General features: G+C 37.1%; 4 protein-coding genes and 1 non-coding gene across 6 annotated transcripts; all 5 read left to right on the top strand.

The window, feature by feature from the left end:
* Nucleotides 1–38,951: 38,951 nt before the first annotated feature.
* LOC141643280 (F-box protein SKIP23-like) lies at nt 38,952–41,153 on the top strand. Its single transcript, XM_074452362.1, has 2 exons — nt 38,952–40,324; nt 40,657–41,153. Exons 1-2 carry the CDS (start codon nt 39,020–39,022, stop codon nt 40,786–40,788), a joined length of 1,437 nt encoding a protein of 478 aa, XP_074308463.1. The 5' UTR covers nt 38,952–39,019; the 3' UTR covers nt 40,789–41,153.
* A 2,070-nt stretch (nt 41,154–43,223) lies between these two features.
* On the top strand, nt 43,224–45,687 carry LOC141630957 (F-box protein SKIP23-like). Its single transcript, XM_074443690.1, has 2 exons — nt 43,224–44,583; nt 45,102–45,687. Exons 1-2 carry the CDS (start codon nt 43,267–43,269, stop codon nt 45,138–45,140), a joined length of 1,356 nt encoding a protein of 451 aa, XP_074299791.1. The 5' UTR covers nt 43,224–43,266; the 3' UTR covers nt 45,141–45,687.
* A 13,500-nt stretch (nt 45,688–59,187) lies between these two features.
* On the top strand, nt 59,188–84,948 carry LOC141643279 (uncharacterized). Its single transcript, XM_074452361.1, has 36 exons — nt 59,188–59,675; nt 59,785–59,875; nt 60,501–62,698; nt 63,287–63,401; nt 64,355–65,215; nt 65,757–66,039; nt 66,179–66,672; nt 66,821–66,950; nt 67,041–67,165; nt 69,074–69,705; nt 69,803–69,920; nt 70,037–70,153; nt 70,243–70,337; nt 71,888–72,030; nt 72,700–72,755; nt 72,847–73,060; nt 74,089–74,499; nt 74,572–74,846; nt 74,989–75,074; nt 75,161–75,247; nt 75,405–75,666; nt 75,753–76,181; nt 76,263–76,359; nt 76,669–76,982; nt 77,654–77,782; nt 77,924–78,091; nt 78,197–78,322; nt 78,440–78,529; nt 78,984–79,090; nt 79,167–79,315; nt 79,999–80,081; nt 80,150–80,245; nt 80,342–80,464; nt 82,697–82,780; nt 83,126–83,269; nt 84,064–84,948. The coding sequence occupies exons 1-36, from the start codon at nt 59,389–59,391 to the stop codon at nt 84,394–84,396; spliced, it is 9,552 nt and encodes a 3,183-aa protein (XP_074308462.1). The 5' UTR covers nt 59,188–59,388; the 3' UTR covers nt 84,397–84,948.
* A 26,899-nt stretch (nt 84,949–111,847) lies between these two features.
* On the top strand, nt 111,848–111,920 carry TRNAV-UAC (transfer RNA valine (anticodon UAC)). The gene has a single exon. It is a non-coding gene; the product is annotated as a tRNA-Val (tRNA).
* Nucleotides 111,921–134,499: 22,579 nt separating this feature from the next.
* On the top strand, nt 134,500–144,170 carry LOC141643278 (putative rhamnogalacturonate lyase B). 2 transcript variants are annotated; one of them, XM_074452360.1, is made up of 16 exons: nt 134,500–134,919; nt 139,789–139,831; nt 140,081–140,202; nt 140,279–140,332; nt 140,422–140,556; nt 140,637–140,756; nt 140,848–140,983; nt 141,069–141,239; nt 141,332–141,487; nt 141,565–141,671; nt 141,749–141,839; nt 141,918–142,059; nt 142,313–142,472; nt 142,562–142,678; nt 142,943–143,069; nt 143,180–144,170. In XM_074452360.1, exons 1-16 carry the CDS (start codon nt 134,813–134,815, stop codon nt 143,420–143,422), a joined length of 2,031 nt encoding a protein of 676 aa, XP_074308461.1. In that variant the 5' UTR covers nt 134,500–134,812; the 3' UTR covers nt 143,423–144,170. The 2 variants fall into 2 exon arrangements, with proteins under 2 accessions (XP_074308461.1, XP_074308460.1); XM_074452359.1 differs by having other exon boundaries at nt 140,848–140,987; nt 141,073–141,239.
* The last annotated feature ends 9 nt before the right edge of the window (nt 144,171–144,179 follow it).

Here is a 144,179-nt window from a genome sequence, read left to right as displayed (position 1 = left end):
CTACCCTTCTCCCGAAGGCGAACTTCAAACCGAAAAATAAAAGGCACCCCACTCGGGTTCTCCCTCCCAGGCACAACCCAGTGGTGGACAAGGGTAAAAACCGACATTTATCCTCAAATAGACACAAACAATTCAATCCTTTGGTTAAACCCAATAACCCCTCATCAACAACTAATTTAATGAAACTCAATTAGATGAATTACACCATGTCGGGGTTCAATCTATAACACCCCCATACATTAAGGTGCCTTACCAAGACCACCTAATGCATGAGAGTGCTACCATCTCGATTACCCGAGGCAATGAATATCAAATACACCATCAAAGAACATACTTTAAATAAATAGCTTAAGTGAATACATCAAAACCCAAAAACTGTAAAGTATGATACAACTGTTCCAAAACCAAAATCCAACTAAAGTAAATAAAAGTTCGACACAACAGGGGAAGACTCCTAGATGACTGGTGGTGACTCATGCCCAGCTAATCCCTCGCGCATCCAAATCATACATGTTCAATAACTGCTCACCATCCCCGAATGGATCACCACAGTTTTTAAAACAAATTAAACAGGGTCGGTTACTGCATACACAATATAAGATAATACAACAACAATACATATACACAATTCTCCAACACCGTCACATCACTAATCACCTGGCTAGCCTGAAGGTTTAGCCCTGCCAGATTACCAGTCGCTACCAGTAATCCACTCCGCCAGTGGAGGACCACAGCCGTTCCCAACTAAGCCCCGCACATCTTTACCGAGCGAAAACTCATGTTCCTTAATGTGCACATCCCCTCTTGTGGCGGGTTCCACAAGGGGCGAATCAAGGGTGTGAAGTCACTCCCGCAAGTGACTCCTGTAACAACCCGGATTTTCAGGACTTTACTTAATAAGTCAAAAATAGGAAACAGCGGAAGATACATTACATATCCGAGTCATTACTATTCTCTACTAACCCAAAAATAAAGAATATTAAATATTACAATTGTTTCTAACAATTTACAACAAGTTCTAATAAAATATATCGAAATCCCATCTTCAGCTTCGTCTGTCTCGGGAATGGCCGATCTTCACAAATCTGATAAATCTGACGTTTCTAAAATTTATAAAAGTTTTATAAGAAAAACAACAAACGTCAGGTGGGTAGATTAACTTCTTTAAACAATTAAAACATAACATAAACAATCATTATCGGCATATATAACAGAATCATACGTCCATACTTTTAACACATAATTTTTGAGAAAACAAACAAATTTTTCAATGCCGTATTGTTGTTAGTAACATTTTATCACGATATACCGGCCAATTACCGTACACGTTCCCACTATATGACCAATAGTTGAAACTTGTATGATAATCATATATCGCCAATTACACTGATACCAGGGGGCTTACATTTATTACCTCTGTTTACCGTGGTGACATAAACATGTTTAAAACAAAATTCGTCTATTCATCTCCAGGGTCGAATGCCGGTACGTGGGGTTGACAGACCCGCACCACGGACTACTCACCACCCGGCTAGTTATCCTCGAGGTCTACCACCTATCATCAAGACTTTCGGAAATCCAGATGCGATCCACCTAACACGTACGAGACTGATATTGGGTTTGTCCCTAATTATAAGCCGGGATTTGGCTGCGAACTTGGTTAATAATATAAGTGAACCACAAGACTATCAAACCAAGTTTAATCAATTCAATTAAGGGACGGTCTTAGACCCTTGGTAGTTAATTGATTTTAAAATCGTTTCCTAGTTCAGTTTTTTTTACTAGTCCACTTTATATAATTGATTTTATTAACTAAATAATCCAAGTAAAGAAAATTTGACCGAAAGCGGAAAGTGACCCGTTTTAAAATTCTGATTTGATACTATTTTATAATAGATTACAAATAAGGAGATTAAAAAATCGTTTCCTTATTCTGTTAAGTTCACTCTATACTATCAAATTTATTAATTGAAAAATTCAAGTTGAGAAGATTCGTCCGAAAGAGTTTTACAAGACCTTTGTCAAAATTCCGATTTAGTACTTCTATATTTGGCTAACAATATGGTAGACTAAGAGAACTCGGTTTTAGTTGAGAACTTGAGTTTTGAATAAAATTATATTTAAGCCTTTGAAAATTTGACTCTAATTCGCAATTTGAATAAAATGCTTTGATTGAGAAATTTCAAAAGGAATTATTTTAGTCAAATTCATTTACCCAAGGTAAAAGTAATTGGTATTCAAATCCTTTTCAAATTTATGTAAAAATAATTGTTATCAAATATTTAAAAGAGGAACGTTTCGAGTGATTTTATTGGCTATTTAAAAGATGAACTTTTCGAGCGATTTTATTGGCTATAATTTTTGTTCAATAAATTTATGTGTATTAATTAGCCAACTAATTTATTTAATAAAAAATACATTTAAATAATTGTTATTATTATTATGCAATATCATGATTACAACAGTCTATCAAATAATAGTATTATTTATTTATTAATGATACTATAAGAGTTATACTTGACTTGAAACAAGCTCTAAGCAGACTCTGTTTGGTAAAACTAACTGAAAAAGTAGCTGAAACCTAAAAAGGTAGCTGAAAACTGAAAAGCTAACTGAAACCTAAAAAGGTAACTGATAAGGTAGCTGAAAATTAGGAACTGATAAGGTAGCTGATTATATAAAAAAGTGTTTGGCAAACTAACTGAAAAGGTAACTGATTTTGATGAAATAACGTAAAAGGATAGGATATTTATTTAATAATATAAATTTAAGGAGTAAAAACGGAAAATCCAATCAAATCAGGTATCTGAAATCTCAAATGCATTTCATTACAGGTACCTTATTTGGTTAAATAAGCTACTTGCCAAATGCTTACAAAAGAATAAGGTATCTGAAATTTTGGTCAAATAAGCTACTTTGATCAAATCAGGTACCTAAAATGCCTTGCCAAACAGAGCCTAAGCATTACAAGTCTATATATATCCTACGTACAAACGCCAAACTCATAACTTTCATGTCTCTCTTAGTACAATTTTTTTTTTCGACAATCGTAAACTGATATAGATTAAGAAAAGCTACATAAAGTGCATTATGGTACAAATAAAGGGGGAAGAGTAAGAGTGCCCCCAAAACTACTAGATACTTGAAAAACAGAAGAAACAGTAAACGTAGATGATGATAAAATACGTTATTTCTTAAAAGGGCGGTGGTAATGAGCATCGAACACAAAAGACTGAATCCCCTTTCGCTTTGTCCCCGTAATCGTGGTGATAGAACGAGTGTACCTGCAATGAAAAAGTGAAACACGAACAGAATCGGAAGAATGTTTTTTCGAACAAGTAGTGAGTCTACCCATTCTAGATTTCTTCTAAGAAGGACAAGCTGCGCTTGAACTATGTGAATGCTCCTTATGCTCCTTAACTGCTGTGAAGTTAAACTGGACAAAAGAGACCTTGCTAACACATAAAGAAGCTGAAGTGAGACGAGTCTTCTTATCAACATGGAAGACAGCCTCCTCGTGCACCAACCTAGTCTCCTCTTGAACAAAGCTCTCCGGTGTAGGAGAGGATGTGGGAACTTCTGCTGTCCCTGAAATTACTTCATAGGGAGTTCCCGTCTGGATAGTTTTTGAGGTGAGGGTACGAACCCTCATGAAAGACATGGACCTTGGGTGATAGAAACCCAAATTTCTGCCATGTAATAATTTCTCATAATCTTGAGATGAAAGTGTAAGTGTATTATGAGATCGTTTCTTGGTGAAAATGAAATATGAGAAGACGCTGAGTTAATTGAGGAGGATGAAAGGTAGTCAGTTTCATCATTCAAGGCATTCAAGGTCTCGTCGGGACCGCTGCTACTCTCGGAATCCATGGAAGCCATAGGCACATCAAGTGAGGGAACCGGAGCACAGTCCATATTCATCACCAACCCGGGTTCAGGGTCTTGGAGAGAAGAAACGCGCTTTTTCCCTAGTGGAACCTCAGTGTCGTCCGTCGAGTCTACGACAATTCGCTTGCCATTGTGATTAATTGCGAGAGTCTGCACAACTTCTTCGAGCTCACGAATAATGTCTTTGTTACAAGGCTCTACCACTCGTGCTTCCTTCAAAGTAGTACTTGCCTCTGAAAGCCTGTTCAAATGTCTAAGAGCCACGGCTTTACGGAAAAGGGCCTTAACATTATTTGGAAATAAGGTTAAAATTGTATTACAGTAGAGTAGTGCTCCTTCGAAAGCTTGAATTTTATTGGAACAAGCAGCTAAATTCAAACACAAAGAAACAACTAAGGATCTGATAGAATTGAAATCAAGATCAAATTTATCCTTAAGGGCCACACCCAACTGTCGGCAGGCCTGATCATAGCAATCACCTGCCAAAGCAAGCTGATGTTCTCGAAAGAGGTTATTTCAAAATTCTTTGAGAGCATGAATTTTTGAAAAAGGGGAACCATCCAACTATGCAAGAATACTCTGCAAATCAGCATCAACACCTACCAACTGTTCACTACCAAAAACAAGTGTGAAGTACTCAAGAAATTCGACTGCAGAAACTGTAGACATTATTGGAGAAACTACTACAACCAACCCATCCACCACAACACCAACTCGAAAAAGCAACCTCCGCCTAACACTCGGGCAAAGAACTTAAGTAGTGAAAAAGACACCACCGCGGGAGAAACTGGGCTGACAACTTCCGACCAAAATCATTTTAAAAAAAAAACAAATTTCATACTAAAAGGCCTAACATTAAAAAAGGAGTTCAAATTGACATTAAAGAGCAGAGATATAGCACAATCAATCGACATTAAAACGACATTAAACACCTTTTCTTAACTGCTCAAAACGTGTGATTTCACACAAGCACAAACAAACAGCTTAACGAAATACGGAGAAAAAAGATAAGGCAGCCTAGCACAAACCAGAATTGAAAGCAAATTGAATCGAAAAACGCCCCAAATGAACTTGACTTTGAAGCGAAAAGCTGAGGGTTAACGCAAAATTTAACCAAAGATCATAAAACATGATTAAACGAAAGATACCAACTGCAGACCGACAAATGAGACCAACTTTTGGAAAGACCGACATACAAGCAAGACGGGAGAAAACCAGGAAATCGGTGTTAAAAGACGAAGAAAATCGGCTGCAAAGGAGACGGTAGCAGATCGGAGAAGGCAAATCTCAGCCCAGGCAAACTAAATAAAAGATGGAGGAAACCAGGTGGGTCAAAAACAGAGCATTAAGAAACAGTGGTCGAGGATTATGAACCACCGGAGATCAGCCAAAGATCGGCTGCATCTCCGGCGGTGCCGGAGGAGCGAAGAGAAGGTCGGTGGATGGGCGGTGGCAGTAGACATTGATTCTCTCTACTTTGTGATATTGATTGTCAAAATTCTGTCATATCGTTTCTTAGCAAATACGTAAATATATGGTCTATGAAAATACTACTGTGTAATTGGTTTCGCGGAATGACAGGTACAAATTAGCAATGCTAGGTTGAGTGCAAGGCTGTTGAGTTCATCTATTGAACTCTTTGAAAGATCATCCTCATGTTCTACAAGGATGTGTTTTTGCCAATATACTCTATGTATATATGTCCAACAAGTACTCCTACCAGGCAACTAACTTCTTTGTGCGTAGGATATACGGAGTACACTTAAAAGGCAAAACATGTTATTTGTATGTTAGATAATTGTATTGTATAGTACACTCAAAGTCAAAGCCATATGTAAATAAACATGAAGTTACTTGATAGTTCACGAAATACTGTAATTAGATTATTTTCGAAAGGCGAGGTTTCAAGACGGGTAAATCATACACTCAATCAAGATCGAGACAATTTCGTATCAACGCGAATATTTTGAAGCTAAAGAACTTGCATTGCCGATCAACTTTGAATCATTTTTTACATGTCTAATATCAAACATAATATGAACTACCGAATTTTAGTTATTTTCTACTTATTATAAATATAAGCAAACATCCAAGAATATCTCATAAGATTTAAGTTTTTCCAATATATAGCATGTACAAGCAAAATAGTGGTTGAGTTGTAATGGATTACTAATGATCATATTAAATTAATAAATTTACCAAATTCTAAATGTATATATGTTGGGTTGAACCCTATGTAGAAGCAATTCTACAGGAGTTACAACTCTAGGTTATCAAATGAAGTTAAAAGTAATTTAAAATAAACACGGAGAACAAATTAGTTTCTTACTTTCTTTTATACCATACATATAAAAACATTTATTGATAACATTTATTTCATTATTTTTTTGCGTTGTTTTATTTCATTATTTTCTAAAATAAATGGTTCATTAAGATTTGATAAAGTTGAGGCGTGACAAACGGCTTATAATAGCTGAGCAGCATATAGATTGAAGATGAAATTGGAGCAAACGAATGACGTACGTAAAAGACTCCATTGCTAAACTAACTTAAAAATACTTAGAGAAAATAATGACCGAGATAAGACAATGAGTTTAACAATTAAATAACTTTAGTCATATAGTCATTGTAAAAAAGAGATTGAATTTGGTGTGGGTTTAAATTATATCGATTTCGAAAGGTAGTCACATAAATATCCACTCCTAATATAAGACTACTTAAAAGATGAACTTTTTGAGCAATATTAGAGACTCCGAGATCTCTAAATTACTCAAAATAAAATAAATATGAATAATAGATAATATTGAAATAGATAATTACAAGAATAAAATTAAAACATAGACAATTTAAGTTTTATGAATTACCTGTATTTAAAAATTGAATTTTTAAACTTTAATTCTCTTAAAAAGAAAAATAATACGTAATTAGTTAAATCTTATTCTATCTATTAGAAAAAAGTGTAATAATACAATCACAAAAGTGTTAGGACTCTTCAGGTATAAGCACTCCCTTCATCTCCTATTTAACCAAAAAACTATCATTATAAGTTGTTATTGTTATGAAATATTATTATGTAATATTATATGAATGTCCATATGTTACGATATTTTAAAGATATTATATTAAGGAAACTCTACCCTATTGTATGTATATATATAAATCCCCTCATAATGCAATAATACATAGTTCTGTCTCTCTTTTCTTCTCTCTATGTTTTCTCTATAAGTATATCTTGTCTTTATTTCACAACACGTTATCAGCACGAGTCTCTAACCATTCTTATTATTATTTCAACGTCGAATATAAACTACTTATTATTATCTCGTACAATCAATTAGATCTGATAATCGGGAGTTTCATATTAGAACTTATTATATTATTTTATTCCGCTAATTAAGGTACGTTTCTGTTATACTATGGAATTGTTTATTAATTAAAGCACGTACCTTTTTCGTCCTAGTATGTATCGAGTTAGCAGAAGGGTCGAGTTAATTAGTACGCATAAGTGGCTATCTTAATGTCAAAAGCACAATAGCAATCTGAATGTGCTTAGTTTGAATTTAATAACACTATAAAGGTACACGTATAAGTCTGCATGCATATATTATTTTTGGTTTTCTTTTCCAATAACTTAAACAAGTAGATTTAAGGTTATAAAACGTGTAACAATATAACAATGGTTTAATATGTATTCTCCACGTACTTGTTTAACATGATAGTAGATTTATAGGTTTGGTAGTAATAATAGTTACATATCGTAAAAGTTAATCTTCACTCGTATTTTCGTGATTATGGTAATAATTGGTTTGGACATAATATATAATTTTAGATCTGAAGTCCAAAAGATCTATTTTACAAAGATGAGACATATGTGTAAGATTAACTTTACGATTTCGATAATGAAATCAGTCCCAAGATACAATATAGACTTGAATTAATTCAACCCTAATTCAATTATAAAGACGGAATAAAGGACTAACCTTGGTCCATGTCTTACAGACGCAATCAATTCAATAATAAAAAGTATAAGACGATTGATTCTCCTCCTTAACCCTTTTCTTTACTGTTTCTTGATGATGGAGAAGAAACTGCCTTTCACTTTCAATGTACGTATGTTTGTGTATTTTGTCGATGAATCGTTTCTGTGTATATTTTCTATCATGTAGATCCACTTATTTATATAATGGGCTACGTACCTTTTCGCAAAAACAAACCCGTTCGTACCTTTTCGTGAAAGACGGCTTATTAGGGTAAGGAAAGAGGGAATAATAATTCCTGGACTTTAATTACATTAATCGGGACCGATCCATCACGATACCGTCTTTTATATTAAAGTCTCGTAATAATAATGTGAACTTAACTTTTATTAAAACCCGAAACACATAGGCCATACGAATATTATTAATTATTCTAACATTCTCCCACTTGGCCTTTGTGTTGACTTAATGGTTTAATAACTATAAGGTGCACTTTTATGTTAAAGTCACTAACTTTCATATTCTTAATCGAAATAGAACTAATTGGATCATGGCGGTCACACGTCATTTACTAATCGACATGATTCCTTCCATGTATCATAAATCAATTCCAAATCTAGGTAAAACTTTAATTTGAGAAGAACGTTAATTCTCACAATTAGTCACATGTAATCTAATAATTGTAATGTATACATATACTATAATGATTAACATGTCTATTATAACAGAAACAATACTATAAGTGAATTTTAGATGTCATATTTATTACAAGCATATTAACTTTATAATAACAAGGCCTTTGATACAACACCCATGCGTTCTACATGGCCAACGAACGCCTTGGGTGGTAATCCCTTAGTTAATGGATCTGCTACCATCTTATCCGTTCTAATATGCTCAAATGACACTCTTTGCTTTTGTACCTCCTCTTTGACCGATAAGAACTTTAATTCCATGTGCTTAGCAGCCTTGGAGTATTTATCGTTCTTAGAGAAGAAGACGGATGCAGAATTGTCACAATAAATTCTCAGCGGCTTGGCAATACTATCGACAATTCCAAGTCCCGAGATAAAGTTTCGCAACCACAATGCATGAATAGTGGCCTCAGAGCATGCCACAAATTCGGCTTCCATAGTAGAAGTAGCAATGACAGTCTGCTTCCCACTTTTCCATGATACTGCCCCTTCAGCTAAAAGGAACAAGTAGCCAAATGTTGATTTCCTACTATCAACACATCCGGCATAATCTGAATCTGAATAACCAATCACCTCAAGATGATCAGATCTCCTATAAGTAAGCATGAGCTCCTTAGTGCCTTGTAAGTACCTAAGGACCTTCTTCGCAGCTTTCCAGTGGTCCATCCCGGGATTACTTTGGTACCGACCCAACATTCCAACAACAAAGCTGATATCTGGTCGAGTACATGTCTGAACATAGTTCAAACTCCTAACCACAGATGCATAGGGAATTCTCTCCATTTCTTTTCGTTCCAGTTCATTATGGGGACATTGCATTTTACTAAATTTGTCCCTTTTTTGTATAGGAACTATCCCTGCGGAGCATTCATTCATTCTATATCTCTCTAAAACTTTGTCAATATAAGCTTTCTGAGACAACCATAACAATCCTTGTGATCTATCACGGAAAATTTCAATTCCGATCACATAGGATGCCTCACCCATATCTTTCATTTCAAAGTTCTTAGATAGATATTTCTTTACATCATGCAACATGCCTAGATCATTCGCAGCTAACAAAATATCGTCAACATATAAGACTAAAATAACAAATCTACTCCCACTGATCTTAATGTAGATACACCGATCAACGGTAATCTCTACAAATCCATATGACGTGATGGTATCATTAAACTTTAAATATCATTGTCTAGAAGCTTGTTTTAGTCCATATATCGACTTCCTCAGCCTACACACCTTATCTTTATTACCCGGGGATGCCAATCCCTCAGGTTGGTCCATATATACTTCTTCCTCAAGCTCACCGTTTAGAAAAGCGGTCTTTACATCCATTTGGTGGAGCTCTAGATCATAATGAGCTACCAAAGCCAAGACAATTCTTAAAGAATCTTTATTTGACACCGGAGAGAAAGTTTCTTTATAGTCAATACCGTCTTTCCGAGTAAAACCTTTGGCAACAAGTCGAGCCTTATACCTTTCAATGTTACCTTTAGAGTCCCTTTTGGTCTTATAGACCCATTTCGACCCAACGGCCTTAGATCCCTCAGGTAACACTACTAAGTCCCATAATTTGTTGTCATCCATAGATTTCATCTCCTCTTTCATGACAATTAACCACTTTTCAGAATTATCACTTTCCATGGCCTTACGGAATGAGACGGGATCCTCACTAATGCTCAAGTCACATTCAACGTTATATGTCTCGTAGTCATCTGGGATGGCTGATCTTCTTTCTCTTATAGATCGCCTTAATTGTTCCTCTGGAACATTGACTACCCTTCTTCGCCTTACAGGTTGCTTTGACTGTTCACGTGACATATTATTCTCCCCTTGAATTGTGACTTGATCATCATTATTATTGTCATTTTGTGGGTCTTGCACTTCATTTCGTTGTTGTCCCATTATGTCATTTGACTGTGACGACACGATTGGTACAACAATTTCACGTGCAACTTCAGGAGAAGAAACTTCAACCTGAATTTCTTTAATGTCCACTTTTCGTGGTTCAATGCTCCCACTAGTTTGACCGTTCTCAATTAATCTAGCATTTCCAGTCTCTACTATTCTCGTACTGTGATTAGGACAGTAAAATCTATACCCTTTTGACTTTTCAGGATAGCCAATGAAATAACCACTGACTGTTCTAGGATCTAGCTTCTTTTCATTTGGGTTATACAACCATACTTCAGCTTGGCAACCTCAAACTCGAAGATGTCTTAAACTCGGTTTTCTTCCCGTCCACAGTTCATAAGGAGTCTTAGGAACTCCTTTACTAGGAACCCGATTTAAAACATAGGTTGTTGTCTTTAATGCATAAATCCATAGTGAAAGAGGTAAAGAACAATTACTTAACATGCTCCTAACCATTTCCATTAAAGTACGGTTCCGCCTTTCAGCAACACCGTTCTGCTGAGGTGTACCGGGCATTGTATATTGTGCACAAATACCCCTACTTTCAAGTTTCAAGTAACTTTACAAATGGACCAGGACATTGTCCATTTTCAGTAAACCTTCCATAAAACTCACCACCTCTATCCGATCTCACAATTTTCACTTTCTTTTCTAGCTGCCTTTCCACCTCATTTACGAATATCTCAAGGAAATCCACAGAATGAGCCTTTTCATGCAACAAATAAGTGAAACCATACCGCGAGAAATCATCTATAAAAGTGATAAAGTACTTTTCACCACTCCAAGATGGAGTGTCAAAAGGTCCACAAATGTCGGTGTGTATAATTTCTAAAAGCCGAGAGCTTCTTGTAGGCGATTTCTTTCTTATGTTTAGTCTGCTTACCTTTAATGCAGTCTACACACACATCTAAGTCACTAAAATCCAATTGAGGTAGAATTTCATCTTTTACCAACCTCGCTAACCTTTCCTTGGATATGTGACCTAGCCTTTGATGCCACAAGTAAGTTGATTTTTCATTCGATGCACTACGTTTAATACCTTGACTCTCAACAATAAATAAGGAATCAGAAAATTTAACATCAAGATTGAACCTATAAAGTGAATCAATGAAAGTACCACTACCATAAAAGTATTCATTTCGGTACATAGAAAATACACCATGTCCAAACTTAAAGTTAAAACCTAAATTATCCAATTTACTTAATGATACAAGATTTCTAGCACAATCGGGTACATAGAGACAATCTGTAAGATCTATATGACAACCAGTGTCTAAGATTAATCTGTAAGTCCCAATGCCCTCAATGCGTGCTTTCATCCTGTTTCATATGGATACAAACTATTCAGCTCCTCTTATGGGCTGGATCATACGATATCCCTGTTTAATGTGAGAAATATGAGTAGTTGCACCAGAATCTAACCACCAAGTATTACTAGGTACTTCTATAAGATTTGATTCAAAGTAAACAAAACTATAATGTTTACCTTTCTTTTCGAACCATGCCTTCCTTTTAGGACAATCCTTCTTGAAGTGTCCCGTTTTCTTACAAAAGTGACACTTCTTCTCTTTCTTGATCGCACTTTCAGGTCCCTTAAAGAAAGACTTTCCCTTCTTACCATTCTTACCCTTCTTACTCGGTTTAGCCTTGCTGCTGCTGGCACCATCATGACTCAAGAAATGAACAGCTTGATCTTTCTTCTTCTTTAATCTCCCCTCCTCATGTCTAAGCATGGCTTTTAACTCTTGATAGTTCCATTTATCTTTTATGGTGTTATAGTTCACCTGAAACTGGCCAAACTCATAAGGTAGAGAGTTAATGATGAATTGGACCAAAAAAGGATCACTTACGTCCATTCATAAAGTCTTCAACTTTGCTGCCAGGTTAGACATGTGTGTCACATGATCATGAATCGATTGAGACCAGTCAAACCTTTTAGTAGTTAGCTCACTCATTAAACTACCAACAATTGACTTATCAGCTAAATCCGACTGTGAACACTCATTTACTTTAAGCATGAATTCCCTTGCTTTCTCTGTTTTAGGCATGGAGGGCTTAATGTTATCAGCCATTGTCATCCTCATGAGGTGTAAACCCAACCTGTTAGATTTCTCCCAAGCCTGATAATGACACTTTTCGGCTTCGGCTTTCAGTGTAATTTTTGTTGGTACCTCATCTCGTCGGGATGGCAATGTCCAAAGCCATTATACCCGTGTATCTTTTGGATCTTTAAGGTCCACTCATCATAATTAAGCCCATTGAACTTTACAAAAGAGTCAGCAGATGCAAACAAATTTGGAGATGCTGCAATCATTTATACATGTTACCAATTAGTGCTTTGAAAAAACTATCATACAGATTCAAATAATATTATGTAAACTTTTATACATGTATTTAAATGACCTTTGGGTAACACTTAAATATAAGTAGTCATCATTGATGTTAATGTATACTTTAACAATTAATTATAACACACATGAATCAAATAAGAATGCTATCTTTGGATATACATACTATTAGACCCAATTTATGAATAATTAATCCTTTTATATCATCAACCATATTTAATGACCCACCTTTGGGTGATCTCCCAAAATATAGATGACAAAAAAATAATTGATCAATCTATCTATGATGTCATTTATACATCCCTTTTAATCATGATCAATTAAAAACTTTAATTTCAAATGTTTAAATGCAATATAACAAGGCCACTTTGGTGACTAACATGTAATATATACAAAATAAACATTTAAAGTTAATGGTAAATATATTATCATAATATGTTAACAATTCATAACATTAATTTACCCATTACTTTAATGTGAGTCATTCTATTGTCTAACTTTATGTGTGTCGGAATAAGTAGAAATATGTTAAACATTTAATCTCCAAGAACACAGGCGAAAAACAATAGATACAATACCATTAATGAACATTGATCTGTTATCAAAATGCAAAATTTATCATTATCATTCTGATCCATATGCAAACAAAAAATATAACAGACCATAAGTTCAGCCCTAATAATTACTTACATGCCAAAACCTTGAAAGCACAATCTTTGATGCATAAATAAAATTTGCAGCGGAAACAAACATTACGCTGTCATTGCTTAATAATGCATATCAAAGTGCAAAACTTACATGCCAAAGCGTTGAAATCCCTAACAATCATTACTTAATCCAGGAAACAAATGTTGGGTTGTCACAACCCCAGGAAACAAACAAAAACCAGAAAGCAACTTGGAATTCATACTGATCATGCGTACACCATTATGATATATCTTTACTAATCATGATTTATCATTAGTCAATATTGTACCATTCGTACATTATTCGTGCAATTCATGGCTATAAAAAAACAATGGGTAATATACAAGAGTGATGTAGCGGAACACGCAAGTGTTGAAGTTTATCAACATACAGTAATTTGAATCATCTAATGAGATTATCTGACATTTAACAGTATACCAATGACTATAAAAAAAATCAATGGTCAATTCGTGAACCCACACAATCAGAATAACAATTCTTTTATAGGTAAATTAATCAAATCTATAGTTGCTCTGATACCAAATGTAAGATTAACTTTACGATTTCGATAATGAAATCAGTCCCAAGATACAATATAGACTTGAATTAATTCAACCCTAATTCAATTATAAAGACGGAGTAAAGGACTAACCTTGGTCCATGTCTTACAGACGCAATCAATTCAATAATAAGAAGTATAAGACGATTGATTCTCCTCCTTAACCCTTTTCTTTACTGTTTCTTGATGATGGAGAAGAAACTGCCTTTCACTTTCAATGTACGTATGTTTGTGTATTTTGTCGATGAATCGTTTCTGTGTATATTTTCTATCATGTAGATCCACTTATTTATATAATGGGCTACGTACCTTTTCGCAAAAACAAACCCGTTCGTACCTTTTCGTGAAAGACGACTTATTAGGGTAAGGTAAGAGGGAATAATAATTCCCGGACTTTAATTACATTAATCGGGACTGATCCATCATGATACCGTCTTTTATATTAAAGTCTCGTAATAATAATGTGAACTTAACTTTTATTAAAACCCGAAACACATAGGCCATACGAATATTATTAATTATTCTAACTATATGTCCATATTATGACTTTGGCCTGAAGTTCAAAGTTTGAAGGTGTGTAATAATTTAACACCGTCTCATCAGTACAATATATTCATATTGTATAAGTGTAAGTGGCCAGAAGTCCACGTCTATGTGTATAACCGCTGTTCAATTTAAACCGGTCTTTATGAAAGGTAATTTTTTTTTTTTTTTTTTTTTTTTTTTTTTTTTTTGCGAATTGATTCTTGTTCACCTAAAGTTGAACAGTATAATGAGATATGAAATTTGATCTATTCCTTGAAGTGAATGTGCCATCTCATAAAGATTATGTAGCAGAGATCGATAATATGGCGTTATGACATGCCTAATATTGCGGCCTTAACTGTGCCTAATAATGTGGTATTTGATGAGCCAAGTAAATAAGTCTTAATTGAGCTTAATGATGTGGCCTTATTGAGTCAATTTTTTTCCATTGAAACAAAATATCTCATGAACAGTATTGTGAGACTCGTATAGACTGGAAATTCGATATAAGAAAGGAAAGGAAAATATATACAAATGGAAATTTTGATAAGCTCACTATGACCTGAAGTTGATAGTATTTACAGAAATATACATGTTTGGTGTTCGTCTGGCTGAAGATAATTAGTGTACGTAAAACAAATTGGTGTCAATTTGGCTGAGTGTGTACGTATAAATGATTTCTTAGAGTGTACCTAAAACAAGTTAAGTGTACTTAGTTATTGCAATTGAAAACAGTACGTAAATTTTTTTGTTTCTTTCACTGTGCAGTATGATAACCACATGAAATATAAAGTTTTTTTTTTTTGAAGAATAAAATATAAAGTTGTTATTAATCCAAAACTTCGAAAACTTTTTACTCTGAAATATTGCTAGAACTTTTTTTTTTGTCATTTTGTCATACACAACATTGAATATTATCTTTCATAAATGTGGCGCATTATATAAGTTGTATTAAATGTATTGCATATTTAATATTTCATTGTCAATGTATAATATGGAAATATTATTATTATTGTTTAAGTAATTGAAAGAAAAAAAATTCATGTTCCCTGAAGGAACATTGATAAGTCTTGCCTATATATATGAGACACTTATTGTGTCCTATTGTCATATAATTTATTTGGTTGAATAAAGTGTTGTTAACCACAAGATTAACATGAGAATTATAGTCAACTAAAAATGTGGCGTGTGATAAGTGAAATTATTGAACACAGCCAATTCTTCTGAAAGATTGCCATTGATTGTTGGCAAATTAAGAAAGTTGACATGAAATGGTTAAGATGTGACAGTTAAGGCCATCCGGGTTTTTATTATACCCGTTTTGATAAACTTGAAGTTTATCTTAAAGAAAATATAAGTGCTGACACTCTCTCGTGTAAATTTATTAAAAGCAAGACATTACACGGAGATTGAATATATTTGATATTGGAGATCTACCAACTACTCTTAGTGTAATAAAGAATTTAAATGTTCATGTATGGATTGACACTATATTAAGAGGCTTGTAGCCACATAATGATTTTCTGAGTAGTTATTTTGTGAAAATCAGAGTTTGATTATTATATGAAATATTAGTCTCCGAAAAGGGCATTGTGATTCAGCACATTTAAAATCCAACTGCATTATATGTTACTCCCCAAAAGATTTTGCTATTGTACAAAAATGCACATATAAATTCTTATCGTTGATATGAGAAATTAAGGTTTAAGGTGGTTATGGTTTTTACCACCTTAGGGTGAGAATGATAAGGAAAAGTTGGTAAAAACAAACAAGTATGTTATCTCCAACTGGACCTGAAGTTCAGTGGTTTGTTTTCAATATAAAATACATCAAATAGAGGTTCATGGAATTAAAAGTGATGGTATTCGTTTGGTTATGAAGATGTATTATGATACCACTTTGTCAGCTTATCAAAATGTGATATTTCAATACATCGAAATCTATGATTTAGTTATAGACAGATATCTCTATATGTGGTATAGCGAGCTATAAATTAGTCATAAAAAATATACGTAATGATAAATTAGATTCTTGCCAAACTGAACAATAACCACACGTGAAATGTAGTGTGAGAGTCATATCGGTTCACATATTTCAAGTAATAAGAAAATGGCAAGCATGGGCAGTTGGTACTCCTCTAGAGTAAAGAAATTTGAATGTCCTGGAGGTGACATAGATATTTGAATAATAATAGATGGCCTATGTGGAAATGGAATGGTACCATACATATTCAGATATCAATCAGTACTGATAATATCGAAAGATGTTGAAATTATATCGATATGGTCAAGGAACCGATATGCATTTGCGCGCGGAGTTTAATGGACTAGAAAATGGGGATTTTATATTTAAGTCCATAATTGATTGTCGACATATAATCTATGATTATAAATGAGCTCATGGACTAGATGTCTAGTTATTGACCCAAAGTCAATTTAAGTTATAAATATTGGGAAAAGAAACTGTACAGTTTGCATTATCGAGTCATCATCATGTGAATTTTAGATAATAAGTTTATCATTTGCATCTTAACGTTACTATATATACATTATACATTTATTGCATTGTTTTTATTGTTGTTTAGATTAGTTACATATCATATGTATGCACATAATTAATTATATTGTTATACTTTGATAAATGTTTAAAAGGAGAAATATATTTTACAGCCTCTTATAAACGATCATCAAATGATGATGTTTGATTAATTGAGTTTTGAGAACTCATGAGTATTTATGAACCTCTACGACACAATTGAAAGGTTATCATGATTATTTTCAAAATGGAATATTCAAACTCCTGTAGAGTTTACTTGAAGGAAATTTTTATTGTCTCAACCTGAAGTTTGAGCATGTGAGAATAATGATTTAAATGAGCTTAATACTAAACATGTGAAATTAGTTTATGGTCCAAAAGTACCATAACGATTGTAAAATAATGTAGTCAAAGTCTACAATAAGGATGTCATTCCAATGGTTTAGCAAAGAAAATCACTTGATGTATTAAATGAATTATTATTCAACATTTGGATTGGTTCTCCTCTAGAGATCCATATATGTATGATACTACACTTTTTTTCCCTTCGACTAGGTGTTTGTCCCAACGGGTTTTTCCTAGCAAGGTTTTTAACGAGGTAGCACTATAAGCGCATTATTACGCTATAAGTTATTATGAAATGATCATATCCAGATTGTGAGTTCTGATGAAGTACGCTATAAATTTTTCCTAGAAGTTATGTCAAAGCATATATCATTTCAAGATATATCAAGTTACGTAATCATCAGGGGGAGTAAACACGTGTTGTACTCTTTTTCCTTATCTATGGTTTTGTCCCATTGAGTTTTCCATATAAAGGTTTTAACGAGGCAGCTTGTTATACGTGTTTTGAAGATATTGTACTATTTTCCTTTACTAGTGTTTTTCCCACATGGTTTTTTTAGGAAGGTTTTTAACGAGTCATGTTCTTCAGTAATAGACATCCAAGGGGGAGTGTTATGAAATATTATTATGTAATATTATATGGATGTCCATATGTTAGGATATTCTATAGATGTTATATTATGGAAACTCTACCTTATTGTATGTGTATATATAAACCCCCTCATAATGCAATAATACATAGTTCTGTCTCTTTTTTTTTTTTCTCTCTACGTTTTCTCTATAAGTATATCTTGTCTTTATTTCACAACAGTTATAGTATTTTAAGTTGGAGAAATTTCAAAATATGCAGTTTTAAGATAGGACAACTCATTCGGTCAGATTAATTTTTACATACATATATCACGCATTCAAGCATTATACAAAATATGTTTAGCTTACAAGAAGTATCACTGTATCACCACCACTCCTCTATCCCAGTTAATAATTATCATTTTTTAATTTTTAGGTGTATCAATCAATAAGTTTTACTTTTATTTATATTAAATTCTATATAAATTATCAGTAGATTTTTCTTACGACGAATATATCCGTCTTAACTCTTAAGTATAAAACGGTCAATAACACTCCACTTACATGGATGGGATAAATATTTTGTTAATTGCAATAAAGTATGTTTTGTCTTATCTGTTATATCTGACCCGTATTAAGGTTAAGACGGATATGACCGTTTTAAATGAGAATTTGTACTTACAAAGTGCTTACTCATTTGCAAGTGGCAAATTTATGATACAACATTGTTGTTAAAATTCTCTATCGATCTTTATGCTAAATTTAATCCGATAACTAATGAGTGTGGGAGAAAGGCTATTAAACACATGCACTAAGTGACAAAAAAACAGCCAAATAATCGTTCACAAAATATAAGCTTTTTACAGCCAGTATCATGATAGATACTTTGAAGTCACTGCTGCGATATAACCCGGACAACGCCCGAGCATAAAATCTAGTATTCCAATTAATTTAAAAAAAAAAGTCCGTATTCAAATTAGCAAAAGAAACATATAAACAAAAAACTACCAGATTATGTTATTAAGGATGATTTCACTACTTTAGCATCACTTATATTGAAATCAATTTATGAGTAACTACTAGAAGTACAATTCAAGTGAATACTGACATACTGTTATTCGTTTTCCATCGATCAAAGCATTGTTTGGAACATGTAACATTAGTACTTCGAGCAACGCTATCAGGTCCGTTATTCTGTTCCGTCATATGGAACCATTAAAGGTATAGTTAATTAGATGAACAGAACCCCGAAGGGTTTGAGGACTTTGTGAGGTTTCTTTTTATTATATGGTACTCCCTCCAATTTGTTATAATGTCCCCCCTGTCTTTGGCATGATACTTAAGGAATACTATTAAAAATGAATAAATGACATTGGTGGGGTTGGTGTTAGGAGAGAGAGATGAATTATTAGGAGTTAAATAAGGAGTTGTGGGGCAAAAACATTAAGAAAAGTAATAAAATAGGAGTAAAATAGTTGTGTGGGGTTTGGTGATAGGAGAGAGGGATGAATAAAATAAGAGTAAAAGTTACCAAAAAAAAGAAAGGGGAACATTATTTGAATAATCCGTTTCGGGAAAGAGGGAACATTATAGCGAATAAGAGGGAGTATGATTTATATAATTATGAGCCAATATTTTGTGGGGCTCATATTGTAAATAAAGTCATTACTTTTAAGGCCCTGTTCTTTTGGACTGAAACGAATCTGATCTCAATCGAATCAACTTATAGGATCTCGAATCGAATCGAATCAACTTATAGGATCTGAACTGAACTTATAGGATCTGAACTGATCTGAACTTATAGGATCTGAACTGAACTTATATGATCTGAACTGAACTGAACTTATAGGATCTGAAATGAACTGAACTTATAAGATCTGAACTGAACTGAAGTAAACTTATAGGAGCCGAACTTAACTTAATTTTATTTTATTTTATTTAACTTAACTATTATTATTATTATTATTATTATTATTATTATTATTATTATTATTATTATTATTACTTGCCAAAAGAGAACATTGATAAAAAAAAATTATAGTCTAAAACACAAGGTAAAATAATTAACATTTTTCCGCTTTATATGTATTGGTTTGTTCATACATTATACTACGATTACATTACGATAACAAATAAATCACATATTATATCTTTTTTTCTAACCATTTATTTCCATATTATCATAATCCTCATCATTTTCATCTTCACTATCACTCTCAACAACAGATCCATTACCTCGCCAAATGTTTTTGACTATATTGTTTCGTACCTAATACATAGCCTTATTCCGCTTTTTATCAAACATGCCCAAATCTATTGTGACGTTGAAATTATTTATGAGAGGAGTGATTTTTTTTAAATAATAATGTATGTATCGAATAATTAATGTCAAATGTTTTTGTATCGATCTTTAAAAATAATACTCTGTATATAGCTTTTCTGAACTAAATTTATAAGTTCTGAATTTTTCTGAACTGAACTTATAGGATCTGAACTGAACTGAACTTATAGGATCTAAACCGAACTTATTGGATCTGAACTGAACTGAACTTATAGGATCTCGAATCGAATCGAACTTATAGAATCGAACTCGAACTTATAGGATCTGAATCGAATCGAATCGAATCGAACTTATAGGATCTGAAGTGAACTGAAATGAAGCGACTTTAAGTCCAAAAGAACAGGGCCTAATAGCGGGTCTAACGGGTTGTCCATGGGCAGTTTTGTTTGTCCAAGCCCGTCCATTTATTCTATCAAGCCTAGTTTTTTTGTCCGTTACCCATTTAGGCCCTTGATACGTGCATTTTATATAGTCTTTTTAGCCTATTTTATGCGCGTATCTCTATGCTTTTATCGTGGTTTTATGCTACGAAATGCCCCGAATATGCTACTTTGGTTTGTTTTGTCTTATTTGCAGGAATGAACCCAAAAGTAGTGAAATCAAGCCTTTTACCATCCTTTTAGCATGCATTTGGAGGAAGAGTGAATTTGGAGCGGGAATGAAGCTATTTTGAGATGCGCATTGGAGTAAGGAAGTTAGGCGAGCCAAGAGAGTACTTCAATTTGCTAGTTCCTGCTTGTAAGAGCCATATCTCGAGTTCTACAACAGATATTCAGGTGATTCCAATTGGTGATGAAAGTTTGTCCTTTTAGCTTTCCAATGCCACCGGAATCACCCTGTTTGACCAAGTAACGAAGAAATGGCAGCCGTTTGAAGTTCAGTGCGCGAAGCAGGAATTACGCGCTGAGAAGTGCTCGATCGAGAACTATTTCTATTCGATCGAGAGCCCATTTGCTCGATCGAGAGCTACTTCTTCTCGATCGAGTGATTAAAGGGAAAGAAGTCTTCGATCGAGAGGAATTGTTCTCGATCGAGAGGAATGCTAAGGAATAATACTCGATCGAGAGCCTTAAGTGCTCGATCGAGCAACAATCTTTGACGGGCTTGGACTTTTTAGTTAATTTCCGTCAATTAGGTTTAGCCAATCCTATTTTCTTATAAATAGGAAGTCATTATGTCGATGTAAACTCTCTCTCACACACTCTATACTCTCCCTTTTCTCTCTGGTTCGAATACACTGCTACTCTTTCTAACTGTTACTTTTGTTCTTTCATTTCCGGATCATTTAATTCGTAATCCTTTCTTCCCTTTTCTCTCCTTTTAATTTAATGTTTATTATTGTTCTTCTTTTATTTCTTGCTTCCCCTTTAATTATGCATAGCTAATTCCCCTTAGTATGTTAGGATTAGGGAAGCCGTGATAGCATGCTTTAATTGTATTAAATAGATTAGCCTTGCGATAGGAATTGTATTAGGCAATTTAACTGTTATCCGGTCGAATGAATGCATGCAGGAGACCATAAATTTAGTTAACCCCGACCTAGATCGAAAGATTGGAAGGGAAGGCTTGCTTAATTACAATAGGGTATTGCAGTGAGGGCGAAAGTTAAGCTGTTTACGCTCTAGGGCGGTTTAAGGACCGAAAGGTGACGACCATAGCTCTTCTTATCAATAGTCTAATCGCCTTAGTATTCCTGATAGTATGAGATCTGATAGCTGCCACGGTGGACCGACTCCTAGCATACTCCCTTCTCTCTTGCTGTTAATTTCTCTTATTCATTTCCCTTCTTTAGCCTTTTTAGTTTAGTCAACACAATCAATTCAAAACCCCCATTTCTGTGACACCCTGACAGACCGAATTAGACAGATAGATAGCAACTTTGCCTCCCTGTGGAGATCGACCCTACTTGCCGCTGACTTCTGTTAGCAGTAATCTAGGTATTTTATTTTTGGTGTAGAAACGACCGCATCAAATTTTGGCGCCGTTGCCGGGGAGGCAGCGCTAGTTTTAGTTGTTTTTCATTTTAGTCTGTTTTTCGCCTCAAGGGAAGACTGAGTACCTTGAGGCAGTTCTTACCTTCTTCTTTAGTGTTGTCTTTTTGCGATCTTGCAGAGAGTCCACTCATGTTCCGTTCTCATGAGCATCGGTCTTTGTTTTGTGAGAGATGCGCGGGGAGTTGGACACACGTCTGAGGCATGCAGGCACCCTAAGGAGAAGATGTTTGCTTTCCATCAACTTCAGCTCGACAATTCGTATAATTACGCTCTTACTTCACCGCAGCAACCATATGAGCCTCCTTATGAAGCCCCATTACCATCCACTCCGTCGCAGCAAGAGTTGAAAAACGAAGTTGCTGAGTTGACAAGTCTAGTGCAGCTGCTTATGGTGGAGGTACAGAAGAGTAATGCGGCAAACCAGGCCTTAATCACGCAGCTAATATCTCAAATTGCTACATTAGACAAGAATGCAGCTGCGATACCGAGTCAATTTCACTCTCTGAATCAGCGTATTGAGACCGTACATGCAATGACGCTGAGGAGCGGGTCCGCTCTTGATGGACCTAAGAAGGCTGCTGCAAAAGGAAAGAAGAAAAAGAGCGAGAAGAAGACGGACAGCAGCGACTCCGGTCGATCGACTGCATCACCTAGTCGATCGACCACTCCGCGATCCTCAGTGATACCTTCTGATCTCTCTGTTCATTCTGGAAAAGAAGAAATCAGTCGATCGACCGACCACACTGGTCGATCGACTGATGATGCTGCTGATGATGAGCCAATTCGTCCTCCAATGCCAGATAACTTGAGGGATTTCTTGTTTCGGGATGAGACCACTCCGAAATTATTGAGGCAAGACCCGAGTGCTGATGGGTTCGTTCCAATTCCAAAGTATGATCCTACGATGGTTAATGGTTCATTCCCGAGACGGTCGAAGATGGGTCAAGTTACAACAAAGACAAAGTAGTGGATTTTCACCTAAGTCCACGATGCCGTGTGAGAGACCTAGAAGAGAGGGCAAAGCTACTTCTGACAGCCCCTTATCCAGAGAGACTAGTGCCGACCAAAGATGAGGTAACATTTGATAAATTTAAAGATGTCGTGCGTAGTCTTAACGTGCAAATTCCTTTCTTAGAGCTAGTTAATCAAATACCTGCATATATGAAGTTTATGAGACAATTGCTAGCTAAGAAGAGGTCTTTGAATGTTGTGGAGTCGATGCATTTAATCAAGAGTCTAGTTCATACTTAACTCACACTTACTCATAAACCGTCGACCTGGTAGTTTCTCCGTCCCCTGCAATATTGGTACCTTCTCAATCGAGAAGGCATTATGTGATTTAGGGGCTAGTGTCAGTGTTATGCCTTTGAGTCTGGCTAAGAAGTTGGGATTGACTAGATTTGCCATTACTGACATGACTGTACAGATGGCTGATCGTTCTGCGGTCCAGCCTATAGGAGTCTTAGAAGACATTCCTGTGCAAATAGGAAAGTTTTTCTTCCCTGTTGACTTCGTTGTACTAGATATACCCGAGGATGCTCATATTCCTATCATTTTGGGTAGACCCTTTCTGCACATTGCTGGTGCAGTTATTGATGTTGGCTCAAGGATACTGACCTTTAAAGTAGGGAAGCAGTCCATTAGTTTTGCCCAGACTTATAGGAAGAAAGATGCTATGTGTCCTGTGACTTGTAATGCGATTTCTACTCGTAAGTCTTATATCGTCATTACTGACACTCCTACTCCCTTGCCTGTACCTATTCCTGTTATGACACCTCCGCCCCAGATTGGGAGCAAATTGGAGGAAGATTCTTCTGTTTTGGATATTGCAGGAAATGGTTTGGGGAAGGAGGAGCCGTTCAATGCTCCAGCTGTGAAGGAGCCCATTGTTCAGAGAGGCGGTCTGGGATGTCTGAGCTATGGCACTGACGAGGAGCCGGATGAGGAGCCCAAGAAGAAGGAGCCAGTCAAAATTTCGGAGTCGGATCTCGAGTGTGAGGAGCTAGGAGATGATGGCCACGCTTGGGAAGATGCTAGAGATGATCTGTTGAGTATTCCAGGCGGAGTAGAGTGGAGTCCACACGAGATGAGCACTGCGGAAGCTACTTCATGTAGGCAGAAGCCTTGGTCGGAGATTTTTCGCAGTTTTTGTTGATCTATTTTATTTATTTTTAGACTATTTATCGTTTTTCGTGTGCGCGAAACTTCGCTTTAATTTGGTTTGCTTAGGATTTAAAGACATTTAGACTGTTACTTTGGGTTTTGCGCAATTCTGGGCGCGGTATTTTGTGCGTTTGCAGGTTTATAGACTTTATTAGCTCAATTTATTGAGCTAATTCGAAGAAATCAGAACTTACAGCAGGATTTTCAGTCGATCGACAGGCCTACTTGGTCGATCGACCGATCGCCACGCATTCTGAGCTTCGTTCGTGTCAACTTGGTCGATCGACTGCCTGCTATGGTCGATCGACCGCCTTACGCTGCTGTACCTGTTTTCGATCATTCCCCTGCTGTGTTTGGTTGATTTGCAGAGTTAAGGGAGTATTCCCTTCACTTTATTCTCCGCTTAATTTCTGATTTCTGCACATAATTTTGCGTTTTATAATTGCTTTCTCGGTTTTATGCGTGGTATTTGTTTGTCTTTCAGGCACTCTTATTGGTAGCACTGCTAGCTACTGAAACCTCCTAGCTCACGCTGGTTTGGGGAGGTTTCCTTTGCTGCGCTTAACGTCTTGTGAGTTCCCAAGTCTTTACTTTATGTCATTGTTTTTATTTCCCTTTTCCCGCAAATTCCCATTTCTCTTTTCTTCATTACATGATTTTGCACAATGGGGACATTGTACGATTTGGTTTGGGGAAGGGTTTTGCGTTGCATTTCATTTGCTTGCGTTCACGTTTACATTTTTGTCTTGCATTGTTTATTTCATTTCTTTTATATTTACAAAAATATGAAAAAAAATTGAAAAATTTCAAAATTCAAAAAAATGCACGTTTATTTTGGCATATAGGTCGAGTCGGAACGGTAGTATTTCAATGATGACATTGCATTTGCATCTGTTTTTGCCTAAGCCTTGCTAATTGACATGTTATTAGTAGAATCATATATGCATAGTCTACGAGTTTTCGTTAAATTTCTTGCTGAACTTGAGACTTGACTTAGATTTTTGGCAAGCTACATCATATTTCTGAGATTTAGAGCCTTATAACTGGTGACATTCATGACCAGTTTATCTAGGATTGTGATTAGTACTCCTTATGAGACATGTTACATAAATGTGCATAAATATGAACTTAATCTGCTTAATACCTGCATGCATTCGGTTTGTGGTTTGTTGACACATGTGGTAGAGGTTTCCCTTTTCTTATTTTGCCCATAAACCCCTCATAGCCAAATTTAGCCTCTTTTGTCCCATAAACTACAGTCTAAAATTAGCCTACCTTATCCGAGCTAGTACTTGTATTTTTGGGAATGTTTTATTGTGATTTGGTTATATGCTCATTTTGAGATAATGTTGGGAAGATGAAGGAAAAGGAAAGAAAAAATAGAATTGAAAAAAAAGAAAAAATAAGAAAAAAATGATTCGAAAAAGAAAGAAAAGAAAAAAAAAAGAGAAACGAGTGCTGTAGAAGCTGGTCGATCGACTGCTCCCTATGGTCGATCGACTGCATCCCGAGAAAAAAAAATAAGTTCGAAAAAATCACATGCTTCACTTGTTACGAGTTGGTGATTTCTACTCCCATTTTATCATTTATATTCTTTGGGGAGTTAACTTTTATGGAGGTTGTGAGTTTTGTGCCTTGAATTGGCACCGTCTTGTATCATTTACATTGAGTTTGAAGTTGGGATTCGCTTATAGTTTGGATTGAAGTTACTAGCTTGGCTTATTACTCCTCATATCCAAATTCATTTTAGCCCCTTCCTACCCTTGACCTCACATATCCATATATACCTCGGCATGTGTCATGGTCATCTGATTGGTTGGAATGCATATGTACGGTTATAGAGATTATTTTCATATTTTATTGCTGGCATGTTTTCATAGGTCGTAGTTAGGTGAGAGTCACTACAAAATTACTTCTTTCTATCTTATACATTATTCACCTGTGCTTATTTGAGTGATTTGAGCGACCCGCGAGAGTCCAATTTGATAAGTCTCTATAGTTGATGGTTCAGCAGTTTTTGACGACTACATAACTCGTTTGCATGATTCATATTGCTAATTAATTGTTAGTTATTGCATTAAATTAGTTTAGGCTTAACAGTTTGCATTTCGCTCTGAGATTGAACTCGTTCCATTAGGCTTTAGATCGAGTCTAGTTCTTGCTTGGGGACAAGCAAGGTTTGGTTTGGGGAGATTTGATGCGTGTCTAAAATATGATGTTTCACACTCTATTCTACACGCATTTCAGAGCTCAAATGTGCAATATATGCCATTATTTCCCTATTTTCCTCTACTTTCGTGTTTTTGTCTATTATTGCAGAAATATGAAGAATTGAGCGGGAATTGAGCCGAATCCGTCCCTAAGTACTTGACATTGCATTTGACATGAAGTATTGACTCGAGGAATGAGCTTGGTGCGCGTTTCAATGCCTAAAGATAGCAAAAGCAAGGGTGCGTACGAGTTTAGGAAGCAAAGAAGTGCTTCTCGACATTGCAGCCTGATTCAGATGGCTATATCTCGAGTTCTGGACCTGATAATCGAGTGATTCCAATTGGAGGTGAAAGCTTATCCTCTTAGCTTTCCAACGCCGCGTAGAACGCTTGATTTGACCAAGTAACGAAGAAATGGCAGCTGTTTTAAGATCGGTGCGCTGCTGCAGAATCGTCGAATGCTATTCTCAGACAAAGACTCTTGGTCGATCGATCGGTCCAAGTGGTCGATCGACCACCCCACGGGTTCCAGTAGCTACTGTTCGCTGCTACTCAGTCGATCGACTGATGCTTATGGTCGATCGACTGAACAACGGGTCTGACGCAAAATAAAAGATCGAGATTAGAAGCCCAATTGTAATTAGGTTTTCGAGTAGGGTTTTACGTGACTCTGTTATTTAACGTAACCCCTGCCTACCTTTTAATCAATCATTCATTAGTTTAGTTTAGCTTTCGATAATAAAATTTACTTTTCGCATTAAGCTTTGGTTCTTTCCTCTTCAGTTCTTCGTACGGTATTCTTCTGTTTTCTTTGTTAAATTTCATTACTTTAATTCTTCCGTAGTTTAGAATTGCTAGATAGGATCCCAAAGCCAATTTATCGTTTATGTTAATTATTTATTTAATTAATTCAAGTATGAATTCGATCGCTTTGTTAGTTAAGTTTATTGCTGTTATTGTCAATATCATGAGTAGCTAAATCACCATTGCTAAGATGTAGGGGATCTATGGCGTAGATGGCATTAGAATAGGTGACCTCGCATTAGGGCTTGGTCGATCGACTGGCTTATCTAGTCGGTCGACTGAGCCGGTTGGTCGATCGACTGGAGTAGCTGGTCGATCGACTGACTTCGTGTTTGATTAGCATTTTGATTCGTTGAGTGCAATATTTAGCAATGAGACCGAGAGGAGATTTGTTAGATGCTTAGTTTTGACCGACCCATAGATCGAGAGATAGGGAAGGGCATTAATTAACGAATTAAGACGACTAAATTGCTGAGATCGAGAGATAATGTAATTTAGGCTTTTAGAATCACTTTTCAGGGCGAGAGCTAGTATTAGTGAGACTTAGGGATTAGTAGCATAGGCCGAGAGGTAGCTACTATTTAACTTGGACCGAGAGGACTTGTTTTCCCCATCCTTCGCGACCGTATTTCGAAGTTACCTAGGATTATGTGCCATCGTAGCTATAGTGAACCGACCGTCTTAGCATTCCTTTCATCGTTGTTTACATCCTTATTTGCTTTTATTTATTTATTTATTTTATGTTATTAGTTCTAGAATCGACTCAAACCAAAACCCCCATAACTGTTACCGATAGACTGAAACAAAAGCAACTATAACTCCCCCGCCTCTCTGTGGTTCGACCCTGTTACCACTAGCCTAGGTTAGTCTTAATAGGAAATTATAAATATTATTTTTGGTACTCACAACGACGGGTATCAAATTTTGCAAAATTTGATGCGGTCGTTTCTACACCAAAAATAAAATACCTAGATTACTGCTAACAGAAGTCAGCGGCAAGTAGGGTCGATCTCCACAGGGAGGCAAAGTTGCTATCTATCTGTCTAATTCGGTCTGTCAGGGTGTCACAGAAATGGGGGTTTTGAATTGATTGTGTTGACTAAACTAAAAAGGCTAAAGAAGGGAAATGAATAAGAGAAATTAACAGCAAGAGAGAAGGGAGTATGCTAGGAGTCGGTCCACCGTGGCAGCTATCAGATCTCATACTATCAGGAATACTAAGGCGATTAGACTATTGATAAGAAGAGCTATGGTCGTCACCTTTCGGTCCTTAAACCGCCCTAGAGCGTAAACAGCTTAACTTTCGCCCTCACTGCAATACCCTATTGTAATTAAGCAAGCCTTCCCTTCCAATCTTTCGATCTAGGTCGGGGTTAACTAAATTTATGGTCTCCTGCATGCATTCATTCGACCGGATAACAGTTAAATTGCCTAATACAATTCCTATCGCAAGGCTAATCTATTTAATACAATTAAAGCATGCTACCACGGCTTCCCTAATCCTAACATACTAAGGGGAATTAGCTATGCATAATTAAAGGGGAAGCAAGAAATAAAAGAAGAACAATAATAAACATTAAATTAAAAGGAGAGAAAAGGGAAGAAAGGATTACTGAATTAAATGATCCGGAAATGAAAGAACAAAAGTAACAGTAGAAAGAGTAGCAGTGTATTCGAACCAGAGAGAAAAGGGAGAGTATAGAGTGTGTGAGAGAGAGTTTACATCGACATAATGACTTCCTATTTATAAGAAAATAGGATTGGCTAAACCTAATTGACGGAAATTAACTAAAAAGTCCAAGCCCGTCAAAGATTGTTGCTCGATCGAGCACTTAAGGCTCTCGATCGAGTATTATTCCTTAGCATTCCTCTCGATCGAGAACAATTCCTCTCGATCGAAGACTTCTTTCCCTTTAATCACTCGATCGAGAAGAAGTAGCTCTCGATCGAGCAAATGGGCTCTCGATCGAATAGAAATAGTTCTCGATCGAGCACTTCTCAGCGCGTAATTCCTGCTTCGCGCACTGAACTTCAAACGGCTGCCATTTCTTCGTTACTTGGTCAAACAGGGTGATTCCGGTGGCATTGGAAAGCTAAAAGGACAAACTTTCATCTCCAATTGGAATCACCTGAATATCTGTTGTAGAACTCGAGATATGGCTCTTACAAGCAGGAACTAGCAAATTGAAGTACTCTCTTGGCTCGCCTAACTTCCTTACTCCAATGCGCATCTCAAAATAGCTTCATTCCCGCTCCAAATTCACTCTTCCTCCAAATGCATGCTAAAAGGATGGTAAAAGGCTTGATTTCACTACTTTTGGGTTCATTCCTGCAAATAAGACAAAACAAACCAAAGTAGCATATTCGGGGCATTTCGTAGCATAAAACCACGATAAAAGCATAGAGATACGCGCATAAAATAGGCTAAAAAGACTATATAAAATGCACGTATCAAATCTCCCCAAACCAAACCTTTACTCGTCCCCGAGTAAACTAAAATGCAACTAAAGGAACGGAAAAAGATAACTCAGAGCTAGCTACAAATGCCCACTTAAGCCAATTTAATGCAAGAAAACTAACACTTAAAGCAAGACAATCAAATGCAAACGAGTTATAGGATGTTTATAATAAAGCTGAACCGTCGACCTTGCTAGACCTTTAACAATGGACTCTCACGGGTCACTCTTCTCTCGTGAAGCAAAGGGTGAACATATATATGTAAGAGAGAAAGAAAAATAGTCGCTCACCTAGACTACGACCCACATAAACATGCATGCAACTAATATGATAGACAATTCTAGCTACCAAACATACATTCCAACCAAACAAGGTCCTGTCACAGCCGAGGGCTTACAAAAATATGGTAAAGTGAGGCATGGGTAAGAAAAGGCAAAACATGTTATGGGAATGTGGAGGTATAGGTGATCAAGCTAGTACCTAAACAAAACCATATGAAACATATCCATTTCCAACTCAATTATAGAATAAAGCACATGCCCTTCAATTGGCACAAAATCTCACCAAACCAAACTGAACATACTCCTCAAATTATGTAAGATAGAACATAGGAGTAGAAACCGTCTCATCAACATCCCTTTTTTTCGAATTTTCTTCTATTTCTTCGGTTTCTTCTTTTTCATTCCTTTTTTCCATTTTTTCATTATTTTTTTTTTCTTTTTCACGTCTTTTTTTTTCATCATCCTCCTTTTCTTCTTAGATTACCAACTCCGATTCAATAGAATATGCGCCAATATTTGATACAATGGAATATTTACCGCAAAACAACAATCTAAACTAGCTTGACAAGGCAGGCTAAATTTGGATGTAGCTAAGGGTCAACTGGCAAATTTGGCTAATGTGGAGTTTATGGGTAAAATGAAAGAAAGGGAAATGTAAGCACCTCCCTGCATGTGACACCAACCACTAACCCGAATGTATGAAGGCAAAAAGCAATTGAATTTCATATACGTGCAAATTAATGATACATGATATGCAAGGAGTAACTACTCACAATCCTACATGAAACCGGTCACAAATGACACCAGTTTATACGGCTCTAAATCTTAGAAATTATAAGTAGGTTGCCAAAATTTCAGGTCAAGTCTATTCGTTCAGCTAAATTAAACATTAACTCGTAGATATGCAATAAGACAAAGCTAATAAGATAATTAATTCAATGCAAGGCTTAAGCAAAAAGACAAATATAGAGCAATTTCATCATTGAAATCTACCGTTCCGACTCAACCTACATGCTAAAATAAACGTGAATTTTTTTGAAATTTTCAACAATTTTCTGATTTTTAGGGAATTTTATGCATTTAAACAAAAATAAACAACAATGCAAACATAAATAAAACGTGATAACAGAAATGCATTAAAAACAATATGCAGACACAGATATGGATGCATAACCTCCCCAAACCAAACCGTACAATGCCCCCATTGTACCAAAACAAGGAAAGGAAATGCAAACTGAAAGAGAAAGAGAGAGTAAAAAGCGGAAAACTCACAAAATGCGCGAATAAGGGGACCTCCCCAAACTGACCATGAACATGGGAGGTTGCTAAAGGTCCGGGAAACCATCTCAGGAAGCTAATCCAAGTCAAAAGCGTGAAAGGGCATCCAAAAGCTGCTCGATCGAAGAGAATTGTGGTCGATCGAGTAGCTTTGCATCTTGCAGGTGGTCGATCGAGTGGGTTAATCACTCAATCGAGTGAATCCATCAGCTACAGTGCTCGATCGAGTAGAAAAACCACTCGATCAAGTAATCCTCAATGTAATTCCTGCAAACGCAATGAAAACAGCCCATTGAATCGACAAAAACAAGCATACTGAGATAGTCTATGGTGTAAAAACCATTTATTACAACTGAAATAAAATAAAAAGCAAAATAAAATCGCCGGGTTGCCTCCCGGATAGCGCTAGCTTCAGTCAGGTCCCAGCTCGACCTTCTTTTCTTCGAGCCTCTCTAATTAAATACAATCAAAACAGCTCAAAGCGCGCGAAAGAATTTGTCAAATAGCTGCGCATGTGCTACACACAACAAAGATAAGTAGCACCAAAGTGGAATACAGAAATAGGAAATAAAAATATGTAAACATTTAAGTCTAACAAATTTCCTATGTGAGCTCCTAAATTTATCCACAAAATAAAGGAGCGCGGGAGCAATTGTCAATAAAGTAGGGTATCGTTTCAGATTAACAGTTTTGAAATGATGAGGACGGTGAAAAATCTTTAAATTAATCGACCACATGAGAGAGGGTATAGCATTAAAAGAAGGAGCACAAAGTAAACGAGGTAATATACGGTTAAAACAAGCAATAATGAAATTATCGCTTACTACCTCGGGTTGGCTGCTTTCAACCACGGAATCACTGACAAAAGAATGTAATACCTCATCCGTGCTAGGAGCAAATACAGTCTCAGCTGCTTCTTCATCAACCTCCTCAGTGGAATCCATCCCGTAGATCGCAGCTTCAAGTGTATCCGACTTACCGTGAATAGGGGAGGTTCACCGTAACCTTCATCATCGTCAGACTCGTCATCCAAATCAAACCAAAATGACGAACCAAAGCTCCCAATGGCCAATTCAGTCGATCGAGCAGAATAATCACTCGATCGACCACTTTCCTCCTGCATTCCACTCGATCGAGTAAGAATGCTACTCGATCGAGGGCTTCCTTCTGAAATATCACTCGATCGACTAGTTTTAGTCACTCGATCGAGTGATTCTTCCTGCATAGGGCTGAAATCTTCGCGGGGCGTTGAAATATGATAGGAACTCGTCGTCGAGTCATAGAAGTCATCCTCATCATTGGGCAACACGGTTTCCTCAGAGAAAAACCGCTCTCGAGATAAACCTCTTCTTCTCGCATCTCAGCTGCTAACTGAGCTATTTGTGACTTCAGCGCATGGATTCGAGCGTCCATATATCTATCACTCTCTTGCATTTGTGATACAAGCATTCTCATTAAATATAGTCGGCTCATGCGATCTCTTCTCTCTCCATCTCAGCTGCTAATTGAGCAACTGCAGACTCGAGCTCATCAAATCGCGAGACATATTCTTGCACTTGGAATGCAAGTGCCTCCATCAAAGATTTCAACTCCGCAATATCTTCTTCTTGTATATCAGGGGAATCTTGTTGCGGTGGCCATTGATAGGGCGGATGTGGCGGCACAACTACACCGCATTGTGCTCGCAGAACCACATCTCCCAGAGCGCATCACCCACTGCTCCATATAATGGGACATCGGTGATGGGTCAAAGGTACTCAAGCCTTCCCTTTGACTGTCTTTCACCTAGAACTGTCTAGGTAGTACCTGTAAGGCCTATCAAAACAGCACTAAACAAAAGATTAAACGGCCTCAAGGGAAAAATCCCCTGAGGCTAAAAACAGATAAAATTAAACAAATAAATAAATAGATTGCCTCCCCGGCAACGGCGCCAAAATTTGATACCCGTCGTTGTGAGTACCAAAAATAATATTTATAATTTCCTATTAAGACTAACCTAGGCTAGTGGTAACAGGGTCGAACCACAGAGAGGCGGGGGAGTTATAGTTGCTTTTGTTTCAGTCTATCGGTAACAGTTATGGGGGTTTTGGTTTGAGTCGATTCTAGAACTAATAACATAAAATAAATAAATAAATAAAAGCAAATAAGGATGTAAACAACGATGAAAGGAATGCTAAGACGGTCGGTTCACTATAGCTACGATGGCACATAATCCTAGGTAACTTCGAAATACGGTCGCGAAGGATGGGGAAAACAAGTCCTCTCGGTCCAAGTTAAATAGTAGCTACCTCTCGGCCTATGCTACTAATCCCTAAGTCTCACTAATACTAGCTCTCGCCCTGAAAAGTGATTCTAAAAGCCTAAATTACATTATCTCTCGATCTCAGCAATTTAGTCGTCTTAATTCGTTAATTAATGCCCTTCCCTATCTCTCGATCTATGGGTCGGTCAAAACTAAGCATCTAACAAATCTTCTCTCGGTCTCATTGCTAAATATTGCACTCAACGAATCAAAATGCTAATCAAACACGAAGTCAGTCGATCGACCAACTACTCCAGTCGATCGACCAACCGGCTCAGTCGACCGACTAGATAAGCCAGTCGATCGACCAAGCCCTAATGCGAGGTCACCTATTCTAATGCCATCTACGCCATAGATCCCCTACATCTTAGCAATGGTGATTTAGCTACTCATGATATTGACAATAACAGCAATAAACTTAACTAACAAAGCGATCGAATTCATACTTGAATTAATTAAATAAATAATTAACATAAACGATAAATTGGCTTTGGGATCCTATCTAGCAATTCTAAACTACGAAAGAATTAAAGTAATGAAATTTAACAAAGAAAACAGAAGAATACCGTACGAAGAACTGAAGAGGAAAGAACCAAAGCTTAATGCGAAAATTAAATTTTATTATCGAAAGCTAAACTAAACTAATGAATGATTGATTAAAAGGTAGGCAGGGGTTACGTTAAATAACAGAGTCACGTAAAACCCTACTCGAAAACCTAATTACAATTGGGCTTCTAATCTCGATCTTTTATTTTGCGTCAGACCCGTTGTTCAGTCGATCGACCATAAGCATCAGTCGATCGACTGAGTAGCAGCGAACAGTAGCTACTGGAATCCGTGGGGTGGTCGATCGACCACTTGGACCAGTCGATCGACCAAGAGTCTTTGTCTGAATAGCATTCGACGATTCCTGCAGCGCGCACCGATCTTAAAACAGCTGCCATTTCTTCGTTACTTGGTCAAATCAAGCGTTCTACGCGGCGTTGGAAAGCTAAGAGGATAAGCTTTCACCTCCAATTGGAATCACTCGATTATCAGGTCCAGAACTCGAGATATAGCCATCTGAATCAGGCTGCAATGTCGAGAAGCACTTCTTTGCTTCCTAAACTCGTACGCACCCTTGCTTTTGCTATCTTTAGGCATTGAAACGCGCACCAAGCTCATTCCTCGAGTCAATACTTCATGTCAAATGCAATGTCAAGTACTTAGGGACGGATTCGGCTCAATTCCCGCTCAATTCTTCATATTTCTGCAATAATAGACAAAAACACGAAAGTAGAGGAAAATAGGGAAATAATGGCATATATTGCACATTTGAGCTCTGAAATGCGTGTAGAATAGAGTGTGAAACATCATATTTTAGACACGCATCAGCCCTATTCTTTTGGACTGAAACTAATCTGATCTGAACTGAACTGAACTTATAAAATCTGAATCGAATCAACTTATAGGATCTCGAATCGAATCAACTTATAGAATCAATTGAATCGAACTTATAGGATCTCGAATCAAGTTATAAGATCTGAATCGAATCAATCGAACTTATAGGATCTCAAGTGAACTTAAATTAAGTGAGGTATAGGATCCGAATCAACTTATAGGATCTCGAATCAATCGAACTTATAGGATCTCGAATCGAACTTATAAGATCTCGAATCGAATCGAACTTATAAGATCTCGAATCGAATCAACTTATAGGATCTCGAATCAATCAATCGAACTTATAGGATCTGAACTGAACTTAAATTAAGTGACTTTAAGTCCAAAAGAACAGAGCCTTATTTATTGATTTTTCTTGTCCAAGTCCGCCATTTTAACGGGCCGAACGGGCTGAGCCAAACGGGCCAACCCGCACTTAGGACTTGTTTGGTTGACATAAGGGAACTAAAGTTCCCGGGAACTTCAAGTTCACATGAATTTCCAATTCATGTGAATTCCCAAAAAGTGTTTGGTTTGCATGTGGGAAGTTAATTCACGTGGGAAGTTCAATGACCAAGGGGGGACTTGGTGAGTGACTTCCCACATAATGGAGGAAGTAGATTCATGTGGCAACTTCTACTTCCCATGATTTTGGCAACCAAACAACATTATGGTTTTACACTTCCTAGAAAGTTTAAGATCTCATGATTTTAATGGGCAACCAAACAAGCCCTTAATCAGCTCTACGAACAACTATCAAATGATATTAGAGAGCTCACCTTTTAGAATTAAAAAGTACTACAGAGTATTAAATTCATGATTTTTCACTTTAAAGTTAATTATGTTCAAACATTAATTCTCATATAAGACACTATCCGTCTTAAGTTTAAGATAAGTCAAGTTTCATACCATTTAGGGGTGTTTGGTTCAAAAACAAAAGGTATGAGGTATGAGTTTGGAATGAGCCAAACCCATACCAAGTGTTTGTTTGGCAAATATGGGGGTTTCATACCCATACCTCAAACCCCATGAGGTATGAGTTTCTCATACCCAATGAGAGAGGTGAGTATGAGATTGATACCCATGAGTATCAAATTATAATAAACAAAAATGTGAAAATAAATATTAGGACATATTGTAAATGCAACATTTTATATAATTATTTGATTAAATCTTTATTTTCATGATTTTATATGTTAAAACTATTATTTAAATTAGGATTATTTCATGGGAATAATCCATCCTATGGGTGCCCTGCAAATAACACTCCATCCTATCAATAATTCCAATTAAATCCATCCTATCCACCATTCTTTCTATAACAATCTCAGGAGACGGGCAACCTGAATAACAGGTCACCCGTATTATTTTTATGTTAAAAGCATTGAGGTGTGCTCGATATACTTTAAACACAAAAAAACAGGCCACCATAGTATATGCTTATATCAACTTCACCATCAAATGAAGCTCAATCTGGCCAAATTTTCAACATTCCTCCAATTTAATCTATTTTCAACCGATTAACATTTACCCAGTGCTCATCATCTCCACAAAATTCTCGATAAATTCGCGCAATCTCGAACCCTCAAAGCATTACTTGTCGTTCACTCGCTCAATATTACACTTGGACCCTTTACAAGACAACCTCATTTACTTCACTAACAATGGTGTATATATCGTTGTATATGAGTTTTGACGAGATTGGTGTTGCACGGAAGGTGTTTGATAAAATGTCTGAGAGAAATGTCGTGTCTTATAATGCTATAATAAGTGGGTATAGAAGAAGCGGGTAGGTGAAGGGAAGTTGGGAAGTGTTTTATGGTATGTGGGGTTATGGGTTTAGACAGAATAAGTTTATATTTGGTGGTTTGTTGCCGTGTCGTAGATTGGAGTTGAGGAAAGGGTGTGTTGTTTATGGGTTAGTGGTGAAGAATAGCTTGTTTTATGGGGATCCTTATGCGGGGACTGCTTCGATTGTGTTGTTTGGTAGACATGGGTGTGTTGATGAAGCTCTTCAAGTGTTTGATGACATGCCGTAGAAGAATTTGGTGACTTGGAATTCAGTTATTTCTTTGATAGAGTGTCATAGCCCTCATGGATGTGTGGAAGACTAGATGATTCTGCCGTGTGCTTATGAGAAGTTGAAGAAAGATAAGAGGAGATGTACAAATAAGGAGGAAATTTGTTGAAAAATACTTAAATAAGGAGGAAAGGCAAGGTTACCTATGGTAACCGGTTATAATTTTGAGTAAGTTTGTTATGGTAAGAATAGTGTATAGGATGGATTTAATTGGAATTATTGATAGGATAGAGTATTATTTGCAGGGCATCCAAAGAATGGATTATTCCCATGAAATAATCCTTTAAATTATTAGATTTTACATATTTCAACTTTAACTTACTTTCAATCCCATACCGCTTACAATTGAAACAAACACAAAGTACGAGGAATGAAGTTCCAACCCCATACCACCCAGGTATGATTCCTGATTCCAAACCCATACCCATGCGCGAAACAAACACCCCCATATATAAGACAAATATATTATCTTTCTCTATCCATTTGTATGTAAATAAGTGGTATGTACTATTGTACTTTGACTCGTCCTAAGCTTAAGATCATGGAAGACTTGCAGATGTTTAAATTCACTTGTGCAAGACGGTGCTACAATAACATTATCGTAATAAACTCCATATATTGTTATGGTAAGTACGTAACTACCCTTATAAAATTAGTTTTTAAGTGTTTAAGCATAATATTCTGATAATTCGCAAACAATTTATATGAGTAATAAATTATTATAAGACCATTTTACAACAAAGCGTCTTGCTTGTGATGGACACAAGCTGAAGACGGATAGTAATTTTATCATAATAAGGCAAGTGAGAGGACAAGTGGTGGGGAAATGGAGCACCCCATAAATAGTGATACTTGCATATTGTAAAAGAGACATTATCCATCTTTATCTTGTGATGAATATGGTCGTCTTCAATGAGAATTTTTGATTTTACAAACCCTTTTAACCAAACTTAAAACTCCCCAATTCACATTGGAAATATTCACAACTTCAACTTCCAAGTGTAACTAGACCAGACAAAAATAACCCGACCCAAAAAGACTGACACGAGATTTGAAATGGCCCGAACTATATCACCTGAATGTGATCCGAAAACCCGAATTGACCCGACCCGACCCGACCAGAACATGACACGAGCTTTCTTGACCCGTAACTAACCCGACCCGAAAATGACCCGATCCCAAACCATTAAACCCGAAAATGACCCGTCAAAATATAACTCTATTTGATTCGAAAAGACTTGAAATGACTATATTTCTCTAATATTCATGACCCAAAAATGACCCGATTCGAAACAACCCGACCCGCTTGACCCGAAACAGACCTGACCAACAAATCTAAAACGGACCTGAAACCCGAAATGACCCGTTTCGACCCGAATTAATCCGAAATCAATGCGAGACCCAAACCAACACAACCCGAATCGGCCCGACCCGAACCCAACCCATTGACCCGTTAGGCCAGGTCTAGACATTGTAACCCTCGTCCCTCGATGACCAATCTTTTTGGCGGGTAAAACAATTTGGTTACATATTAGTTTTCCCGCCAAACATACATACTCAATTGGCGCCAAAACCTCAAAATCATCAAAACGACGCCCTTTAACAAAAGACCGTCAATCTACCCACAAACTTTAACCCTTACTAGAAATGAGTCACAGGAAAGTCCCTTGGTCAGACTTGCCGGAGGAGCTATTAATACCAATCGTCGACCGCCTCGAAAACAGACACGACATCCTCCATGTTCGGGCTGTTTGCAAGGAGTGGCGGCGTTGCGTCTCGATGTCTCTCCTCTCCAATAAAAGAGTATTATCCACAATTTTACCCCACAAACTCAGAACCACCAACCCTCCTCTTCTAAAGGGAGGTGCATCCTTTAAGGATGCCGACTTCTATGGCGAAGAACCTCCTATCACTTGCTTGATTTTAGTCGCAAGCTCGATTTTTTTAATTAAACCCGTCTTTAATCCTAAGTTGCCACCTTGGTTAGTCACAATTGAGGAGCTTAACCCTGGTAAAGTATTCCTTAGAAGGCCGCTTTCGCGGTCTGAAGTTGGAGAAATGCCTCGAGACTTTCCCAAGCTGTTGGATTTATCTCGTTTCGAAGTCGAGGAAATGGGGAAAATATATTCACTTAGGTCTGATGACGAACCTAATCATCTCTTTGAGGAAGAACATAAGGTTTTGTTGTTGGCTGATCCTAATGATTGTAACAGCGAGTTTACAATCGGTGATTATACTGCTGTTGTGTTGTATGATTCCGGGTCTATCGCGGCAATTAATCTTGGTACTGAAAAGGTTCAACAAGTGTTTTTGAAGGCTAGGAAGTTTGATGATATTGTCTTGTTTAAGGAGAGGGTGTATACGATTGATCGGTATGGGATACTTTATTTGATGGATAATACTGGTAGTGATCGATTCAAGATGGTGAAAATTGTGAAAGACTCATTACATTCGCCAGATGGACCAAAGAGTCGTCTATTTGAATCGTGTGGTGAATTGTACATGGTTCGAAAATGTATGGTTACTCGGCCTCGTTTAAAAAAGAAGACAATGGGTATTCGAGTTTATAGGATGAACAACGACCAGAAAAATTGGGTGGAAATGGAGTCGATTGGGGAAGATAGGATATTGTTTGTGGCGCTTGATTGCTGTTTCTTTGCTCGAACCAGTGACTTCATTGGATGGAAGGGCAATTGCGCTGTGCTCCATAAGCGGAATTCTTTCCGTTCTCAGTGTCAATCTTCTTCCTATGTACAATATTCTGATGATTTTGATCGGGATTATTACGTTCCTGTCAAGCCGAGAGATGGGGATCAACTTACTATTGATGTGTTTCATTTTGAGGATTGCACATTTTTACCTGTAGAAGGTAATCAATGTTACTGTGCTGTGTTCTGGCCACCTCCGGAATGGCTCTCAACATCTGATACCGAGTACTTGCTTGCCCATCAGGTATAATCCGCCTTTACTTTGATACTTTATGGCTTAATGGTTGCAGACTAGTTCATTAAACTTCCGTTACTTGTATCGTAATTTGTTAACAGTAACGGAGCTAGGGGAGTAGGGGTCTGGTATGGGTCGCCACCCAATTATGTTAATTTCTGAATCTCTGTCAACCTATTTTATACAGCTGAGCATTATTATGAGCCATGTAGTTAGAGGGGTAAGGTCGCGTATATCTAAAGCACCATATTCTGAGTGCTAATACGACAATGGGATATTGTTATCGGCCATCTGACTACAGAATTTAGGGCTAACTTAACATGTATTATGTATGGTTACAGATCAAAGTCAGAGAGGACCTTGAATTAGACTGCAATGGTCACAACTCACAACTCAAAGTGAAAGAACAAGGGCAAAGTTCTTGGTTGAGGATCGAAGGCGGGTCAGAAAGGATGGTGGGAGAGTTAGGATGATTGTTTCAAAAATCGGAGCAGGAAGAAGGCTCTAGGAAAGCGATATTTCTAAAATCTAATACGGAGTATGAGTACCGTATCTTTTGTAGCTTGGTTATTTTGGCACAAATAACATCATACCTCAAGTGGTATAATAGCATCATACAACCAAGTTATATCTTATCGTGCTTTATGTGTAATTTTTTTTAGCTTTCTTAAAGTTAATTTTTTTTATGTTTAAGTGAGTAGCTCATAAATTTTAGGGTATAACTGGACTTCTTTAAAACAAAACTCGAAAACTTTATTATATAGCTCGAGTTCTAGAGCATACAACTGGGTACAAGATCTATATTAACTGTTATTTTGGGAGCGTGTCATTGACATGTATATGTCGTTGTCTATCAACTGTTTTTGCTCTGAAAGCTGTTTGGTTACCATGTTTTGTGTGAGCCTTGGATCATGGCCATGTTTAAAGACCGAATGTTGTATGAATTGTACTCAACTCCTTAAATGTTCACTGCTGCCATCTCCAACTGCATTTGTTACTACTTTCAGGACCAACTGAACCATCCAAACATAATTATCAAAGCTCAATCAAGAGATGTAACAAGTGCATTTACCCAATGTAATGGAGGCTTTGCCATCTTGATAAATTATCCAGCTAACTACATCTACCAAATATTCAAACACCAAATTGTACTTCATATATCGCTACAATTTTTTCTTACATCAAATTAAAAGCGTGTCTGCATTGAACAGGTATCAAACAACTGACATTTCTAACAAATAGTAACTCCACCGACTGAGATAAGTATTTTCATTACTGTTTGTCCGGTCTTTGATACACAGACTTTGGTCCCGTCCAGTACTATCCCAGACCGATGAACACCCCTAGGTGCAACACTTTTTTCAAAAGTGAATCTAAAATGCAACAATTCTTAAGAGTGTTGTATAGAATGTGTTCTAATAGACCCATTTTGTAGTAGTGTTTAGAGAAAATATGGGAGTTTTGAAACGTAATGCAAAAGCATGTAGTAGAGAGTGATGGCCTTTTAACATGGGCGTTAAAGACACAAGCAAATAGACCTGTCAAACGGGTCGGGCGGGTCGGGTCAGAATACGGGTCGGGTCAGATACGGGTCGGGTCATACGGGTCACGGGTCGGGTTAGGGTCAGAATACGGGTCAAGAAATAATTTTTAACGCCTTTTTTAAACGATTTTTTTAATTTTAAAAATATATTTTTAAAAATTAAAATATGTTTAAAATTATTATTTTAGTCATATTTATCATATACAATAATTATATTGATATAATTATTAAAATAAAGTTTTTTTAATAATTATTTTATTATTAAATATTATAAAAGTTATATAAAATTGACTTTTTAGTTGAATTTTTAATTTTAAGTAATAAAAAAATAATTTTTTAACTATATTTTCAAATATAATATATAAATAATAATATTTTTAATAAAATTTATGATTTTCCCTTGACCCAACGGGTCGACCCGTTCGGGTCGGGTCTCGACCCTAAAATACCGGGTCATTTCGGGTTCGGGTCAAACGGGTCGCGGGTCGAAAAACCGGGTTTGTAACCCTAAGAAAACGGGTCGGGTCGGGTTTTCGGGTCGGGTCGAGTTTTGACAGGTCTACAAGCAAAGATGGTTGCACCTCCTGTAGACCAAATCTGCTGAATCTCTTAGCAACTCTCGAACCGGTTTCTTATATGCAACTTTCTTTGTGGAGAAGCTAGGTTTTCGTTATTTAGATAAGTAACTTTAACGGTATTGAACATGGGTCACGAATCCACGATATCAATCTCGAAGCGTTATTGATCCTATCCGTGGTGAACAAACAACCAACATTGATGAGAATGAAAATCAAATCAGTACTTGATACCGTGTAAAATTAAAAAATACTACAGATTGAGAATTAATTTCATGAATTTTTACTTTACAATTAACTATGACTTTGTTCAAATGCATAGAACTTGTACAGGACAGTTTTACAATATTATAAACAACGTATTTTTTTATCAATTGGTCTCGCTTGTGACGGGTTACCATTTGTGACGGATATTTTGTGAGATAAAATGGTAACAAAATGGGTTAGTGGAGAAAGGGGACCACATGAATAGTGTTGCAGAGAGAGAAAAAGTGGGTACATTGTGAGGTAAAATGGTATCCGTCTTCAGCTTGTGACGGATATGTCATGTCTTCAATGAGAATTTGTGTTTTTTTATTATCAAACTTTAAAATCCCCCATTTTAATTTCCCAATTCACATTGGAAATATTCACAACTTTAACTTCTAAAGTGTAACACCAACATTTTTGGCGGGAAAACAAATTGCTTACATCTTAATTTTCCCGCCAAACATACATACTAAATTGGCGCCAAAACCTCATAATCGGAGCTATAAAATGACCATCCTAAATACCTTCAAAAATCCATACTACCTCAATTTACCCACAAACTTAAACCCTAGTACATAGAAGAAATGAGTCGTCGCAGGAACGTCTCCTGGGCAGACATGCCGGAGGAGCTACTAATACCAATCGTCGACCGCCTCGAAAACCGACACGACATCCTCCATTTTCGATCTGTTTGCAAGGAGTGGCGCCGATGCGTCTCGCTGTCTCTCCTCTCTAATAAAAGAGTATTATCCACACTTTTACCCCATAAACTCAGAACCACCAACCCTCCTCTTCTAAAGGAAGGCGCTTCCTTTAAGTATGCAGATTTATACGGTGAAAAACCTCGTACCACTTCCTTGATTTTAGTGACAAGTTCTATTTTTTTAGTTAAACCCATTTTTAATCCAAAGTTGTCACCTTGGTTAGTCACAATTGAGGAGGTTAACCCTGGTAAAGTCTTTCTTAGAAAGCCGCTTTCACGGTCTGTCGTCAAAGAAAGGCTTTGGGATTTTCCTAAGTTGTTGGATTTATCTCGTTTCGAAGTCGAGGAAATGGGGAAAATATATTCCCTTAGGTCTGATGACGAACCTAATTATCTCTTTGAGGAAGAGCATAAGGTGGTGTTGTTGGCTAATCCTAATGATTGTAAACGCGAACTTACAATTGACGATTATACTGCTTTTGTGTTGTACAATGCCGGGTCTATCGCGGCAATTAATCTTGGTACTGAGAAGGTTCAACAAGTGTTTTTGAAGGCTAGGAAATTTGATGATATTGCCATGTTTAAGGGGAAGGTTTATGCCATCGATCGATATGGGATACTTTATATGATAGATAGGGTTGATAATGCAAGTAGTGATCGTTTCAAAATGGTGCAAATTGTGAAAGACCGGTTTTATTCTCCAATTGAACGAAAAAGCCGTCTATTTGAATCGAATGGTGAATTATACCTGGTTCGAAAAGGTATGGTTAGTCGGCCAAGTTTAAAAAATAAGAGTATGGGTTTACGAATTTATAGGATGAACCACGTGGAGAACAATTGGGAGGAACTTGAGTCGATTGGGGAAGATAAGATATTGTTTATGGCTCCTGATTGCTGTTTCTTTGCTCAAGCGAGCGATTTCATTGGATGGAAGGGTAACCGCATTGTGGTCCATAGTACAGATTCTTTCCGTGTACGTTGTCAATCTACTTCCTGTATTAAGAATCATGATTGGGATGATTACGATAGTGACTTGGAACTGATGATGGAACCCAAGGGTCGACTTAGTATTGATGTGTATTATTTTGAGGATGTCCTATTTTTTCCTGCAAACTTAAATCAAGCTTATAGAGATGTGTTCTGGCCACCTCCCAGATGGCTCTCGACATCTGATACGGATGACTGGCTAGCTGAACAGGTATAATCCGTCTTTACTTCAATACTTTATGGCTTGATGTTTGCAGAATATGTTGAAATGCACCTGAATACATCAAAATTGTTCATTAATTACTTGTATTCCCTCGGTTCCTGTCATTTGTTTACTTAGTCCATTTTGTAGTGTCTAAGTTAATTAATTTTCTACTTTGGGAATGTTTTTAATGAATAATTTGATCCTCCGCACTTAATTTGTCCACTTGTCTAATTGGTCCTCTCATTTTTCCTTTCTCTCTGTGTCAAAACCAAATGTAAACAAATTTTGTAGACAATGGGGGGAGCTAGAGGTGTAGTATGGGGTGCTACCCAAGAAAAACATTCCCTGGTTCCGCCAATGCATTTTTTTCACACAGCTATATTGTTACAAGGCATGTAGAAATGGGATTTAAGGTTGCGTATATCTAACCGTTGTATTCTGAGGGACAGTAAGACAGTGAGGTAATGTTATGACCATTTGACCTCGTAAATTAGGGCTAACTTGAAAACATGTATTGTTAACAGCAATGTCAGAGAGGACCTTGGTGGAATCGACAATGGTAACAGCTCAGACCGAAGACACAAACTAGATTGGTTAGAAGTCTTAGAACAAAAGGCGGGGGAACCAAGTCTAAGATGATTATTTCAAAGAGGTTGTATGTTGAAAACTCGACGAGAAGAAGGCTCTAGGCAAATGATGATTTTGTTATCATATTTTTTGTACAGTAGTTATTTTGGGTATATGCGGTCTATCAGCCCTTTTTGCTTCTGAAAACTGTTCGCTTGTCATGTTTTGTTTGAACCTTGGATCATGGTCATGTTTAATACATATTGCTTTATGAATTGTACTCGCCAACTGTTAGAGTAGCTCATGTAGAAGCTATTTACTACACTTTCTCCTCTGCTTCTATTGGCTTCAACTGTTGATGATACTGCTTCAGCAGCTGCAATTGAGGAGGGCCAAAATTCAGTCTTCTGTTCTTCTGCTTTGCTCATTCACATAAATTATTAGTGTAATGTAATGAGGACGTGTTTTTAATTCCATACCCAATTACAAAGTCTAGATGATGGACTTAACTTGCTATGAAATTTTTGGCGATTTAATTACTAATTTCGTGATTTTTTTGGGCAAAAAGACGGATTTAGTCTGTTAAAACATGAATGAATAATTTACGAGCCTTGTTTTTAACTGAAACTTGAAATGTTGTCATCGCTGGAGCTTCACTGCTGTTAGCACCCTTGATTCCGCCCCTTCCTCTTCCATGGTTCAAAATCTCGGCCGAGTTGTATCGGGTTTTGCTCTACCAATACGAGATATCGCTCGAGAAATTACCTAGATTCACGGCGATCAATCCGCAAACGGCCAATTAAGAAATGGTTATAGTGCTACCGCAACTACGGCCGATCCATTTTAAACCATGGCTCCATCTTTACACGCTATAGCTGATTTGTGTACTTGCACATTCTTGAAGAAGTAGTTCGTGATTAACAATTATGTAACCATATATCTGCATTACGAAAGGGAACTTGTGTCAAATTGTGATACCACTACAACTAAGCAAGTTCATATTTTCGTAGCCTTTTTCATCTATTACATCACTATTGTTTTGCTGTAGCTTAATGCTTGAAGAATAAGGTCTGAATGTGTGATAGATGAAATATAAGGTACTGCATATTACATATTTAGTTACTCCATGTTACCTTCTATACCCTATGTTAATTATTGGATTAAAATTCATACATATATAGATGCTCTAAAGTTTGAATTTGCTTGCACGTGATATACCTCGTATAGGAATGCATCCGGTTCAAAAGAAGAAGACTACTAAAGGCTATTAAACGTATTGAATTTTGAGTTGAAACGGTCACTTCATTGTGGTTGTTATAAGGAGTTAATATTGTATTATTATGGATGTAAATAAGGTGAGATAATGAGCCATTAAATCAGTTTTAATGGTCATTATTCCTCCACATTCATCTCCCCATAACTTCTATTTTGAGAGCCTATATAATGTGATAATTCTATGTGAATTATATACACACAACATACAAACATAGTAACTTCAATCACAACAAAGCCACCATTGTTAGAGCTTTTGGAACTTGGGGTGTGAACTACCACCGAGACTCTAGTAGTTGTCGAAATCGGGTTTTTCGTGGGCAGAACGTCGGCACGTCGATCTTCCGTACCGATTCCGCTACCAAGGTACGTATATTCTAATAGTGTTATGAACAAGTTTTTTCTTTAAAGCCGTGCAAATTTGTTTTGTATAGCATTTGTGTAATATCTAAGTGATATTATTATTCGTGCTAATGTGTTTAGCCGATATTAAAGGGTGAGTGGCTAATTTTGTTTAGCTGTTTTTTAAGGATTAAGTGATTTAGTTTCATTTAATCTTAAGCGAGTTAATTAAATTATTGAAATTTCTCGTTTATGGCGTTTGTGATAATTATGAGCTTAGCGAAATTTCCGAACGAACAGTATAAAAGATGGGGTTTTAATAATTTAATTTGGAATTGTGCCTTAATCCATATACTTGTGTTTGACAACAAGTGTTTTTGGTGATTTGTTCACCATGGTAAAGCGGTTTGAACTTTGATAAATAGAGTGATAAGATTTTGTATCTTATTAATAATCACGATTTGGAGAAATTGTGATTACTATTATATTATCGAGGTTGAATATCTTACTAATGAGTAGGATTATGAAATCTGTGTTTTTACCAGTATTTGTTCAAATATAGTAAGCTTGACCCATGCAAATTTGTGTTATTTTGTATGTAGACCTGTTAAGTTAGTTTTGAGACATGTCTTAAAGCTTATGTAGCGTAAGATTAGGTGTAAGTCAATTTCGATTTGACTTGGGGTACAAGACTGTGTGTTTTGACCTGAAAGTGTTTTAAGGACTCTCGTCGTTTTGTTTATCTTACGTGAGATAACGATGTGCTTTTTAAACACGGGGTTGACTGACATAAAGAGTTATTTTTCCACGGTGATTTGTTTGCCATTCGATTTGGGGATTAGGAAAAATGGAAAATTCTTGATGTTTTGTTGTCGGTAGACTCAACCGTCTTAGTAAAAGTCTCAAACTTATTGAAAGGGGAGAAGAGCATGTCTTGGAACTAATGACTCCCGAAATGATTATTAATGGTCTATGTTTTTCTTACTATTGAGGACAAATATATGGTATTGTTAAATATGTCTGACTTAGTGTCGACAAGAGAATAATGTGGAGATAATATTAATTTGGTTCATGATACATTCTAGCCAAATGACGTCATTTCCATCAATTCGAGTTATACGTGTGTTTCTTACATCTGATGTTAATTCTTGTCCTATGTGGATTTAGAAACAGAGTGGGAATTTTTATAACTCGTAGTTGTTTAATCCATTGTTTGTCGATTGATTATTCAGTTTTAGCTATACTAGTTAATCCATTGTTTGTCGATGGATTATTCAATTTTAGCTATGCTAGCTAAACTGTGTTTCAAAGAGGCTTTGTGCTACTTTGAATTGTGTTTTAAAGAGGCTTTGTGCTACTTTGATGTGATAGTTCTCTACGCACTTGGAGTGCATGCTTGTGTTTCAATAATTAGTTTATTGGAAATATTGAATTCTTATTTAACCTCTTGTTAATAGTTTGTTATGGCTATGTGTTGGTCATAATATAAATGTTTACCGCATTACTTTTACTTATCTATTTGATTACATTTTAATATATGTTCATTGTCTTTCACTTTTATATTTCAATCTATTTTTATTTTATCTGTGGGTAGTTAAATGTTAAGGAACATCATGAGACCGTATGTTTTTTCCTCTTCATTTGAGATGATTCATGCCATATGGGTGTGTATTCATTATTTTGTCATTTTATATAATGTTTGATATGTTCACATTTTATGATAAAAATGAAAAACCGACTTTGAACTTCGAGTCAGAACTCTTAGTAAATGTGTTGGTTGAGAATAATTCTTTGATAGGTTCAAAGTGTAAATGAGGAAAAATATGTGCGTTGATCTTGCAATTCCTAATAGCTATGACGAGAGGCGTTTTAGTTGAGGAATTGTACGTCACTTGACGTGGTTAAGTGATATATGACGTTGATCAAGTATTCTTTCTTTTGGTTTAGAGGAGGATTTCTTAAATATGTTTTGAGGAAATTTGATCCCTCCAAATAAGTTTTGGATAATAGGATGGTCATTCATGCCTTAACATTTGTCAAACTTTGTGTTTAAGTGACCTACGATATTTATTCACTTGAATGTGTTTCTAAATGTTGATGAAGATTAGTAGACATTTGTCTTGTATTCGTTACAATGCAAAACTATCTCTTGGCGAGTGGGAGAATTTGTGAACTCACTAAGACACCAAGGATATTTTACCTCTCTTCATATTTGGATAGTGGGAGTAGTTCCATGATGATCCAAAGTAAAGATGAGAGTTTGTCTACTAAATTAACTTGTATGTCAAGTTATAAGGATGAACATAAGGTCGATCCTTAAAATGTTTTGCTCATTATAAAGGATAGTGGGAGTTGTCCTAACTATTCAGTTATTTTTACCACTTTTAGTAAGTGAGAGTTATCACTTTAAGTAAGTGAGAGTCCTCACCAAATAATAAGAATAGATCGTTAATATGAGAGCATATAGACATTGTGACAATGTGTGTTTATGACAGTAAGGTTTAAGGCTATTATGAGATATGTTCTCAAATGTTCGGATTTGTTCCGCTTTTTTCTTCTAAGTTTTGGTCATCTATTTTGGATTTTGTTTTCAAATAGAGATAAAGACTATTTTCTCGAATCAAGGTTCTCGAGAAACTTATATACATGGATCGATCAATTGAGTTTGTCTCAAATGATTAAGATAATAAATCTTTGTGTCCTTCAAGCTTATTCATGTGTTGAATGATCTTCTATATATATTTCAAATTCCATAAATCATTTGTGTGATGATTTAATTGGATGGTAGTGGAATTAATATGGTTATGTCAGAATTATAGAGGAGAATAAGTTCTCTTTGTAAATTGGTGACATATTGGTATATATTTAGAAGAAAATAATATTTTGGTTATGTGTAAACCTACGATCAAGCGCAAGTAATGTTGTCAGGATCGAGATCCTACTTTGGATCGAAGAGAGGTGGTAGGATCGGATCGCAGGATCGAATCGTAGGATCGTAAGATCCTACAAATAGCTTGAATAAACAAGTTTATGTAAACTATTTGGTATAATTTGTGATGTATAATGTTAAAAAGTTTATTTAATGACAAGAAAGTCTTAATAATCATATCAATATATTACATATACCTTTAATTTAGAGTTATAAGTATAGAAGAACAACCAACTCACAAATTTGTTGCACAAATAAGCATTTTACGATCCTGAACGATCCTACCATCGATCCTACACGATTCTGTACGATCCTATCCGATCCTACCCGATCCTGACCGATCCTATACCTATCCTACCACCAAAACGATCCTACGACGATTTGAATCGTTTTCCATTTTTTGGATCGTAGGATCGTACGATCCTACGATCCGGATCGCGATTTTAACAACAATGAGCGCAAGAAATGATTAGAGTATCGTTTCTTGTTCAAGTGTAGTTGGTATTTTGATGTGTACCTTATTTAGTACATGGTTGAACGTCAACTTTGTGATTGATTAAGTAATTTGTTGTGCGATCGATCCTCTACACGCACAATGATATGTAATCAAGTGATTTCACTTTTGCCTTTATGGTAAGAGTAATTAAATTAGTTCTTGTGTAGGACTAAGAGTTGTCATCAAGTAAGATTAACTAACAAGATGGTTGGTGCATTATTTTATAAGATGTGTTCTTACTTAGTTCATGTGTTGAGCTAATTATGTGAAAGTATCAAATTAAGTTTAATCTTGTTGAGTTGTGGATGTGTTTGATAATGGACATTTTTGGATAAAGATTTTGTATCTTTTAGAAATGTTTATATGCATTTGTTGCATGATGAGGCACATAAGATATCACCAAACTTTTAGATTGCCTACTCACATAGGTAATCGCCTTGACACTTGTGTAGTGGGCAAGATGAGACTGAGTCACTTAACACTTAGTAAGTGTTGAGATTATCTTTGTACATACGTTGTATGGAAAAGATATTGACTTGTTATACGGTCCGTTTTTCTTAAGACCATTGCTTTTGGTCTGAAATAAGACGGGTAACATGTCATCATTTTACAATAAAATGTTGTTATTTTTTGATAATATGTTACCATTATTGTTCACATCATTTTCAGGGTAAAAAATGACACCTCTAGTCATAACATTTTGTGAATTAATTGGTTACATTTTCTTAAAAAATGGCAACATTTTATCCGTCTGACAAATAAGACCAAAAGTGTCCGTCTGAAATAAGAATTTGTGCTTGTTATATAGCCGCCTTAGTAAGTCTAAGATGAGACTTTTGTAGTCGAAGTGTGAAAAGATACCCTATTTTCATACTAAAGCTTTGAACCGAATCACAAGTGACAGATTGGATATTGTGTATATCAATCTAGTGGCTTGGGTTAGATGCTTGAGTAGTATCTAAACCTATGATTTGCACGACAGAGAAGCGTGATATGCCCATCGTAGTGGGAGCTATGTTGTGACACATATATCATACTATGTGGACTTGTGTATCCTATTTTGGTACGAAACCCTTTGACTTTGAGCTTTGAGATGAAATTGAAATTTGATGTTGCTACTTTAGCGTGATTTCGGAGAATCATAAAGTCGTTGGTTCAACGGATCATGTTAGGAAAGCAGTCAAGTTCAGATGGATATTCATTAGTGTCTAAGGAATGGTCAATTCAACTACACCATGTTCAGCCCGGCAGACGGTTATATTGTGTATATAACTACGTGACATGTCATAGCATAAAGGGACAGTGTATGCTGAGGCGTTGTTTGAATGATCTGGGGAATCGTTATTGTGAAAGTGTTATGTTAGTTTGATGAAGACTTAATATAACGCTACTTGTTACATATTGGTTGCACGCCCCATTTTCCTGTATGAGACAAGTTTGATAGTTCTTATTGAGTTGTGTTTTTTCATGAGCTTGGTTGTGTGGCCGAGTGGGAGCTTCTGACTCAGATGTGTGGCCGAGTGGGAGTATTGAAATTCATGTATTAAACGGCCACATTAGTTGTGACTGTTACATTATTTATGTGATAATGGTTGTAATTAAGGGTGAAATAATGAGCTATTAAGTCCGTCGTAATGCTCATTATTCCATTAATTCTTCATCTTCGTAACTGCTCTATTAGAGCATTATAAATAGTGTGATTCTATGTGAATCACATACAACGAACAACACACAACTCAGAAACGATAAGACTATAATCAATGTGGTTAGCTCTCCGTCATATTGGAGCTTTGGGACTTGGGGTGTGAATATATCCGGTGACTTTAGTAGCCACTGGCATCGGTCTCAGTTTCAGTTCGTGGGCAGAAACCGACACGTCGATCATCGTACCTATTCCGCCATTAAGGTACGCATATTCTAACAAAACGTAATTGAGTTATCATGTGAACATGTATAAAGTTTGCCACATTAATCTAGTTTGTTAATAAAAAACAAACTTTAACAATCAACACAACAATTACAACCAAAACAATCAATCATTGACGATTAAAGTATACTCCATCCGATTCTTAAAAATTGAAATAATTGATTATTATACCCATCAAAAGGTTTAAAAAAGTGGAGCAAGTGTAAAGAATGAGAGGTAGTAATGCTTCAAAATTTATAAAACAATATTTTGATTCACCATTTAATCTTCACAAATTGTACTTTTTTATTACTAATGAAACTGAAAGAATCTTATTGTAAAAGGGTTTTTGAATAGATTTTGATTATAATAGTAGGTGTATTGTAGAAGGTGTTTGGAGGAGAACAAAACTCACATTTTTTTAGTTGTTTTAATATTTGGCCAGATGGAACTTGGAAGGGATTGGTAGGGCTGGGTATTGGGCCTGAGATAGTATCTCCAATTTACGTTCTCATCTCTTCAAAACACACCATTTTTTCTTTGAAATAATCACTTTTGTGGTAGACCCATCTATACAATAAAATTGTTAAATAGAGATGTTAAAGAAAATAAACCACAATGTTGAACAAAAAGAAAAAAAGTACAGGGACTCTCCTATAGGACCGTCCTATAGTATAGGACGAGCCCAATAGTAAGAGTTAGCCCAGTACATAGAACTAATAGGAAAAACCAGTCTAAAAAGTGGTTAATTTTAAAAAGCAGTTTTATTGAAATCTACTCACTATCTTTGCATTAGGTCGGACCATGAGAGAGAAATACAAGACAACAACTTGGCAAGACACGTCAATTGACGGTTATAACTTGAAAGCAAAGACAATGTGAGCATTGACTTTAAGACAAATGCACATGAGTTTACTATCTATAGTTTTCCAATTAAAATTACAGATTTTTAATTTATCAATTTAATAGTTTATAATTAAAAAATAATTTGTATGTTTAATTTGAAAACTCGACGTTTTGTATTAATTTCCAATTATTTTACACTTAAAATGCATTTTCATATTTATGTATTATCAACTTATAAGGTGAGGTAGTATTCATATGAAAATATTGTGTTTCCACCTTAAATTTTAGTCAGCAAATTAGTTATAATCAACTTGTAATTTTAAAACCTTGAGTTTTTAAGTTAAAATTAAAACCCATGAAAATCAAAATTACATCTTTAAAGTTAAACTGAAATCTTAAGCGCTTTCCATTAAGCTCCGAAGTTCTTAACATGAATTCTAAAGTTTTTAAACTAAAGTCCCATGTTTATTACCATGCTAAAGATAATAATTTAGGACCTAAACTATATTAGTTCAAAATATTCTAACTAAGCTTAAAATACAGAATGTTTCACTTAAAAACTCATATTTCAATTTTGAATATTAGCGATATGAACTACAATAATTGTGCTTGTTTATTTCATTCCTTCGAATAATTCCATCTTGTAAATTTAGAGTTAAAAACAATTCATTAGCTAATATGGGACTCGAACCCATATCTTGTGCAGTTATGCGTTGCACATGCTCTTCCATTTTGAGCTAATTAGCTTTGACAAAATATAACTTATGCTTTCAAGTTAAAACAAAGAGTTTTCAAACTAAAACCATTTTACCAATAACCTTTGCTACCAACAGTTAAATCATCCATCATATATGTATCAAAAAATTGTGTAAAAAATAAAAATAAAATCCACCATAAAAAAAAATAGAAAAGGAACATATACCCGATAAAATTCATGCGAATCACTTCATTCATCGGTAGAAAGAGAGATCAAGACAGAATTATTATGAATATAAAAAAACACAAGAATTAATTCAAACTTAGCAAAAAGCAAACAAACAATTAAACAAACTTTTTGGATGATACAAAACTTCAAATTAAGTGGGTTGAGCATATACCTTAATTTAAAGAAAATAGTTTAATACGTACGGAAGACAAGGCCGTTGATCTCAGTTCTGCACTTGAAATTGGATTTTACGGTGTGTTTGAGTTGAGAAATATGGAGGGAAGAGATCTAGAGAGAGACAAATTCCTTTTTTAATTGTAGATGATTATAATGAAAAGGGAAAAATGGAGGAAAGATGAAAATATTGGACAGAAAAATGGGGGGAAGTGGTAATTAAACCCCTTTACTTTGGTGAATTGTGAAATTTAGCCCCTTAAGTTTTAATTGGAGTAATTGACCCCCTTAACTTTTCCGAAATGTGAAATTAAACCCTTTTGTATTTTCCGGCCAATATCTCACCGGAATTTCATTTTCTCGTCAATATCTCATTTACATATATGACCATTTTCTCTCTAAAAAGTAAAAATACATGACCTACTCCGTAATTATGCTTTGTATTTCACAATATTATTGAATTGTAGTACTCAATTCTATTCTTCAAAGTTCTGGTGTTTGGGAGCGTGCCAATCTCCTTTTCTACGTACAATTTATTCATCTACTTCTATAATGCGTCTTTTCTTTTAAGATTAATAAAATTTGGGTAAACTAAGAACAATTATTCTCCTTGCAAGCTTTGATGTATACATCAATAACAAACAAATAAATCGATAATGACTTCTTGTTAATCAATTTTTGGATTTTCACCATTTCCTTCTTGCCCAGTATAATAACAGTTACGTTGATGAGATTTGAACAAAATTAAATGGAAGTTGTAACTTACAAGGTAAAATTGATCAATGAATTGGTTGAGAAACAATACGGAGTAATTGATATGTATTGGCAAGCATGGAGATAGATGATGATGAAATTAGGAGAAATGAAATTCCGGTGAGATATTGGCCGGAAAATACAAAAGGGTTTAATTTCACATTTCGGAAAAGTTAAGGGGGTCAATTACTCCAATTAAAACTTAAGGGGCTAAATTTCACAATTCACCAAAGTAAAGGGGTCTAATTACCACTTTCCCGCAGAAAAATGTAACAGTAACTCTCCTATAGGACCGTCCTATAACATAGGACGGGCCCAATAGAAGAGATGAGCCCAATAAGAATAGATTATATAAAGTTTAAAGAAAACCCATCAAGCATCTACTACCTCATTGTCACAGCAAACCACCCACACCTCCAATACACATAGTTATCAACGCAACTTCCGCACCGCCGCTGCGGACCACGACTTCACCACCGCCACCACCTAATCTGCCGCCTCTACAATCTACATCCTCGTCATATTCGTTTTCGTCCCCAATTCAACATTGTTGCCGTTATCGCCATCAACTATGCCTTTTCTCTACTTCCACCCAACGATTAAAACCAAAAATAAAGAATGTTGATTAGTTGTCGCCGCCAATGCCAACTACCTGGTTTGTATTTGATCTTAAAAGTTCAGATTTTAAAATGAAATTCCAATTCTACTTTAATTTATTGTTTAACTTGAATACTTGTGTTTTTATAATGAGAACTTTCTCTTTTGTTTTCAATTGAAAATTCATGATTTATGTTGAAAACCTTCAACTTTAAGATGAAAATTGGGTTTTAAATTATTTCAAAATCTGCACACAAACCTTGTAATTTAGTTTAATCTTTGAAGCTTATGATTTTAGCTTGAAAACATGAAATATTAGGATGAAAACTTCAAGTTTTAAGTTCTTTATATTTAAAGTTCTACTTTATTTATGCAAGATGTGGGTTTTAGTTTAATAACTATCGTTTTTGGTTCGACAACTTAGTGTTTTAAATTAAAAATTATGGTTTGAGATGATTTTTTTTGGGCAAAAACGCTGCGAAATATAGTCGTCATTCGAGGTTAATGCGGAGGTCTGATCATTGGTGGCTTAAGGGTGGAAGGCTGGAAGCGGTAAAGAGCAGATCAACGGGGGGGAGGTGAATGGAATTTGTCAGGAGAAGTTTGTACAGTTACACCAACAAGTCAACAACTTCCATCGGTTTTTTGTTTGTTGTTTTGGGCTTTATTAGATGGGTTGGGGTCTTATAGCATAAGACCGTCTCATCTAACAATTTGTGAAAATGTAATGGCTACATGACAAATTTATAAACTGTCGCTATTTTCTTGGGCCTCTAGTTAAAAGGGCTGGTCTTATGATTTAAGACCGTCTTATTAAACAATTTGTGAAAAAAATAAGATATAGAATACCTGAAAATAGAAACGTTCAAATGCGTCGGAGATGGGCCAACAAAAATGAGATATATGCCCTTTAAGACCATAGCGGGCGGGATGGGCCAGAATAATGAGCCACTTGTCCTTGCCCTTACCTGCCCTACAGTCGAAAGTCGGGCAACCCGCGGGCCACCGAGTTCCTACGTACATCTGTTAATTTGTGAAACTACAAATTAATTAACTAGTTGCTCATTCATGGACAAAGATTACTCTTTTATGGACTTTTTACCATTACTTTTCCATACCTTACCCTCTCCCAAAAAACAAAATAGCCAAACTCTCTCTAATTATCTTCCTCACAAAATTAATCAAATCCGTCAAATTATTCAAATTATGAACTCTAATTCTCATGTCGATCAAGTAATTATTCTAATTTATTAATTTTTTAAACTATGCTATATTAAATAAGAGAAATTAAATTGATTTAGATTAATGAAATTAGGGTTTAGAAGTTCTTGTCAATGTAAAATATGAAGCGTGGTGGTCTGTTGATCTCAATTAATTCAAGCTTGCCCGCTACTCGCTTAATCGAATAACTCAAAAAAATGTTGACAACTACAAAAGCTGTGCACTAAAGTCGATCAAATAAGCATTGTGACAAACATGGTAAATTCTAAACAAACCAACCTATAATCCCATAGTTCGGTCACATTCGCATGTTATTAAGGGAATGACCGATTGTTTGGGAGAGGATATGTAGTGGTCCGGTAGTCCGAGTGGTGCGGTGGCTAGTCCGGCCGGTGATATGTTGGTGGCTAGTTGGGTTGAATAATTGAGAGATTTACTGAATTGAAATAAGATGGAAAATGAAAGTGTAGAAATGGTAAGGGTATAATGGTCATTCATGTTCACGATTGAGTAAATCATGTTCATGAAAAAGCATAACCCATAATTAAAGACGTAAACTACTTAAGTGGTAAAAGTGCAAAGCTGATATTATATGGAGGAAAGACATAAAGCCACTATTAAAAAAAAGACGAAGAAGGTAGGACTCTAGAATTCTAAAGAATTCATAATTATTGAAATCATAAAATAATGAATGATAACATTGTTAAGTGTTCTAGTACTCCGTATAACATATACTCTAGTACTCTAGTAGATATGCATTGATACTTGTAAATTTTAACTTCTTAATGAATAGGTTGGCTTAAAAATATGGAAAAATTACAAATAACCACCTTGTATTTGCGTATTTTTACAAATAACCACCATGTATTTCTGTTTTTACAAATAACCCCCACACTTTCACGTATACTCCCCAATCACCACCGTATATTTGACCCGAGACTCATTTTTTACATTTTCCGACTCTTTAATTAAAATTTATTTAAAATACCCATATTACCCTTATGAATTTAAAGGGTACAACATACCCCCAAATCATCCACAACACCCCTAATCCCCAAATTATTTCCTACTTTCTGCGCTCAAAACATCAATTAAACTCGAAACAGTCGATAAACCTAATTTTTCCGATCAAAAATTACACTGTTTTAATACAAATTCATGCCACAAAACTTTACAAAATCAAAGTAACACAATAATTTTCCAACTTTTGAACTGCATTTTCAACCAAGCATCAACAGGTTCTTTATTCATTGTATAAGAATTAAATGTAAGAGAAAATTTGTCAATAAATTTGCGACGCTGAAACCGTAACGCATCGTTGACAGATACGGCGCCGTTTCTGCCAAAAGATTTATCGGAGAAGGTAAGCGAGCCGACCGAGTTCAAAGCGAGTTGAATCGTTTCGATAATACACTCGTTCTTGAGTGCAGAGGTGAGAGAGGATGTGAACGAGTGCGAGATCCGGTAACTCACAGTCGAGACTCGAGAACGAGTTAGTGTGTGATGCTTTTGTTTTGTTTTTCATGGAATATAGTGTCGCCTCTTAATGCTGTGTGGAGCATCATGCTTATTTGCTTAGCTTTTTATGGTTCGTGGCAACTGGGGTTGAGGAGGAATGATTGGATTCATTTTCAAAGTCTGTGTTTAGGCTTTCACATTGACCATTTTACTTTGATTTTCTGTGGTTTCTGAGATTGAATTCTTGAATTATTGCCATGATTATTCTATGAGAAGTGAGAACATCCCCGAAACAAAATCGATTCAATTTTGTGTAACAAATTTGGGGATTTAGGGATTTGGGGATATGTTGTACCCTTTAAATTCATAAGGGTAATATGGGTATTTTAGATAAATGGTTGATTAAAGAGTCGGAAAATATGAAAAACGAGTCTCGGGTCAAATATACGGTGGTGATTGGGGAGTATACGTGAAAGTTTGGGGTTTATTTGTAAAAACAGAAATACATGGTGGTTATTTGTAAAAATACACAAATACGGGGTGGTTATTTGTAATTTTTCCTAAAAATATATCACAAATTCTCATTTGTGACGGCACATATCCGTCACTCTGGAGTGAAGGATACCATTTTATCTCACAAAGTATCCACTTTTTCTCTCTCTGTAACACTATTCATGTGGTCCTCTTTATCCACTAACCCATTTTGTTACCATTTTAACTCACAAAATATCCGGCACAAATGATGACCTGTCACAAAGAAGATCAATTGAAAATATATACGGAGTACTTTACTTGACTACTCATATTACTTTAACGAACGCTAGCTCATCTTACAATTTCCTTGTCCGTGTCTAACTCATTTACTGTATTAAATTGTGCCAAACTGAGTTAGCCCTTGGCCCATTTTTGTAAAAGAAACTGTTGTCCAAACCCGGTAAAAATTAGGATTGAATGAACCGGATTATCGAACAATACAACCCATTAACAACTCTACCCGAAAAACACATTACAATTGTTGCAAAACCGTCTTACACTAGAATTTGATGAACTCGAATCGAAAACGGAATAACTTGAAGTGTGGACAAACCCAAACAAAAATCCAAGAAAGGCGACAAAACAAAACCGATATTTGCTTCCTGCTGACAAGCAAACTACCAAAAAGTAGGACTATTCCACATTTCCAAATTCCACTCCCTTATCTCTTACCACCTCCAATTTCTCCGGTACACTTCATAACTAAACTTACCTTCATCACCTTCACCTTCCTTCTCCAATGGCGGGAACATGATAATATTCAACAATCTCAACATCTATCAACATAAACCATGATATTCGACGGATTCATCCAAAGAAAACTAGCTTCATTACTACGCCCATGGCTATCACAGGAACCAGTTTGGGATGTCAAATTAGGGTTCTGCCGTTCTCTCCTTGTAATTCGGGACATTCGTTTCGACGCCGCAATTTTAAACGGTCTTATTGATGGCGGCGCTGAATTGCGCTTGTTGTTTAAAAGTGTGGTGATTGATGAAGTTGTTATTCGCGTTTCGCATTGGTCTGCTCCTGCTTTCGCAATTGATGTTCGCGGCGTCAATGTTTCGCTTTTCGTTGAGTGCGTAATTCTCAATTGTCTATTTTATTTGGTTCAATTTTAGTGGTTTTTAATTAATTGGTGAATGCTGAATTTTGTGTGATTGTTGAATTGGATTTGGTTGTTGAAGGAAAGGAGCCGTATCGAAACGAGTTGATGAATCACTTGATGATTACCTAGAGAACAGAAAGAGGAACATTTTGGCACAAATTGATCCTCAGGCATGTTTTATTGTCTCTTTTGAATTCATTGTCAACTTTAACCATTAATCTCTCCAAATATATGTGAAGTATATTGTCAAATTCGTCACGTTTGGAAAACAATTTTTTCCTTATTATGTTTCCAAAAAGTTGTGATTATTGTATAGTGCGAGAAAATAGGAGTTGAAATTGATTAGCTAAAGTCAAAAAGGACAATCTACATGGGATGGAGGAGTGTGTTGTTAGTCATTCTTGCATTAGACTGTATGTGGGCCCAGAAGTTTTGCTTATCAGCTTCAGAAGGTGCAATGACTTAGGTTAAATTCGTAGCGTTCACTTACTGTAGCTTTGAATGGTTTTCGTACAGTCTCGTGTTAGAATTCGTATTTTGCTCCGACTTGAATACTGTAACGTTTGATTAGTGGCTTATCAGTTGCATTTGCGTAAGAGTTGGTTAGTCTTGTTATTGTTAGCCGGAAAACATTTAAAATAGCTGTCGTTAGGACAATGGAATTTAGATTCTGATAGAGATTAGAGTAATATGCTAAATCAAATAATACTGAAGTAAGACATGTACGTTTAGAATGATACTAAGTATATTAGGTTAGCTGAGTTGAAATGAGGAAGTAATTCATGAATATTGCAGGGAAGTGCATTGCATGAAAGTATAGAGAGAATGATGATGACTGCTTCTTTGAAAACTGGGATTAAGGATTCCATAACCAATCTGGTACTTGCCCATTGCTGTTTACATTTCCATGATGCACGTGTGCGGGTGGAGTATCCTGTTTCTGATGATACGTTTTCTTGGCTATGTTATTCAAGGGAGCTTAGTGTGGAATCTTCACATGAGAAAATAGGGTGTTTATTTGGTGGGATTATTGGTTTACTTTTTGTACCATTCAGAGAGACTTCTTTTAATCTTGAAGCTAGTGAGCTGGATCTAGGAGCCGAGACAAAAGCTCATAGTAGCTGTGTCCTTTCTTTTATAAATCCATGTGTTGGCATTAGAATGAAAGATCTTCATCTTGTAAACTTGGTACTTTCTGTACCAGAAATAAACTTTTCGCTTTCTTCTAGTCAACTTCAAATGGTTCGGGCATTTAGCAACCTTCTCAGCATAGAGTGTAAGCATATTAGAAGTGGCAGACTGCTTTGGAAAATTGTCAGGTATAAGATTCACCATGTCCTGCGACGCCCTAAATATGCGGTGTACAAAATGGTGCTTGATGCACTAGTTTGGTTGCACCTTGTTAAAGAATATCAGACTTTCCTGTCATTGGTTGGATACCCTGAACACCGACCGAGAATAAAAACTGGTATGAAATTCTTCAGATCAGCTGTTCAGCAATGGCAGAGGATTTCTCAGAAAGAAAAAACTGGACTGCCAGTGGAAGCTGTTGCTAGTGCAAGGCGAGTCGCACGTCATAGAGCAGCCCGGAAAGCACCTTGTGACGAAATTTATGATGTGCCTTATGTGAACAACGACTTCAGTATTTTCTGGAGGATTTTCTTGCCACTGTTTGTTTTATGGCGGGTAACTCTGGATAGTTTTGAGAATTTCAGGACATTTGTCCATCTGCGCATGACACCATCCATAGTTGATCGATCAAAGATGACGTCTACTGTCGTCGATCCAAAATGCTGCTTCCATCTGAGTCTCGGGAAGGTATCAGCCACTTTTTCTCTTAATGATGGCTGTCCCATTTCCAGAAAAACAAACTTGAAGGAAAGGACGTCTAAGACAGATTTGATTTCATTTTTTCTGGTTGCTAAAGAATTTCTCTTAACGTATGAAGAGGGGATATGTGAGCAATATATATCCTTTTCTGTTGGATCCTTGAAAATTACATCAGCAGCTGTTTCCCGTGGCTCAAAAATTGAAACTAGGTTAGGAAACAATCACGATCTCAGACAGATCACTAAAGAGAATCAAGCTGGCTCAAAAGCAATTGCTTGGGGGGAACCTGCTCTGATTAGTTGCCATTCAGAGATAGGAGACATTGGACATGGGGACCTTCCCGACTTGAAAGAATTGTCAGGAGAGATTGGAATTGCTTGGAATCGGATGAAGTCAAGATTTCAAGGAAGCAAGAGAGAGAATAAAGGAAATCCGTGGGCAATTTGTAGCATCCACACTTCCTTGTCTTATCAAGGCATTAAAGGTTCTCATCCCGTGGTTTTGAAGTGCAATTTTATGGTAGGAAAGCTTAACTTTGCGTTAGATTATTCAGCAGTCGTATCAATTGCCACACTTAGAGAGCAGGTGCAGTACGCTCTATACCAGGTAAATGGTTCACTGGGTTCTACAAGAAACATCCGGGACATACAGAAAATAAATTTACAGAGAATCAATAGCCCTGATACCTTGACGTCCCTTATTGAGGGATTGAAAATTAAATTGTTCAATTTGCTTCCTGATAACCACATTGAAGTGAATGGTGTTGTCGCTGGTCCTCGGGTCCAAATATCTCTTAAAAACGAGGGTTTTGCAGGTAGCCCTTCAGAGCGCAATGCTTTGCATGTTCCTGATGTGATCAACTTTAAAATTGATGTATACAGCAGTTATTTTGCTGTTCAGCCAACTGCAATGTCTACAATTGCACCAGGGGAACATCAAATGCCATCAGATGGTTTTGAATCAGAATTATCTAAGATGCAGGACAACATGATGGGTGGGTTTCATGTATCAGGCAATGTAGAATATGTTTCAAGAGGCCATATTTCACACTTGTATTATTTAAGACTAGGTGGTTTAAGTGCATACTTTGAGAATTCGTTGGAAGATGATCAAATGCAAGTTCTATTACTGAAGCCTGTCACAGCTAAGTTTCCGACAATCAGGTTGATGACTTTTGTCTTTGCTATTTTTTCTGTTTATACCTATATTTTAAAGCATTTGTTCCCTTTACTATAGCTGTTTATTTTAGGAGCATGTGATGTCACTAGTTTGGCAATGGAACTCAGAGGTAGCTGTTTTATTAATTCTCCCATATGAAAGAGAGAGTGAAAACATAATATCTGGAATATATACTCGTGGATATTCATGTGCTATAAGCCTATAATATTGGTCAATGACGGTTGAGGAAGTTCATTATAATGACATCATGGATAATGAATGTCTTTTGTGTTTTTATGCTATGCCAAATTGCCAACACTCGACAAAGGATAGTATATTTTGGTAGTTAAATGCCGTTATTTATTTGCTTTGGCGAGATGTCCATATTTTATGCCGAATCCATTGACATAGTGATTTTAAAAATCACCGTGCCGTTATGCCTTAATTAGGATGGTTTATTGCTTTTTTTTAAGCTGCTCGAGGTCCATAGAAAAGCTCAGTTTTCTGATATCTTACCCCACCCTTTGAGAAGTTCTATATTAACTTTGTATCCCCATTTTCCTTTACGCAGATGTTTGCCATGTATATTTCAGGGATTATTTCTACTCATTTGGTAGATCTCTTGTTGCATCTTCCCTGTCCTTACATGGTGTCATGTCTGGAGCTACTGGTTTATTCTATATGGATGAGCTGTCTGTGATTTCTCAGGTATAGACTAATAAACCTATTCCATCATCCATGCTAGTTGATCTTCATCTGTTTTCACTTTTTTGCTTTGTCGTTGGCTATATAATAGTTAAAAAAATTCTGTTTAATTGCGCTTCCATAATTTCGAGGGGAAGCATCTAAAACTCTTGATATTCAGGATTTGGTGAGAACCTCGAACCCAGTGAGATGTGTGAGAATTCCACTTGCACTTAGTTTGGAAACAAATCAATGGCTAAGATTATATCTGAAAACCCCCAACTTCCCTCCGTCCCCACCTTTTCTCACCCCCTCTCCCACCATAAGCTATCCACTTCCAGCCGGTCAGCAGCTCGGCTATGTCGAACGACAGACCGGCTGTCACATGCCAGCGTGTTCCTCCTCACCGGCAGTCGGTCCAATGTAAGGTTGCATGGTTTGTGGTTCCAACATCCCTCACTCCCTTCTTTTCCTCTTCTCCTCTTTTCCTTCTCTTATACACCAACCTTTCCTATGCTGGGGTCATCTTCTCTCTCCTCCTCCTGCATACCTCTGTTCGCCTCCTTCCCACCACTATCTACCGTACCTTTGACCTCCCTCATCCTTCCTCCCATCCCTCATGCCTTAGGCTCTACCGGGCCCTACTCTTGTATCTCTTTCTTTCTATCCCTTGCAATCAAGTGGCCAGAAATCGGGGTGCACCGGCTAGACAGGGGAGAGATCGGATGCACTTAACTAGCTGGTGAGCTGGTCAGATGGCCGGAAGAGTGGTGGCATGTGGTTTGGTAGGCGGATGAGAGTTTAGGGTTTTTGAGAGGTGGGAGGTTAGGGTTTAAGTTAGGTTAGCTAGTCTCAGATCTAATATTGGCCATCAATCTATTCTAATCTAATGGTAAAGAGGGGTTCTCATGGTCTCACCAAGTTAAGGTTCTCACCGCATTCTAATCTTCTTGAACAATTGTCTAATTTTCTGGCAGGTGGTGGAAAGCTTGTTTACTGCAGCATTAGTTCCGGCGTCTTCCTCCTCTACTTCCGAAGATGTTCAAAATAATCACGCGATGCTGGAGAATCAAATATTGCAGCCTGTATTTTTGAACGAGGAGATACACAGTGGAAGTAGTGAAGGGGAAACTTTAACCTTAGAAAGTGAACTCTTCTCTATTAGAGCGAGCGTTGAACTTGTTCCTTTTGATATTATCCTTCATAACTCCAGGAATGTCACAGAGAAAAGTTTTTTTCCTCTGCTTTTAGATAATTCTAATTTTCAGATGCGGGAATTAGCAGAACCATCTTCTACTGGAATTGGGCTTTCTGTTCAGCGATCAGGCTTAAATATTTTTGTTGGGGAAGCAAAGATAGAGATAGATGCTAATGTTGGTGGATTTCGTGCTGTTCTATTTAAACACAACGATCAAACTGGGAACACTGATAATTCTGGAACCAAGGATGTGATTTTGCATTCTGTTGATTGTTTGTATGAAGCCTCCCTTTCTAGCTGTTCATTTATTCTGTTGCTGGATTGCGTACACGACTCAAAATCAATGAATGAAGCTTATAGCGCAACATCTAATAGAAATCCCAAAGACATGGTCGCTGGTCATCCCCTGATGGCCAATAGTCGATTGCCAAATTTCGATCACAGTATAGATGATGGTGTTGAGTCTGATGTATCAGATGTGGCACTAAGTTATTGGCTGATACTAAATATCACTATTGGCGTTATTTTTGTGGGATCAGTCTCTGTTAAAAATGATGTTCTCGATGCGAACGTGGTAGATAATCTCCAGTTATCAGTTTCAGTTGGAGGAGAATTTCAGAGTTTTCTTATGGAGATCCAGGTCCGAACCTTCTAAATTATATGAAGTTGTCATCGTTTAGTATGCTTTTTATTCAGAAAATGTAAATGCATGCCAAGTTTAATTAAAAATTTATTAGATGCGAAAAATATCTAGAGTAACCTCAAGGTATTGCCTTTTTTCTCCAAAGTATATCTCATACTTTTGTTATATGAACCAACTCAGGCGTTTCAGATGGACTCAAAAGGTGAATTAAAAGTGACCTTTCTGCTAACTGCCTCTAGCTTCTATCACTTGGTCTGTTAGAGACTTAGAGTTAACCATTAATTTTCCTATTTCTTCTTGAAAACCACTTGCGTTTTAAAAAATCTTACGTAAAATGAAAATATCCTAGAAACAATAGATTAGTATGAGATTGAGAGCTGTGTAAATAAAAATAAATTATAAGAAATTATAAGATAAATGGAATACATATTCACCATCATGCATTTACTTAGTATTCATCAGTTTGATTACATGCAGTTTGGTTGATGTTTTAAATTTTCTATCTAGGATATGACAACTTTTTATTACTTCTTGTCAGGGTGGTCTAATTGTAATTGATGTGTTGGTTCTGGTAAGATTTTCACACTGTCTCAGTTCGTACCTTAATTTTATCAAGACTTTGTTGTATATGGAGCATTCACATAGAAAGAGCAGAAGGATGGCTGAACCTTCTGTTAATGAGTCGGTTGGTATAGAGCATTCTGAACAGCCGGCACAAGCAAACTCTTCACCAGCTTATACTGTCAAATGGGAACTCTTGGAAGCTTGTAGGATAGATCTGTCACACTTTTCATTTGCACTTCTATCACAGGACGATTCTGGTAGTTTTATGTTCTTTATTTTTATTTTTTAAATATTGCATCTTTTTTATCACCTAGCTGAATACTATTTTTTTTCTCTTTTAAAACCCGAAAAGATAATCTTTGCACAAACTAAAAATTTTGATTTTGTTTTTCGCAGGTTTGCTCAGGCAAATCATAGGGAGGGTTACTTTCATCTCAAAGTTGTGGTCGAAGGACATGAAGCAGAAGTTTTTATTTAATCTTTCACATCTAGAGATTCTTTCTCAGAATCTTTACTATGGTGTAAAAGGAAGAGAAAGAAACAATCAGATGCCACATTTTTCTTCTGTAGGATCAAGTTCTAAGCCATTATTGTCCAATCAGGATAGCTCTTCAGGAACAATCCTGTTAAAAGAAAAGGTGCTCGCCTTGTCTGAAGATGCTAGTTCCGCAAAGCCACCTCTTTCTATGGATGGCTCTTCTACTATTGATTCTTCACTTCCAACTGTTCAAACAAGCAAAAACTCCATCTTGGACCGATTGACTTCTTCTATTTCAGCGGAGAAGCTTTTTTCAGGTTTCGAGGATAATCAAAGTTGTCTGACCCAGGGATGGGTTGGCCGCGGTTCCATTTCAGGTTTAAATTTGACAATCTCGCTTTCTGAGATAAAGGTGAGGTTCATATCTTTGTTTGTTTTTCTTTTTCCTCCTTCTGGTGCCCTTCAATGTTGTAGTTAAATTATTTAGTCAATATCTGGGTTTTTTTTGGATAAAATTTCCACTTTTCCTACAATAATTTCCACAATTGTTTATTGTGCAGATTCTTATGGCTGTTATTGAATCCTTGTCTGAGGTTTCCGGGAAGGACGATGCTAATAACGTGCTAGAGAAAACTTGGTCATCAGCTAACCAGATATATGAAAATGATTTGGAAACAGCTCTCCCAGAGGGTAATCGAGGCAGACTATTGTTTTACTGTGAACAAATCTTCTGCTTATTTTACCAAGATTTATGCTTAATAATTTTTCATGTTATCATAGGAGCTATTGTAGCCATTCAGGATGCCCATCAGCACATGTATGTATCTGTTGAAAATGTTGAAAACAAGTATCGGGTGGCTGGTGCAGTTCACTATTCTGCTGTTGGTAGGGGGGCTCTTTTCAGGGTATGTATATCACTGCCTTGAAATTAGATTTTGAATGTTTATCAGATTTGTGAAGTACAATTCCCATGGTTGAGTGACAAACGTTTCTTGTAAAGTTACTTTCCAGCCTAAATTGGTAAACTGTCTTAGCTCTTAACCTCTTATGGGCTTATTTTAGCAACAGCAACTTAGGCCACACATTATATATCCTTTCTGTAAGAACAAGAAATAGCTCAAGTGGTAAGAGCTCTCTTACTTCAACTGTGAGGTTGGAAGTTCGATTCTTACCCGCTACATAGTGCGCTCATTTGAACCCCCAAAAAAAAAATATATCCTGTCTGTGTAAGGAATGGTGTTCTGACAATTATTTTGCGAGGAGTTTCCCAGAGCCATGTACTGCGCTCTTGCGCCCTTGCCCTGGTATTATTTTCTACTATATAGCCAGATATATTTTGGATTCAACAGTAGGCAACTTAATCGTAGTGTCAACCATGAAAATTTTCCAAGCAAACTCTAGATTCTAGAATCACCTAGTCAAATCCAAAAAAATCTAGTCCAGTCATCAGCAGGGTAAAAAATGGCAACATGTATGAAGTCACTGCTTTGAGCAGTGCCTACTTACTTCAAAACAAAATGGTTTATTCTTTCGTAACAATTAGAGTTAGATTTCTTCTATATCAGTTCTGCCTTCGAGCAGGAGCTTCAGAAGTTAAGATCAAGCTAGTGTTGGTTGCCTTTGAGGATTTCAGCGGAGGGCTCGAACTAGGGGTTTTATCAACTTTGTGCATCCCAAGTAGTCTATATTGAGGAACAACATTATAGAGAGAAGATGTTCTTGCTTCTACTGAAGCTGAATCACCAATGTGTTGTTATAGCAACAACAGCATATTGGGGACTATTAATTAAAGACTGCCAAATATACTCCAGTAGAAATGTCACCTCAGGTGTCATTTTCTTGAAGATGGCAGACACAGCTGGGAAGATATTTCACAAATGAATTGGTAAAAAAAAAACTGGGTGGACGGTGGAGCATTACCATACGATTATACGGCAGAAATACATATCTGAAAAAGTCAACCTGATGGAATTTCTATTGTGCCATCGTTGGTCTATATGAATTCAATGTCAATCATGCCTATTCTTCTTAAGTTTCAGATGCATATTAGAAGAAACAGGGTGATTGATTTGATAGCGTTGAGAAAGTTTAGTATATTTTCCCTCTTCTATAATAACTAAAAAGATGACTATAAGAGTAATGTTTTCTATTTAACTTCTTTTTTGATTTTGCTATGCAGTCAAAGATTACTATCACTTGGCTTTTTTGTTTGTTATTTTCCCCTTTTGTTTTTCACTTTTCCTTTGCTATTTTTTTCGCATTTTGAGGTGTGCGTTCACCCATGGACGGTTCTAAAGGATGATTCATGTCAGCCGACCCCAAATCATTTTGGGATTAAGGCTCTGATGTTGTTTCATTAAAGTATCCGCACTTCTTGTCAGTCACCTGGAAAAAGCCGCCCTTGCAAGGAATTGTTGCTACAATTAACTCCCCTTACCTTGATTTAGATGGCATGGCAACCTTTGAGGTAGTGGGGTATTGCTGTTGTCAATTTGTATAAGAGTTCAAAGATTGCACGCTTCAGTTTCATTCCAAGTTGAAGTCGGATCCGTTCATATGTGTTTAGGTTAAGTGTTAAGATCTCTGATACAAACTGGGGTTAGTGCTGAACAAGTTGATTTGATTTATTTTATTTTTTAATAAAATGACTTCTTGGCAATTGACATCTTTTTGTGTTTTCAAGAGTTTTTTTTCTTCTTTTTTTTTTTTTTTTTTTTTTTTTCTTTGACCCCAAATCATTTTGGGATTAAGGCTCTGATGTTGTTGTTGTTGTTGTTGTTTTCTTTGACCCTCTTGTCCTTCTGCATAATCAGGTTAAGTGGCAGAAACAAAAGAGATGGATGTTTTCAACACCTTGGTTCTCGTTGGAGTCTCTGTTTGCTAAGACTGCTTCTGGGGATCCATTGCGTCTGAATTATTCCACATCTTCAAGTTTTATTGACATCTCCAGCAGCAATGACAGTGCTTGTGCGCTTTGGAAAATCGCTTCTCATAAGCACGAGGGTTATCAGGATGATACTGATCTGCGCCCTCTAAGTTACTTGACTAGAAATACCTTCTATCTTGTCAATAAGAAGAGTGATTGTGCTGCTGCTTTCATTCACGGGGCTTTTGAGTTTGTTAAAAAGCCTGGAAATCTTTTCAAGTTCAAGATTTTCCCTGGCCTTTCTTTGACTCGTGATATATTGCCATCTGAAAGTCCTGCGTCCATGGAAGCTCAAAGTATACCGGACCAAATTCATACAGTCCCTTGTATAAGTTTGACAGTTGAGAAGGTCTCCTTGACTATTGTCCATGAACTGTCAGATGCCAGGGACAATATACCCCTTCTTCAAGTAACCACTGATGATACTGAGCTCACTGTTCAAGTCCTTCCTCAGAAAACCAGATTGATAAGCACCTTCACAACTATGCTTTATTACTTCGACGCATACAATTTTATTTGGCAAGTGTTTAGTGTGTGTAATCAAACACTTCTCTTTAACACGACAATCAGATTATGTTATTTGTGCTTACATCACTGTTTGTCTGCCAATATACAGGAGAGAACTTACTCAGCCCATTGAAATCTGTATGTATTGGCGATCAACAACTCATTCTACCGTTGAAGAAAAATCTAGTCATGGGATGCACTCTCGTCTTTATGTCAGAGTGCAGGAGGTTAGAAAGAATCAGACTACAATTTATCACTTGAGCGGCAAATGAGCAATTTTCTGTGGTTCTTTTCGTGGCCTATGTCTCTCATATCTTGTGCTAATTTTTCTTGCCTTTTGTAGCTGGATTTTTCATTGACAGAGCTTTCATTGGACATATTACTGTATCTAATTGGAAAACTTGATTTGGCTGGACCTTTTGCCGTGAAAAGTTCTTCCATTCTGGCCAATTGCTGCAAGGTCATCGAACATTTTATGCCACTGCAAAGAATGGCAAGTACAATGTCGGTGCTTGTGGATTTGTTTTCATCGTTTGAAATGGTTTGCAGGTGGCAAATCAATTGGACGTTGACCTTCTTTGCCATTTTGACAATTCGCAACCTGCAAGAGTGGGAAGGAATCTGTCAGCTGACTTTTTCCTAAGGTTTCTCCTTTTTCTTGAGGTGTCTTTATTTTCAACTTTGTGCTTAGCACTAGAGACTTAGATATTTTGCACTCGCTCTGCCCAAGTGAGAAGTTATCTATTTACATTTTAAGGTGTATTAGTGAATACAGTAGTTATCTATATCTACATTTGCTAACTTATTCATTGCACAATGACAATTACCCCCTCCTTGTTTACTCTTTCATTTCTGATAGTACATTGCTAGTGGGAGATAAATTTTAATAATAGTTTTTTTTTTTTTTTTTTTTTTTTTACTTTATCTAAGTTGTCCTTGGTCTTTGGTCCAAAAGCAATAGATAGCTTCTCACTGGGGCGGAGGTTTTTTTTTTCTAGTGAAACTTCTTCCAAAGAAAGGAAGAGCTGGGAGACTCCATTTTGTATGTGGAATGATGCTTAGTTTGGAATTACTTTGGTGGAACACGAGTGTTTATGTTAGTTTGTTGTCCCATTATTAAACATAAACATGAATGAGCCAAAGACTCATTACTCATTGGTTCTGGATTATGATGAAATAAAGCAAAATGGCTCACTAAAGTGGCTGCACTTCTTTCTATTGTGAAGTAGCAGTCCTTCGATGCGATTCTCAATGCACTTTCATCTTGGGTCGTTCGGAAACACCCTCTGTTTTGCTGACACAAGGTAAGGCTGTGTACATCCGGCCCGCCTTATCCTACAATTTGCGGGAGCCCTCTTGGGGGTAATGTTGTTGTTATGGCCTATAGGGATGTGATATTAAGCATGTGGTCATCTAGGCTATGTTTATCAAAGATCACATGACCGGACAGACCGGTCAACTGCCAAAAAGTGAATAAAGAAAAGAGGAAAATAAGAAAAACTGCATGACCGGTTGGCTAAAATAGTTGTTAGAGGAACACCTTGACCACTTCTCTTGCCCTTCTTCATGACCACCATGTGGCATGTGCTGATTGGTTGCAACATTTAATTTATTAAAAACAAAGAGAGAGGCGCCGTTAGCAGAAATCATGTGGTCATGAAGTTACATGAGCAACTCATCATTGCCATGTGGCAAGTCATTTTTGCTCATCACAGTTTTTAAGAGGAGAAATATTTGGTGTAAAGGTAGGTCAAGGTGGTTATTGATAAACACTATATTAATGGAGTAGGTTATGTAAATAGGTTAAAAATTTAAAACTAATAATTTTATTGGTGACCTAGTTTAAGGAAGGTCATTGATAAACATAGTCATGGCTTTACAAAGAAAAAGGTTGTTATCATAGAAGCCTTACTCAAATCTGCCTTTTTTTTTCCGAGTCGTTGTCCTCTTGTAATTTGTAATTTGTAAGGCGTAAGACTGTAAGAGGTTTCTGCTCTGGAGCCCCATTGTGAACAATCCTGCGCGATGGCCAAAATAACCTGTGCGACATAACTTGGTTGTGGAAGATGGACAATTGGTCATTTCCTGTACTTCCATGTGTTTATAAATTATAAGATAATTATATGTGCTGCTGCTCCCACTGGACGTGCATGCCTTAGTATTAATGTAGTTTTAAAATGTTCCTTCATTCTAGGCACCTTGTGGATCAGCCTCTGGAGGCATCCTGCGCGATGGTTTGTCTTGAAATTCCTGGAACGTCTTCAACTTCTTTAATTCGTGTACCTCTTGTAAAAACTCAAGTGTTTGCTTGGAGAACCCGTATTAAGTCGTTACAAGGTAAGTGTGTTTAATATATTATCTTGATGTAACATGGGTTAGGGTTTTTAACAACTCTTTCATGTTCCTTAGTCAGGTGATGTGAGGTGAACAATAACTGGAGATAATGCAACTTAAAAATCACACACTCTTTGAAAATTTTACATATTTTTGTTATTCAGCTGTAAAATGAACAACTTGTAATTCTGAAGAGCTGTTCAGTTTCTATCAGTCAAGCTCTTGTAGATGATCTGAATAGAACATGTATTTAGTTTACAGCATGTGCTTCTTACACCTACAATTCAGTTCAGTTTTGCCGGTTTCCATTGATTGGGTTACCCGTTATTTTAGCGGAAACTTGAAACACGTCCTTTCTTTCTCTAATGTTAATGCTAGATAATTTAGTCAATTCTTATAGAACCACCACCACCCCACCCCCACCCCCACCCCCCACCTTCCCCCCAAAATAAAACAGGCTTCATAAAGGTTAGATGACTGCAGTTTATGACCTCTGAAACAATTGTATCATGACTTTAACAGGCAGTTCCACACTCCAATTGTAGTAATCCAGTAGTCGAGCTTGAGTAGCTCATAAGATCTTAATGCTTCTATATAGATGTTCGCAACTTCAAATCTGCAACAGTTGAACTTGTATGGTTTCTTAAAGTTGGCTGTCATTTGCCTTGACAGATACACAAACCCATCCAGGGCCATTTATTGTTTTTGACATTTCAAAGAATGTTGAGGTACGAGTATGTAGCTAGAATTTTTTTATATTATATGCTGTAGGGTATAGATGTGTCTACCCATAATAATTCATATTTATGACATATACAGGAAGGATTGTCACTTACTATCTCCCCTTTGTTAAGAATTCATAACCAAACGGGCTTTTCTGTTGAACTGCGTATTCAAAGAGCTGGTTCAACAGAAGTTGAATCTGCATCTGTACTGCTCAAAGAAGGTGACATCGTTGATGACTGTGTAGCGGCATTTGATGCAATAAGTTTGGTTGGTGGGCCAAAGAAAGCACTGCGGTCATTAGGCGTTGGTATGCTTTGCTATGTATTCTCTTTTAGTTCTCTCTTACCTCCGAATGTTGTAGATATTCTAATTTGATTCCTCTATGTTTTTTCTCTTTTCGATATTATCAAGCTATTAACCGGTGGCTGCAATTTCCTTCTTTTCTCTATTTATTTCTAATTTGTCGTACGTAGTGCATACTGCACATGACTTCTTCTGGGATGTATGGCAAGACGTAATTGTGATTGCTGTTGAAGTCTTTGTAGCATTTTATGCTGTGTGCTGTCCATTTGGGCTGATTTTGTTTATAGCTGTATAGTACATCTGTCCTGTATAAAGTTAAAATGTTACTGATTGACTCTTGGGCCTTGCACAATGGTAGATGTGCTACGGAGTATAATGTAAACATGAGGTCCTGAGGTTGATTCTTTGCAAGCTTCTTTTATATTTGAATAAGTTTTCCATTGTTCCTCTGGATGAAGTGAACCCGGGGAGTTGAAGTAAGAATTGTGTTAACTTTTAGCCTTTTTTTTTTTTTTTTTTTTTTTTTTTTTTTTTTTTTTTTTTTTCAATTTTGGCCTCCTGGGTTGGCTCACGTAGTTAGACTTGAATGTATAAATGGTGTGTCTCTGGTTGTGGGAGCAATTTGACCTGAGATTATCCCTCTTGATTCAGTGCGTGTGACCCTTAAGCTATAAAAAAATATGGCTAACTTGGTGTACATGGTTTGCACTGGGGTTTACCTAGTGCGCACTAAAGCTTGTGGTTGCGAATTCCACCTTTATCCAAGAACAAAGATAAAATGTTAACTTTCTTGTTCCACCGAACTCTCTAAGTTTCTTGACCCTGTAGTTTTCCATCTTATTCTCTGTGCAACTTGATACCTGTAAATATACGAGCAATATGACGCGTAAACGTGTTTGAAGTTACGTTTGACATACTTCAAAATTTCATTCCTGATGAGTCCACTTAACGTTTGTTCAAGATGCTCTCTTAAAGAAATTAGGCGGTTGGAAATATTCTGAAAAAACTCATCTGTCTGCTGATGCGATGCAGGTAACTTTGTCTTCTCATTTAAACCTGAGATAGAAGAGTTGACAAAACATTCTTGTAATTCTACTTCAGTAGACTGGTCAGACAACCTAGATGGTGGAAAGGCTGTTCGTTTGTCTGGTGTCATTGACAAATTTAGCTACCAATTTCGAAGAGCTTTATCTGTAGACTCGAGGAAATATAACTTCAGTACAACTGGCTGTTCCGTAAATTCTGGAAATGCCCATGTGGCCAATATGCACTTTTTGGTTCAGAGAATTGTAAGAGATGTGCCAATTATGCAACCAAATGACCATCTTAAAAGTAAGATTTCAGCAATTGCGTTCCAAGAGCAGAAGGAAATTATCCTCCTTCCAACTGTGCGAGTATCCAATCTATTGGAATCAGATATCAACGTACTTCTTTCTGAAACAGGTATAGTTAACTACTAGTGGATGTTTAGTATATTTGGAGCTTGTTCTCTAATGACATTGTTCTTTGATACAGAAAACTCATCAGCCGATGGCTTACTGAACATTAATCAGGCAGCAATTCCATCTGGATTGACCGTTAATTTGTATGCAAATCCTGCTGTTATATTTTTCACTATTACGCTAACCATGTTTGGATCTAGCTGCAAGCCCGTGAACAGTGGGCAATGGCTCAAAAAGTTGAATAAAAAAAAGGATGGGATCCAATTTCTGGATATTGATCTCGATTTTTGCCGAGGACAATACTTTGCTTGCTTAAGATTAGCTCGTAGTGAGAAGGGCATGCTAGAGGTAATAGTGCTACAATACACAATTGCAGCATTCTCATTATTTATGTATTGTGGCTATGATTTGGTGATAAAGTTTTTAAGGATTAGTTAATCTGTATAAGAATGTTGGGAATTATTTTGTGCTAAACTATGCGATGTTGCAGGCCATTGTTTTTACACGATACTCATTAAGAAATGACTATGAATGTCCTCTTTTATGCTCTACAACTAACCTGAAACCTTTGCCACGGTAAGTGATACGCTGGCAACAAAAAACTTTTGTCAACACTGGTTTGTTTGACTGGAAACTTCATTACATACAGTGATATAATGCAGGGATCAGACTGATAGGCATTCAACCACCACTCCTCCACATCTTGGGTCCGTTTTGCCTCCAAAGTCCATCAGATCCTGGTACATGAAGTAAGATGTCTCTCTGTTTTTTTGTTTCTCCTCCATGGCCGTGTTAATTAGTTCGCTGAATGATTTTATCCCTCACCGCTTCATAAAGAACTCAAGATGGGAAAAAGTAGGAAATGAACGGAACGAAATGAGCTCTGCCATGTATTCTTTTTGGCAGATCAAGTAAGGTGTCGATGACATTATTTGATGAAGAATCCTCTGAATCAACCTTGGACTTAGATGCACTGTCAGGACGGTCAGAGATGAGTTTTACTAAATTACAAGGATCTGGATTTACACAATCGGTCAAGTTGGGGATATCTTTGGGGCCATTAACGAATCAATTTAATGTGCCTGCACAAGTGGTTTCTCTGGTGCCACGATACATAGTATCAAATGAATCAGCAGAACGGATTTTTGTCCGACAATGTTTCTTAGATGTAAGCTTATGGTCCATTTGCAGGTTTTCTTCTTTATCTGTCTTTAGATCTAATATATAACTCATTTGATATTTTTTTTCGGGAAGGATGACTTGGTGGAGACACTAAACATCAGCAGCAAACAGAAGAAAACATTATCTGTCAGGGTTGGATCTGGTGATAAACGGGATATCACTGTTTTTGACAAACTACTGCGAAAGCATAAGGTTTCGGATGATGATTTCTCAATGTTTGTGCAATTTAGACCAAATGAGAGTATGTTGGGGTGGTCAGGTCCAGTTTGTATTGCTTCACTTGGACGTTTTTTCGTAAAATTCAAAAGATGTGTTGAATCTTCTGTGAATCAGTCAGCTCATTCAACAAGAGAAGATGATACGACCTGGGAATATGGGGCTGTTCACGTCGTTGAGGAGGCTTCTACATTTGTTTTGAATTTTTATAAACCACCTGATATCGCCTTGCCTTACCGAATCGAAAATCATTTGTGTGATGCTTCTATCAATTATTACCAAAAGGTTTTCTCCCGCTTACACCTACCAATATTTTTTGAAGCATCCATGATGCTGTGTTCTTTTCTGACTACTTGAAGCTTCCAGGACACATTTGAGCCAGAGACTCTCGCATCAAGAGCAAGTGTCTATTACGTCTGGGATGACTTGACCCGACCACGTAAACTGGTGGTTAAAATTAATGGTAATTTCCTCCTCCCTGAATTTACTTGTAGTTGATATCATCGTAACTCATTACTCTTTGGTTCCGGTTTATGATGTTATAAAGCAAAATGGCTCAGTAAAGCGGCTGCGCTTCTTTCTCTTGTGAAGTACCAGTTGAGTCATTCGGAAACTGTCTCTTTGTGTTGCTAACACAAGGATAAGGCTGCATACCCCCCCTTCCTCTACCCTGCAAGTTTCTGGAGCTATTGAGGCACTGGGGTAATGTCATTGTTGTTGATATCATCGTAGTTAACAATTTTGACATTTCTTGCCTATCTCTACATTCTAGGTGTTGAGATGCTACGTGAAATCAGCTTGGATAAGTTGCGGCCTTGGAAACCTTTTCTCCGGAGCCGGCAGCAGAGGGAGCAAGCTTCTATGTTACCATCATATAGCCACATCTACAGAGGAACAAATCTTCCGATGATGGGTATCAACGTGGAAAAGCTGGGGTATGAAGTCCATGCCGATGGTCTTACTCGTGTGTTGCGCATTTGTCATTCGCCTGGTAGTCATGTAGGAGACAGGAACTTCCATTCAAGCAAGATGGTTCAGTTGAGAGTTTCTTATTTTGCCATCCGTTTACTTGAGCGTTTCAAACGGGTGAGTGAAGTCAGTACAATTTTTTCTGGTCATTAATGAAGCTACTGATTGTGAGTTATGACCATTCTGAGTATTGAGTAACATTGTACACTATGTTACTCGGATACTTCACTTAGTTGCCGTATTCCGTATTCGATACGTTTTTTGTCGGGTACGATATGATACTTTGATACTTCATTTTAGACCAAAATATTGAAAATTTCGCACAAAATAGACGTATCAGATAATCGGATACGTATTTTGTCGGATACGAGTAGACGAGTACGAGTAACATAGATTGTACATACAACTGAAATTGTCGTTTTGCGTGCTAACTGCGTAGCACTGATATATTACTTAATGGACATGATAATTACTCTATATTCCGATTGACTTGTATTGAACTCCTATTTTTTTTTTTTTATGTGCTACCTCGAGCAAATCTAGAGCAGAATTTATGAGATACACAGAATACATTCTTTCATTTGTGAGTAGCTTCGGAATCCATAGGAATGCTTTACTTGGAATGAAATTCGGTTGTGTATGTACCAGGTTATTGTATTATTTGTGTTGTTAGTATCTTCTTTGAAAATCGGTAATTTTCAGTTTGTGTTCTTGTTTCTGGTTATCTTTATATAAGCCTCTTTATTTGAAATATAGTAACCTGTAGCGTTCCTTGTAATTTTTTGTAGGATGTAGTTGACGATGCAGACTCCAGTGATCTGTCAACTTACACGCCAATTATAATTGGAAGATTAGTGAATATCAGTCTTGATTCTATCATCCTTGATGAAAGGAAGTACAACCAGCTTAGGGTACAGGTAAATTGATTCTTTCTTCTTTTTGTTCTTCGTCCCGCACTGCCTTGCTAATTTTGCCATCTCTCAGACTCAGTATAAGCTTGTGCTTTTTTCCTGGGAGTGTTTATATTAATCACTCATTTATATTTTCTGTGATGACAGTCAATGAATGTGGACGAAAAATGGGTCGGAGCTCCGTATGCAGCTATGCTGAGGAGACATTTTACTTCCGCCTATGATGCAGATGACTCCATATTGCTTGTTGTCTTCGTCTTATATTCGACTAGCTCTACAGTCCGAGAAGTGAAATATTCATCAATTGTTCTGCAGGTAAGGAAGACATACTTGCTAGCTACTGGAACACACCTTTCTTATTCGCTGTTATTTCTTCATCAATACAATTGATAGTTTATTGACCACTTTGGTTCTGCGCAGCCAATTGATCTAAACCTTGATGAGGAGACCTTAATGAAAATCGTACCATTTTGGAGAACATCTCTTAGTACAAATACCCAGAGTCAACAGTACTACTTTGACCATTTTGAGGTCCACCCAGTTAAGGTGTGGTTTGTTATTTATAACCTTCCTGTATGAATTAATATGAGTAATAGTCATAGTTTCTATGTGGATTTTAACTGATGTGTACATTTTCTGTATCTTTTTTTTCCTTGCGTTGAGATCATTGCGAGCTTTCTTCCGGAGGATTCTTACTCAAGTTATAGCTCAGGACAAGAGACATTGAGGTCTTTGTTACACAGTGTTATTAAGGTAAAGCGGTGATTAATTAAGTTATTCGATTAGTGACTAGCAATGTTATGGCCAAGACCAATCTGGCCCCTACAGACTACAGTGATAATGTGGTGAGAATTCAAAAGTTGAGGAAGAGCTTTTAAATTTCCAATTTGAAATATCACTTCAAAAACTTACCATCATGTAAATTAAAAATAGGAAAAAATCAGCCGAGACGGCTGATTTTTAACACGCGTCGGCCAACTCCGTCCGATGCGACATGTGAAAGGCCCAAGATGACATAGTTATAACTTGTACCGGTATTTTGTTAAGAAGGGATTAAAATGTTGGTCAAATTAATCTTCTAATTGGATTCCTTCTTAGCATGATAGGAAATAGACCATAGACGATAAAATATGTACAAAAGCTTGACAGGTCGTATGTAATTTTTATCATTTTACTTCTCTCTTTCTTAATTATTTGTATGCAACAGATTCCGCCCGTAAAGAATCTCGTCGTAGAACTTAACGGAGTCTTAGTCACTCATGCTTTGGTAACAACTCGTGAGCTGCTTTTGAGATGTGGACGACACTATTCATGGTAAGTCTAATTATGGTTGCTGCTACCTTATGCTGTGCTACTCTTTGTATATATGAAGTAAAAAGTTGTCCTTTAGGTACGCTATGCGAGCTATCTATATTGCGAAGGGAAGCCAATTACTTCCACCAGCTTTTGCATCAGTTTTCGATGATTTAGCCTCCTCCTCTCTGGATGTTTTCTTTGATCCTTCCAGCAGCTTGTTTAATGCTCGAGGTCTCACCCTAGGTACCTAGTCCCTCGTTGTCACTTTTGTATGGCATTGGATGCACTTTTCTATTGATGAATCAATTACGTAGTTGATGTATAGTCGTTGGATACATGTTGATGATTTTCATTGTGCATTTTTTCTTTTGTGAAATTAAATTGACAATTTGAATGATTGTGATAAATCAAGCATGAACTGAAGTCACCTTCTAGCACCTATGACTTATGCTTGCAATGATAAAGTCTATTCTAGACAATTTTTTCTTGGAGAGTGGAGACCTCAGACCCTTGAAGGAAAGGTTTGGAGGGTCTGATGTTCCAAGGACAAAAGGCCCAAATAGACAAGTCACAAATGTATATCCACTGATATGTACTGTAGCAAAATTAAAACTGGTCCTTCTGGAAAGTGATTACTGTCTTAGGCTCTTAGCGCTGCTCGGAAGAGAGGAGTGACCTTCTTCATATTGTGAAGTCTGACTCTTGCATGATTGGGTTAATTTGCTTTGTCCACAATCGTAGTTGATGGATCTGACGGGTCCACCAAGTTTTAGAGGAAAGAACAGCGGTCTTTCGCTGATCTTATTACCATATTATATTTGAGTGTTATTACTTGGTACTCTTTGCTCACCTCATTTTTTTTGCTCACGTCATTTCTAACACCAACTTTATGAAGCATGTTTCTAATTTCTTGACTTCTGAGACAGGGACATTTAAGTTAATCAGCAAATGCATTGAAAATAAAGGCATGTCAGGGACAAGACGGTATTTTGGTGATCTTGGCAAAACTGTGAGTTTCCATTCTTCAACTTCGTACTCCCTTTCTGTCTTCAGCTTCTGATCGTAAGCTTTTTTCAGTTAAAAAATGCAGGATCCAACATACTTTTTGCTGCAGTGACTGAAATCACAGACTCAGTACTCAAGGGTGCAGAAAGTAGTGGCCTAAATGGAATGGTATTTTAACCTTCCAATGCTTGTTAGGTTCTCTTCTTTGTATATAACTCACTCATGCCAGCTGACTATAACATGTGAACCTTCATATATCGATAGGTAACAGGTTTTCATTATGGAGTACTTAAATTAGCCATGGAACCGTCAGTTCTGGGAACAGCATTCTTGGAAGGAGGGCCTGACAGAAAAATCAAGCTTGATCGTAGTCCAGGAATTGATGAGGTAAATCTCAATAAGCATGGACTTGTAAACTGTCTTTAGACTAGTGGTGCAAGTGATTTATATATTGGTTGTGATGTCATATATATACTATATAGGCCCTTCGTAATATCAAGTTATTCCCATTTCCTTTTGACACGTATAAGGGGAGAGCATTGTATAATAAAAGGGCCATGCAGGACAAATTAAAACTAAAGTATTCCTTCAATTGATGGTCGGAAGTTGGGTAAAGGAGCAAGGTTGGAAGGAGGTGGAGGTGGGTGTGGGTGTGGGGAAGTTTGTGTGGGTGCTGAGAAGGAGAGGGAAGGTTGCAGTTGGTGGGGAAAGTGGTGGTGTTGGAAAAATTCACACAAATAATCCAAGATTATCTTCCCAAATAATCTCAAGAATAAATTATCCTCCTAGTAACCGCAAGTTTTGAGGTATTTTCTCAAAATGGTCCCAAGTAACAATGTTAACTAGTTTTAGACCCGTGCAAAAAATGCACGGGTCGTAATAACATGCGCTATCATTAGATACATGAACATATAATTGAGCGTGATTAAGTGTTCAATACCGTGACAATATAAATGGTCCATATTTGAGATTCGAATATTTGATAAATATTAGATTTAAATATGAGATAATATACAACCGTATTTTATTAGAATTATATTAAAGATATTTGACATGTTAGACTCGTTGAATGTATGTAAATTGTAACATTTATGTAAATTGTAACATTTTAACTTATAAACTTATGTTTTAACATAAGTAATTAAAATATGAATAGAAGATATGAATAAGAATTAGGTTAAGGAGAGGGACTAATTAAATAGAATATGAAATATGGGGGGACCCACATATATAAATTCAGTAGCCAATCAAATGACAAGAAAAAACTTGGCTTTTATACTATGTAGATTTTCCATTAAATATACTTTATTTTTTTCTTCTAAATTGCTTTTTTTTTTTCCTGAAAATTTTAGATAAATCATTAAGGGTATTGATTTTCGCAGTATACATTTTACTTATCGCAGTACGCTATTGACCAAATTACCCCTTTCATTTCTACTCTAAAAATTATGGCATGTACTGCCCAAGAAAAAGAAAGGAAAAGGTAGATAAGAAAGAATGTATTGTGCACTGCATTCACCATCCCACCTATCGCCCCCTCCCTCCTCCGGCAAACACCTCGCCGACTACGGTGATCCGCTTTAATTGTGCAAATTAAGAGATGACACCGCCTTAATTTGCATTAGTTTATGCTCTACAAGATGGTTACTCTTGTTACATTATTACAAATAAATGCCTATATTTATGTTTAATGGACAAGACAAATGGGAATTACGTTGATTAATTGCATTAGCCTGAGAGTGCATATTCAATTACGGCAATAATTCTACCCGAACATCGACAACAAACTCTAATAAACACCAAATTTTGATAAAAGAAATGCGAATTACTCCGTACAAATGAAAGTGGAAGGCAACATTGATCCATGAATCCATGATTAGTTTAATATTGTTGCACAATTGAATTGGAATTTACATTTGAAAAATTGGTAAATCTGAGGAGGTAATTTGTCGAGAGGATTAGTTTTACTATTTGTTGTTTAGTTTTTCACCAAGGGTAAGTAAATGGAAAGTATTGTGAAAAATGTACTGTATTGAGTAAAAAACGTACTGTGAAAATAAATTACGATCATTAATAGTACCAAACTATTCTAAGCTGTGAATCCATAACCCTAAATCACTTGAGCAATCTACATATTCCGGAAGTACTTTCCAAAATACCGAAATTATCCCTCCTTTTCACATATATCTTTCGTATTTTATATCGTGTAAGAGTTTAGTAAACGTGTTAGAAATATGGATACTTATATTTTTGTTCTGTTTTTTCACATCTCAAGGAACACCATACTATATTTGTCCTAAAAGAGTGAAAAATTTCACATACTTTACTTGCTTTGGTACAGAGGTGGGACTAGTTGAGAGTATATATTTAAGAAGTATGGATTTATTGAATCTTGCCCGATATGGAAAGAAAAGAAGTGGGAACTTCATAACGATACATATCAAATAGAAAAATGGGAAGATAACCTTATTACGGAGGGAGTATGAGTGTCTAATCTTGTAATCTCTGTTTAGAGAAGCATACTCCATATGTGTGTATTGTTTACATCTCTTGAAAGCGTCACATATTCTGGACAAGCTTCTTTCTCTAACTGACCATTTAAACCCTCCTGTTTTGCAGTTATATATTGAAGGATATTTACAAGCTATGTTAGATGCAATTTATAAGCAGGAATATCTGAGAGTCAGAGTCATCGATGACCAGGTTTCTTCTTCTCCTCCTTTCTCTTGGGTTCGTGTGTGTGTGTGTGTGTGCGTGTGTGTACAATGCATTTACATCTTACCAACAGAGGGGACTTTTAGTTTTGATGGGCGGACTGAACAACTTTTGCGAGTATATAATTAAAAGATAATGATGCAGGTTGCTTGAGTAATTCTCTAATCTCTATGCATTCATCTTATCTGTCGACCAATTCCCGTGAGTTGCATGATACTTAAATCTTGTCTCGAAAGCAAGCCCCGTGGCCCATTTTCAAGTGTTTCATTATCCATTCAGCCAGAAAGTTTATTTGACTGCAGCAGTCTGAACTTTATGTACAATGCTGGGCAGGTTATTCTTAAGAATCTACCTCCCAACAGTTCTCTTATTGATGAGATAATGGATCGGATAAAGGATTTTCTTGTTAGCAAGGCATTGTTGAAGGGAGAGTATTCAGCTATGGCTCGTCCTTTGAGGCACCTTAGAGGAGAGAATGTAAGTTCATCTCGTTACACAAGCATTCCTCTGGTAACAATAAGAACGCTTGTGTCTAAAAACTAACTCTCATATAATGAGAAACTGACAAATAAAGGAAGCTTCATAAACTAGTTTTAGTAACGAGGTGTACCCGTATATTAGATGACCAGAAAGCCAACGCTTTAACCATATTATGGAAACAGACTTGCAGATGCCAACCACGAGCTTAAGCTTTCTACATGTAAAGAGCTGGTGATCAATTAGGTTACATAACGTCATTACTCCTATCAGCGACGATCTTTTCACGTTATGTATAATATAACAAGTGGGGGATAAGTGGGTTGATAAGTAAAACTACATCCATATACATAAAATTTAATCTCAAATTCTGACAGCCCCACCCCCACCCCCACCCCCACCCCAAACCGCTAACAGTTCCCACACCGTTTACAGGCTTATATGAGTCACCCCCAGCCAACCAGGCCTAAACACTGGCGTAACCCAGATTTGATGTTATGAAGGGCTAAAATCTATATCAAAAAAGGTTATGAATAAAGGAAAGAGATTGAGAGGGAGAAGAGAGACATCTTATGTTTACTCATAGGAGTATATATAGTACATAGGTTCAAGGGTTTATCGAATCCTAATTACATATATAACGGACGAAGGCCCAATGTGACATCCGCATTAAATAATATTTCATAACAAAAATTTAATAAGAGAATTTCAATTTTGTTAGGACTCAATGGGGCAACAGCCCTTGTAATACCCCTCACTCAGCCATATGACATTGGCAATTTCATTTTACCCAGGAATGGCGAATTGGGCCTACTATTCTGACTCTGTGCGAGCATCTCTTTGTGAGTTTTGCTATTCGAATGCTGAGGAAACAAACAAATATTACTGTGGGGAAACTGAAGCTAAAAGAAAAATGGGCTGGAGGGGGTGAAGAGAAGAAGCCAAGTAGCAGCGCAGAGGAACCTACGAGGAAGTCGATATGGAGATGGGGGATCGGGAAGTTCATACTCTCAGCAGCACTGGCTTACATTGATGGACGTTTGTGCCGCTGCATACCGAATCCTATTGCAAGGAGGATTGTGAGTGGCTTTCTGTTGAGTTTACTGGATAACGATGATACTAAATGATGATGAAAGGGACCTGGAAACCTGGCGAGGGTCCTTTGGAACAAATCAAGGCCAAATCAGTATTGATGGTTATGGCCTATGGCTAACACAAACCTTACATTCGGTAGGGATACTCAACGGCCTGATAAGAGACCTTTGATAGACCAAAGTTTGATCTCTATTGCTTGGCCCAATAGATGGCGATTTCTGGGAGACGGGGTAAAACTCGACTTGTACAGTTACAGGTAAAATTCTGCAGGATCTATGAATGTATCTCCTGGTGGAGGCTGAGAACTGACAAGAATTTAGGTATTATAGTTCACAAACCACACCAATCCTATTCGGGGGATGCTCAAGGAAGGAGATGAACTGGCAGTCATATTGGTTGTCATACACAGCATACACAAGTTTGTGCCTTTTTTTTTTCTCCGTCCTTAAATATTTTGCTCAACAACGGTTTAGGTTTGATTTGTAAACTGTTAATTTTTGTTCCCCTTAGGCCTTAGCAACATGTAAATGAATTATACCCTTCAAATTCAGTCATTTATTACTAATGCGGTTATTGCTTCCAAATCGAGCTTAGTCATCTACTCTGAGACACCCATAGACCATTGTCTATGATCAATCCGGCTTTAATCAGAAACACGTCAATATGATAATCCGCCTTAAGTGAATCTTTATATTATTTCGGTAGTTGTAAGGCTTTCAGCACAAAAAACTTGGTTTCATTCAAAGCCAACACATACGTTTGTAGCAAGGCCAATAGAGGCGGCTAAATAGCGCATACGTGCTTCATGAAATGCTATGTTGAGATAATCTACCACGGGCAGCCGAATACAAAGTACCCCGTGACTCGTGATTAGCAAAGCAATCTCACAAAAGTTGCGCAAAAATTGTATTGCTCATAAGACTATAAGAGGGACTTCCATTGTTAATGGTGATGATGACAGTAGATAAAACAAATACTCGTATAGCATTAATAGTCATGTTCAACTGGCAGCACCCTTGGCATGTTCGGTGGCGGTCCGGATTCTCTCCATTACTCTCTTCTCTACATTACTTTCCATTACCTTTTAACGGTCCGGATTTCATTCCGAAATGATCCAACGGTGAAATGTTTTGATGAGGTGAAGAGAGTACAATAGTTTCGGAAAATTCACGTGGTATCCTCGAACTTTACCATTTGCACGTGGTATCCAACTTTTTAAATTTGTGCACATGATATGCTTGAGATTTGATTTTCAAGTACAACTGTCTTTTTTATCGTTCTTAAAATTTTTAAATGAGTATAAATCATAGATCAGAAATCGAAATTGACTAATTTTTTTTCCAGATTGATTACCTTTTCGAGATCTATAAATTGATAAAAGTATAATGGTCATTTGGAAATTTAAGATCGAAGATATGGTTGATTTGAGATTATCGTTAAAAAAAACCCCTATAAAATGTCAGTCGATAATTTTTTTCCTCAAATCGTAGACTATGACGAGATAATCATTTTAGGAAAAAATATTGGCTTATTCTGAATTCCGATCTATGAGTTATGCGCAATTGAGTTTTTTTTATAGCGACAAAAAGGGTATGGTGTGCATGAAAATTAAACATGGAGGGTATTATGTACACAAACTTAAAAATTTGGGTACCACGTGCAAAATGGCAAAGTTCGAGCGTACCACGTGAATTTTCCGCAATAACTTTATAATCCTATTTATTAAACAAACAACCACAGAGCTGATGTGTCAGCCTGTGGTTGAAAGTCAATATGTCAAAGATGCATTTGCATTTGCCTTTGCTAAATTTAAGGAGCCACGATCATAGTTCCAATTAATTAGATGATTTCAACTTTTCTCACGCAAAATTTGAGGAACTTTTTTTTGAAACAATTGAACGAACAATTTAGCTATTTAATGTATAGTATTAAACTAGATAAAAATAATACAAAAACATTAATTAACTTCCAAAATTATTTTTCACACTTAACAGTAAAATTTCCAATGAATATAAAAAATAAAACGTGAATTTCCAATGAATATAAAAAACTGTAATTGATTAAAAAAAATTAATTTACTTATGAAATTACTTTTAAGAATTATATGTAAAAAAATTAGATTTCTACAGTAGATTTATAAGAAGAATGTGAAATCTGCAATGAATATAAAAAAAAAAAAAATTGACAAAGTAAATAAATTAAACTTTGACAAAAGAAATTTCTACTGAATAAATAAAAAATTTAAAATACAAGTACCAGATCTTAATCTTTTCAACACAAATCCATAGATGAAATTTAAATCTGAAATGCCACAATGAAATAAATAGCCTATTATAGCACCAAAAGCAGCCTAATAGAGTACATAAAATTTAGGGGCAGAAAATGATAATAATTGTGATTTTTATTGATAATAAATCTGGGAAATTTGAGAATAAGATTGGTATGACAATGAAGATGGTTCAGGAATATGGATAGGCAAGGGTCTAGGTTGAGTTATTGGGTTTTGGGAGTGGAATTATGTAAAAAGGATCTTTAACCCTTCATTTCGAGATGAGATCCTCTCCATTTCCTTCTATTTCTTCTAATAGAACAATATTTAATCATTATCCACTCTCAATCTTTTCATTCAACTGACCGTTAGATCGTTTTGAGACGGAATCTAGACCATTAATAGGAAATGGAGAGAGGAATAAATGGAGAGAAACTCAATTGCTTCAATTCATGACATTGCCATGTGTTTGTATCGTATACTTGGGAGTTGGCTCCTCCAGTTTACACATACATTTATTTATCGGATGATCTTTCTTATAACGGATATATCCGTCTTAAGAACAAACCGGGTTAAACAAATCTTATTTGTTAGATTAGACAATTTTTTGTTTGTCACTTGGCATTTTACTTTCGTCTAATCTAACATATGAGTATTTGACCCGTTTTAAACTAAAAATAGATACTTTCATCTTAACAAGAATTTTGGTTTAATTAGATTTATTGCTAATGGGTTTTAGTAAGGGGTTGTTTGGTTGACAATGGGAAGATGGAGTTCCCATGAAATACAATTCATAGATTTTGCAATTCATGTGAATTACAAAAAACTTGTTTGGTTGGGATATGGGAACTCAATTCATGTGGGAAGTTTCACTTACCAAGGGGGGCTAGATAAGTGACTTTCTACATTATGTAGGAATTGGAGTTTCATAGGAACTTCAACTTCCCATGAATTGGGTAACCAAACAAGACTTCATTTTTGCACTTCCTAGGAACTTCCAATTCACATGAATTTGGAAGGCAACCAAACAACCCCTAAGTTTATTGATGTAAATGTGGCCAGGCCGAGCTCGATCCATGTCGAAATTATTAAATTTAGAATTTATAATACCGAGTAGAGCTAATTGGGATATCACAAATTCTCATTATAAAGGGGAGATATCCGTCTATAGTTATAGACGGACTAAATATTCACCTATTTTAAACATAAGAAGCAACAAGTTACATGATGGGGCCAAAAAATGTCACTATGATAAGCATATTTGACCCGTCTTTCACTTTAGACGGATATATCCGTCTATAATGAAACTAATTGTTGGGATATATGATAAGATTCACGGGTTCACTATCCTAATAATTTATATACCTTAAATGTTTTTATTATAAAAACGTCGTATAAAAATGGAGGGTGTATAAAAATATTCATATTTTAATAATTTTTGTATCTTAGTTTTATATTCACACTTAACATAAACTTATCTTTAACATATCGGGTCAAACGGCTTAGGTTGGGTTTCAACACGAAATTAGTTAATCATTTTGAGGTTGGATTAAATGGGTCATGGGTCATGGGTCACGGGTCACGGATCAAGACTTTCAAAGCATGACTTTCAAATTAATTTGAGTGTATAATTAACTATATTTTCAAGATGATATAATCTTTAAAAGAATTTGTGTTTCTTTACCTAGCCCAAATTACACGGGTTAATGAACTCATATTTATTTATCTAAAAAAAAATGGATTAAAATAGTGTCATAATACGGATTAAAAATAATTTTCACATCTTTTATTATTTTAACGGGTCATATTAAATTAGGGTCAATCGGAATGTGAATAACGATTTACGGGTCTTGACCCAAAATAATATGGGCCAGTTAAGTTGGGTTTACGGGTAGGGTAAAAATTCAACAGGTCTAAACTAGACCGATACTCACATTTACTACGAACTATGGAGTATATGCCTTCTGATTATATATAATGGGTTATTTCATAATAATAATCCATCATATTGGTGGTATGCAATAATCACTTCATCCTATCAATAATCTCAATTAAATCCAACCTAAGCACCATACCTTCTAATAACGAACCAACTGATATATTTTTATGTTTATGTGTATCAAATAAACCAAGTACTTATTCATCATTTGAAATTATTACACATAAACATCACATATACCAGCTAGGTTGTCCAAAAACTTTCAAATATTCCAACATAAACTTAAAAAAATATCAACTGGTTCGTTATTAGAAGGTATGGTGCTTAAGTTGGATTTAATTGGGATTATTGATAGGATGGAGTGATTATTGCAGACCACCAATATGATGGATTATTGTTATGAAATAACCCTATATAATAAGAGTTTTACAAATTATAATTTTTTCTTATTAAATAGTATAAACGTTATATATAATTCATTTTTTTAATGATATTTATCATTTAAAGTAATAATATTAATAAAGCTTTTTGAAAGTTACAAATGAAGTGTACAATCTTAAATTTGATTTGACATTAAACTTAAATCATATTTATTTCAACCATTTTATAATAACAATGTCTTTAATAGCATACCCGTGCAATTACGGGTTTAAGACTAGTGGTGTATTAGAAATAATAGACCATCCATTACTTTTGAGATAATGGAGAGGATCCTCACTCGTTCGGTGGTTGTTAGATTACTAGTGTAGTTCCCGTTCTATAGCACGGTACTTTTTAGATTTATTTTATAAAGAGATATTATCAATTAAATTATTTGCATAAATGAAGTATACTTTTAATTTAATGTTATAATCTACTAAATATAATATTAATAAGAGGTTGAAAAAAAATTTACTACCATAAAAAGACCTTTTAAATTAAGTTATTTTTTTACTATTAAAAATAACACTATGTAGACACCTCATTTCTGCACCTCCCGCAAACCACCCGGTGATGATTGGGCCGCATGTTTGATTCGCGGAACGATTTGTGACAGTTCGTAAGATTATCGTCAAGTGATTGCTCAAATATTAATGTCGACCTCTTAGTTGCCATCTACGTCCTGATACGGTCGTTTTGGCGATAATTAGAGTACATTCGGTCCGGTCAAAAACCGTCTCCATTTTCTCGATAATCTGTTAAATCCCGAGTCGGAATGTTCTGGAATGTTCCGGATATTTCTATTCCATATTTCACAAATTCTATCTTTTGGCAAATAATATCCCGTAATATTCATAAGATAATCGAATTATTTCCGTCCTACCATAACTCAAACGCGAAATCTTTCTTCAACAGAGGAAACCTCCTGCGAATAGACGCAGCAGTCTGCGCCTCTTCCAAGGGACGCGATGGGCTGCTGCGCCTCTTCCCAGGCCCTTCTTTGCATGTTTTACGTATCTTTTTCATATCTTTCCGAGATTCACTTCCAAAGAGTCTCCGAAACCCTAATTCCGTCGCGTGATTAGTATAAATAGGAGCCTTCGTTCCTCATATTTCTCACGCGAGTGTCCGCCCTTCTCTTCTCCCTTTGCATTCTAGACTTCGTTCTTACTAATTGGCGCCTACGTGCTTGGACTTCCGACCACGTAAGCTCGGATCATTCCGGGTACCAGCCTCTCCGTTGCATGACCGACCAATTTGACCAACTCCACATCAATCAACTTAATTAATCAATCGTTTTCCTCTTACGAGGGCACTCTTTTTGCATTCGCGTCGAGCATTCACTAGTCGATATCTTAGTTCATCTCGTTCCGTCAACATGTAAGTCTGAGGGTGTATAATTCCTCTTTTATTTATTATACTTTTATTTATCGTATCACCGTTGTAAGATTTATGTCGAAAACACCATTAAAACCGATTTCTAAAACCGTGCTTTAAAACTCTCTTTTTACGGATTTCCAGTAGACAGACGTCGAGAAAAGACGCAGCAACTGCTGCGCCTCTTCGAAGGAGCGCAGTTCCTGCTGCGCCTCTTCGTGAGGCTGCCGCAGTTCCTGCTTCTTTTCTTCTTCCTCCGTCCTCTGTAATTCGTGTTTGTTTGTTTTCTTTTGCTTATTTCGTTAATTCTTCATCATGATAGTCATCAATAATCACATGTATATTATAATTCATCATTCATTCACATATTTCATTCATCATAATCCGACTTAAATCCCTAATAATACGATATTTGCGGGTTTTCGTCATTAAAATTCAATCCGGGTTTTAGAGATTCAATTTGTTCATATTGAGTTTCTGGAATTCACCTTTGATATATTTGCATCCATATTCATTGTTAATTCGTCACATTCATCATGTTTAGCCTAAATAATTTGTTTAGTTTGTTAATTCATTAATTAATCTTTTATTCATGTAAATTAATTCGTTTACATCCGTCTCATCCATGTTTTATTGTTTTTATGACCTTAATCACATGTAATTAACCTATTAATCACTTCCATCCGAGTCAATAATCTAATCAATCCTTAAAATTAACAATTAACATTAACGATTTGCGCTTCGGCTTCACCACCCGAACTCACCCTTGAGAATGACGCAAAGAATCGCCGCGCCTCTTTCCGGGGCGCGATCTCTGCTGCGCTGTTCGAGATGAGTTCTGTCCCTGAACTCCGTTGTTGCTTGACCTAGTTTAATTAGCATACGTATTAATTAACTAATATCCGTAATATCACGATAATTTCTGTTCGTTTATTTCATTAATTTTATCCTTTCCTTCTTTTATTCTTTTTCTCAAATTATCCGTTTTAAAGGTATTTTCGACATAAATCGCCTAATCCGATGTAATTATTGTAATTCATAGTTATTGTATTTCTTTCATCATTTGTATGTTTTCACATGTAATCAACCTTAAATCCTACTTCGACCCAATTGTATGCTAATTACGTGTCAACCGACTTAGTTAATTCTTCACATGCTAGGATTAATCTATGGATGTTGCATTGCATGCATATAGCCGACGATATATCAAGTACGAATAACTTCCCTAATCATTAGTAGAGGCCGCTATCGAGGCGGGCGGGATTAGGTGTTCGATCAAAAGAGCTTCCTAATACGTACCCTCACCCCTTACTCCAGATCTCCGTGAGCACCCGTGTTCATTGGCATCCACGAGAGTCATTCTAGACATAGAATGCTAAGGGTAACGATTGCTTAGTGTTCATGTCACTACTTTGTGTCTTGACATGACACGAGGTATTCGAACGGTTCCAATTTCCCATAAAAATTGGTGGCGACTCTTTACAAAATGCAAACGCTTGTTTTTTCCGACCTTCACCAAGCGCCCCCGTGGGCGGCCCGCTGTCCACACACTATAATTTTATACCATTACATGCAACTAATTTATGACATTAATAGTACAATTATTAAGTTAGTTGTATAATTTTATTAAAACGCGTATTGACCTTAAAACGAAAAGCAGTAAAAATGCGTCGAAAAAGACGATTTACGAATTATTAAAATAATGTTTTCACTTTTTAATTTCTAATAGAAAATACATAAGTGTTTTTACATCCTTCAAAAAATAGTCCATATTATTAAGACAAAAATTTACATAATAAATAACTGATGATTTCTTACAAAAGAGGTAACATATAAATATAATATAAATTTAAATTTATACGAAATCAAATTCACTCATCTAGCTTATAATATGACATGTAAATTCCAAAATTATGGGCTATTGATAACTTTTACTTTGATAGATGAGATAAAAAAAGTGGGGTACATATAAGGTTCATAATTTACAATCTATCAAATCTTGTTGTGTTAGTAGTATCCAGAAAAATAGGCCCAATTAAGAAGAAGTCTCTTTAGGCGGGAAAACTAAGAGAATTTTTATTCTCTTAGTAGTAGGGGGATGTCAATAGTGTCGCTTAAATATGGTACGTTCTAAGCACTTGGACTAAAATTACAATGGTTCTTCCCAACTAATTATTTACCTTTTTTATGGGTATTTTTATCAAACGTACACAAATAAGTAAAATGTAGGGGTCGTTAAAACTCGGTCGAAACTTGGCTCGTGCGAGCTCGACTTGAATTTGGGTTCGGCTCGAGAGTTTAACGAGTCAATAGCTAATGTTTGCTTAGCTAAAAAAATCGCAAACGGTTCAAATTTGTGTGATTAGATAATAATATTTTAATGCTCTTTATAAAAATATTTTATCATGATTATATCTATATACTCCGTATTACCATATTAAATGTTCTTATTGTTTTGCCTAATGCTTTTAACTTTCGAATCCTGTTCCTGTTATTGAAAATATTACGAAAGGAGAAAATTTAACAACTATTTGTAGGCTTAAGTTCGACTCAGGTCTATTTTAAGCTCGCAAACTTGATAATATAAGCTTAGTTGAGTTCGAGATCGGCTCAAACTTGAGTTTTACTTCATGAGTACAAGCCGAATAAGGAAAAGCACGTACTCGACTCGACTCGACTCGACTCAACTCATTATCATCCCAGTGGAACATCCTTGACAACCAACCAATCAGGGCTGAAGAACCCGTCTTTTCACATTTAATTCGTCGACATAACTAGTTGCAAAAAGATGTATTGAGAGGAGGAAGTTATTCATTGAGTCCTGAAATAAACCACTATCTTGTCTTGATTGAATATTGTCTGACCACAAATTATTCATGACGAAATATTCGTCTTAAATTTTAAGACGGATTAAATATATATCAAATTACATAGCAAGTTGTCTACATACTGCCAAAATTTTTGACTTTATTAGGACCATGTCATAGTATTTGAGCGGTTTTAAGATTTAAGACGAATACTCTGTCTTAAGCAAAATTTATTGTTGTCCGAAAATTTGTTGTGTTGTCAAGTACATATTATTTCCCATTATTTAAAAAGTAGAGAAAAGTAGCAACGCACCATTTTTGAAGTTACCGACTACATATAAAATGAGTGACCTTTTTTATGTGCTATCGACCGACGACCATACAACAATTGTTACATGTAAATGATGTAATAAATGTGATTGCAGGTTTTGATCCTTAAAATCATTAACAAAACATATCATGTTTTATTTGAGACCTTCGCTTTCTCGTAACATCATCATAACTCCTAATTTATTGTCTTACAGTCCACTATACTTGGGTATATATCTATGGGCTTATTGCATTACACTTGCACAAGTAAAATTTCATAACTTGGCCACCAAATAACCTTACAAAGGTCTTTGACAATTTTCAAACGGATAACCTTATAAAGCCTATTATGACACCGTGATTATGTAAACATGATCGCATGTAATGACAAGACTATTGTTTTTAAGTATTTTAATTTTTAATTGTTTTGTGATAAATATTATAATTAAAATTTCAAAAATTAGTAGATGGGAGCAAAGTGTATATAAACTGACCTAATAACTTAATAAGTGAAATTGGGACATCGTGAATTAGATAGGAAAATAATGGAAAAGTAAAATATTTACAATTTTTTTGAATTAACTTGGTTTCAAGATAATACTTCACTTCCATGGCCTTGCATTATTAATATATTATTATCTTTTCAAAATATGATTTTTCCGACAAAATTTTTTTAGTTTAATAGTTTTGTATATTTCTTTAGTGTATTTATCTTATAAACATTGCCCATAAATATAAAACTAACAATTTTTTTAATAGGAACCCAAAGAAATATATGTAATATAATAAAAATTATTAAAATAACAAAAATTATTGTTTAAAGTAGCCTTATACAAGAATGTGTAAAACAAGTTTTGGTAACCGCTTCTTCAGGCTATATTTGTCATCTATAAATACTATTAAAAGGCTAACCTAAAATGTTCAATTAAGTCCACGTAGACAATGCCACGTAGGATAAAAAAAGCCACGCAGACATTTGAAGCCCACCTCAGCCCCATAACCCAAATGCCACATACACATTCATACCCAATTACCCCGTCTCTTATCATCACTGTTCCTACCGACAACGACAATCCCCCTTTTTCCGCTCATTTTGTTAACTGACATTAATTTATTTACATGGCATTAATTTAATTCATTTATCTATAAATTAATTTAGTTCACTTATCTATAATATTAAAAGATATTATCTATATTCTTAAATGATTTTTGTATATTAAATATATTGTTTTCCCAAATTTATGTAACCTTAGAAATTACATCAAATTTTCATAATTTATAGTTAATATTGACATTTTAATTGAAATTTTTGTGATAAAACATGTTAATAAAATTTATAATTTATAATTAAAATTGAAATTTTTATAATAAAATATGTTAATAAATTAATTAAAACTTATTAATTAAAACTCTTCATATTACTTACCACCCACCATTTTTATTAACATTTTTTCCTATTTAATTCATTTTTTTTTTAATTAAACACGGAAATAAATTGATTAAAACTCTTCATAATACTTAACACCCACCAAATTAATTAAATTTTTTTTCTATTTAATCAATTTTTATAATATAATATGTTAATAAATTGACTAAAACTCTTTATATTACTTAACAGTTAACACCAATAATTTTCATTAATATTTTTTCCTATTTAATTCACCTCTTGAGTTTCTCGGCAATCAATTATCTAATTAAATAATACCACAAAATAAATTAAAAATAAAATTAATATATTGGATTTTATGGTTGTATAATGGCTATAAAACCTATAATAGTTTCTATCTATAAAATCTTATTAAAAGGCTAACAAAAAAATGTGACATTGCAAGTTTAATTGTGATGTGACAACTTTTAATGTGACATGGTAAAAAAAAGTGATATGGATTACCAATTTAAGAAAATTAAAAAATACTCCCTCCTATTCCGAATAACTGTCCCATTTGGACAATGACACAAAAATTAAGGAATGGAGTTAAAATAATGAAAAATATTGTATAGGGGTAAGAATATAGGAGTTAAATAATGAAAAGTATTGAATATGATGGTTTAAGGGTGGTTGATGTGGTAAATAAAGAAAAGAGGCAAGGGTAGGAAAGTCAAAAAACATGTCCAAATATGGCAAATGAGACAGTTATGTGAATAGACGGAAATGGCAAATGGGACATGTTCCGGGTATGAATTCCGAAGCAGGTTTGTTTACCACGCTAGCTTTGTCGAATAATGCCTCTTCTAGCCTTGACTGCTCTCCTCGGCCTCTCCTGCGACAATGAGCAAACTGAGGGCTTGGCTTTGTGCCAAGCGTACTCACTCCGACGCTCAAGTCAGTGAACTTACTGTGATTAAGTAGTAAGTAACTTGATTACGTGTATTGTAGAGAGATGAGAGAGATAATACCAATTTAAGTGGCTCTTAGGTTAGATTCTGGATCCCTTCCTCAATGAGGATTGAGGAGTATTTATAGACTTTCACCTTTTGTCACGTGGTGGCCAAGTGGGCCAAGTGGCACAAAGGTGAAAAGATCGATCTACCCTCGGCCGAGGGACCTATGGAAGGCCGGCGAGCCTGGTTGACTCCATGCCGAGGGTTCTTGGATATGAGTACGCGGGTAGGTGCCTCTACGGTAGGTTACCATGCCGAGACCCGGCCGGCAGCCGAAAGGCTGACATCGGCGGGATGTCTAAGTCATTGGCTTCTTTGTGGATATCTTTGACCTCGTTCAATATGTTGACTTGGTCGGCGGGCACGAATATGCCCCATCAATTTGCCCCCAGCCGTAGTCTATGCCGTGGTATGGGCTCCGATGTATCTTTGAGTGTATATTCTCGTGCAAGTATTTTTTTGCAAAATTTCTCGTATCGGCTTCTTCAAGCATCGGCGTGTTCTTGTTAGGCCGTCTCGTATCCCCCTCCACATGGATGTGTAATGGACATCAAAATGTGGAAGAGAAGGTCTTCTTGGGCGGACCCAAGGTTGAGAGTGCTTGGTGTATTTTTGATTGCCCCGGCCGTGCTACCTAGCTTGGTTAGTCGTGTTGTCGGCGGAGAATAGATACTTTAGGAGTTTTGCTGAGGAAGGTGAATAGGCAAAGGGATATGAAGGGGCGTGTTGAAGACGCTTGGTTACTGTTGCTTTGATTGACATTCAACTGTTGCGTCGATTGACATTCCGTGTATGCATGCCTGACATGTGTCTCTTCGTTGATTGGCTGACGCTTCATGGGCTGCGTTTTGATTGGTCCTCCTTTATGGGCCTTTGCCTATAAATACCAGATCTTTGAAGTGAAATTGGTTAACAATTTCATTCATTCTAAAAATTTTCTTCTTTCCAAAATTCCAAGTCTTTCCCTCTCTTCCGATCTTCAGAATTTTTACGTCGGCGTAGCACTTTTCTTCAAGGTAAACTAAAAAACCTTTTCAACTTTTGTTTTGTTTAAGTAATTGTTGTGAACCATGTCTTCTACTCGACGCCGGTCCCAAGATGCCGTGCGCCGGGGTTCCCCGTCGCGTTTTGATGAGGAGGAGGCGGTAGCCGCAATTCCGTTAAGGTCGAGGGGCCCTAGGTCTCCTTCCCCCGAAGTTGACCGCAGAGTTCGGAGCAAAGTGGGAGGATGATGACGATGATGAGGAAAGGAATCCTTCCGGTGCGGAGAGCGGCGGATCTTGCATCATTACGATGTCTGTACCATCGGCCCCAATCGTGCTTGGACCGATGGGCTCGCCCGCTGCTCTGGCTCTGAATTTTTCGAAGAGCACTTCTTTTTTGGCAAGGGGTACAACATTGTCATCCCTAGAGAGGATCAGACCGTCTGTTGCCCTCCTCCGGGTCACATCGGCGTATATATGAGACACCGGAGTATGGTCTCCTGGTTTCCTCTCAATATTTACGTCTCTACCATAATACAAAGCGATGAATGTTGCAGTGGCGCAGCTTCACCCGTTTGCCGTTAGGACTATAGTCGGCTTGTGGTCATGTCGTCGTCAAGCCGGGGGTGATCCCAACGGTGAATTTATTCCGCCGGATTCATTTCCTTCGAATGAATGTTCAAGGCGGCGGGGTGGTATAGCGTCCGGATCGAGCCAGCTATCTCACCGTGTCTAAGCTCTCCTCCTGCAAGGGCTGGAAAGAACGGTGGGTGTATGTCGAGGTCCCAGATGCTTATCTGTTGCCTCGGTCTTTTGAGCATCGCGTCAACTTGCGGTGCGAGAGCAAAGGGGAGCGTGAGAAGATGATCCCCAAGGGCAAGAATAAGATGGACGCCGCGAATGTCTATCTTAATGAGGACGAGAAGCAGGCACTGAAGCTTTTTGAGGTCGATGATGATGGGGCGCCGAAGGTTTGGTTGCCCCCGACGCAAATCATCTTGATGGACGAGCCGCTTTGCTATGTCGGCCTCATACCGGCCCTAGCACAGGGTGAGTGGGGTCGGTGTGAGGCCCATTTCTGCTTTAATGTTTTTCGTTGTTTGTATCTTGACATGTCCCTTTGTCTAAGTTTCACTTCGTTTCTTTTACGAGCACTTTGGTCCCGTTACGTCCGAGCAATTCCTCGAGAAGATGGGGCTGGACAAAGACGGAAATGTTACGGAGAAGAATCCGAAGGTCGATGTGAATGACCGCCGTCCGTCGCCTCTCGACCTCCTGAAGGGCTTGGACGAGACGGCGGCCCAGGCCAAGGTAGCTGCTGCCTTGCCTCGCCGGGTCCGAAAAGCCAAGTCTAAGGCGGCGACGGTGTCACCCTCAGTTCCGCCTCCACCAGAGGTGGAGGTCGTTGACATTGTTGATGGAGAGGATTCCGATGCTGAGGGATCTCCGCTTAGGCGTAAGAGGAAAAGATCTCCCCATGCCACCGATGCTTCTGCTTCCGTCGCTCATGTTAATGCTAGCGCCGAGGAAACGGGTCAACCGGCCAAGAAGAGCAAACCCTCCGGTACAGGTCTAACTTGCGGCTCAGACTTAGCCGGCTCATTAGATATACCTGATGACCGGCTCTCTGGTATGTCCATGAACGTTGACGTGGACTCTTTGGTTGAATTTTTGTAGATCAACCGGCGCGATCTGTCCCAACTACGAGCGGCGAGTTGAGAAGAGGCCCATGCGGGCGGCGGAAAAAATGTCGACTCCGTACTCGCGTCGATATCCAACGACCGGCTCATAGCGGAGGGTGCAAAGTCGGGCAAGAAGATTGGGATTTGGTCCGATCTGGCCGGCTCTCGTATTAGGGAGCAGGAAAAGGCCTTGGCCGAGACGGACCGTTGATAGAGCAGTGAGGCTCGATGTTGTTGCCGCAAAGGGGTGGCGGGAAGGCCAAGCATGACCTCCATGCCGCACAAGCGCGGTCGAGGAAATCGAGAAGTCGCTTTGTCGGCCGAGAAGGCCAAAGTAGAGGCCGCCGATTCTGCGCCGCCAAGTCAAGGAGGAACGGGACAGGTATAAGGGCGGCTACGACGTTGTTGTCGCCCAAAGGGAGGAGTCGAAAAGGGCGTATCGGCTCCAAGCAGAGTCGCATAGGGAGACTAGTGCTATCCTTGCCCAAAGGGAGAAGGATATTGAGACACTTCAAAGCACGATTCTCCCTCGCATGTGTGCTCAGTATAGGGACCTGACCGAAGAAGCTTTCAGGGAGGTGATAGATGAGGTCTATCCGGATGGCTCCTTTCTGTGGACAAAATTTGACGAGCTGTTCGACGATAGGCTCGAGGCTAAAGAGAAGGCTGCGGCGGATAAGGCTGCCGAGGATGCGAGGGCCAAGAAGGAGGAGGAGGCGACCGCCGCAAAGGCGGCCCGGCGAGAAAGCGGTGAGGATGCTAAGGCAGCTAAGAAAGCTGCGGCGGATAAGGCAGCTGAGGATGCTAAGGCAGCTAAGAAAGCTGCGGCGGACAAGGCAGCTGAGGATGCAAAGGCTGCCCAGATTGCATCTAAGTCGCTCACCGAGGGTAACACTGCTGATGGCGGTAAGGGCAAGCAGCAACAGGCATAGGGAGACGGGCGGTCGTCACCAGGCTCACCCGGCGTCTCGGATAGCTTCACTATTCGGGGCCAACTATTAAGCCTTTTCTCCCTGCCATCCTTTTGGCGCTTCAAAGAACCAAATTCGTAACCTTTTGCTTTAATTTTCTTTGTATTTTGTAAGACCTTGGTAGGTAGAGTCTTGGCTTATCCCAAAGGGGACGGCCGTCGTCTGTATTTCTCCTTCTTGTAACTTCGTTATCTTTTCCTTAATAAGATTTTGCTTGCTTTGCCTCTGGCTTGGTCGAGGCCTTTTGATTTATTCCTTCACTGGTCTTCTTGCGTTAAATAATTGAGCGCTTTTCGTTTTTACCTTTGGCTTTAGCCGAGGCAGTTAGAATGCGTATCTCAACTGTGTTTAACGTCTTTAAGCTCGGTCTTAATTTGCCGAGAGCGGTTGCGTTAATTAATTGAGTGCTTTTTCGTTTTTACCTTCGGCTTGGCCGAGGCAGTTAGAATGCGTATCTCAACTGTGTTTAACGTCTTTAAGCTCGGTCTTAATTTGCCGAGAGCGGTTGCGTTAATTAATTGAGCGCTTTTTCGTTTTTACCTTCGGCTTGGCCGAGCGGTTAGAATGCGTATCTCAACGGTGTTTAACGTCTTTAAGCTCGGTCTTAATTTGCCGAGGGCGATCGCGTTTCACTCGTCTCTTCCCGGCCATTCCGGGCAACAACGAGTTTACGTTTTGACCGCCGTTGAACGCATGTTAGCATATCGGCTCGTCCCCCCGTCACTCCCGTTAAAGGCCGGGATGATCGAGGTTTTGCTCTGTCTGCTTTGTGTACATATGTTAGTATGCCTTCTGATTGGGGTGGATTAACACTTTGATGAAAAACTTGGATGACTCCTCATTAGATATGAATATGCATTGGGGTGCCAACAATTGTTTTGGGCAACTCCGCTGTTATACAAAGTATTTTCTGAGATTGTCGGTGTTCCAATGGCTCATCAAGGGTACATCTCCCATGTCCGTCAGCCGGTATGTACCCGGCCTCATTTCTTCAACTACCTTGTAGGGTCCCTCCCAGTTGGCCGTCAACTTGCCATGGATGTTTCCTTTGTTGGTGGCGGCTGACTTCCTTAGGACCAGATCTCCTACTTTTAAGTCCCTTTTGTGGACTCTTCGGTTGTAGGCCCTTTTCATTCTCGCTCTCCGATATCTTTGCTAAGTTGAGGCGTGCCGTATCTCGGCTTTCTTCGACCAGGTCCAGGGAGGTTCTTAGGCCTTCTTCGTTTTCATCCTGGTTAAAAGTGGCCGTTCTGAATGTTGGCACCGTTGCTTCAATCGGCAGGACCGCTTCGGACCCATAGACAAGGTGAAAAGGACTGTACCCCGTTGCTTCTTTCTCCGTGGTCCGGAGGGACCATAGAACGCCGGGTAGCTCATCGGCCCATCTTCCCTTGAGGTCTTCAACCGTCTTCTTCAAGCCGTTGAGGATCGTTTTATTGGTCGCCTCCGCCGTCCGTTTGCTCCGGGGTGGCGGACGGAGGAGTATGCAAATTTGATGCCGAGTTCTTCCAACCAGCTCATTATTGTGTCACTCCAAAATTCTCGGCCATGGTCGAACACCATGACTTGGGGTAACCCAAAACGAGTTATGACATTTTCCCGGATCACCTTTCTTACGGCCGCGCAGCTTTTCAGCACCATTGCCACGCCTCAACCCATTTGGCGAAGTAGTCGACGGCGACGATTAGGAACTTTCTTCCTCCGGATGCCGTTGGAAATGGCCCTAGTAGATCCATTCCCCACTGTGCAAAGGGAAGGGGATTAAGCACTGTTGCGGTCTCGGGAAGGTGCGTGTATCACCGGAGCGTGCATCCGACGATTGTTGCATTTTCTGGTTTTGTTTACGAATCCTAAAGCATGGTGGGCCGAAGTAGCCGGCTCGGAGAGCTTTGTGGGCTAGTGTTCTTGCCCCCATGTGATGACCACAGATGCCTTCGTGTATTTCTCACAAGATTAGCTCTGCATCGGCTGGACCGACACATCTTAGGAGTGGCCTTGTCGCGGACCTCCTATATAACTCTCCTTCAAACACCAAGTACCTTGCTGCGATCCTCTTTATCTTTTGTGAGAGGTTGCGGTCCTCCGTAATTCATTTGACAGTTTATACCCCTTTATCGGAGTCATCCATGTTGTCTCGGTTTCCACGTCGCACACCATGCCGATGGTTTCGTCAATGCTTTTAGCGTTCTCGATGTCCACCAAAGACGGTTCGGTGATATTCTTTATGGTTGAACTGCCGACTTTGAGAGAGCGTCGGCCGGTTGTTCTCGCACTGGTATGTGTCGCATTTTGAATGATTTCAATTTTGAGGTCTCGGCTTTTACCTTTTCCGGTATCTTACCATCCCATCGTCCCGAGCCAGATACTCTCCTTCGTATTGGTTAGTCACCAAGAGAGAGTCTGTTTTCAAAATGATGTGTTACGCCCCGGCGCTCTCGGCTAACTCAACTCCGGTTATCACTGCCTCATATTCGGATTCGTTGTTTGAGGTCGAGAAGGTAAATTTCAAAGCGTACTCGAACTCGTCCCGTTTGGGCCGATGATAAGGATGCCGGCTCCCGAGCCGTTCGTTGTGGAGGATCCATCGGTATATACCTCCCACATGCCGGGACACGATTCTTCCCGATACGTGCACTCGGCCAAGAAGTCTCGCGCGCCGCCCTTTTATCGAAGGCCTTGGTTTGTATTGAATGCCGAAGCCGATAGCTCCACCGCCCATTTGATAAGTCTCGCTGATTGTTCGAATTTTTCCAGTGTTTTCTCCAACGGCTGGTCGGTTAAGACCGTCATGGGATGTGCGTCGAAGTAGGGTTTTAACTTCCTTGCGGCAACAACCACGGCAAAGGCGCTTTTTCAATCGGGGGTAGTTTCTCTCGGGAACATGAAGTGTATGGTGATAAAGTATATTGGTCTTCTTTTGTTTTCTTCTCTCGACGATTACGAAGATCGACCGTGGCCGAGGTTATTGCTAAATATAGATATAGCGTTTCCCCCAGTCGGTGCCCGGGACGGGGTCGGGAGAGTTTGCGAGATGGGCCTTCGATTGTTTGAAAGCCGTGCTCTGTTCCTCCCCCCAGCAGAAGTCTTTATTCCCTTTTAGCACTTTGAAGAATGGGGTGCTCTTGTCGGCTGACCGAGAGATAAAACGGGCAAGGGCCGCCATCCTCCCGGTCCAAGATCATAACCTCTTTGCGATTCCTTGGCTCCCGGCAGTCTAGAATTGCTTGGACTTTCTCTCGGATTGGCATCAATTCCCCGGCGCTAACAAGCACGCCGAGGAATTTGCCGCCCGTTCCGGTTGCACTTTGTAGGGTTAAGCTTCATCTTGTATTTCCTTAGTGAACAAAATGTCTCGTGTAAATCGGCTAGGTGCTCGCCGTCGGACTTGCTTTTGACAATAGCATCGTCGACGTAAGCCTCAATGTTTCGCCCTTTTTGATTTTGGAACACTTTGTCCACCAGTCTTGTGTAAGTCGCGCCGGCGTTTTTCAAACCAAATGGCATCATCTTGTACATGTAGGTGCCGTGTATGGTGATGAATGCGCATTTAGGCATGTCTTCCTCTCGCCATGAATACCGATGGTATCCTGAAAAGCGTCGAGCAGCTCGGCATTGTGTAGCCTGCCGTTGCGTCTATTAAACTATCTATCCGAGGCAAGGGGTAGCAATCTTTCGGGCATGCTTTATTAAGTTGCGTAAAATCAACACACATCCTCCACCCCCCCGATGACTTTTTAACCATTACAACATTAGCTAGCCATTCGGGGTATGTACAAGGGATGATAAAGCCTGCATCTAACAACTTATCAACCTCGGCCTTGATGGCATCTTCCTTCTCGGCCGAGGAGTTTCTCATCCTCTCGCTTCACAGGGCGAGCGCTGGGAGTACGTTCACTTGTGAACGATGACCTCTCGGCTTACACTGGCATCTCGGCGGTGAGTATGCAAAGACGTCTTTGTTCCTTCTCGGCGGGTCTAGGAGATCGGCCCTGAATTTTGGTTCCAGGCCGACACCGACAGTCACGGTGCGTCCGGGATCAATCTCTATCTGTTCGGTCTCAACCCCTTCGACCATGGCGACGTGGTTGGTGCTCATTGTTCGTCCTCCGTCTTAAGGATGGGTTCTTCCCTTTTTCCTCTTTCTTTGCTACTTTGAAGGATTGCATGTTGCATCCTCTGGCCGATATTTGGACGTTGACCACCTCGTCTTTTTCGTTCTTTGAGACGAGTTTATGAACCTCCCCGCGGTCCGAGATATACATCGTGTCGGGCCCGGATGGACATTACAAAGATCGACCTCACTCAGGGTGACACGGCCGATGAGAACGTTGTATGCGGATGAGCCGTCGATGACCACGAACTCGGACATCACATTCTTGGCCGCGTCGGACCGGCCGAACATCACTGGTAACTTGATAGACCCGAGGGGACCAAGCCTGCCGGAGAAGCCGTACAATGGGTTGGTGCATGGGCTAAGGTCCGCAATTTTCGTGCCGAGCCCCGTAAAAGCACTCCCGAACATGATGTTCGTGTAAGCACCCGTGTCAATCAGGCATCTCATGACCAGGTGGTTAGCTATGTCTAAGTGGACTACGAGTGGGTCGCTATGTGGGGCGATGATACCTTCGTAGTCCTCCTTCCCAATAGTTATGTTCGGGATGTTGGAAGCGCGGGCGCCGTAGTGGGCACGAAGTTGACGGCCCGATACTGATCCGTTCAGTGCCGTTTGTGTCCGCGAGCGGATCCGCCGTTCTCGTTTCCCCCGATGACAACATGAATTGTCCCTATCCGTTCAAAGACGGATTTTTTATCCGAGCCGCCGGTGTTAGTCTTTTGACCTCCGGCAACATATTTGCCGAGGCTCCCCTTCCGGATCGGCTCTTCAATGACATTCTTCAAATGCCTAGCGTTGGTTAAGTGACCGGTGTGGCCGTGGTACTCGCAATGCATGGCTCGTGTCACCGTCCCCCCTAGGTTTGGGGGCCTTTCCCACTTCGCCCCTCGTTTCGCTCGGGGAGAAGACCTCGGCGGCCGATACAACCAGGGGGGTGTGATCCTTGTACTTCTTATGGTAGTACGGACTGAACTCCCCCGTCGTCCGGGGTTACGCTTCGGCGGGCTGTCGGTCCGCGACCTATTATTGTCACGGCGCCCTTCATCCGGCTTATCCTCCCGGTGACTCTTTCTTTCGAGTGCCCGGCCTCGCCGTGGCCTATCCATATTTTGTGATAGTCTTCGACCTTAATGGCTTGGTCGGCCAATTTCTGGCGGACTCAAGGCTCGTGCCACCGCACTTGATGAGCTCGTTTTTCAAGTCCCCTCCGGGAGGCCCTTCATCGCTCACGAAGGCCGCTAGTTCGCTGTTCAGCTCCCTAATCTGCTGAACCCTGGCATCGAACCTCTTCACATAGCTTCGGAGTGACTCGCCTCCCTCCTGCCTGATGGTCAGGAGATCCGATGTCTCGACGGCTCTCCTTTTATTGGTAGAGTACTGGGCCAAAAACGCGTCTCTTAGGTCGGAATAGGAGTATACCGACCCATCGGGCAGTCCCTTGTACCAGCTTTGCGCCATTCCAACCAAGGTCGTTGGGAAAACTCGGCACCAGACCTCGTCAGGTTGCTCCCATACCGACATGTGAGATTCGAAAGCCTCGGCATGATCGGTTGGGTCGCCCTCTCCTTTGTATGATATAGACGGTAGCTTTAGCTTTGGCGGCACCTGGGTCTCTAGGACGTAGGCACTGAGGGGCTGTCTGACCACGTGTCTAATGACACGCGGCGATCGGCTCCTCGCATCCCTAGTCCGGCCCCTCTCCCCGTGGCGGGAAGGGCTTCTTCTCCGACTCGGTGAGTCGGACTCCTTCTTCGACTCGGTGAGTCGGACTCCTTCTCCGACTCGGTGAGTCGGACTCCTTCTTCGACTCGGTGAGTCGGACTCCTTCGCTCGTCCGGGGCATGCCTCGTGGGCGTCGCGGCGACATCGTCCTTCCGCGAGTGCGGGAAGGGCTTAGTTCTACCACCGACACTCCGGGCTCCCCGCGTCTTGGTAGGCTCGGCCTCTCTTAGTGCTTCGTTCGGGTTTCTCGAGTCACCTTTTGGGCCCTAGCTTCCTGGACGGGTCCCGCCGCTCTTGTCGGTGTGACAGTGTGAGCCGCGCGCGACAATTAGGTCCAGGAGTCGCTCACTTTGCTTTGCATCAACCACACGCCCCATGACGGTGACCTGGTCGGCGGCGCGACGTATCTGGCATTATTGGCATCCCGAACTCCGGTTGAATTATCCGGTGGTGGAGGGCCGCACAACCTGCACTGTGGACGGTATCTTCCGGGTGGAGGGGCTCTTGATTCGAACACCTCTTGTTCTTTTGACATCCTCTTAGCTTGTTGGGTGGGTTTTTTTTTTTTTTTTTTTTTTTTTTTTGGGAATGACTAGCTTCTAGTATCTGTTCCCCACAGACGGCGCCAATTGTTCCGGGTATGAATTCCGAAGCAGGTTTGTTTACCACGCTAGCTTTGTCGAATAATGCCTCTTCTAGCCTTGACTGCTCTCCTCGGCCTCTCCTGCGACAATGAGCAAATCGAGGGCTTGGCTTTGTGCCAAGCGTACTCACTCCGACGCTCAAGTCAGTGAACTTACTGTGATTAAGTAGTAAGTAACTTGATTACGTGTATTGTAGAGAGATGAGAGAGATAATACCAATTTAAGTGGCTCTTAGGTTAGATTCTGGATCCCTTCCTCAATGAGGATTGAGGAGTATTTATAGACTTTCACCTTTTGTCACGTAGTGGCCAAGTGGGCCAAGTGGCACAGCAGGTGAAAAGACTGATCTACCCTCGGCCGAGGGACCTATGGAAGGCCGGCGAGCCTGGTTGACTCCATGCCGAGGGTTCTTGGATATGAGTACGCGGGTAGGTGCCTCGGCTGGTAGGTTACCATGCCGAGACCCAGGCTGGCAGGCCGAAAGGCTGCATCGGCTGGGATGTCTAAGTCATTGGCTTGCTGTGGATATCTTTGACCTCGTTCAATATGTTGACTTGGTCAGCGGGCACAGAATATGCCCCATCAGGACAGTTATTCAGAATAGGAGGGAGTATAAGGTAAAAAAATTTAAGGGATAAACACACAAAAAAAAATTGTAAACCATTGATCTCCTCTCATAATTTTTTTTTATTTATTTACCTTATTTATTTAATAACCATTATTTTCTTTATTTAATGAAATGACCTTTTAACTTTCCTTTCATCATTACTATATATACTCCTATTTATGTACCATATTTTTTTATTTTTCTTTCATTCATAAAATTTTGAGAGAATTTGTAATAGAATTTTTCATATATATAACTATTATATTCACCCTAATTTTCAATTTTATTCAAAAAATAGCACCTAAAGTATACATAGAAAAGTAAACTAATTGTTTCATTTTTCATTTTTCTTATGTTTTGTATTAATTTGTTATTATTTTTTGTGTTTGTATTAATATTGCAGGAGAATGAATTTCCAACTTTATTCAAAAAATTGGTAGGTAAGGTATAGCTAAAGAACTAAATTAATTATTTCGCTTTTTATTTTTATTATGTTTTGAATTAATTAGAATCTTATTAGTTACTTTTTTGTGTTTATATTAATATTGCAGGAGAATGAATTTTCAACTTTATTCAAAAAATTGGTAGGTAAACTATACAATGAGAACTAAATTAATTGTTGCACTTTTTATTTTTATTATGTTTTGAATTAATTAGAATTTTATCAGTTATTTTTTTATGTGTGTTTGTATTAATATTATAAGAGGATGACATACTCACATATCAATAACAATGCACGAGATTCGAAATAATGGCTATGGATCTTCTTTACTGATTTTTTTCTTGGTTTGGATGACTCTTTCATTTTTGTCGATTTTTCATTTTTCTACAATGGTGTATTAGAAATATCGAATGGTAGCAAAAATCTTTAATAAGTTGTTGACATGTTGTTGCATTATTGTCCTTCACTCTTTCATACACTTTAGTCTCCTTTGTAACACTTATGTTTTATTTTTACTTTGTCAAACAGGTTACAAATCAAATTTTTTAGCCAAATTACGATACACATGTCAATTTGATCTTATCATAGTGTTATAATATGCATAAATAGTAATTAGTTAGAAAACGATTCTTATTCTCCAATTCATTGTTTCAATTCCAATGTGTAATTAGTTTTGCTCATCTTATACTAATAATAATAATTATTAGAGTTCACCTATAAAGTTTTGATCCTTACTTTACTCTCTTACTTTTTGTCCCATATCTAATCTTATATATACTACGGAGTATATTATTATAACACAAAATGTGATATTTTAAATATATGTAATCTTTCCTTGGAATTATTTGGAATAGTTGTTAAAGTTGCTCACATAAAAAGTTCACGACCGTTTCTTTGCAAGATAAACATAGGGCCAAGTACTTTAAAATGCACCAAAACGACAATAAAAACAAAGATCTTCATTCAAGCAATAAAGAGGCAAAATGCAATGTTTGTTGGTGAAAAAAACCATTCATATTCTATAATCTTTAAGTCGGTCAAATCAATGGTTAAATAATAAAGAGACAATTGAAGAATCGCTAATTAAAGAGACAATTGAAGAACCATTAATTGAACAGGCAATTGAAGAATCATTAGCAACTAAAACGAGAAAATTGAAAGTCATTGATTTTCTTTCTATAAAATCTCATCAAAATACCAATTCATATTGTCTTATTTGATACCAGGTTGTCGAAACCAACATTACCCGTCCTTTGAAAACAAGGGACGACAATGGAGCGCAATTTCATGTTCCAATACTTCTATGGCGTCAAGATTGTCCATAAGACCAGAAGTACCCGAAAATTCAATTTGACGGATTGTGTCCTCACTTCAAAACAACCAAGCTATTCACATTTTGGTTTGCGTACCATCCAGAATCAAAAATTTGGTGTATTAAACTTTTGTTTTAAAATACCGTTCCCTCAGTCGTGTTTATTTATTTACTTTTTTTTTTTAATTATTTGCGTGTGGTTTTTTAATTAAAATTAAACAAATGATTGAGAGGGGGACTACTCCATATAAGTTATTCACAAATTAAACACTTAAACACAATCAATTATTAACGATCCCGTGATTTTCACGGGCTCCAAAACTAGTAATACTATTAAAGGGGGAACTTAAAATACCACGTCATAAATGCCACCTTACACTACCAAAAAGCCACGTCATTTACTACACATGACATGTCAAATTTTAATATGACATGGCGAGTTAATGTGGTATAAATCATCAACTTATTATTATATGACATTAATTTAAATATATTTTTTTCCAAAATTTATATATCCCTTTCAAATTTACATCAAAATTTTATAATTTATAATTAAAATTTACACCAAAGTTTACATCATTATTTCTAATTTTAAAAGTAAAAAAGAAAAAAAGAAAGAAATATTAAATGCAAATAGCATTACAAATATTATACTTTGGACTTTTAAGCTTGTAGATAAATTAAACAACAATTAAAATCAAAATTCATATTAAATTTTAAATTTCGACGTTTATTGTTAGAATATTTTAATTAACAAATAAATATCACATAATTCTAATTTACTCCGTTTATTAAAAAAATAAATATTTTGTTGACATTAAGAGTAAATAATAACATATTTAACATTAAACAAGGTGGCTTTTGTCAACAAAAAAATAAAAAATAAAATAAAAATTAAAGCAAACCTTTAACATTTCATTTCTCCTTGCTCCATATTTATGTTTATATTAAATTTGCTAATAATGAAAAAGAATGCTCAAAAGTCCTAAAACCTTACTACATAATTATTATATATATTAAATTTGATGATAATAATAAAAAGACACCCAAAAGTCATAACATGCATCCTCAATTAGATATAAATGTTCGATGTAAGACAACATTTGTGAGCCAAATTTCACGCCAATATTTTTTTGCCCTCATCGCCAATAAAATCGTGGTTGTATATGTAAATAGTCTTTTTTAAATCTTATCAGTATATCAACATCAAGGTAAGTGTATTAAGGTAAGGTAAATGTATTAAGGTTTTAAATTAATAATTTATTTTTAAGTTCCATTGGTTATGAAATGCTCATCACGTTTTAAAACTTTCTTATGTAGGAACTATCAAGATTTGTGGTAGGTAAATGTATTAAGGTTTGGTAAATGTAGTAAGGTTTTAAAATAATAATTCATTTATTTGTTTTTAAGTTCAATTGGTTGCTCATCACTTTTTAAAACTTTCTTATGTAGGAACTATCAAGATTTGTGGTATTGTGCTATTCGAAGGTAAATAAATATACTTACATCTTTATGGCTCAATGCCCTTTTTCTATTATTATTTAAATAAAAACTTAAATTAATAACGATAAGATTAATATCACGTAAATCAAATTTCACCATTTTATTTCTTATTAATTACTCGATGGATTTTGTCTTTTTTTTTTCCCTATAGATGACTCATTGGAGAAAAAATACTATATGGAGAAAGAAAATATTAGAATTGCTTAAACAACTACTCCCTTCATTCCACTCAATAATATATTATAAACTAACTACAAGATTGACTATAAATTTTTGACGGAAGACAACATTTGTGAGACAACATTTAAGTAAATATTTTTGTACCGCTATCGCGAAAAGAATTGTATATGTCACTAACTTTTTTTTTATCATTGTATCAGCATCAAGGTAAATGTATTAAGGTTTTAAATTAAGAATTCATTTATTTATTTTATTTTCCATTGGTTATGAAGTACATCACATTTTTAACCTCGCATATTTGTTGTTTATTTCTTATTTAGGGATATTGAGATTTGTGGTGTTGTGCTATTCAAAGGTAAATATACTTACATCTTTAGACTCAATGTCATCTTTCTTCCATTATTTAAGAGAAACTTAAATTAATAACAAAAACTAATGACTAAGTGATTTTTTTTTTATGTAGGGATGGTTTATTGAAGAAAGAAGACTAAGAAGAGAAATATTAGAATTACTTAAACAAATACTCTACTCATTCGACTCAATACTATATTATAAACTAACTATAAGATTGACAACATTTGCGAGGATCTCAATCTTATTGACATTGATAATAGGTAGCATAAATAATGGAGTGAAAAGCCCAAAAATTATCATTTAAGAAAGGAGTTAGATGTTAAATTAGTGAGGTGAATTAATTATCAATTATTAATAATTATAAAGATGAGAGAAATCTAAAAAGTTTATTTACATCTACATTATTCTTTTGTACACCTTAAATTTAATTTTCATTTTCTTTAATTATACACATGAGACACATGCCTATTCAAAATGGCTTTTGATAGAAAACATGATTGAGTGAAATGCTTAGTTTATCTATTTTGAAGTATACGGTTGAATCCCCAAGGTGGAAAATTTGGAGAAATGTCAAAGCACATTTTTGCTTAATATTGTTTAATGGATGAAGTATAGGGACTTAATGATCCAATTATTACGAGTTGCTCCTTTCAAATTCTTAGTTCCGCAATTTATTATAGTACTAGCTACAATATTATGGGTGCTGTGAAATGTTAGTTTTTATCACAACAATTCTAATCGTGTGTTTTATATTAATTTCGGATTTGTTGATAAAAATTTAATATCTAATTAGTGAGAGTGTTGCATGTTTGGCGATCTTTGTTTAATAATATTATGGTTTCATGTAATGTGATTATGCGAATACCTGTATTATTAATTGATTTTAATCAGCTTCCATTGAGTTACTTCAGTTTTCGATTATGCAAATACCTGTATTATTAATTGATTTTAATCAGCTTCCATTTGCGCATATTTGACATATCACAAAGCACGTAAAAGGATTTGAGTAACACCACTTACCATTTAAAACCCTCATAAAAGAACGTCAAATAATGACATGGTTTTGATAAAAGTATTTACTATATAACACTTTAGTTTCTGATTTTACATAAAACTATTGTACAAAAAAACTAATTTGTCTTGATTTTATAGAAGTCTTAAAACATGAAATCATATTGTAGAATGTTATGATTTGATTCACTAAAAATATCATAGTAAAAAACAAAAGATCCCGTGAATTTCACGGGTCACAAAACTAGTTTATATTAATATTGCTATGGGTTTTCGTTTCTGAATTTGATTTACAGAAAATTAACTTAAAGTTAGCTCACAAGAAACTAAATGTAGAAAATAATGGTCAAACTCTATATTAGTCCCAAATCAGTAATGGTAATAGATAGAGTAGTCTATATAAAGTCAAACAGCAAGCATGAAAAGCTGTAATCCTAGTTTTTAACATCATCCAAGATGCTATGGTGTAGTGGTTATCACGTCTGCTTTACACGCAGAAGGTCCCCAGTTCGATCCTGGGTAGCATCATTTTTTCATCCTACTTCACATTCTTTATTTCATGTAAATGAATTTAGGGGAAGAAATATCCTAGTAAACGTATTTGCTAAATTTAGTGTTCAATAAATACAACACAAATGTTTCATACCTTTTTGTTATTGACTGTGGCTTAAAATGTCTATTTCATTTGATACATAATTTCATAACAATCGTACATATTTTATCATACATTGTAACAATTTTTATTAGTATCCATTTTATAGCATATATACTCATTTAATTTATTTTCGTACCATTCTTTTATCAATTTGTAATTGGTCTTTCAATAAATTTAGTAAAATACCGTTTTTCAGAAGTCCTACTTGTGATATTTAGATGGTTGATAATGGTAAATTGGTAAGTGATCATCTTCTTATGCAAAGACCTTAGCTCACCCGTGAACTTGAATCCGTGCACTCCATTTTGTTCCTTTTGCTCTTCATGGGACACCTGGTTACTTACTTAGAGCTACCACTTTCCTATATGTAATAGTATAAACTAAATAATAATAATAATAATAATAATAATAATAATAATAATAATAATAGTTGTTAGGAAGTCATCTTAATCAAAAGGTTTAAGTTGAAAGTGGTGACATATTTGACTCGTCTACCTCTTTAGACAGATATTTCCGTCTACAATAAGACTAATTGTAACAACAATGTGTGAGTACTAAAGCCTACAAATGTACCAAACTAGATTACTTATAGCCCTAAAGCTACTATCGCTAATAAGTACTTCTATTAATCATGTTTTGTACAATAATCAACTCCGAGCTCCTGCAAGCATCATCGACCGGGCCAAAATTGATTCTAATTAATCATCATATATCTAACTCAAATATCATACAATACATGACTCTTAAACTTTTAATAAGTCGTCATCACTCAAAAGATCCTTGGCCCCTTGGTAGCATTATCATTTATACAGGTAAAATATATATGACGTCGAGATATATATACACATTATTATTGTATTATATAATACGAGTAACTACTAACTAACAATTCCGCATTTAACAAAACATGGTGACTATTTTGTTCTATGATAGGAAGGCATGCTCATTTGGTTCGAGTCTAACTAATGATATCACCGAGCACTTAAATATATATTTTAGGTCGTCGTGTTAAACCTTACGACACGTAGAGTTTTCTCAAGAAGTAGGCGTTGATTAGAACAACCATATATAGACGCACCAATTCATGGATTATACAACCAGATGTATATGTTGTACGGTGTAGAACCTGAGCTTTGTGTCAAAGTATCCGAGCTTTATATTAAAGAATATGAGCTTTATTAGAAAGTATTGAGTTCATTCATTTACACATTAAAAACATGAAATTTAAATTAGCTCAGAAAAAAATACACGTGAGCTCGAATTCTTATACTTGGTTGTACCATGCTTATGGTACAACTGGATGTATAATCCTATTTGCCTAGACGCATAGTCAGGAATTGGTGTATGGTAAAATGTTGAAATTAAGTTGAGTGAAAGAGATGCATGTCAAAAATATTTGGCAAAGATGCATTTAGAAGGTAAGTTAGGTGCACATTTCTGTAAGCTAACCAAACAAATTACTTACCCTTTGATTTTTGAGACCACTTATCAACCCCCTTCCATGTGCTTAAAAGTAGAAAACAAAAAGGGCAATGCTGATAATACTAAAACAATGTTACAATAATTAAACAACTTCATTAGTGGCTGGTTACTTGTACTATGACGCAAAGTATACAATACCAACATTTAAAATTTATTATAAAAATTGTCAACCTTAACCGCCCTAGCTTGCCTTATTACCCCCTCCATTTTTTTAGTGTTCATGTTTCTTGATTTTTTTTAAACCATGTGAACACATTAGCTAGTTAGTAGTTAGCAGTTAGTAGTTAGTAGTTAGTATAATAGTACGAGACATTTTGAGAAAGTGTTTAAAACAATGTTGGACCTTTAGTCTTTATTAATTGTTTTGATAATGACAGTAATGATTTGTATGTGGACTTAATATGTAAACATATGCGTGTAATTGTGTGCTTAAGTTTTAATTTAGAAAGGAACAATTATAATGACGCAAGCTTGAAGTTTGGACCAAGGAGGTACAACTTCAAATACTGATATGTTCATTTTATATATACTTTTACCCCTCATTTTAGCTCGGTTTCTATTGATTATCATACTTTAATTAGTTTATTTTTGAGCTAATTTTGTGTTCTAGGTGTATTGTTGTGTTTGTTATGGTTTTGTAGGAATCTAAGTATTTAGAGGCTTTTTCCTATGATTTTGTACACCAAGTTCACTAAGCTAAATAAGGCCAAATATTGGACTAAGTGTGTGAAGATTGCTTGGGTTTTGCATGAAGATTAGTGGATTGAAGTAAGGAATTACAAATGAAGCCAAATGCAAAGTCAAGCCCAAAATGAAGGTCCATATCAAAGTTGCAAGCATGGGATGCCAAAAGAGCTTAGGATGCTAGGAATTTAGAACATTAACCGGGTGATTAATCGCACATTTAATCACCAAACATTGGATACCTTAGCAATTAAGAGGAGAGTTAAGGCAAAATACCGAGGATCATATGACCCCGATCGGGGCCGCCCAACCCCGATCGGGGTTGCATGCTCGTTGTTTCTTACGTTTTCTCCTCCTCTCCTATAAATAGGAGAGGTATTCCTAGGTTTTAAGCATCCCATTTTGACGTCCAAGTTTACTACATTAAGCCTCAAGCATTATAAGTTTTCTCTCATTAGTTTTCATTTCAAGTTTAAGTTGTTTAAGCATTCCTTAGTTAATCATTCAACACTTTGTATTTCAAGAGATTCTCAAGCATTTGTTATTCAATCTTTTGGTTATTAGTTGTTTGTTCTTCCATGCAAGTCTTCCTTTATAAGGTATCTCTTATTACAAGTTTACAATTTTCATCATTACTTTAGTTATCACATAGTTAATATAGTCAAATATTTCATATCTACTTAGCTTTGTTCTTTTTGTATGTTATATCACCAAATTAGTATAATTCATATAACCATGTTTAATATTTCTTATAATTTAGTTTGCATTTTACACTTAAGTATGAGTAGCTAAATTCTCTAGTCTAAAGGCTAGGGGAGCCATGTAAAATCAAACATATAATATGATTAAATAAAGTTCATAATAATATTGATCAATTGCTTCCATCACATGCTTGCTTTGTTACGCTTAATCTTTGATTATCGGCCGTAGTCGTAGATTAAAACTTGTTTATTCGTTCTAAAGTCGAGAGGCACGGAATTGAATTAGACTAAGCATGTATGGTAGGACGACCTAGTCATGGACGAGAGTTTTTCTAGGACCCGGTCTATGGTTGATACTAATGCCGTAAGGCGGGTATCTTTAAGCCTAAGTAATTGACAAGATTATTAGTACCAAGTTTATCATGTTCATATGTTTACCTTTGCATGAGTTACCCGACCCCTTTAGACTATCTTTTATCATATTATTTACATTGCAATTTTCATTAATCATCAAACCAACAAATCAAACCCAAAACGTAATCGACCTTGATAAAAATCCACCCATAGCAATTCACGACGTAATTCCCGTTTCCTTGTGTTCGACCCCTATTACTACATTAACTTGTGTCTAGGGAAATTATTTTTGCATAGGTACGCGATAAGCCTATCAAATACACTTGATCGATGTATTCAAGCAAGATCAAGATTGGAAATCAACCACGAGACTCAAGATGAGAGACTTGTGAAGAGACGATTCGTTTACTGAAGATCTACTGAAGATTAGATAGTATAGGTCGTCATCCGGTAATGGTTTTACTTTGTTTGATTTAAAGGTTAGTGAAGTTATGACCTAATAGACATAACTTCATTGCTAGACAAAAAATGATGCGTTAATTTTTGGAAAATATATTTTTAATGGTTTATAAAAATAAGAGAGTATTTATTTTAATTGGAATTAATCAATTAGAATTTAAGTTAAATAAACTATTGGTTTGTAACACGATATTTATATCGTCATGCAACCTAGGGCTTTAACTAAATTCTATCTCGATTTCTTGTGGGCTATAGAAGCAAGAAGTGGACCGAAGGAGCCCTAGAGGCCGGCCAAACCCTAGTGGCCGAACCCTAGGTGGGCCGAACCCTAGGGAGGCCGAAACCCTAGGGAGGCCAAACTCCTCCTTCCTTTTGCTTCTTACTTGTTCATCAAGTCATTTAGGGATTTATGTTTCCAGAACATTCCTATGCCCTAATTCCAGAATATTCCAAACCCTAATTCACTTTATTATAAATACTCTCATTCATTCAACATTAATTGTTGACACACACATCTACAAATTTCAAAAGAGAAAAATATTTTAAGCAAAATCATTTGAGCTTTAATTCTTATTTTCCAAATTTGCTTATACAAAAATTGCGCATCAAATTTGTCAATCACTCAAAGAAAAATCGTTATAGGATACTAAATACACAAGGGTATTATACTCACTCGCATAACGTGAGATTAGTATTTATCGTTGTATTTTTCTTATTAACGTAAGAGCAACCTAGAGTATTTAGCGATACTCAATCTGAGTTATAATCATATAGTTGATTATACGAGTGGATTGATAATTTTTGTAATCCAGAGAAAGGTACTAAAAATTATTAATCGAGAATAGTGGACGTAGGTGTAATACTCCGTATTTATGAGTCTTTGGGTACTCTATCGAGTAGGCCTTACTCTGTCGAGTAAGGGTAAGATGCGTTTTAGAAAAGTTTATAACCTGTTGGGTACTCGATCGAGTAACTAGGATACTCGATCGAGTAAGGGGGTACTCGATAGAGTACCTTGGGTACTCGATCGAGTAGCCGGTTTTACGGGGAGTTTTCTCGGGTTTTGTTAATTATGCGATTAAGATATATAACCTTCGTCCTCATTATTCTAAATCACTTTTGCAAAACCTAAATTACTGTTTAAGAGAGAAAGCAAGCAAGTTCACCATCTTAATCGCATTGTTAGCAATTCCTGGAGTTTGGGAGGTCGGTTCTCGTCGTTGACTATACTGTTGAGTTCCTTGCGTCGAGGGTAGGATCTATGTACTCTTTTTATTGTCTTTCCTTTATTTTGGTTAAATCCTAATATAGGGATTTGGGGGTTTTTGAATAGTATGTGATTTGGTAGCATTTATATGTCGTATGATAGGAGAAGGGTTCATAGAGGAAGCTTTTTGATACGGCGGAGAGACTGTCGACAAGTGTGCTTTCCGGGTAGGATTTCTACTCGGTATTAGTCCCATAATGGGATGATTGTTGATGTGTTGTGATTGGTTGTTTGATATAGTAATTGTATTGTGATTGTGATTGTGATCGTTGTCTATGGTTTTGCGGGCGTGGCCTCGGCCGAGTGAGGTCACTTGCGGGAGTGGCTTCACGCCCTAGTTTCGCCCTCCGTGGAACCCGCCACGGAAAGGGATGTGCACATTAATGGACAGGGTTATCGCTCACTATGTGGAGCGGGGATTTGGTGGGTACGATCGGTCCCCCCACTCGGGGGCTGGTCCAAAGTGGACGATCGGTGATTGAGAGGATTGGATTTGGCGTGATTGTGTGTGTGTGACGATTAAGGCATGTCATTTATCTTATTGTTAATATAGATTGAGTTGTGTGATTAGTACTGACCCCGGTGTTGTTTTGTAAACCTGCGGTGATCCATTCGGGGATGGTGAGCAGATATTGAGCAGGTATGAGATGAGTACTGGGATAGCTGGGATGGCCACGATATGATGATAGGAGTCTTCCGCTGTAGCTTATTAGTTTATTTACATTTCAGCTAGAACAGTCAGTTTGAGAACATGTATTATACTTTTGGTTTGGTTTTGAGAATTGTAACTCTTCGCTAAGCATTTATATTTAAACGTTGTTTCTTCATTGTTTATTTGATTATCATTGCCTCGGGTAACCGAGATGGTAATGTCTTCATACCTGGGTGGTCCTGGTAAGGCACTTGGAGTATGGGGGTGTTACAAATGGTATCAGAGAGACGATCCTGAAACCTGTAACCAATGAACCTAATGAACATAGGGAGTCAATTAAAATGAACCCGGGGTAAAAGTTGTAGGAGCTAATGCAAAGGCTTGGGAGACGTCCTAAAGTCACGAACTTGCCCTACAATTTTGAATCGGTCACATGGGGGGGGGGGGGGGTGTATCAAGGTCGTATGTGTTGTTTGGTTAGCTTGTGTAAGAATGTGATGAAGTGTGTTAATTGTTGGATGTTTGAAGTAGAAAGTTGAGAATGTGAAATAAAGGTTAATGATATATGTAGACTTGTTGTTGGAGTGATAACATGTTGGATGTTTACAAGGTGGTATTTAATAACATGATATAATGATCTCGTAGATCGTACGAAAGGATGCGTAGCATTATATGCTTAGTTATGATATAATATGTGGTTTTATAAAGTTTTTTGCATGTTAGCATATGATATAGCATGCGGGTAGCGTTTCTGAGTTAGCATGATTCGATTAAGTGGGACTGACTCGATCGGGTGGGTTTTTGATGATTTTGAGTCCAGAATCGTGTTTTTGGGCACTCGATCGAGTACCTCGGGCACTCGATCGAGTAGAGGGTCACTCGATCGGTCGAGTAGGTTAGAGATCAGAAGGTCTATTTGAGCTCTGATGTTGGGGCACTCGATCGAGTATGTTGGGCACTCGATCGAGTAGCCCGTTACTCGATCGAGTATGTTTGGGAACTCGATCGAGTAGGGGTCTGGGCAGCGTCTTTTCTTGTTTTGAGGTTTTGGCGCGTATGTTTATATCCACCCCTTTTTCTATGATATTTTCAAGATGCCGCCCAAGAAGACTGCTTTGTATGCGAGAGCTGAGCTTATGAATATAGATGAAATCGTTAAGATGTTGGAGCATCAGGATGCTCTCACTGAGGCTTTAAAGACTGTAAGGAAATATAAGGATAAGGATAAGGATAAGGAGAGGGAGGTTGATCATTCTAAAATCAACCTCTATATAGCGAGGTTTAACCCGAAAGAGTATAAGGGAGTTGGGGAGCCTAAGCTTCTTGATAGTTGGCTTAGAGATATGGAGAACATACTAGATTTGGTTCACTGTCCTGATGAGATGAGAGTGGAACAGGCTGCGTTCTATCTGAGGGAGGCAGCTGGCAAGTGGTGGGATACAGTGAAAGTGAGTGCTAAGGAGATATATACAAACCAAGGCTTACCTGCTATACCTTGGGAGGAGTTTCGTAGGGCTGTGAGAAAGGAGTTTGTACTTAGGAGCATGTGAGGAGTAAGTTGAGGGAAGAGTTTGACAGTTTTAAGATGACCGCCGAGATGTCTATGGCCGAGTACTACAGGCGGTTCAATGATAAGTCTAGGTATCTTTGAGGATATGGGTTTGAGTGAGGAGAATTTGGCATTGAGGTTTGAGAGGAGGTTGACCCCTAAGATTATGGATAAGTTACCCGTGGGAGTCCTTACGATGTTAAGGAAGCTTATGAGAGAGGGGAGGAGAGCCGAGAGGTTGGTGGAGATGGCTCAGGAGAGGTCGGGTGGTGAGAAGAGGAAGTCCGAGAGCGAGGGTGGTGGCCAATCTAATCACAAGAAAGGCAACCACAATCAGTCTAAGGGGTTTTCTTAAGGGTCGGGGTTCGATCTTTGGGGCTTCCTTTGGACGTGGCCGTGGAAGTGTTAGTGGTAGTTGAGGAGTGACCTGCTATAGCTGTGGTGGTGTAGGCCACAAGAGACATGAGTGCACAAGTGCACCGGGATATTTCCAGAGACCTGCGCAGAGCTACGCAAGCAACAGGCCGGCTGAGTCATGACCAAACCGTGGAAGTCAGAGTTACCAGAGTGGAGGCAACCTCAACGGCGGTAATTCTTATCAGAAACCACCGACGAACAACAACAACAATCAAGGGTCGGGTGCTAAGCCGACCACATCAACCAAGATCTTGTCCGGGGAGGTGGACGGAAGACCGATGGAAAGTTATTCATGATGGAGAAGAAAGCGGTGAGGAGGATGCTCACGTTATCACCGGTACTTTTCTTGTTAATGGTATTCATACCTTTGTTTTGTTTGATTCGGGGGCTTCTCAGTCGTTTGTATCTTCGAGTCATGTTAAGCGGTTGGGTTTGAGGGTATATGAGTCTGTTAGTGAGCAAGTCTATATACCTTCGGGTGAGTCTGTATCATGTGGGAAGTTGTTTAGAGATGTATCTATGATAGTTGGGCAAGTTGATTTCCCTGTAGACTTGCTAGAGTTTCCTTTTGACGATTTTGAGATGATAGTCGGGATGAATTGGTTGGGAAAGTATAAAGCTAAGATAGACTGTCATCAAAAAAAGTGTCTTTAAGAGGTCCTAAGGGCGTTAGTGTGTCTTATCGTGGGTTTCTAGTCAAACCCAAAGTTAAGTTGATTGCAGCTGTTACTTTGAAGTCATATCTGAGGAAGGGATGTCCTTTGATATTGTGCCATGTGAGATATGACCGGATAGAGGGTCCGACAGTTGATCAGATACCAGTGGTGGGAGAGTTCGAGGATGTGTTTCCAGAGGAGATTCCGGGGTTGCCGCCGGGAAGAGAGATAGATTTCACAGTAGAGTTGAAACCAGGGACGGGGCCAATCTCTAAGGCACCGTATCGTATGGGTCCTAAGGAGATGGAGGAGCTTATGAAGCAGTTGGATGATTTGATAGAGAAGGGATACATTAGACCTAGTGTATCGTCGTGGGGAGCACAAGTTCTTTTTGTGAAGAAGAAAGATGGGAGTCTGAGGCTGTGCATAGACTACAGAGAGCTGAACTGAGTGACCGTGAAGAACAAGTATCCTTTGCCAAGGATAGATGACCTGTTTGATCAGTTGAGTGGTGCATCAGTCTTTTCTAAGATTGATTTGAGGTCGGGGTACCATCAGGTGAAGATTAGAGAGGTGGACATACCAAAGACGGCTTTCACGTCAAGGTATGGTCATTATGAGTATGTGGTGATGCCGTTTGGGTTGTCTAATGCACCGGTAGTGTTTATGGATTTGATGAATAGGATTTTTAGACCGTTTTTGGATAAGTTTGTAGTGGTGTTTATCGACGATATCTTAGTCTACTCTAAGACTAAGGAGGAGCATGAGGAGCATCTGAGGATTGTGTTGCAAACTTTGAGGGAGCATGAGTTGTATGCTAAGCTATCCAAGTGTGAGTTCTGGTTAGAGAAAGTTGCTTTTCTGGGACATGTGATCTCTAAAGATGGGGTAGTCGTGGATCCCAAAAAGATAGAAGCGGACAAAGTGGGAAGCACCAAAGAATGTTGCTTGAGATCGGGAGTTTTCCGGGTTTAGTGGGTACTACTGAGACGGTTCGAAAGATTTCTCCAAGATAGCTAGACCTATGACAAAGATTGATGAGGAAAGAGAACAGGTTTCGTTGGGATGAGAGTTGTGAGACGGCGTTCCAAACATTAAAGGAGCGTTTGACCACAGCTCCTGTATTAGCATTGCCTGAAGGGAGCGAGAACTTTGAGGTTTATACAGATGCCTCAAAGAATGGGTTGGGATGTGTGTTGATGCAGAACGGTAAAGTGATTGCATATGCTTCTAGGCAATTGAAGCCTTATGAGGAGAACTACCCTACTCATGATCTGGAGTTGGGTGCGGTGGTGTTTGCTCTCAAGATTTGGAGACATTACCTTTATGGAGCAATCTTTAAGGTATTTTCTGATCACAAGAGTCTCAAGTACATTTTCACTCAAAAGGAGTTGAACATGAGACAGAGGAGGTGGATGGAGTTGATTGGCGATTATGACATGGAAATCATCTACCATGAAGGGAAGGCCAATGTTGTTGCTGATGCTTTGAGTAGGAAGAGTGTACATTCTCTGTGTACAGCTCTATCTTTGATGAGGCTGAGAGATGAGGTAGCGAGGTTTGGGATACATATGATGCAGAAAGGAGACGCCATGGGTGATATGACAGTACATCTTGAGTTTTATGATGACATTCGAGGTAAACAGGCGTTAGATCCTAAGATAGTGGAGTGGAGAGCTGGAGTAGAGAAAGGGACAGTGTCCCGATTTTCTATTCATACAGATGGTAGTTTGAGGTTCGATGGTAGGTGGTGTGTTCCTAATGATGAGGAGTTGAAAAAGACTATCATGACAGAGGCGCATTGTACACCATACTCAGTACATCCGGGTGGTGACAAACTGTACAAGGATTTGAAGAAAATGTTTTGGTGGCCTGGGATGAAGAAAGAGACAGCTGAGTTTGTGTCCCGTTGTTTGACATGCCAAAGAGTTAAAGGGGAACAGCGACGACCACAAGGTAAGATTCAGTCTTTAGAGGTACCTGAATGGAAGTGGGAATCCATTTCCATGGATTTCATTGTGGGTTTGCCAAAGAGTCAACAAGGTAACAACATGATTTGGGTAATAGTGGATCGACTGACCAAGTCAGCTCACTTTGTTCCAATGAAAGATACATGGACTAAAGCACAATTGGCTATGGCCTATTGAAAGAACATGCTTAAGTTACATGGAGTCCCTAAGGACATAGTGTCTGACAGAGATGCGAGATTTATATCAAGGTTTTGGAAGGAGTTGCAGGAATCGTTGGGAACAACTTTGAAGATGAGTACAGCATTTCATCCTGCGACAGACGGACAGACTGAGAGAACAATCAAGACTCTTGAGGATATGTTGCGAGCTTGTGTGATGGACTTTGGTGGTAGCTGGGAACAGAGGTTGGACTTGATAGAATTTTCTTATAATAACAACTATCACACTAGTATTGGTATGGCACCGTCTGAGGCTTTGTATGGGAGGAGATGTAGGAGTCCAATTTGTTAGGACGATAATGCTGAGGCAGTGGTTTTAGGACCAGAGATGGTGCATGAGATGGTGGAACAGATTAAAATGATCAGGGAACGGATGAGGGCAGCTCAGGATAGGCAAAAGAGTTATGCAGATCTACATCGCAGGGACATAGAGTTTCAAGTGGGGGACAAGGTTCTTTTGAAAGTGTCTCCTATGCGTGGGGTTATGAGATTTGGGAAGAAAGGCAAGTTAAGTCAGAAGTTTATCGGGCCTTATGAGATCTTAGAGCGAGTTGGGGAAGTTGCATATCGTCTGGGTTTACCAGCTGTGTTAGAGAGAGTGCATAATGTGTTTCATGTATCGCAGCTGCGGAAGTATGTGAGCGATCCGTCACATGTGTTGGAGGCAGAGAACTTAGAGCTAGATGAGTCCTTATCATATCTTGAGGTGCCTAAGCAAATTCTTGATCGAAAGGTTAGGAAGACTAGGAGTGGTGAGACAGTTTTGCTTAAGATCCTTTGGTCTAACCACGAGACTGAGGAAGCTACATGGGAACCAGAGGAAGCTATGAAAGAGCGTTACCCTTTCCTTTTTGATCAGGTATGTATGGTTACGGGGACGTAACCTTGTTTCTTTTAGGGGGGTAGGAGATGATCGCAAAAAGTTTTAAACCGTTTTTATACCCTTTTAGTATGTTGTGTCGGCATGTTTGTCGGGATGAGTTGGGTTAGTACCATGTTTTATGTTGGGTTTTGTTTTGTTAGTGAGTCGGAAGCGTTGGGGGAGTACCTTTGTTTAGTAGTGGTTTGAACTTCGGGGACGAAGTTCTTTTTAAGGAGGGAAGACTCTAATACTCCGTATTTATGAGTCTTTGGGTACTCTATCGAGTAGGCCTTACTCTGTCGAGTAAGGGTAAGATGCGTTTTAGAAAAGTTTCTGACCTGTTGGGTACTCGATCGAGTAACTAGGATACTCGATCGAGTAAGGGGGTACTCGATCGAGTACCTTGGGTACTCGATCGAGTAGCCGGTTTTACGGGGAGTTTTCTCGGGTTTTGTTAATTATACGATTAAGGTATATAACCTTCATCGCCATTATTCTAAATCACTTTTGCAAAACCTAAATTACTGTTTAAGAGAGAAAACAAGCAAGTTCACCATCTTAATCGCATTGTTAGCAATTCCTGGAGTTTGGGAGGTCGGTTCTCGTCGTTGACTATACCGTTGAGTTCCTTGCGTCGAGGGTAAGATCTATGTACCCTTTTTATTGTCTTTCCTTTATTTTGGTTAAACCCTAATATATGGATTTGGGGGTTTTTGAATAGTATGTGATTTGGTAGCATTTATATGTCGTATGATAGGAGGAGGGTTCATAGAGGAAGCTTTTGATACGGCGGTAGAGAGACCGTCGACAAAGTGTGCTTTCCAGATAGGATTTCCTACTCAGTATTAGTCCCATAATGGGATGATTGTTGATGTGTTGTGATTGGTTATTTGATATAGTAATTATATTGTGATTGTGATTGTGATCGTTGTCTATGGTTCGCGAGGCGTGGCCTCGGCTGAGTGAGGTCACTTGCGGGAGTGGCTTCACGCCCTAGTTTCGCCTTCTGTGGAACCCGCCGTAGAAGGGATGTGCACATTAATGGACAGGGTTATCGCTCACTATGTGGAGCGGGGATTTGGTGGGTACGGCTGCGGTCCCCCACTGGCAGGGCTGGTCCAGTGGACAGTCAGTGATTGAGAGGATTGGATTTGGCGTGATTGTGTGTGTGTGACGCTTAAGCTCATGTTTTTTATCTTATTGTTAATATAGATTGAGTTGTGTGATTAGTACTTGACCCTGGTGTTGTTTTGTAAACTGCGGTGATCCATTCGGGGATGGTGAGCAGATATTGAGCGAGTATGAGATGAGTACTTTGGGATAGGCCGGGATGGCCACGACATGATGATAGGAGTCTTCCGCTGTAGCTTATTAGTTTATTTACATTTCAGCTAGAACAGACAGTTTGAGAACATGTATTACACTTTTGGTTTGGTTTTGAGAATTGTAACTCTTCGCTAAGCATTTTTATTTAAACGTTGTTTCTTCATTGTTTATTTGATTATCATTGCCTCGGGTAACCGAGATGGTAATGTCTTCATACCTGGGTGGTCCTGGTAAGGCACTTGGAGTATGGGGGTGTTACAGTAGGTTTCGACTTGTGAAACTGAACCACTTCAAAATCCTGTGTCTCTCTCTTTCTCTTTCTCTTTATTATTGTTATTTCGATTTTGCATTTATTGTTAATAATTTAATTAGTTGATTTTAACCAATAAAATCAAGTAATTAATTTATATCATATATTTCGAAAAAGCGGTCATCGTTTTTAATACTCAATTCACCCCCCCCCCCCCCCACCCTCTTTCGTATTCGATCAATAGACTCCACAATTGGTATCAGAGCCTCGTGCTCTTGATAGCCTAACAGCTAGAGTTGATCGTTTTTTTTTGTCTATTTATCTTCTTTTCCGCTGCATTTATTTTTTATTAAATGGATTCCAAACACCTAAAGTGTCCTATATTCAATGGGAAGAACTATGGTTTATGGAAAAATATGATGACTCACTTCATTAAGGGAAACGACTGGGAGTGTTGGTTGATTATCAAGAATGGTCCGAATAAGATCTTACTTGCAACCAGTAATGGCACTACCGTCGAAAAGAAAGAAGAAGACTATATTGAGGCGGATTATAAAAAGGTTGAGAAGAATTCAAAAGCAATAAGCTTATTGCAAAACGGTATGATTGCCACTGAATTCGATCGTTTCTCAACCAGTTCATCTGCCAAGGAAATATGAGATGGTCTAGAATTAGCCTATGAGGGAACCACTGTTGTCAAAAAGCAACGTATGGCATTACTAATGCGAAAATACGAGCTGTTTGCCATGGAGCAAAACGAGTCAGTTGATAGCATGTCCTCTCGCTTTTCTAGCAATCAATGAGCTAAAGAATTTAGGAAGAACTGTTGACTCCGAGGAAATTGCTAGAAAAATACTCAGAAGTATGTCTCGCAGATGGAGACATAAAGTATCTGTCATAGAAGAATGTAAGGACCTAACTTCATTATCCTATCAGGAGCTACTCGGAACCTTAATGGCTCACGAGATTACTCTAAATCAGAATGAGGAGAAAGTTAGCACAAGCACAAAGATGGCCTTACAAGCTGAGTCTAGCAAAGTTGATGATTCTTCAGATATTGAAGATGAAACTGCGTTGCTTATTAAACGTCTTAAGAAAAGGTCTTTCTTTCAAAATTAAAATAAGACAAATAACAAATCAAAGCAAACTCCCAAGAAATCTTTTGAGTCAAAAGGGTCTTTCTCTAATCGTGGATGCTTCAAGTGTGGTGATAATGATCACATGATCAAATATTGCCCTACATGGAAGAAAATTAAAGACAAAAATCTACGTGACAAAACAAAGAGAGAATTCAGGCAAGTTATGATGGCATATTGTTGGGGAGACTTGGACTCTGAAGATGACGAATCCGAAGATGAAGAAGAAACTGCCAATGTTTGTCTAAGTAGCGTCAGTCTTGACCTATTCTCCGAAAGCGACAGTGAAAGAAATGCTTCAAATGTTGAGAAGTGTCTTGTTGGAAATTCAGATTCAGATTCAGAGGATGAAGAGGTAAATTATCTTGAACTTAAAAAGCGTGTTAAGAAACTTTCTAAGGATAATTTAATTAAGTGTTGTGAACATTCCCTTGATCATTGTCATGAACAAAGTCTAGAGTTAAAAGACCAAGAAAACCCAATGTTAAAGCCAAAAGAATAATAAGACAAGTATGGGTTAGAAAGGATCAAATATATAGAATTACTAACCATAAAGGACCCAACTTAGCTTGGGTACCTAAAAGTTGTATTTGATTCATTTGCAGGTAGAAGTGAAAGAAAATAATCTATGGTATCTCGACAGTGGATGCTCGAGACACATGACAGGAGATAGAAATCTTTTTCTTTCACTAGAGCCCTTCTTTGGTGGCAAGGTTACCTTTGGAGATAACAAGAAGGGTATGATTATTGGAGTAGGAAAAATTGGAATTTCAACCTCTCATTCAATCGATAAAGTATATCTGGTAAGTGGTCTTAAACATAATTTAGTTAGTATTTCTCAATTATGTGACAAAGGAAATAGAGTTGTTTTTCATGCCGATGTTTGTCGTATCATAATTGAAGGTACTAGTAATGTTTTACTTGAGGGTCACCGTATGAGGAATGTGTATATGATTGACTTAAATGTTGTCAATACAAATTCCTTTGCGTGTATGAAAGTAACTTCAGATGAGTCTTGCTTGTGGCACAAGAGGTTTGCACACATTAGTCCAACTATTTTAAAGAAACTTAAGTCCATGGATTTAGTTGAAGGCTTGCCCTCAATTAAATTCGAGCAAGAGACAATGTGTGACTCATGTGCCCGCTGCAAACATGTTAGATCCTCTTTTAAACCTAAGAGAATAGTCAGCACTAAACGACCACTTGAGATGGTACACATGGATTTATGTGGACCTATGAGAGTTAGAAGTCGTGGTGGATCAAAGTATGTATTTGTTCTAGTCGATGATTACTCAAGGTATGTCTGGCCAATCTTTTTTTCCTCTAAAGATGAAACTTTCGATGAATTTGTGGTATTAATGAAGCTTGCCCAAAATAGATATGATAATAAGCTTATTTCGATTCGGACGGATCACGGCACGGAATTTGATAATCAATTATTTATAGAATATTGTAGGGAAAATGGCGTGGGGCATAACTTCTCCGCACCACGTACCCCACAACAAAATGGTGTCGTGAAATGTATGAATCGAACCCTAGAGGATATGGCTCGTACTATGCTTTTGTGTAGTGGCCTTCCCAGAAGCTTTTGGGCAGAAGCTGTTAGTACCGCATGCTATGTGCATAATAGAGCTATGATCCGACCTATTTTGAAAAAGACTCCCTATGAACTTTTAAGAGGGAGAAAACCCAATATATCACATCTCCGTTGCTTCGGGAGCAAATGCTTTGTTCACAATAATGGAAAAGAAAATTTAGGAAAATTTGACCCCCGAAGTGATGAAGCTGTTTTTCTGGGATATTCGGATCATAGTAAAGCTTACAAAGTGTTCATGTTCGCTTTGACGAAGATAATGTGTTTGATAAAGTTGAACAAAAAGAAGAGGATCCAGATGAGCCCGATTTCTTTCTAGCAAGAAATGAACCCTTAAATGAAGATGAAGATATTCAAGGTATCAATGATGAACTAGAAAATTCTGCAAACAATCCTAAGAGAAATGATGAGTCCATAGTTAATGATACTATCGACCCTTCCTTAGATAAAGAAAGAGATCTTGAAGTTATACCTAATGATATTGTAACTTCCGATCCAAATCATGATATTTCTAATGAAGTTAGTGATGCTTCAAGAAAATCCCGTCCAACTCGGGGGAACAAATCATGATTCTTCGTCTGCAGATAATGCTAGTCCATCAAATGATAATGAGCCTAGAGTTCTCAAAAAGTGGAAACATCAAAGCTCCCACCCTTTGGACAAAATTCTAGGGGATCTAGAGCAAGGCATTAAAACTAGAAGGTCCTTGAATAATTTCTGCTCGTTCTTTTCATTTCTATCAACTATTGAACCTACCAATATTAAAGAAGCTCTTGCTAAACCTGATTGGATAACCGCTATGCAAGATGAGCTTCAACAATTCGAACGCAATAAGGTATGGCACTTAGTGCCACGACCTAGTGATCGAACTGTTATTGGTACAATATGGATGTTTAGAAACAAATTGGACGATACAGGACTTATTACAAGAAACAAGGCACGACTAGTTGTCCAAGGCTACAATCAACTGGAAGGGATCGATTATGACGAGACCTTTGCACCTGTAGCGAGACTTGAGGCTATACGTCTCATTATTGCCTTTGCTGCTCATAAAGGAATGAAATTATTCCAAATGGACGTTAAGACAGCTTTTCTTAATGGTTATTTGGAGGAAGAAGTCTATGTAGAACAACCTCCCGGATTTTTAGATAGCAAGTTTCAAAACCACGTTTATAAATTAGACAAAGCTTTATATGGTTTGAAACAAGCTCCAAGGGCAAGGTATGACAAATTATCCAAGTTTTTGTTACAAAATAATTTTACAAGAGGATCTGTCGATAAAACACTGTTCCTAAAATCCGAGGGTTCTAATTTACTTGTTGTGCAAATTTATGTAGACGATATTATATTCGGTTCTACTAATGAAAAATTGTGCAAGTATTTTTCTGATCTAATGACTTCTGAGTTTGAAATGAGCATGATAGGAGAACTGAAGTACTTTCTAGGCTTACAAATTCAACAAACAAAGGATGGTATAAAGATACAACAACAGAAATATATCAAGGAACTAATCCGAAAGTTCGGTATGGAAAATGCAAAATCATACGATACATCTATGGTACCTGAAAAGAAGATGACTATAGATGAACATGGTAAGTGTGTCGATGAGACTACATATCGAGGTATGATTGGTTCACTTTTATATTTAACTGTAAGTCGTCCTGATATAATGTTTAGCGTATGTGTCTGTGCGCGATTTCAATCGTGCCCTAAAGAATCACATATGATTGCAGTTAAATAACGTATCTTGAGATATTTAATTGGTACATCTAATTTATACTTATGGTATCCACTAGAGTGTAATTTCGATCTAGTAGGATATTCAGATGCAGATTATGCAGGATGTTCTTTAGATAGGAAAAGCACTTCTGGGTATGCAACGTTTGTTGGACCTTGTATTATCACATGGGGATCGAAGAAACAAAATTCAGTTGCAATGTCTACTGCTGAAGCCGAGTATGTATCTGCAGGACTGGTATGTTCTCAATTACTTTGGTTAAAGCAACAACTATGTGATTATGGTATAAATGTAGGTCGTATGCCTATTATGTGTGATAATACGAGTGCTATAGTAATTTCTAAGAACCCTGCCCAGCACTCGAGGACCAAACATATAGATATTCGACACCATTTCCTACGAGATCATGTAGAGAAAGGCAACATTTCACTTGAATTTTGTAGTACTGAAAGGCAATGGGCTGATATCTTGACTAAGGCATTAGCTAGAAAACGCTTTGAGTTATTGAGACTTGAGATTGATTTAATTAGTGATAATTAAATCCGTCATAATTATGTCCGGGAACCCGAATGATCGCTAGGAAGATAAGATTGTACGATTGTGTCCGTATATTTTTGTTGCAAGTTTAATTATGTTAAATAATATTTATTTTACGTGTTATATCTTGCTTATGTGTATGGTAATATTTTATATTTTGCATAATCACATTCCTTACAAAAATTCGACAAAATCTACAATAAACTGCCTAAATATAATAAAGATAAATCTATCTTATTATATTCCTACACAAATCCTGCTTAAACTCCATCTCAAGATTTTCTTTCCTAATCTTACATTTAATAGGAGATAATACCGAAAATAAAAAAGGAAGGTGCGAAAAAAAAAAAGAAAAAAAAAAACGCATGAAAAAAAAAAAAAGTGCCGTGAAAAAAAAAAAAAAAAAAAAAAAAAGGCACGAAAAAAAAAAAAAAGGAAAGATGCCGAGAAAAAAAAAACAAAGGACAAGCATTAAAAATATGGAAATTGGTATTATTCTCTATCTTTAAGGAATCCTATTCTTACCTAAACTCAAATTCCTTATGCTATATATACCCCTTTAATCTCTCCATAATTCTCATCAATTATAATCATCTAAACCCTAATTACCTTTTACTACTATCTTCAATTTTAATAATGACTAATCAACCTACAACCCGTTTTCAATCAAAGAAACATGTTGTTATTAGAAAGGAGGTAAGCCAATCACCGCCAAGAACCCGCTCCACCTCACCGGCCGACACCCCTCGCTCCCCACGGTCCGCCGTCGACCAACCCGCCAACCTCACAAAGCGACGAAAATTGTTTAAGGGTAAGGGAAAGTTGGTTTCGGAAATTGAGGTAAGTTCAAAGACTGAAAATTATATACTTCAAGATGGTTCTTCACTAGTTCTTTACGCACATCATATGGATGATTACACCAACAATGGACTGAATAATCTTAGATTAACTCAAGTAGAACGAAGAGATGTCAATCAAGTTGCTCAATATCGCATTCACGCAGGACGAGTATATTCGATTGATTGGTTAAAGAAATACAAAGCACTTGGGTTCTTCAGAAATTTTCTCAAGGATCAAGGATGGGAAAATATTGTTGCTGTAAGTGGTCCTGTCTTTCCTATTGAGGTATATCAATTTTATGCTTCTGTTCATCTTAAGAAAGGAAATTTGTTTGCTGTGGTCAATGAGACTTCCATAAAAGTCTCACCTGGTGATTTTTGCGACTTGGCTCGAGTTCCTGGAGGAGGAATCGAAATCAATCCAAGCGTAGAATGGGGAAGTATGTTACCTGAAAAAAGGTTGATAGTGAAACGGTATTTCAAACAAGATGCAACTTCGTCTGGGACTATCTTAACTACGAAGTTGTCGCCAACATTGAGGTTCTTTTTGAACTTTCTTGGAATACCATTGTTCCTCGAAAAGAAGGTAGAGATAAATTCGGGGCTCATGAGATGATTATTATGAAGGCTTGGCTTGAAGGAGAAAAGGTTAGTCTACCCTTACTTGTGTTTCATAAAATTATACAAGCTAGTGTAACGGCTAAGATGGATGATTTAGCTTCTACTTTAAGTTTGCCTTATGGGAATTGGATATCTCGAATTTTAGAGAAGAAAGGAGTAATTGGGAAGCAGAGTTATGGAGTTATCACAAATGACGAGATGAGCAATCTTTATCTATCTTATATGAAGCTCGTTATTAATGGCAACGAATTAGGTTTTGAGACAAAAGGAGAAAAAGGAGAAAAAGGAGGAAAAAGCAATATGAGCTTTGAGATGTTGGATTCTAAGATGGAATCGAATTTCTCTTCTATTCTTGGAAGGATTAATGAGCAAGACAAGAAATTAGGAGAGTTGTTTGATCTAATTAAAAAGGAAAGGAGAGTTGATACTAGTGGACCAAGTGAAGTGAGCTCGGCTCGTATAAACACCGTGTTGTCACGGTTTGATACACGACTCGACAGTGTTTTTAAGGCCGCCGTACGAACTCACTCCGAGTCTACTCAAATAAAGGAAGGTATGGCTAGTTTGGTTAAGTTTGGTGATGAGCTTTTGCAATCTGGGAAGGAGATGAGGTCTGAAATGCAAACTATATATGAAGCAGTTAAAGCTATGACTTTGAGGATTGGTAACTTTGATACTCGATTGACTGCCCAAGCTGCACTCCTAGAACATTGTCATGCGCGACTCGAGGACTTGGAATACCGAACCCGTCCTAGGTCCAACCCGCCAAGCCCACGCTACCCTTGACCATCTTACCCTAATCCATTCAGCCTAGCCTTATCTTTTTAATTCCTTTGCTCACAATAAAAATCCATTCTTATGGATATTAGCTTTTTCAATTCCGCATTATTCCTTTTGTGATTGCAAGTTTATAATATTATTATGCTAATTAAGAACTAGATTGCGTTTAATATAATATGTTTTTCATGATTAATTCATGTTTCATAATATATTATTCTGGTCGTTTTATGTTTGTTCTTATCTTTTCAATGATGCCAAGAGGGGGAATTGTTTTTATGATTTGCGACCGTCTCAAAGTTAATTCTCTCATGACGTTCTATAGTTATAACTTTGAAGAGATCATTAGTTTCTGCGCTCAACTGTTCTATAATTTGGGAAGTATTATGTTGAGGGGGAACTAGACTTAGACACAAATCATAGGAGACTTGTCATCATCAAAAAGGGGGAATTTGTTGGACCTTTAGTCCTTATTAATTGTTTTGATAATGACAGTAATGATTTGTATGTGGACTTAATATATAAACATATGCGTGTAATTGTGTGCTTAAGTTTTAATTTAGAAAGGAACAATTACAATGACGCAAGCTTGAAGTTTGGACCAAGGAGGTACAACTTCAAATACACTTGATCGATGTATTCAAGCAAGATCAAGATTGGAAATCAACCACGAGACTCAAGATGAGAGACTTGTGAAGAGACGATTCGTTCTTCAAGATCTACCAAGATTAGATAGTATAGGTCGTCATCCTAGGAATGGTTTTACTTTGTTTGATTTAAAGGTTAGTGAAGTTATGACCTAATAGACATAACTTCATTGCTAGACAAAAAATGATGCGTTAATTTTTGGAAAATATATTTTTAATGGTTTATAAAAATAAGAGAGTATTTATTTTAATTGGAATTAATCAATTAGAATTTAAGTTAAATAAACTATTGGTTTGTAACACGATATTTATATCGTCATGCAACCTAGGGCTTTAACTAAATTCTATCTCGATTTGTTGTGGGCTATAGAAGCAAGAAGTGGATCGAAGGAGCCCTAGAGGCCGGCCAAACCCTAGTGGCCGAACCCTAGGTGGGCCGAACCCTAGGGAGGCCGAAACCCTAAGGAGGCCAAACTCCTCCTTCCTTTTGCTTCTTACTTGTTCATCAAGTCATTTAGAGATTTATGTTTCCAGAACATTCCTATGCCCTAATTCCAGAATATTCCAAACCCTAATTCACTCTATTATAAATACTCTCATTCATTCAACATTAATTGTTGACACACACATCTACAAATTTCAAAAGAGAAAAATATTTTAAGCAAAATCATTTGAGCTTTAATTCTTATTTTCCAAATTTGCTTATACAAAAATTGCGCATCAAATTTGTCAATCACTCAAAGAAAAATCGTTATAGGATACTAAATACACAAGGGTATTATACTCACTCGCATAACGTGAGATTAGTATTTATCGTTGTATTTTTCTTATTAACGTAAGAGCAACCTAGAGTATTTAGCGATACTCAATCTGAGTTATAATCATATAGTTGATTATACGAGTGGATTGATATTTTTTGTAATCCGGAGAAAGGTACTAAAAATTATTAATCGAGAATAGTGGATGTAGGTTTCGACTTGTGAAACTGAACCACTTCAAAATCCTGTGTGTCTCTCTTTCTCTTTCTCTTTATTATTGTTATTTCGATTTTGCATTTATTGTTAATAATTTAATTAGTTGATTTTAACCAATAAAATCAAGTAATTAATTTATATCATATATTTCGAAAAAGCGGTCATCGTTTTTAATACTCAATTCACCCCCCCTCTTTCGTATTCGATCAATAGACTCCACAAACAAATTCGCGTAAGTTCATCCAAATCGGACAATATTATGCTTGTGTGACATGGTGGTTGTCGAGCAACTTAGACCTAACAAACAGACCAATTAATCAGGTTAACTACATGTCAGCTTAATTCAGATCATGAAGATTCACAAACATACATCTTGGTAGTTATAAGATTGGGTCCTTTCAGATATGAGTCTACTTTTGTGTGTTATTGTCCAATTATGTAGGGATAATGGTTAGTACACGGTAATTAGCATTCAGGTTGTATCAGATGGGCTCGAATCATCTACTTAGGTGCAGTCATGTAGACAAGGGCATCCGAATCAGGTCAATTTTATCAAATCTTGCGACTGTCCTAAATAAAGTCTAACAAAATAATGAAATATACGAATAAAGCAAAGAATAGCGGCCAATAAAGTCTAAAAAACTAATGAAATATACGCCCAAAAATTCCAAATAAAAAAAATTCCAAAAGAAGTTGGCAACAATATAAGAAGAAAGTGCAAGTTTGGAACACAAAAGCACATTGTCGTCTCAAACGTACATAACCTGTTATCCTCTGTTTCAAACCATTGTCTCTCTTTCTCTCCATTTTTCTCAACCTTAGTCCTATAAATATCATCATACAATTACATTACACACCAATTAATCAAATTAATTAGACATAATACTATTTATATATACTATTTAACAGAACAAAATAATAACTAAGCTATATATTATTAAGCTTGGATACTTCATCAACTTCCTAAATATATTTATAGTGCATTATTATTGCTAGTGTTTATCTGATCTTAAGTCTTAGCATGGCATCAAGTATATGAATTCAAATTTGTGAAGATGAAGCTGGAATTTCACCAATTTATTCGACAACTTTTCGTTGTCGTCATCATCATCACATTGCATCTTCACTTATCTTTGCTTGCTTCTTCTTCTCCTATTAACTTGTAAGTACTCCTTTTTCCTTTTAACTTGCAAGTCGATACGTCTATAATTAAACGATGTCACTGTTTAACTCCATTCCAATCAATTAATTACTAAAAGTAAACAAATAAGTGAAACATATAAAATGGACACGTAAATAAAAAAATTGAAACTATTTAGTAACGAAAATGTAGAGAAATGACCGAGACAGAGTAACATGTGAAATGAAGTATAATGTAATTGTATGTTAATATTGTCTTTATTTACTTTACTTTTTCGTTTTTTTTTTTTTTGTTTTGGGATGAATGCGGAGTTCACGGGAAGAGGAGAGAAAGTGACAAAGAAAGAGAGAGAAGAGTAAAGTAGAGTGGGTGAGATTGTGTCATATATTGTGCATAGACCGTTGTAGTGAGTAGTGACACAAATGTTATGATTGTATACTTGTATGTTGTATCCAGATTACTCAAGTTTAACAAATCACTTCCTATTACTAACTATATATGTTACTCCGATACTTTACTTAGTTGACGTGTCGTGTGTCTGACACTGACACGACACTTGGACACTTCATTTTAAACCAAGAAATTAAAAAATTTGCACAAAATACCCGTATCCAACACTCGATCCGTGTTAGATACAACGTCCGTGTGAGAGTGCCCGGGTAACACAAATTACTAGACGTAAGTACACTCACAAAATGACATATATGAAGACAATATTACGAGTAGAATTCAATACACTTGAAAAAATGTCTGATTAAGTTAATATGGTTTGCGACATTATAAAGTCGTAAATTTGTAAATGATTAATAACCTTAAAATGGGTGATGCACGAAATTAAATAAAACTTGTGGCACAGTATGAATATTAGGTTAGTGACATAGTAAGTTGGCATAACTTTTGGACGAAGAATATGGTAATTAAATCATATCTCTACTTTGTATGGAAACAAAGTGAAAGCACGCCAATTGCCAAATCGCTTTATTGACCTATTTACCCTCCTTCTGTTTCATTCTAACCATTGCAAATATTTTTTGTTTTCATTCTTTTGTTTCTTTTGCTTGTTTCATCCCTAATGCGCTTAATTTTAATTGGTTTTAACTTAGTAAGATGGTGACATTTGAGACCAATATGATAACATCAATAAATGATACCCTATGTTGCATGCATGCATGCATATAACTTCAACCTAGCTCCCATTCTGTCATTCATATTGTAAGTTTTTTTTTCCTTTTTTTTTTTTTATCTCAATGATTTTAAGAAAATGAAATAGCGGCACTTAATGAAATGAAGGGACATTACTTATTTTTTACTAAGAATATAATGAAAACAATATAGGTGGGATAGTGTTGGCTCTTGAAAGTTGATTTACATGACTGATAGTTTCTTCTTCCGTCTCATTTTTTTTTTTTTCTATTATTTGTAACGGGTTTTCAAATCATTTTGACATTAATTGTGTACAAATTTACGTAATCTTTTTTTCATATTTAGTTAAATTAATATTTAAAATTTGTAAATGAACTACTCCCTCCTATTGGGTTATCTCAATTACAAAAGAAACAAAGGTAATCTATTATGAGTGACCATTATTTTCTTAAGGAGTTGAACAACCTAAAAATGAGAAAAAGAATATTGTAATGATCCAGCATTATATATGTCAGACTTTAGGGCATATGCATGGAATTTTAGCATAATCAGTGCCTTTGATGAGGGACTTACATACGGTAGTGTAATGTTGCAACTTGCAAGTTCAAGGTAGCTTTCGCGTTTTCATGCCAATTTCGTATAGACGGTTCAAGAATAAAGAATAAATATGATCGATCGATCATATGATAGTCCATGATTGAATGTTTAATATATCTACAAAAATTAAATACTTGATCAAAATAGAAATATTTTAAGCAGTTTTAAAGTCATCGCATTAACCATTACTTTTTCTTTATAATACTCCGTATATTACTATATTTTTAAGTGTAAGGAGTAGGGTCCTCCCGGAGGACACAAGAATTTTTCTATTACTATAGAGTAATATTTTTTATTTACTTAACAGAAAATTATTTTTGTCGATGATTTTTACATAATTTAAATGTTTTAGTATTATGTATATTTTTATTTACTTTTCATATTTATAGACAGAAATTTGACGTCAAAAATTCAACCAGCAAGTTTAATATGATAGAGTAGGAGTAATACTTCCACGCAAAATACATAGTTTTATGTTCTTTAGTTTATATATAATACTCCTTCAATTTACAATTATTTATCAAACTTATAAAAGAGAAAAAATCAGGAGGCAAAGTATTTATTATATTTATGTTTTATTTAGTTCATAAATAATCAAACAAAATCCAAATTAGTTAATATTAATCAATAATTTCGAACAGTTAAAATCTACATAGTATAAAAACTGAGTTTTTTAAAGAGTTTTCATTGGTTGTTGAGTTTCAACATCTCCTCGACCCAAATCCTCCTATTTCTATCTCATATTCTTATTTTAACTACTTATGTTAAAACGTAAGTTAAAATGTCACAATTTACATAAAATTTTGCAATTTACATTGATTCAACGGGTCTAACATGTAAAATACCTAAAATATAATTCTAATAAAATACGGCTGTATATTATCTGATGTTCAAATCTAATATTTATCAAATATTCGAATCTCGAAATTTGACAATTTATATTGTCACGGTATTGAACACTTAATCATGCTCAATTATATGCTCATGTATCTAATGACAGCGCCTGCTATTACGATCCGTACATTTTTTGTACGGGTATAAAACTAGTTAGTATATAAGACAAATAATTGTGCTAACCAAAGTAAATACAAACTTTTTTGGATGGCGATAGGGCGTTACCGGGTGGCACTGAATTTCGGAGCCACCCTAATATAAATAAAACAAAACTTAATTTTCGATTTTGCGCCAAACTTGTAAGGGGTAAAACTGTAATATACTATTTCTCGAATTAGAAGTAAAATCCCAACTAAAACAAAAATATATCAATAATTACCTGATCTTTGCCCCTTTCATGCAACCGTTATAATTTCGTATATAAATCTTCAAGAATTCAACAAGCAAAAATAAAAAGTGAAAATTCAACAAAATTGATCAACGAGAAACATAAGAAATTTTATATAAGCAAGTATACCGCTAAACAATTTCAATGAAAATTTGATACAATGTTTTCAGTTTTATTTAACATTTTTGTTCATTAATCCTACTTTTAGGCTCTGTTTGGTAAAACTAGCTGAAAAGTTACCTGAAACCTGATAAGCTACCTGAAACCTGAAAAGCTAACTGAAACCTGAAAAGGTAACTGATAAGTTAGCTGAAAAGTAGGAGCTGATAAGGTAACTGATTATAAAAAAATGTTTGGCAAACTAGCTGAAAATGTAGCTGATTTTTGGTGAAATTACGTAAAAGGATATGATAATTATTTAATATTATAAATTGTAGGGGCAATAAATGGAAAATAGTTTATTTCAGGTACTTGAAATCCCAAATGCTACTTTAGGTAGCATTTTATTTCAGGTAGCTTATTTGACCAAATAAGCTACTTGCCAAACACGTGTAAAAAAAATCAGGTAGCTGAAATTTTGGTCAAATAAGCTACCTGAAATGTCGTGCCAAACGGAGCCTTAGTCCAGTAGTCCACTACTTTTGATGCGCACTGTGTAATTTTGCAATAATTTATAGTAAGGTTGGTATGTGTTTTTGTTAACTCTTTTATTGACAACAATAATCTTTATTAAGTGCCCCTTTTACAACACTTCAAAAATGTTCCCATTTTCATAATAATCGTAATTATTTGTCGTTAACTTACTCGCTTTTGTTAGTAATCCATTTTATTAGTTGTGATCATTTTATTAGTTTTATTGGTACTCTTTTATCTTAAACAGTGAGATGCTAAACATAGGATGTGTTCATTAATTTAACAGTCCTATGACCAAAAAACAAAAAAACGAAATAAGAGCATGCAAATCCAAATCTTGAGGTTACCGCATGGGAAGGAAGTGTTTTAAAAAAAAAAAAAAAAAAAAAAAAATACTCCTATGACATATTCGGCTTTAAAGAGAAATTAAACCCTTTTTTCATATGACATGGTCTTGTTATATAATCCTAGGAGTTATGACGGAGAAGAGGTTTCATATCATCTTTTTCATATGGCAACTAATGCTCTACCCAAATTCTTATTTCAGATGGTTTATTTCCCATATGAAATAAGACGGACCAAATGGGACCAAATGTAGGCATTTTACGATAAAATATTTTCATTTTCTAATAAAATGTTACCATCATTTTCAGAGTAAAAGGTAACAATTTTAGTTATAACTTTTTGTCATTAAATAGTTACATTCTGTAAAAAAAAAGTAGTCTGTCTTATTTCAGACCGCAAGACTTATTGAGTACGGTAATAGTCAAGTAGTACTCCCCTCCTTTTAAGCAGTTATTTACGTTAATTTTTCTTTTGTAATTTAAGAAGCATTTAAATGAAGGTAGTCAACAGGAGGGTAATAATATGAAGTCAACAGTCTGATTTACAATAGTGTACGTTGGTGTGATTCCGTCAAAGTATGTGACTTCCTGCTGCGCACATCTGGAACTTGTTGAATTACCCACTCAAATTTATTCTCAATAAATCTAAGACAAAAAAATCTGCTGTTAACTTTGACTTGTTGTTTAGTCAAAGTATAAAGTATAAACCAACTTGATCATTATTTGGCTACAAACATTCTTCGTGTGATTGTCAACTTTATTTATGTTAAAACTTGACTTAACCATGTACTAATCATGTATGTAATCAAGGATTTGATTATTACATTACATTCAAAAGCTAATATAATACCAAGACTATTATTTCATAATATCTGCTTATTGAAAATGCAGGAAAACTGCGCAAGCCGTCAACTTAGACGTAAGGGAGAATGAAGTAAGTCGATATTTCATTTGAGCCCGTTTATTTATGACGCATCTTTTCATATTGGAGTAGTTTTAAGACGATCTTAGGCTAAATTACCCTTGCTTACAAGTCATAATTTAGTAAAAACACGGTATCATCAAAACCTTTACAAGAAAAATGTCACACATCAATCTTTCGGGCTTCATTTAATACCATGTGATCAGGTGTGGGAAATGGTTGACACTAAGATGATAAAAGAGTGCATGTTCTGAGTTTCAGGTGGTGATAGACAATGGAATTCTCCAACTCACAATTGCAAATCCAGAGGGCTATCTCACCGGTGTTTGTTACGCTGGAGTTGACAATTTACTCGAAACTCGTAATCCAGGATCAAACAGAGGGTATCCACATACACAGCTTTCATGTCTTCATCATCACTGCTGCTTTATTCTTAAATTCCTTTGATTTTTTATTCAGGTACTGGGATGTAGTCTGGGACACCGCAGATGGTCATAATGGTTCGACTGACTGGTATGTAAATGGTTCTTCTTCTTTATGTCTCTCGGTTTTAAAATTCGAGAAGAGGGGGTTGGGTGAAGTTAGATATTATATCTGTGCAGGATTCTAGGATCAGTCTTCAAAGTCATAGTTCAAAATGAGGATCAAGTGGAGGTCTCGTTCACGAACAAATGGGATTCAACTGCATGGAATACATCAGATACAAACTGGAGGCTTCCTGTCAATGTCGATCGTAGGTATAATGCATCCCAGCACCATTATGTACTCCTTTGGTTTTGGTTCTAAATACAGCCCGCCTGATAAGATGGGATATCAGGTATATTATGCTTCGTGGATCCTCTGGATTCTACGCCTATGCAATGTTAGAGCGCGAACAAGGATATCCTGCATCAAATATCTACCAAATCAGAACTGTTTATAAGCTTGATCAAGACAGGTATGATTAGTTCCAGTAAAAATTATGCACCCTTGATAGAATGATAGCTGTGTAGGATAATACTTGTCCGTTCTCTGAAAATATTGGCCAGGTTTCACTACATGGCTATTTCGGATGAGAGGCAGAGGATGATGCCTATGCCACAAGATCGGGTGTCTGGTCTACCTCTTGCTTATAAAGAGGCTGTCCTCCTCACCGACCCAGTTGATCCTGATCTCAGAGGAGAGGTAGGTCGTTATACTTTCTAATTCTAATCCCGTGACTCTCCAAGTACGAGTAATGGCATAATTGTACTCATGCTCACCCTCACAGGTAGATGACAAATATCAGTACTCATGCGAGGATAAGGACAATAGAGTGCATGGATGGATATCGTTCGAACCACAAATAGGATTCTGGGTTATAACACCAAGCAACGAGTTCCGTTCTGCTGGACCTGTCAAGCAAGATCTCACATCCCATGTTGGCCCAATCTCATTAGCTGTCAGTCACTTCCATGCCAACTAGTACTTACTATAGTTACTAGCAGTAGTTACTCCACTATAGCTGTTTACACTTGAATTCTTGTCCAACAGATGTTCCACAGTGCTCACTATGCCGGTGCAGATGTCACCATGAAATTTCAACAGGGCGAGCCATGGAAAAAGGTGTTTGGACCCTACTATGTTTACCTAAATTCAGTTTCTGCGGACACGGATATTCAAAGCCTCTGGGACGATGCTAAACATCAGGTATAACACACGCAATATAACTCCCCTTCTCAAAATCTCTTCACATTACATCCCCTTAACCACGGAAACTGATTCAGATGGCACAAGAAGTTAGAAGCTGGCCTTATGAATTCCCTTCATCAGTTAATTTCCCCAAGTCCGTTCAGCGTGGATTTGTTTTTGGCCGGCTACTGGTGCATGATAGGTATATAACCAACCTACTTGATTCACTAACTACTTAACCCATCTTGTTTTTCATGGCTCAAAGTTTCCTTTCTTTAGATACCGGTGGAAAACACTAAGGTCTGCTAGTTCTGCTTCAATTGGATTGGCAGTACCAGGTGATGCAGGATCCTGGCAAACTGAAACTAAGGCAAGCTACCTGATAGTTGATGGATAATATAAATGTGTCTAAAAACAGTGGCACTAAGCTTGGTCTTAATGCTATCAGGGATATCAATTCTGGAGTCAAGCAGACCGTAATGGACGTTTCGTGATTAAAGGGATACATGAAGGTGTTTATAACTTGTTTGCTTGGGTTCCCGGTGTCATTGGTGATTACGTCTACGTTGAAAACATCACAATCACTCCAGGTTTCAACTCTTCTTTCATATAATTTTAGGTACGACAGTCTTATAGTGTGTGATTAGTTTATGGTATTGGGGAGAGATTTTAAAATTTCAAGCTGAAAAGTGAAACCTCACTCGGATAGGAGCTAGAGCTAACCACGTCCTACCGGAGGATATCAAATAAACCTAAGAGTAGCAGTAGAATCAATGCAAATGAGTTAAGATTTCGAATACCTGTACAGCAACTACTAATTGAGTTCCTTTAATCCATGCTTAGGCTCTGCAATCGACTTGGGTGATCTTGTATATGAGCCTCTTAGAAATGGGCCAACATTGTGGCAAATAGGTTTTCCTGACCGCACCGCTCTAGAATTCTATGTACCTGCGCCAAGTAGGTTGTTTGTCAACAAACTCTACACAGACAATGATGTGAACAAGTATGTACTTCTTTCTTTCCCTGCCAATGCAAGCTGCTGCTATATCATCAATATTATAGATTCTAAATTTTCAAGTACTTCATCAACAGATTTAGACAATATGGTCTCTGGGAAAGGTATGCTGACCTTTATCCTGACGAAGATCTTATATACACCGTCGGTGTAAGTGACTATCACAGAGACTGGTTTTTCGCTCACGTTACCAGGTGATGCTCTTATTACAGTAACTGTGTGTTAATGTTCTGGAGTTTTACCCTTTTTAAAATGGAGGAATTTGGAAGGGATCCCTTCTTCGGATAGTAAGTTAGATTGGATGGAAATGGAGGGATTAGTTTTACCTCCTACAAACAAAATTCTGACCATACTCCATTCCCTCTTCCTTTCCTTTCCATTCCATCCGCTCTCCTTCCCTTCTCTCCTACTGCATCCATACAAGAGCTAACAATTTAATCACTGACCTCAAATTGCAGGAAGGTGGACAATGATACTTACAAACCCACCACATGGCAGATAATATTTCACCTTAACGACCTATTACTGTCCACAAACTATACATTGCGAATCGCCTTGGCATCTGCTTCGAGGTCTGAAGTGCAAGTAAGGAACTTTCAACTTTTATCTGCTCCTTCAATTTGCACTTCACTAATTATCTTTATTTTTTTAGTGAAAATTCTAAATGAAAACTTGACATTGGGTGCAATTATTAGGTGCGATTCAACGATCCAGAGTTGAGCGAACCCCATTTTAGTACAATGTTAATAGGTACAGATAATGCAATTGCAAGACATGGCATTCATGGGTTATACAGGCTGTACAATATTGACGTTCCGAGTGAATGGCTTACTGTTGGAAACAACACCATATATCTCAAGCAAAGTAGACACATTGGTCCCTTTGAAGGGGTTATGTATGATTATATACGGTTAGAAGGACCACCACGAAGAAGATAATTATTCTTTAGTTGGGGTTTAGAGATTAGGTAACAAGCAATTGCTCTGGTGATAGTTTGAGATGTCAGAATAGTGTATGATTATTTCCTCTTTCCTTTACTGTATATAGCTCTCTTCTTCATATACTAAATGGTAAATCACATCTAATAGTTTCCACATTATTCCCAATATCCAACATGTTATGTACCATTGCAAAATGACGTGTCCGTAAATTGTTTATCTTCTAACGGACACGATACGCCATTGGAGTGGACTGAGCCTCCTAATCACATGTGGGCCAGACTATATGGAGGTTTGTTTGAGTTGATTTTGTGTAGGAGAGAAAAATACTGGACATCTCTGTATCTTTCTTATCAAACGTCATACTGAATACTCTATACCACATTATTATCAGCAAAAGAATGATTTGTTAACTTGGTGGTCACCCCTGGTAGCCAATGTAAACTTTGACCATTGGTTTTTCCAAATAAATTTTGTCATGTTTGATTTATCAGAACCTAGTTTCACGCTATCAATGTTGTAAAGCATTAAATGAGACAGGTGCAGATGATAGGCAAAATCATCATTTGATTTATCAACAAAGTTGAAACCGAACAATATAAACGGGATGGAAGGAGTATGAAACATGATTGACCAACTCGGCTAACAAACAAGTAATTTGAGGGTTGACCACCTTTAATGATAAAAATAAAACGGGGCTGCACAAACAATAACAGTTATTTAGGAAGAAGCGAAAGTGAAAGAGAAAGACGAACCT

This window comes from Silene latifolia, chromosome 2 (genome assembly GCF_048544455.1).
Source record: "Silene latifolia isolate original U9 population chromosome 2, ASM4854445v1, whole genome shotgun sequence".
In the NCBI taxonomy this organism is placed as follows: Eukaryota; Viridiplantae; Streptophyta; class Magnoliopsida; order Caryophyllales; family Caryophyllaceae; genus Silene; species Silene latifolia.
This window is presented reverse-complemented; position numbering and strand designations above follow the sequence as displayed.

Excerpts from the sequence above, each read along its gene's own strand:
- LOC141643280 (XM_074452362.1), top strand. The coding sequence starts at position 39,020 with ATGAGTCACAGGAAAGTCCCTTGGTCAGACTTGCCGGAGGAGCTATTA. Across the intron at positions 40,325-40,656 it reads AGTACTTGCTTGCCCATCAG|ATCAAAGTCAGAGAGGACCT; the intron begins GTATAATCCGCC and ends GTATGGTTACAG.
- LOC141630957 (XM_074443690.1), top strand. The coding sequence starts at position 43,267 with ATGAGTCGTCGCAGGAACGTCTCCTGGGCAGACATGCCGGAGGAGCTA. Across the intron at positions 44,584-45,101 it reads ATGACTGGCTAGCTGAACAG|CAATGTCAGAGAGGACCTTG; the intron begins GTATAATCCGTC and ends TATTGTTAACAG.
- LOC141643279 (XM_074452361.1), top strand. The coding sequence starts at position 59,389 with ATGATATTCGACGGATTCATCCAAAGAAAACTAGCTTCATTACTACGC. Across the intron at positions 75,075-75,160 it reads AACCTGAAACCTTTGCCACG|GGATCAGACTGATAGGCATT; the intron begins GTAAGTGATACG and ends GATATAATGCAG. Across the intron at positions 76,360-76,668 it reads ACTGGTGGTTAAAATTAATG|GTGTTGAGATGCTACGTGAA; the intron begins GTAATTTCCTCC and ends TCTACATTCTAG.
- LOC141643278 (XM_074452360.1), top strand. The coding sequence starts at position 134,813 with ATGAAGCTGGAATTTCACCAATTTATTCGACAACTTTTCGTTGTCGTC. Across the intron at positions 139,832-140,080 it reads TAGACGTAAGGGAGAATGAA|GTGGTGATAGACAATGGAAT; the intron begins GTAAGTCGATAT and ends TCTGAGTTTCAG. Across the intron at positions 140,203-140,278 it reads AATCCAGGATCAAACAGAGG|GTACTGGGATGTAGTCTGGG; the intron begins GTATCCACATAC and ends TTTTTTATTCAG.